The sequence below is a fragment of the Mobula hypostoma genome, chromosome 4 (assembly GCF_963921235.1).
Source record: "Mobula hypostoma chromosome 4, sMobHyp1.1, whole genome shotgun sequence".
Classification (NCBI taxonomy): Eukaryota; Metazoa; Chordata; class Chondrichthyes; order Myliobatiformes; family Myliobatidae; genus Mobula; species Mobula hypostoma.
Genome location: NC_086100.1, coordinates 176,503,331 through 176,647,509, shown reverse-complemented (window position 1 = coordinate 176,647,509; position 144,179 = coordinate 176,503,331). Strand labels below are relative to the sequence as shown.

Here is a 144,179-nt window from a genome sequence, read left to right as displayed (position 1 = left end):
TTTCCATGAAAACTGTTTTAATTCCCTTCCTTCCAAGCCAAGATACTTTCTCAATTACAGGAAAATGTATCAAAGATATATGCAATCTGAAATTACCAGAAAAGAGCGCAATGTGGAATGCTGTGAACAATAGCTGATGATCTGAAGTTATTGAATTCTGAGTTGAATCTGGAGGGCTGTAATGGGTCCTGCTGGAAGATGAGGTACATGTACTTAGCTTGAGCTTCAGGGAGAGAGTGTATGAGAACAAAGAAAGACAATGAGTGGGATGAAGTATTAAAGAGATTTGCTTTATTTGTCATATGTACATCGAAACATACAGTGGAATGCGCCGTTTGTGTCATTGACCAACGCACTCCGAGGGAGCAACCCACAAGTGTCACCATACTTCTGGCACTAACATGGTATGACCTCAGCTTACTAACCTGTAGGCCTTTGGCACGTGAGAGAAAACCAGAGCACCTGAAGGGAACCCATATGGTCATGGAAGGAACACACGAACTCCTTACAGACAAAGGTGGAAATGACAGGAATTTGAAGCCCACAAACATAGAAAACCTACAGCATAATACAGGCCCTTCGGCCCACAAAGCTGTGCCGAACATGTCCCTACCTTAGAACTACCTCGGCTTTACCCATAGCCCTCTATTTTTCTAAGCTCCATGTAGCCATCCAGGAGTCTCTTAAAAGACCCTATCATATCCGCCTCCACTACCGTTGCCGGCAGCCCATTCCACACACTCACCACTCTCTGCGTAAAAAACTTACCCCTGACATCTCCTCTGTACCTACTTCCAAGCACCTTCGAATTATGCCCTCTCGTGCTAGCCATTTCAGCCCTGGGGAAAAGCCTTTGACTATCCACACGATTAATGCCTCTCATTATCTTGTACACCTCTATCAGGTCACCTCTCAACCTCCGTTGCTCCAAGGAGAAAAGGCCGAGTTCACCCAACCTATTCTCATAAGGCATGCTCCCCAATCCAGGCAACATCCTTGTACATGTTGGATGAATATGTTTTATCTGCCTGTGCTTTCCTCAGTAGAGAAGACACAAATAAAATCATACGTGCTAGATGCAGTCTATTAAATTGGAAGAATTTTGCATCAAATGCTGCTTCATTGGCTCTCTCACAATGGGAAAGGGCAGTGGAACATTTCATAGGCAGCTGCTGACAGAAGCAGAGTGGGATTGGTGGATTTCTAAGTGTGAACCACAACAAGCCAAAGGGAGAAGTCTACCCAAAGGGGTAGAAGTGTCTGGTGGTGGAAGTGCCAGAAATGAAAGAGGATGATTTGAGGGATGGAAGAGGAAGATGAGGATTTAAAAAGTAGGAAAGTCACCATTTGGGACTCATCACTGTGCCACAGGCTCTTGAGCTCAGAAATGTTAAGACGAATCTTATGAATATTTGTCTTCGGAAATGTGTAAGATGGAGGGCTTTAAAATCCTGGGGAACTAGTACCATTTCTGGGGAAGGTTAGATATGTGTTAGCCAAAAGATTTGTCCCACAACATGTGTAGTATCTATGGGTGGGGGTTGGTTTGCTAGTGCTATTTGGGAATGCTACAGAAGTATAGAAGCATAAGCACTCTACATCAAATACAGTCATAGCAAACAGACCAGTGCAGCCCAGTAACAGGCCTGTCAGCCCACAAAGTCTGGGGTAGCCATGTTGCCATTTTACCCTGCACATTTGCATTAACATAGTCACTATTCCTCCATTCCCTATCTGTTCACAAGTCTATCAAAATGCCTCTTAAACAATACAATGATACCTGTTTTCACACTTCCCTGGCAGTATAATCTAGATACCTATCCCTTTCTGTGTGAAAAAAAACAAATTGCCTTTAAACTCTCCCACTCTCACTTTAAAGCTATGCCCATCTGTAAGTGGAGGGGGAAATGAGATGATAAAATTAAAGGCACCTGAATACAGATGAGTTGATGAACAATGGAAATAAACGGTTATGACTTGCAGGCTGGTAGAGTGACATGGATGCTGGTAACTGAGATTCAGGATCCCTGACATTTCGGATGGTTTTGCCAAAAGGGAAATGAAGGTGTACAGCTCCGTTAATAATGAACGTGATCACATCTTGGTGAATAATGATAATGAAGCAGAAGTTCAAGATGTAGAATCAATTTGGAAAGGGCAGGAAGTCACTGGAATGTAAGCCCCCAATCATAGCTGTAGTGTAGGACTGACATATAACGGGACACATCAGAAAGGTATTCCAATCTTTTTCCTCTTAAGCCCCATCACTCCCGCTGGAGCACAGGCCACCGACTTGATGAAGGGTCTTGGCCTGAAAAGTGAACTGCTTATTCATTTTCATAATTGCTGCCTGACCTACTGAGTTCCACATTCAGACTAAGGTTGTTCTTCTCACACCAGTCCACCAGTCGCTCCACTTCCTCTCTGTACTCCGAATCATCATTATCAATGAGGATTGATTTTGTGGTTGGATATCTCTGACGACAGGGATTGATGCTGGGACTCTACAATACAATAACGTTTGTAGTGAGTTTGCAGTAAACATGAAAATGTGGAAAGAGGTTTCCATTAGTAGAAGAGCCCATGGTCTGAGGGCACAGCCTCAGAATAAAGGGACTTTAAAACTGAGAGGAGGAGGAATTTCAGAAGGGGGTGAATCTGTGGCCTGTGGAGGCCAAGTCATTTGGATGTAAATAATGCAGAGATTTATAGGTTATTAATTGGTGAAAGGGCTAACGGTTATGGGGGAAGGCTGGAGAATGGTGTAGGAGGGAGATTTTTGGATCATTGAGCACTCTTCCAAGGAAGATGGGACCTGTACAGAAAGGACAGTTTGCGCCTGAGCTGGAGGGGGCTAATATTCTAGTGGGAAGGTTTGTTAATGCTGCATCAGTGGGGTTTAAACTGGAGTTGCTGGGGGATGGAAACCAGCGTTGCCAGAACAGTTACTGGAGAGGTTGTGGAAGCAGATGGTGGTAAGAACTCAAAGTCGGGAATCAAAAGGTTGAGCATGGTGCAACTAGTGTCTTGAGCTGCATATACTTCAATGCAAGAAGTATCGTAGGAAAGTCAGGGCATGCATCAACACCTGTTTTTATGACGCTGTAGCCACTGGTTGCAGGAGGGGCAGAACTGACAGCTTAATATTTCGGGGTTCCATTGTTTTAGATGTGACAGAGTGGGAGGGCTTAGAGGAGGAGGGTTGCCATTAGCAGTCAGGGAAAATGAGGAAAAGGAAAGGTATGGCTATGCTAATGGGGCTATATTACAGACCACCCAACAGTCCTTGAGATTTAGAGGAAACAATTTGTAAAGAGATCATAGACCGTTGCAAGAAATACAAGGTTATTAACTGTAACATATTGACTAGGGAAAAAAGGACTAGCTGCAATAGAGTTTGTCAAATGTGTTCAGGAAAGTTTCCTTCATCAGTATGCAGAAGTTCCAACAAGAGGGCATGCAATACGGGATCTGCTAGTAGGGAATGAGACAGGGCAGGTGACAGAAGTTTGTGCAGGGGATCACTATGCATCCAGTGACCACAATGCTATTAGTTTCAAAGTAAATATGCAAAGAGATAGGTCTGGTCTGGGGTTGAGATTCTAAACTGGAGAAAGGCCAATTTTGATGGTATCAGAAATGATCTGGCAAGTGTGGATTGGGACAGGCTGTTTTCTGACAAAGGTGTACTTGGAAAGTGGGAGGCCTTCAAAAATGAAATGTTTAGAGTTCAAAGCTTGTATGTGTCTGTTAGAATAAATGATAAAAGTAACAAATGTTGAGAACCTTGGTTTTCAAAAGATATTGAGGCCCTGGATAAGAGGAAAAAGGAGGTGCATTGCAGATATAGGCAAGTAGGAACAAATGAAGTGCTAATGGAGTACAAGGAATGCAAGAGAACACTTAAGAAAGAAATCAGGAGGGCTAAAAGAAGGCATTAAGTTCCTCTAGTAGACAAGGCGAATGAAAATCCTTAAGGATTCTACAGGTATGTTGAGAGCAAAAGGTTCAGATTTGCTCCCCTGGAAGACCAGAATATTAATCCATGCATGGAGCCAAAACCGATGGAGGGGATCTTAAATGCATTCCTTGCATCTGTATTTTCTTGGGAGATGGACAGAGTCTATAGAATTGCAACAAAGCGGCATCAACTTCATGGACCCTACACAGATTACAGAGCTGGTGGTGTTGTTACCCTGAGGCAAATCAGACTGGGTAAATCCCCAGGGTCTGACAAACTGTTCCCTTGGACCCTACCAGAGGCAATTGCAGAAATTACCAGGCCCTAGCAGAGATATTTAAAATATCCTTAGCAACAAGAGAGAGACCAGAAGAATGGAGAATAGTCAAAGTTGTTCCACTGTTTAAAAAAGGCTTTAAACAGAAATCAAGAAATTATAGGCCGGTGAGTCTGTCATCAGCTGTAGGAAAGTTATTGCAAGGTTTTCTAAGGGACCAGATATATAAGTATTTGGATAGACATGGACTGATTAAGGATAGTCAGCATGGCTTCGTGCTTGGTAGGTCATGTCTGGCCAATTCTTTTCAAGGAAGTTGCCAGGAAAGTGGATGAAAGCAAGGCAGTGGATGTTATCTACATGGACTTTAGTAAGGCATTTGACAAGGTCCTGCATAGGAGGCTGGCCAAAAGGTTCAGTCGCTCAGCATTTAGGATGAGGTTGTTTATAGGGTTGGACATTGGCTTTGTGGGAGAAGCCAAAGAGATGTAGCAGAAGATTGCCTCGTTGACTGGAGGCCTTTGACTAGTGCCACAGAAATCAGTGCTGGGTTCTTTGTTGTTTGTCATCTATATCAGTGATCTGGACAATAATGTGATTAACTGCATCAGCAAATTTGCTGATGACACCAAGATTGGAGGTGTAGTGGACAGTGAGGAAAGCTATCATGGTTTTCAGAGGGATCTGCATCAATTGGAAAAATGAGCTGAAAAATGCAGATGGAATTTAATGCAGACAAGTGCAAGGTTTTGCACTTGGACTGACCAGCCAGGGTAGATCATACACAGTGACCAGTAGGGCACTAAGGAGTGTCGGAGAACAAAGGGATCTGGGAATACAGGTCCATGATTTATTGAAAGTGTGGTCATGGGTAGATAGGATTGTAAAGAAAGTTTTTGGCACATTGACCTTCATAAATCAATACATTGAGTATAGAAGATGGGATGTTATGGTGAAATTGTAAAGGACGTTGGTGAGGCCAAAATTAGAGTATCATATGCAGATTTGGTCACCTTCCTGCAGGAAAGGTGTAAACAAGGTTGAAAGCTTGCAGAGCAAATTTTTCAGGATGTTGCCAGGTCTGGTGGAACTGAGTTATAAGGAAAGATTGAATAGGTTAGGACTGTATTTTTTTAGAACATAGAAGACTGAGAGGAGATTTGATAGTGGTATACAAAATTATGAGGGGTATAGATAAGGTAAATGCAAATAGACTTTTTCCACTGAGGTTGGGTGGGACTGCAATCAGAAGTCATGTTTCAGGGTGAAAGGTGAGAAGTTTAAGGGGAAGATGAGGGAAAACTTCTTCACTCAGAGGGTCGTGAGTGTGGAATTAGCTACCAGCACAAATGGTGCATGCGAGCTTGGTTTCAACATCTAAGGGAAGTTTGGATATGTACATGGATAGTAAGGATATGGAGGGCTATGGTCCAGGTGCAGGTCATTGGGAGTAGACATGGACTAGATGGGCTGAAGGGCCTAACACTGTACTGTACTTCTCTATGTCTCCATGAAATCAAACTTATGACAAGTGAAAGATGAGAGGCCAATGAGGAGAACACTGATATAGTAATGTCTGTATGTTAAAAAAGATATGACTGAATGTTTCATTATCAGCTGAGCTAGGGCAAAAGACAAAATAGGAGACCACAGATACAGAAATAGACAAAGTTGGCAATGGAGAGAACTTCATGTCAGATTCACAGTTCAGGATTAGACATAATGCGGGGGCAAACAAACTGGTGCAGCTTCAGAAAACAGTCAAAGTGAAGACTTGAGTTTGTAGAGTATATGATAAGGACATAAGGGTCATAGTTTTAACCTTCCCCAATATTTTGTTGGAAGTTATTTCTGCTCAGCCAGTACTGTAGAGACACTTGATATATTCCCCAATATATTTTGCAATTATGGAAAATTAGCTTTGCTTCAGATTTTACTGTGGTTACATATCAGAATTATCACAAATTAAATCTGTAGTTAATTCTCTTGATAGGAGCATACCTAAATAGCAGTACGACGGTAGAATTATCACTGTCATTCTTGCCCCATTTTACCTGACTAGGTTCCCAAATCTTTCAACTTGTTGCAATTATCACAAAGTGATTGTCAAATGGAATTCCTTTATTAAAAAACCTGCATTGCATCCAATTATACTTAATAATGCTTCCGACTATTAAACATTGCTTTAAAATTTACACCTTACACACACTCAGTGGCCATTTTATTAGGGACCTCATGTATCTAAGAAAATGGCCATTGAGTGTATTTTCGTGGTCTTCTGCTGTTGCAGGCCATCCACTTCAAGGTTCGACATGTTGCACATTCAGAGGTGCTCTTGTGTACACCACTGTTGTAACTTGCGGTTATTTGAGTTACTGTCGCTGTCCTGTCAGCTTGAATAGTCTGGCCATTCTCCTCTGACTTCTCTCCTTATCATGGTGATTTTGCCCAAAGACCTGCCTTTCATTAGATGTATTTTGTTTTATGCACCATTCTCTGTATAATCTAGAGACTGCTGTGCATGAAAATCCCAGGAGATTGCCAGTTTATGAGATACTCAAACCACCCCATCTGGCACCAGCAATCATTCTATGGTCAAACTTAGATCACATTTCTTCCCATTCCGATGTTTGGTCTGAACAAAAAATGAACCACTTGACCATCTCTGCATGATTTTATGCATTGAATTGCTGCCACATGATTAACTAATTAGATATTTGCATGATGAGCTGATGTATATGTGTACCTAATAAAATGGCCACTGAGTATATGCACATATACCTCAAATTTTCTGGAATTTTGATTTATATAATACTTTACTAATAACATTTTTTTCTAACCCTGCATGGTAGAGACATTGTCCATACTGAAGCATTTTGTGGCAGACTTCGCAAAATCCCACATCTACCCAATTAATTAACATTCCTACAGACTTGCATGGTGAAGTCGTCAACTTGGCTGTGGCAGTAACTTGCTCTTCAGGGAACCTGAGAATTAGAAATACATTTTACAAAAGAAGTAAAGTGCATCAATTATTTATCCAAGCGATCATATGGGAGTTGCAAAACAAATACTTTAAAGGATAAATCATACATTACTTAAACTGCTTGGACCATTCCTTTAGCAATTTTATAATAGTATCTAGCTTACAGCTGTTAGAACACTGGAAATAATTCAGAAGATGTGCAGCTCAGGTGGTTGATGTTTGGGTTGAGTTCTCAGATCTTGGCAAATTGCTTGCAAACATTTTGTCACTCTGCGAGGAGACATCATCAGTATGCTGTTGATTGTGCTGTGTCCTCCGAATGTTTGGCCTTTATATATTACTCAGTCGGCTGATTGGAAGTCAGTTTGGAAACTCAATTCTGATGTGGGGAGGAAATCTTGTTGCTGATTGGCTGTGTGGTGAACTTTGTGTGTTGTGTCCCACCTAAACAGCCCACTCTCCCACAAAACAAAACTGCATTTAAAGTCATGTGCGTGGAGACAAAGAAAGCATTTCATCCACTTTTCTGTGTGTAATTTGATTTTTGTGGGCACATTAGTCTCAATTGCCTAAAAAGATGATTATCAGATGTTCAGCTGCATGTTTCCTTTAAGGCCAGCAAAATTCACTCGTGCTGTTTGGTGTTAACATTTTGTGGCTCATGACGAACAGAAACCCATCATTATTATTTATAATCATGGCCACCCGTGGTTTCCTTCATTAACAAATGGCATCTAACATCCTGCCTTTGCCATTAACCTGTTAATTGAAGTGGACTGCAAGTCCAAATGAGAAGTAACAATTAAAGGAGATTCACAAAACTGAAACCAATCATAATTAATTAATTTTTATTATACTGTTAAAAGCAAAGCAATTTTGAATTCTCTTTTCACTTGCATCTTGAAATATGCTTTAGACAACGTTTATTTTGTTCCATTCTGGCAATTAGGACACTCTTGTAATTTGAAGTCACAATAGCATGGCTAGCAACCGTAGTAAAATCAATTGCCTGTACAAATCCTTTACTGTACCTGACATATGTATTTCTTTGAAAAATCAAAAATCTTCAGATAATGGGAATCTGAAAGCGGAACAGAAAATGCTGGAACTACTCTGCAGGTCGGGTAACATTGATGGATAGAGAATTGGGCTTATTGTTTCAGGTGTGCTGGGAAAGAATGATTGGTTTCCTCCGGTCAAGATGGTGTCAAGCTACAATGTCCTCCATCATCATTTTGGTTTCTAGGAATGGTTTTGGGGACAGCATGGGGAGCTAGGAGTCAGCTTTAAAGTTCAAAGTAAATTTATTATCAAAGCACATATACTGTATACCATCATGTACTACCCTGAGATTCATCTTCTTGCAGGCATTCACAGTAGAGCAGTGATATACAAAAGAATTAATGAAAAGCTAAACACAAAGAATGATAAATAACCAATATGCAAAAGATACTATACAAATAAAAATAATACTGAGAACATGAGTTGCAGAAACTTTGAAAGTGAGACCATAAGTTGAGGACTCAGTTCAGAGTTGAGGCGAGTGAAGTTATCCATGCTGGTTCAGGAGCTTGGTAGTAGTGTAATAGCTTTTCCTCACCTGGCGGTATGGAACCCAGTGCTCCTTTACTTTCGAATTTCACCCAAGCATGCTGATCACTAGTTTGACCTTTGGGCCTCTTTCATAGTGAGAGGTATGCAGATTCTGTATTTAGATTATGAGGACACGCAGTCCTCTTTTATTGTCATTTAGAAATGCATGCACTAAGAAATGATACAATGTTTCTCCAGAATGATATCACAGAAACACATGACAAACCGACTGAAAAATTGACAAAAACCACATAATTATAACACATAGTTACAAGCAATACCGTAATTTGATAAAGAACGGACCATGGGCACGGTGATAGTCTCAAAGTCTCTCGAAAGTCCCATCATCTCACGCAGACGGTGAACCTCCAGCGCTGCAAACTTGCCGATGCAGCATCCTGGATGCATCCGACCATAGTCCGACTCCGAGTCCGTCCGAAAACTCTGAGCCTCCGACCAGCTCTCCAACACCGAGCACCAAGAACCATCTCTGCCGAGCGCTTCGACCCCGGCCCCGGCAACAGGCAATAGGCAAAGCCGAGGATTCGGGGCCTTCCCCTCCGGAGATTCTTAATCGCACAGTAGCAGTGACAGCGAAGTGGGCATTTCAGAAGTTTCTCCAGGTGTTCCTCCGTGCTTCTCACATCTGTCTCCATCAGATCAGGACTGTGCACGGCCCCCTAGTTAACACATACGATATCATTTGGAACGGCCAAGTGCGCTGTGTCGCGTTGCCATCTTCTCCTCCCTCCACTTCTTTCACAAGCAAAGACTGACAAGCAACCAATAGGCAAATGAAAACAAACTGCAAATACAAAAAAACACACCAGAAAAACTAAGAAATTATCACTACAAAAGAAAATGTTAACCAATAGAAGAGCATGACCCTCAGTGAAGACATTCCCACAACCTGAGCAAACCAGATGTCAACAAGGAAGTGTCAAATGCCTGGCTCAGAGTTGGAGACCTCTTCACAGACACAGAGCAGTTTCTTGGGGCAATACAGGACCAGGTGGTCAACACACACACACACACACACACACACACACACACACACACACACACACACACACAAAATCAAAAATATATAATAAAAGACCAACAAATTCAAGACAATAAATGCAGAAAATGCCAAGGGAAACCGGAAGCAGTCCAACTAAAGGATCCTGCAGCAGTTTAATTCAATCTTTTTACTTACACAGAGACAGTCAAATGGCAAATGTCATTCACCAAAATCTTGCTTTAAAGTACAAACTCATAAAGGTCACCATACCTTACTCTAAATACAAGCCTGATCCTGTTTCAGAGTCCTACAAACAGATCCATTGTTACAGATAAGACAATCCATAATAACCTTCCAAATATAACATTACAGGATAAACAAGCAAGAACAACTTACTTAATAGGTACTTTGCAATTCCCCCACCGGAGCAACAGGTCAACGGCAGATGCCATCTCTTTGGCTCTCCATTCCTCCTTAGAACACCTGGAGAATAAAGACGCATAAGTAAGGCTCCTTTTCATTGACTACAGCTCCGCCTTTAATAACATCATTCCAAATAAACTGATTCCTAAGCTCTGGAACCTGGGCCCTAGCGCTCAAATCTGCAGCTGGATCTTCAACTTTCTCACAGACAGGACCCAGGCTGTAAAAATAGGGGACAAGCTCTTCTCTGCAATCACTCTGAGCACCGGTGCCCCACAAGGCTATGTACTCAGCCCCCTGCTGTACTCACTGTACACCCATGATTGTGTAGCCAAGTTTCCATCGAACTCAATATATAAGTTTGCTGATGACACCACAATTGTAGGCCGTATCTCGGGTAATGATGAGTTTGAGTACAGAGAGGAAATTAAGAACCTGGTGGCATGGTGCGAAGACAATAACCTATCCCTCAACGTCAACAAGACGAAGGAATTGGTTGTTGACTTCAGAAGGATTTACGGACCACACAACCCCATTTACATTGGTGGTGCACAAGTGGAACAGGTCAAAAGCTTTAAGTTCCTCGGGGTCAATATCACAAATAACCTGACTTGGTCCAACCAAGCAGAGTCCACTGTAAAGAAGGCCCACCAGTGACTTTACTTCCTGAGAAAGCTAGAGAAATTTGGCCTGTCCCCTAAAACCCTCACTAATTTTTATAGATGCACAGTAGGAAGCATTCTTCTAGGGTGCATCACAACCTGGTATGGAAATTGTCCTGTCCAAGACTGGAAGAAGCTGCAGCAGATTGTGAACACAGCCCAGCACATTACACAAACCAATCTTCCGTCCTTGGACTCACTTTACACCGCATGCTGTCGGAGCAGTGCTGCCAGGATAATCAAGAACACAACCCACCCAGCCAAACAACTTTTTGTCCCTCTTCCCTCCGGGAGAAGGCTCAGGAGCTTGAAGACTCGTACGGCCAGATTTGGGAACAGCTTCTTTCCAACTGTGATAAGACTGCCGAACGGATCCTGACCCGGAACTGGGCCATACCCTCCAAATATCCGGACCTGCCTCTCATTTTTTTTTTCACTACCTTACTTTCCTTTTCTATTTTCTACTTATGATTTATAATTTAAATGTTTAATATTTACTATCCATTTGTACTCCAGGGAGCGCAAAGCGCAGAATCAAATATCGCTGTGATGATTGTACGCTTTAGTATCAATTGTTTGGCGACAATAAAGTAAAGTAAAGATACAGCCATTCCAAATACATCTACCTTACAAAAGTCAGTAAGTGAAAAAACACCAGTAATATGCTGAATTAAAAGAGGAAATTGAAGGACTATGGAACATGAACAGGGTATATATTGGCCAAATAGCAAAATCTACAACTGGTATAATTCCAAATAGCATTAAACAATTAGGTCTAACACAGCAATATTTATGCAAATCTCTAGAAAGCCATAATACTAAACACCACTAGGCACCAATAGTCTGAGAATTCCTAGCAAATGAGAAACGTGTGCTTGCCTCTGCCTGTACTTTAGGTTTTACCAGTTTGATCTGAGGAAAGATAAAAATATAATTACAATAACAACAAAGAATAGGTAAGTATACTGAGAACAAGAGTTGTTTGAGCCCTTGAAAGTGAGTCCATAGGTTGTGTTCATTGATCAGTTGAGGTAAGTAAAGCTATCCATGCTAGTCAGGAGTCTGATGGTTGAAGTTACCCTTCAAGCAGCAGGCTTCTGTACCTCCTCCCTGACGGCAGCAGCAAGAAGAGAACTTTGTCCGGATGGGGGCCCTTAATGGTGGACGTTGCTTTCTTGTGGTAGCACTCTTTATAATTGTACTCAAATGACAGGAAGGGGTTTTGCTGTGATGCACTGGCCTGGCCTGGCCTGTCCGGTTTGCAGACAAGGATGAGGAAGAGTTGGAAGTCAGGGGCTTTACATGAAGGATAGGAGCAGGAACCAGTTAAAATGACATTGAGCAGCAATGTCCCTCAATGTTGTATACATAGAAACAACAGGAATTCTGCAGATGCTGGAAATTCAAGCAACATACATCAAAGTTGCTGGTGTACGCAGCAGGCCAAGGAAGTGTGCTTTTGAGCCGTCTGCATGACCTGGCATTTTTGTGGTACTGTATCCTGAACTATTCAGTGAACTGACTTCTCGAGAATGCCAGTACAGAATGGTGGCCATTGCTGGAGTGAACTTGGGATCAGACAGAATCTTCAGGCTGGGCCAAAGCAACAAGGCCCAGGTCGGAAAGTGGACAACTAACTGATTTCTGGCCGATTTTAGAGTTGTGCTAGATTTTTAAAAGTTAAGGCAATGTTGCTGAGGGTGAAGAACAAACCAGTGTTCAGCTCACTACTCCAGAAGGTTTAACTTGCCTCAGTACCGAACAAACTACATGACTGTGTAGTCAAGTAATCAGGAAGGCCTCAAAGCTCTCTGCTTCTTTTTGGATTCCAGACCTAATCAGTTCCCCTCTACCATCACTCTGCTCCGTCTAGTGGAATTAGTCCTTACTCTTAATAATTTCTCCTTTGGCTCCTCCCACTTCCTCCAAACTAAAGGTGCAGCTATGGGCACCCGTATGGGTCCTAGCTATGCCTACTTTTTTGTTGGCTTTGTGGAACGATCTATGTTCTGTACCTATTCTGGTATCTGTCCCCGACTCTTCCTTTGCTACATCGACGACTGCATTGGCGCTGCTTCCTGCACGCATGCTGAGCTCGTTGACTTCATTAACTTTGCCTCCAACTTTCACCCTGCCCTCAAGTTTACCTGGTCCATTTCCAACACCTCCCTCCCCTTTCTAGATCTTTCTGTCTCTATCTCTGGAGACAGTTTATCTACTGATGTCAACTATAAGCCTACTGACTGTCACAGCTATCTAGACTATTCCTGTTCTCACCCTGTCTCTTGCAAAAATGCCATCCCCTTCTCGCAATTCCTCCATCTCTGCCGCATCTGCTCTCAGGATGAGGCTTTTCATTCCAGGACAAGGGAGATGTCCTTCTTTTTTAAAGAAAGGGGCTTCCCTTCCTCCACCATCAACTCTGCTCTCAAACGCATCTCCCCCATTTCACGCACATCTGCTCTCACTCCATCCTCCCGCCACCCCACTAGGAATAGGGTTCCCCTGGTCCTCACCTACCACCCCACCAGCCTCTGGGTCTAACATATTATTCTCCGTAACTTCCGCCACCTCCAACAGGATCCCACCACTAAGCACATCTTTCCCTTCCCCCCCCCCGCTTTCCGCAGGGATCGCTCCCTACGTGACTCCCTTGTCCATTTGTCTCCCCCATCCCTCCCCACTGATCTCCCTCCTGGCACTTATCCTTGTAAGTGGAACAAGTGCTACACATGCCCTTACACTTCCTCCCTTACCACCATTCAGGGCCCCAGACAGTCCTTCCAGGTGAGGTGACACTTCACCTGTGAGTCGGCTGGGGTGATATACTGCGTCCGGTGCTCCCGATGTGGCCTTCTATATATTGGCGAGACCCGACGCAGACTGGGAGACCGCTTTGCTGAACACCTACGCTCTGTCTGCCAGAGAAAGCAAGATCTCCCAGTGGCCACACATTTTAATTCCACATCCCATTCCCATTCTGACATGTCTATCCATGGCCTCCTCTACTGTAAAGATGAAGCTACACTCAGGTTGGAGGGACATCACCTTATATTCCGTCTGGGTAGCCTCCAACCTGATGGCATGAACATTAACTTCTCAAACTTCCGCTAATGCCCCACCTCCCTCTCGTACCCCATCCGTTATTTATTTATATACACACATTCTTTCTCTCTCTCTCCTTTTTCTCCCTCTGTCCCTCTGACTATACCCCTTGCCCATCCTCTGGGGTTTCCTCCCCTCCCCCTTTTCCTTCTCCCTGGGCCTCCTGTCCCATGATCCTCTCACATCCCTTTTGCCAATCAACTGTCCAGCTCTTGGCTCTATCCCTCACGCCCCCCCCCCCGTGTTCTCCTATCATTTTGGATCTCCCCCTCCCCCTCCCACTTTCAAATCTCTTACTAGATCTTCCTTCAGTTAGTCCTGACGAAGTGTCTCAGCCCGAAACATCGACTGTACCTCTTCCTGGAGATGTTGCCTGGACTGCTGCGTTCACCAGCAACTTTGATGTGTGTTGCTTGAATTTCCAGCATCTGCAGAATTCCTCATGTTTACATGACTGTGTATTTACTTTCAGGTTCTGTGCATCATTTGTTTGCTTTTTGTTTATTATTTGCAGATTCTTTCTTTTTCGCACAATGGATGTGTGGCTGACTTTGTGATGTGGGTTTTTTTAATTGTGTATTCTATTACATTTCGTTCTTTTATGGCTGCCTGCAAGAAGATGAAGCTCAAGGTTCCATATGGTATACATATTTTGATAATAAGTATAATTTTGAACTTCTTTATCTCCCAGGGTTGGAGGCTATCTGTGTGTATCAGGTGTTGGGTGAACGGTGGGGTGGGAAAGGGGCTGTTGTTATTATTACTCGGGTTGTGCTGAACATTATGGGCGTGCTATTCTAGCACCGGAACGTGTGATGACACTTGCAGGCTTCTCCCAGAACGTTTTTGCGAATGTTGGATGTTAACACAAAAGACACATTTCACTCAACACACATAAAAGTTGCCGGTGAACGCAGCAAGCCAGGCAGCATCTCTAGGAAGAGGTGCAGTCGATGTTTCAGGCTGAGACGAAGTCCTGATGAAGGGTCTCGGCCTGAAACGTCGACTGCACCTCTTCCTAGAGATGCTGCCTGGCCTGCTGAGTTCACCAGCAACTTTTATGTGTGTTGCTTGAATTTCCAGCATCTGCAGAATTCCTGTTGTAGACGCATTTCACTGTATGATTCCATGTACATGTGATAAATAAATCTGAAATCTGTTTTTTTTAAAGAATACATTAATCTAGCCTGAGTTAAAATTGTATTTGCTAAAGAATAATGAAGTTCGTTCTCAAACAACCAGCTTTGCAAGCTGCAAGGTAGTTGAGGTCACCAATGTGGGAACTGCAGACTTCTTATTAGCATATGGGGCAGGTGGATATAGTTTCTGAGTTGGTGTGCTCCTTCCTCCTTCTCCTATGTGGGATACAAATTACAACGTAGATGGAAAAGGCATATAGAAAAGGCAATGCTACGGCAGTCACGAGAGAGTTCAATATGCAGGTAGATAGAGAAAATAATGTTGCTGCTGGATCTCAAGAGCGGGAATTTGAGGAATGCCTCCAGGCTGGTTTTCTAGAGCAGCTTGTTGTTGAGCCCATTAGAGGAAAAGCAATCCTAGATTGGGTGCTGCATAAAGAACCAGATTTGAGAGAGGGTGTATAATATAGCAAATATTAGTGGGAAGTTAAAGGATTGTTAAGCTCTTAAACAAATAAGGAAACCAAAAAGCCAGAGGAAAAGAAAATATGTAGTATGAAGTTAAATCAGCCAATAATATAAAAGAGGATACCAATGGTTTTTTTTAGATATATAAGGAGTAAAAGAGAGGTGAGAGTGGATATCAGACCACTGGAAAATGACACTGGAGAGGTAGTAATGAGGGACAAAGGAATAGGGGGTGAACTTAACAAGCATTTTGCATCAGTCTTCACTTCAGAAGACAACAGCAGTATGCCAGAGGTTAGAGAGTATCAAGGGGCAGAAGTGAGTGTAGTTGTTATTACCAAGTCCAATGCCTGCTTTCTCACAGCCTCAGGACTCACACCACCAGGAACAGTTATAAACCCTCAGCCCTTGAACCAAAGGGGATAACTTCACTCATCTTCACTTGCCCCATCATTGAAATGTTCCCATAACCTCGGGACTCACTTTCAAGGACTTTCCATCTCATGTTCTTGATATTTATTGCTTATTTAATACTATTTCTTTCTTTTTATATTTGCTTGCACATGGTTGAATGCCCAAGTTTATGAGGTCTTTCATTGATTCTATTATGACCATTATTCTACAATGGATTTATCAAGTGTGATCGCAAGCAGAAGAATCTCAGGGTTGCATATGGTGACATTTATGTATGTACTTTGAACTTTGTAGAAGACACTTAGCAGTATGCCAAAAATTAAAGTGTGTTAAGAGGCAGAAGTGAGAGTAGTTGCTGTTACTAAATCCAACGCCTGCTTTCTCTTGGAATTCTCAGAACACTTATTCTGTCTTATATTGAACTCTCACAGGATTGTCACCACTAGCAATTTCAACATTCACATTAATGATCTGTCAAAAAGAAGGCGGACTTAGGAGGATTAATTGTGCCTAACGAATACTCCTTTGCTTGCATCTTCATAAACAGCTATATTTTCATCTTTAATAGCTCTGTTTTTCCCTTTCAAGGTTCTTTTGAAGACCCCGACCTGGAGTTACACACTGACTATGGTTCTTTACTGGAATGGGACCGGCTCTTGAGGTTCCACGAATGGCTGTTGTTTGGCACGCCAAGGGCTCGGCCTAAGAGCTTTGCTCCCCTTCGAAGGACCGAGTTTTCGTGGCTCTTGAGACTAGAGGTGGGGGGGGGGGGTGGAATCGGAGGCTGGTGTCCAAGCAGAAGACCAGTGTTACGAACCCATAGGTTTCATTTGCTGTGGACTGTCACTTTAAAAGAGCGCTTCAGTGAGGCAGGACTATGAGGTTGTTCACTGACTGACTCACAGCTTGTTTACCTTTAAAACAGAGAGAGAGAGAGAGAGAGAAAACTTGGAAAAGGGTAGCAGCACAAGCTTAATGAAGCTGGGGATTTGGAACTCTGCTATACCCACAAAGGTGGGCTGATCATTGTGACAAGAATACATATAGATGTTAGCTGTCCTGTGTGATCAGCAGTTGGTCTGCCACCTGTCCTAAGGGGAGAGATAAGGAACACAATGAAGCAGCATTTGGAGATGTTAATGAAGGAGCCATCAGTCTGGGTATTGTCAAGATCGGCTCCCCCTTTGAACCCTGAACTGTTTGAAGTGATGGACAGGCGATACCCCAGCAGGGGGATAAAAAGGGACCGGTTCGCTGAGGCAGGACACACACGACACCCCGAGGTAATGAGACCCTGGAAGCGGTGCGCCTCTCACAAGTCGGTGGCAGCACAGGGTGGAAAGGTACGATCAGCGGGAACCCGGTGTGTGTCTGCCCTTGCCTGGGTGCCGGGTTCACTGCAGAGGATCGACCGCATCTGGAGGAGGGGTCACAGTCGGTGACCCCAGGTGACATCACAAAGGACCCGCCCGAAAGCTGCTTGTGAGCAATATCGCAGGTCTGTGAGTGGAAGCCGTTTTGAATGATCAGTCGTTCTCGTTCTCTCTCTCCCTCCCCCCACGTTGTCCATCGCCATGGCAAGGATTACTGCGAACTGAACTAAATTGAACTGGACTTTGAAATTGGTCATTTACCCCTAGACAACGATAGAGCTTGATTGATCCTGTTATCTTAATTCTGTGCACATGTGTGTTTATCATTGCTGAACTGTTGCATTTATTATCCTTTCGATTACTGTGTTGCTTGTTTCTTTAATAAAACTTTCTTAGTTCTAGTAATCCAGATTCCAACTGAGTGATCCATTTCTGCTGGTTTGGCAACCCAGTTACGGGGTACGTAACATCATCGATCCAGGGCACATTGAATGTGTGGCTCTCACTTCATATAATCCATGGAGTGGATTAAGGAAAGTCCTGTGGGACCACTCAAAGTTAACCCTTGCCTGGGTATGTTATGTGGTAACCTCTTGAAAAAGACATCCCTATGACAGATCACTCTGGTGGTAATCCGTATGTGGATTTGGAACGGCTCGACGGAGGATCTTCGACAACTGCTATTTATTAGTTACCATTGTGGAACCTGTGGAATTTGACATAATTGCCTTCTCTTTACATTTACCCTAGATTACAAATATCTCTCTTGCCATTTATTCCGTGGATGAGCTGAACTTTCATACTTTACCATCTCAAGACTTTAAACCTTGTTCCCCCGAGCTCAATAGTTTGGGAGTTATATTTACACACACATACACGTAACACTGTTAACTTTTTTTATCTTGGTTAAGTTGCTATAAGTAGATATTAATAAAGATAGTGGTTTTAACATCAAAACCAGACTCCAGTGTGAACTCTATTGCTGCTGGTTTGTTTCTAAAACTTCACAGTTCGTAACACCAGTGTGTCATGGGAGATGGGAGACCTAAGGCTGTATGCCCAGAGACCCGAGATCGTTCAGCACGGAGCTCAGAAAAAAGCGACACAACGGACTTTTAACATTGTAAACCAGCCAGTTGTTTGTTATGTCTCCCCTCTCACTGTGAAACGGAGGCACCTCATTCTCCCTTATTAGGGAGAGAGAGAGCCTGTGGTATGCTGACTACCGGGTGAATAAATAGTCTTTGGAGTACTGCAAGTCTGTGTCTTTGCTGTTGCTTTGCTCATGCTTAAGTGCTCGGTGGCGGGTGTCAATGCTTTTTTTGCCAGTGGGGGGGGGGGAGGGTGGATTGTTGCTTGCTGCCACTTAGCTGGGGGAGACTTTGGGGTTCTAACATTTAACAGTTCTTCATTCTTTGCGGGCACTCCTCTGTTTTCGTGGATGGTTGTGAAGAAAAAGCATTTCAGGATCTATATCGTATACAGTTCTCTGACATTAAATGTACCTTTGAAACCTTTGAAATGTGAACTATGGCAGCTGAATTCATGAACTTACTGAACAGCCTGCATCTTACCCAGCATGTTACTGAGCCTACCCCGCAATTTAGGAATATAGTTGACTTAATGATGTAGTTTTAAATATAGTTTGGCTAAGTTTGGCTTAGTAATGGCTAGTTTATTTGACTCATGTGACCTAAACTGCTCAGTAAGTGAGATGGTTGATTTTTTCAACTGTGGCTCTATTTAGGTTAAAAAAAAACTAAGTAAAAAAAAAAGTAAAATGTTGCCATTATTAAACAATTTCGTCCAGAAACTCAAGAGGCCATGCAGAACAGCTGAGAGAAAATGAGGAAAAGCGGGCTAGAATTCTACCATAATATTTTCAAGGAAAATATAGCAGTGCTAAAGGAGGCTATGTGCAAAAAGACCCCATTTTTCCAAGACTATTGCAGAGAATAGCAGTGATTCAAGAATATTGTTCTCAACCATAAACTGACTGTTAAACCCTACCCCAATCTATGATATCCTCCTTTAAGAATCTGACAGAAAATGAGGAATTCCCAATTTAAAAAAAAATCAGAACTACTTCCATTAGGAAGAATTTATCTACAGATACTGGTAACGTCATAGCCAACTGATTCAGAACTCTAAAAACATTGCTACAAAGAGTAAAACATTTACTTGCTGTCTCCACCCTATCCCTGCCACATTTTTTGAAGGACTCTTTTAATAGTGTTTTCAATTCTATTCGCAAAATTATTTACACGTCCCTTGAAACTGGCGTTTTTCTATGTGTCTTCAAAATTGTGACTGTCAAACCCCTTCTTCAAACTTTGATAGTGAGGTACCAGTTACCTAATCTATCAAATCTTCCCATCCTGGGCACGATTCTTGAGAAAGTAATTTTCAGCCAACTCAACAACAACTTTCTGAATGGTAACAATATTCTTGAAAAGTTTCAGATTTTAGATCAAACCACAACATGGAGATGGCCCTTACTAAAATTGTCAAAGACCTTAGGCTCAGCGCGGATGTCAGAGTATCAGTTCTAGTTCCTCTGGATCTAGGGAGCTGTGTTCCACATAACTGACCACAGCATTATCCGAGGTCACCTTGAGAACTGGGTTAGACTCTGTGGTGGTGTCCTAAATTGGTTTCACTCATATCTTACAGAGAAAATGTTTAGTCTGTCATGGAGACCAATTTTCTGTGAGATATGATGTACCTTTTGGTGTTGCTCAGGGAAACTGTCTTCTTATACATGCTCCCCTTAGGAGACATCATTAGAGAGCATAAACTTCATTTCCACGTTATGCAGATAACACATAATAGTGCATCGCTGTTGAGTCTGATAATGATAACATCCTATCCGTGTTGATTTCTGGCAAGGCTGCAATAAGCAAACAGATGAGCAAAAATTTCCAAAAACCAAATGAAGATAAAACTGAAATACTTCTCGTTCATCCCAAAGCCAAAATAGATAAACTTTGGAACTTGACTCCCCTTGTAAAATCAGAAGTAAAAAATCTGGGTGTTACCCTTGATTCTGATTTGAATTTTAAAATCCCACACAAAGAGAGTAACCAGAGCAGCATTTCTACACTTAATATTGAAAAGGTACATCTGTTTCTGTCATGTAATGATGCTAAAAACTAATTCATGCCGTTACATCTAATAGACCAGATTAATGCAATGCACCCTTTACTAGCCTTCCAAAGCAATGTACTGACAAATGCCACTGCTGGACCTTTTAACTAAAATCAGGGTGAGGGAGCATATAAAGTATAAAGTATATCACTCCTGTCCTAGCTACTCTACATTGGCTTCCTGTATGGTTTTAAAGTTCTCTTACTTATTTTAAAGCTCTTAATGGTTTGGGACTGGAGTATAGCACAGAATCGCTTTCACTTTGCAATCCTGCTCGAGTTCTCAGATTTTCACTTGCTGCTCTCTTAAAATTAAACAACCTCTCTCAAAAGATAATTGGCAGGTCAGCTTTTTTGAACTCAGAGGGTCGTGAGTGTGGAATTAGCTACCAGCACAAACGGTGCACGCAAGCTCGATTTCAACATTTAAGAGAAGTTTGGATATGTACATGGATAGTAAGGATATGGAGGGCTATGGTCCAAGTGCCCATTGTTGGGAGTAGGCATGGACTAGATGGGCTGAAGGGCCTAACACTGTGCCGTACTTCTCTATGACCCCATGAAATCAAACTTATGACAGGTGAACGATGAGAGGCCAATGAAGAGAACATTGATGTGGTAACATCTGGATGTTAACAAAGACGTGACTGAATGTTTCATTATCAGCTGAGCTAGGGCAAAAGACAAAATAGGAGACCACAGATACAGAAATAGACGAAGCTGGCAATGGAGAGAACTTCATGTCAGTTTCACAGCTCAGGGTTAAACATAATGCGAGGGCAAACAACAGGAATTCTGCAGATGCTGGAAATTCAAGCAACATACATCAAAGTTGCTGGTGAATGCAGCAGGCCAAGCAGCATCTATAGGAAGAGGCGCAGTCGACGTTTCAGGCCGAGACCCTTCGTCAGGACTAACTGAAGGAAGAGTGAGTAAGGGATTTGAAAGCTGGAGGGGGAGGGGGAGATGCAAAATGATAGGAGAAGACAGGAGGGGGAGGGATGGAGCCGAGAGCTGGACAGGTGATAGGCAAAAGGGGATACGAGAGGATCATGGGACAGGAGGTCCGGGAAGAAAGACGGGGGGGGTGACCCAGAGGATGGGCAAGAGGTATATTCAGAGGGACAGAGGGAGAAAAAGGAGAGTGAGAGAAAGAATGTGTGCATAAAAATGAGTAACAGATGGGGTACGAGGGGGAGGTGGGGCCTTAGCGGAAGTTAGAGAAGTCGATGTTCATGCCATCAGGTTGGAGGCTACCCAGACGGAATATAAGGTGTTGTTCCTCCAACCTGAGTGTGGCTTCATCTTTACAGTAGAGGAGGCCGTGGATAGACATGTCAGAATGGGATGTGGAATTAAAATGTGTGGCCACTGGGAGATCCTGCTTTCTCTGGCGGACAGAGCGTAGATGTTCAGCAAAGCGGTCTCCCAGTCTGCGTCGGGTCTCACCAATATATTAAAGGCCACATCGGGAGCACCGGACGCAGTATATCACCCCAGTCGACTCACAGGTGAAGTGATGCCTCACTGGAAGGACTGTTTGGGGCCCTGAATGCTAAGGCCCCACCTCCCCCTCGTACCCCATCTGTTACTCATTTTTATGCACACATTCTTTCTCTCACTCTCCTTTTTCTCCCTCTGTCCCTCTGAATATACCTCTTGCCCATCCTCTGGGTCACCCCCCCCCTTGTCTTTCTTCCCGGACCTCCTGTCCCAAGATCCTCTCGATTCCCCTTTTGCCTATCACCTGTCCAGCTCTCGGCTCTATCCCTCTCCCTCCTGTCTTCTCCTATCATTTTGCATCTCCCCCTCCCCCTCCAGCTTTCAAATCCCTTACTCACTCTTCCTTCAGTTAGTCCTGACGAAGGGTCTCGGCCTGAAACGTCGACTGCGCCTCTTCCTATAGATGCTGCTTGGCCTGCTGCGTTCACCAGCAACTTTGATGTATGTTGCGAGGGCAAACAAACTGGTGCAGCTTCAGAAAACAGTCAAAATGAGTATATGATAAGGACACAAGGGTCATAGTTTTAACCTTCCCCAATATTTTGTTGGAAGTTATTTCTGCTCAGCCAGCACTGTGAGACACTTGATATATTTTCCAATATACAAGGGGTGATTGATAAGTTCGTGGCCTAAAGTAGAAGGAGTCAATTTTAGAAAACGTAGCACATTTATTTTTCAACATAGTCCCCTCCTCATTTACACACTTGGTCCAGCGGTCGTGGAGCATACGGATCTTGGACCTCCAGTAAGTGTCCACAGCAGGGGTGATTGATAGGTTCATGGCCTAAGGCAGAAAGTGATGAGTTATTAACTTCAAACTTTCTGCATAATCACTCAAAGAGTTGAACTGCATGTGCATGTAGCGAGAGCTGTTTAACTCATCTCCTTCTACCTTAGGCCACAAACTTATCAATCACCCTCGCTGTGGACACTTTCTGGAGGTCCAAGATCTGTATGCTCCACAACCGCTGGACTAAATGTGTAAATGTCGGAGGGAACTATGCTGAAAAATAAATGTGCTAGATTTTCTAAAATTGACTCCTTCTGCCTTAGGCCATGAACTATCAATCACCCCACGTATTTGCAATTATGGAAAATTAGCTTCACTTCAGATTTTACTGTGGTTACATATCAGAATTATCACAAATTAAATCTGTAGTTAATTTCCTTGATAGGAACATACCCAAATATCAGTACTACGGTCATTCTTGACCCATTTTACCTAAAAATGACACAACTAGGTTCCCAAATCTTTCAACTTGTTGCAATTATCACAAAGCGATTGTCAAATGGAATTCCTTTATTAAAAAACCTGCATTGCATCCAATTACACTTAATAATGCTTCCAACTATTAAACATTGCTTTAAAATTTACACTTTACACACACTCCGTGGCCATTTTATTAGGTACCTCCTGTATCTCAGAAAATGGCCATTGAGTGTATTTTCGTGGTCTTCTGCTGTTGCAGGTGTTACGTACCCCGTAACTGGGTTGCCAAACCAGCAGAAATGGCCCACTTAGTTGGAGTCTGGATTACTGGAACTAAGAAAGTTTTACTAAAGAAATGAGTAACACAGTACTCTAATGGTAAGGATATAAATGCAACAGGTTAGCAATGATAAAACACACATGTACACAGAACTAGGATAATAGGAATTAATCAAGCTCTATCGCAGTCTAGGGGTAAAATGATCAGTCTCAAGTGACGCAGAGTTCAGTTCAGCTGAGTACAGTTCGCAGTAATCGCTGTTGTGCCGTTGGAGAGAGAGAGAGTGAATATGCAAATTCTGATTCAAACAGACCTCTGTTCTTCGCAGTTAGCTTTCGGGTGAACCCTTTTAATGTCTTCTGTGGTCACCGGTTGTGACCCCCTTCGTTCTGGATACAACCGTTCTTCCGCAGTGAACCCGGCACCCAGGCAAGGGCGGACACACACACCAGGTTCCTGCCGATCGTACCTTTTCACCCTGTGTGTCAATGGTTGGTCCCACAACCAGACCTCGAAACTCCCACCAACTTGTGGGGGCACACTGCTTTTCCAGGGTTTCGTTATCTCGTGGTGTGTCTTGCCTTAGCGAACCTGTTCCTTTTATCCCCCTGCTGGGGTATGGCCTGTCCATCAAACTTCAAACAATTCAGGTTCAAAGCAACTGATCTGTCAATACTCGGAACTGTTTCTCTTTTCGTTAATCTCTCTCCTCTCTCATTAACATTTTGAACGCTTCTCCATTTGTCTCTCTTATCTCTCATCAGCATCAATCTTCTGATAACTTGGTTTTTCGTCACACAGGCCATCCACTTCAAGGTTCGACATGTTGCACATTCAGAGGTGCTCTTGTGTACACCACTGTTGTAACTTGCGGTTATTTGAGTTCCTGTTGCTGTCCTGTCAGCTTGAACAGTCTGGCCATTCTCCTCTGACTTCTCTCATTAACATGGTGATCTTGCCCAAAGACCTGCCTTTCATTAGATGTATTTTGTCTTATGCACCATTCTCTGTATAATCAAGAGACTGCTGTGCATGAAAATCCCAGGAGATCGCCAATTTCTGAGATACTCGAACCACCCCATCTGGCACCAGCAATCATTCTATGGTCAACCTTAGATCACATTTCTTCCCATTCCGATGTTTGGTTTGAACAACAAATGAACCACTTGACCATCTCTGCATGATTTTATGTATTGAATTGCTGCCACATGACTAATTAGATATTTGCGTAATAAACTGATGTATATGTGTACCTAATAAAATGGCCACTGAGTATATGCACATATACATCAAATTTTCTGGAATTTTGACTTATATAATATTTACTAATAACATTTTTCTCTAACCCTGCATGGTAGAGAGGTTGTCCATACTGAAGCATTTTGTGGCAGACTTCGCCGAATGCCACATCTACCCAATTAATTAACATTCCTACAGATTTGCACGGTGAAGTGGTCAACTTGGCTGCGGCAGTAATTTGCTCTTCTGGGAACCTGAGAATTGAAAATATATTTTTTTAATATTCTTTTTATTACTAACAAACAAAAAAACCAAAAAAAAAATACAGCACATCCAGAAAAACCACAACCATGACAAAATAAATTAAATATTGAGCAGCAAAAGGGAGAAAAATATAAAGGCAAAAGTAAACATACACAGCAAAGGTGCACCGCACCAAAAACCCTCAGCCCTCACCCTGTAAGAAAGTCCAATACAGGGCCCCATATCCTTTCAAAGATGTCCCCTCTGTCCTCATTACATAGTCTCAGTCTCTCCAAATGTAAAGTATTTGCCAGTTCTCTCAGCCACAGATCGTACGTAGGCACAGAGTCCATTTTCCACATTTGCAGGATTAACTTCTTAGCAATCAACATTCCAAACAATACAGCCAGTTTTTCATACATATTGGCTGAAGATAGGGAGCTTGTTGCTCCAAGGATGGCTATGAGCGGGTCTGGTTCCCACCACTTCCCAAAAGCCTCAAAGAAACAGTGAAAAATACTTTTCCAGTATGCATAAAGCTTACAACATGACCAGAATGAATGTGACAAGTTACTGTTCACAGATTTACATCTATTACAAACTAGCGAAACATCAGGGTAGAAACTGTGCGACTTTTCTTTGGAATAATGGAGTCTATGTATTGTTTTAAACTGTATAAGTCCGTGTCTGACATTGACTGAACAATCATGTATACTTTTTAAATACGCATCCCAGGCCTCCTCTGTCAATTCTATACCCAATTCATCCACCTATGCCTGTTTAAGACCTGCAGTATTCACCCAAGCTCCATTATGTAGGATCTGATAAAAATAGGATACCGCACTACGAGTAACAGGATCAAATTTATTTCTTGCCTCCAGGGACTCATGTTTGTCTAAAACTTCGAAGTTTGGTATATATTTCCTAACATAATCTCGAATTTGCAAACATTTAAAAAACTGGATGTAGGGATATTGTAAACTGCTTGTAACTGCGCAAATGAGGCAAAGTTTCCATTAATATATAGGTCACCTACACTACATGCCTCTCTGTTTCCAGGTAGGGAAAACAGTATCATTCAGGCCAGGCAAAAAGGAATGGTTGTCACAAATCAGAGTGTCAATATAAGTTTTTGGGGCCTTAATGTGTAGTTGAATCTGCTTCCAAATTCTTATAGTGCTGCCAACCACGAAGCTGTTACTAAAATTTGACTTATTAACTGCAGTGTGGCTATTAAGGAGAGCTGGTAAGGAAGTCTTCTTGCAAAGCACTCGCTCTATGAGTAACCATGCTGGGCATGAGTCTGAGGTAGAGGGTGGGCCTTTCTTCCACCACGCAAGAATGGATAGGTGGGCAGCCCAGTACTACATTTTAACATTCGATCAGGCAAAACCACCTGCTTTGTTGGGCTTTGACAAGTGTACTTTTAGTAATTCTAATGGCTTTATAATTCCAAATGAAGGGTATAATAATTCAATCCAATTGTTTAAAATATGACAGAGGAATAAAACATGGAATTGACTGGAAAAGATGAAGGTATCGTGGCAGTACAATCATTTTGATTGCGTTAACTCTCTCCACCAAAGGAATCGGAAGCGTTTTCCAAAAGTCAATATTGCGTTTAACCTGCTCAACTTTGTTTTAACCAATTCATTTGCAAAAGGTCATCTGGGTTTTTTGTAATAGTCACACCAAGATAGGAAAAATTATCATAAGTTATTTTATAGGGAGGGGGAGGGGGAGGGGGGAAATGTCACCTCAGACCATGAGAGGCCTGCGTCGGGCATTTTCATGTAAATTTTAAAGGGAATGGACTGTAAATATGCTGTATTAACCACTGCAGTGACTGGCATTAGTTCACTCTTATCCCAATTAATAGAGAAACCTGAGAAACTACCAGAATTATTAATTAGAGTCAGAAGGGCGGGTATTGATGTTTGTGGGCTGGAAATATATAAAAGGACATCGTCAGCATATAACAAAAGGTGACGTTTATGTCCATGCATATCAATAGGAGATATCAAAGGGTCCTGTCTGATGCTAACAGCCAGTGGCTCAATGATAACTGCAAACAAAAACGGAGAAAGGGCGCAGCCTTGACGAATCCCACAATGAATTGCAAAAGGGGAGGAAATATTCTGATTAGTGATAATAGAAGCAGATGGGTGTGAACAAATTATCTCAATCCATTTAATGAAAGATGGTCCAAATCCACATTTCTTAAGTGCAAACATCATATATGGCCGTTCCACTTGGTCAAACGCACGTTGCGCATCTAATGACTATAGCCTCTTCTGCATGTTTTGTATATAAAATATTGAAAAGACGACACAAATTAAAATGCATATGTCTACCTGGCATAAAGCCAGTTTGATCAGGATGAATAATAGAACAAATGCATTCTTTTAACCTATTGGCCAGGACTTCCCCAAAGATTTTGGTTTCAATGGGCAGCAGCGAAATGGGGCGATATGATGAAACCACCTCGGGATCACGGCCTGGTTTTGGAATCAGAGAAACATTAGCTTTACATAAAGTGGGTGGCAATCTGGAAGCTATCCTAGAGTGATTCAACATTCGTAAGAGCAGAGGTGACAATTTTGGACCAAATACTTTGAAGAATTCCATGCTAAAATTATCCGGACCCACTGCCTTATTATTGGGGAGGGAAGAGATGACCTTCTTGATCTCATCTAGGCTTATATCGGCATCAAGTGTATTTACTGAATCTGTTGACAGCATGGGCAGATTCAGATGATCAAAAAATGCTTCCATAGCTTCAACGTCCGGACTGCCTTGTGATTGGTAAACATTAGCATAGAACTCCGCAAAACACTTATTAATTTTTTAATATGAATCCTGCCATTCATAGGAAAACAGTGAACATTCTGCTGCAGTTTTCAACTTCTTACATGTGTGAACAAGCTTTTTCTTGTTTAACGAGCATCAAGAGCAAGGATAGAAATCATCTAATTTCAGTTGAAGGTAAAATTCTTGTGTGCTTATCTCAAATTCAACCCAGAATTGAACATTCATGCAGCAAAAATAAACAAGCACAGGTTTCACATGCTAGGCCTATATTTGAGCCTGATTATGTCACTTGGTAAGAAATTTTTTTTTTCAAAGTCTTGTAAAAAATTGTGTCTTAGGCTATATTTTTATTCATACTGCTTTGACTTATGGTTTTAGCAACTTTACTAATCAACATTGTCAATAAATTTTCATGTTGAAAATAGCATCAATTAAAATCAATTTACAACCTTTATTTAAATTAAATCTACCAAGCCTATCGTTAGAAAAATTAAATCCTATTTTGGCTCCAGGTCAAAAAGGTTGAGAAAAGCTGGTCTAGGATCAGAGGGCAAAGCCTCAGAATAGAAGGACAAGCATTCAGAACAGAAATGAGGAGGAATTTCTTCAGCCAGAGGGTGCTGAATCTGTGGAATTCATTGCCACAGACAGCTGGGGAGGCCAAGACATTGGATATATTTAAAGTGGAGGTTGATAGGTTTTGCATTAGTCAGGGCAAAGGTTATGGGGAGATGTCAGGAGAATAGGGTTGTGAAAGATACTAAATCAACCATGACAGAACGACAGAGCAGATGGGCTGAGTGGCCGACTTGCTTCTATATCTTAAGGTTTTATAAAAAATCTGAATTTTGATTTTATTGTTGACAATATAATTTCTATTCTTTAGGCTTTGCCACATTCATTACCCTAATGTTGCCACTTCCTATGTAGTTAGAGGTGCTCCTTTGGTCTTCCTTATCTAAACAGCCCCAGATGCATGATGTAGTGATGATTGTTTGTTGGACTTTGTACAGAGGACTACGAAAAATGTCCTAGAAAAGGAATAAAATCTCAATCACTAAAAATCGTTCCATCAACACAACAAACCCATCAAGTATCCTAAGTAAACAATAACAGAAATACTGGGGTACTATTATTTAGATAATTATTTGGATCGTGCAAAACTGCTAGCTCACCAAGTTTCAGTTATAAATTGTAGAGGTTCAGAAATTGATGGAATGCATTTTCTGCACTGTATTTGAAACCTGATGTTCTGAAAATATCATAGAACTATTGACAGTAACTGGTTCCTGCAGAAAAACCCAGCCATTTCAATGGTAATCGCAATATTACTGTGCTGATGACTTCACCCTCTCTTTTCTCAGTGACAAAAGAACATTGTGCGGAAGGAATCTCATCGTGTCTGTCAATTACTATCCTCGTTATGAAAATTGAAAGATCTAGATCATGGGTTCCAAACTGGGTAAACAGAACCCTTGCTTAATGGCATTGCTCCATGCCATAATAAAAGGTTTGGAGCCCCTTTGATCTAGATGGAGTGGACATGGAGAGGATGTTTCCTATAATGGTATAATGGTGGGGGTGGGGTGGGGGTAGTCTAAGACCAGAGGGCACAGCCTCAGAATAGAGGGACAACAATTTAGAACAAAGATTAGCAGGAATTTCTTTAGCCAGATGGTGGTGAATCTGTGGAATTTATTGTCACAGACAGTTGTGGAAGCCAGTGCATTGTGTATATTTAAAGCAGAGGGTGAGAGGTTATTGAGTAGTAATGGCATCAAAGGTTACGGGGAGAAGGTAATAGAATCGGTTTGAGATGGACAATACATCAGCCATCATCAAATCATTAACCAAACTCAGTAGGGCAAATGGCCTAATTCTGCTCTTGTGTCCTGGTCTTACTTATTCCCATTACCGGGTTGTTAGCGTTCTAAGAATTCAAGTGCTTCTACAGATTTGTGAGAAACTCAAATTCTACAAATTCTTCAGTGGATTGCAGAATCTAAACCATCTTTTAGGTGAAAAGTCTTCTTCTCCAGATCCCCCTTAAAATAGTTTTCTACCATAAATCATTGGCTTTTGGCATCTCTGCTCTGGGGAAATTATTTTGCTGTGCACCCAATGAATAGCTTCATAACATAGATTTCAATAAGGTAATGCATCAGCCTCCTAGGAAAACAAATCAGAATCAGATTTATTATCACTGGCATGCGTCGTGAAATTTGTTAACTTAGAAGCAGCAGTTAATGCAATACATAATATGGAAAGAAAAAATAGTAATAAGTAAATCAATTACACTACAGTATATGCATATTGAATAGATTAAAAACTGTGCAAAAACAGAAATAATATATTTAAAAACTGAGGTGTTCACGGGTTCAATGTCCATTTAGGAATCGGTTGGCAGATGGGAAGAAGCTGTTCCTGAATTGCTGAGTGTGTGCCTCCTACCTGATGGTAACAGTGAGAAAAGGGCATGCCCTGGGTGCTGGAGGTCCTTAATAGTGGACGCTGCCTTTCTGGGACACCGCTCCCTGAAGATGTCCTGGGTACTTTGTAGGCTGGTATGCAAGATGGAGCAGACTAAATTTACAACCCTCTGCAGCTTCTTTAGGTCCTATGCTGTAGCCACTGCCCCCCTCCCCCCATACCAGACAGTGATGCAGCCTGTCAGAATGCTCTCCGCAGTACATCTATAGAAGTTCGAGTGTTTTTGTTGACATACCAAATCTCTTCAAACTCCTAATGAAGTATATCTGCTGTCTTGCTTATTCAGGCTCTCCTCATAACTGTGATACTCACTCCAGACAACATGTAAGGTGCTGCATTTTACTACTGTCTTATCATTGCCATGTGTACCGAGATACGGTGAAAAACGGTGTTTGCGTGCCATCCAGGCAGATCAAGCGATTCACAAATACACTGAAGTTGTAAAAAGAAAACAGAATATACCATTGCAGCTCCAAAGAACATGCAAAGCAGCTAAACAAACCTCAGCAACCACCTGTCACCAAAACACCCGCCTTCACTCACCATACCCAGTGCCCCCCCATGTAGTTCCCATTGCTGTTCACTTCTCCTCTAATGGTTCTCAATTCTCACCTACTGTACTAATCAGAATTCCTGCTCATCTCCCTCCAGCAGCTGTCATCTATCTTCAGGCTCCCCCCCCCCCGATCACTATTTATCATTCACCTGTCAGTTTCTTTTGATTCCATCCCCTCATCAACTTCCCTCTTCCTCAGTCTGCCAATCACCTCAAAATCCTTTCTTGACAGAATCAGAATAAAGTTTATTATCACCGACTTGTACAACATGGAATTTGTTGTTTTGCAGTAGCAGTGCAGTCCAAAGGCAAAAAGTAAAGACTAAGGTGATGTAGTTGGCTGAGTCTGCAACCTCTGCAGCCTTCATACCAGGCTGTGATGCAAGTAGAGTGCTTCTTCTCTCTATCCTGGCCATATTGCTTCTCCACTCTCGCATCCCGATTTCCATGATGGCCAATCGGGTCTCAGGTCAAAGCAAGCCTGTTGATTTTTGGCGAATGAGCAATTTTATATGAATATATAACCCTGAACCTTGCCTGCATTCTGTAAGTTAGCGCATTTTAATTCGATTTAGCCAAAAAAAGTGCCGCTGTAATGCACTGTTTGTGCTAATTGGAGGTCACAAACAGACAGACAGAGCCTGAGAGGTTTAGTAGTATATAGATAAATAAGCAATGAATATCAAGATCATGAGATGAAGTCTCCTTGACAGTGAATCCATAGGCTGTGAGTGCAATCCAGTGAAGGGGTACCTGAAGTAAAGTTGCTCCACTGGTTCTAGAGACTGATGGTTGAGGGGTAATAATTGTTCCTGAACCTGGTGGCGTGAGTCCTGAAGCTCCTGTACCTTATTGCTGATGGCAGCAGTGAGAATAGAAGGGTGGGGGTCCCTGATGATGGATGCTGCTTTCCCGTAACAGGGCTCTGTGTAGAAGTGCTCAATGGTGCGGAGGGCATTACCCGTGATGGACTGGGCCATATCTACTACTTTTTCCATTCAAGGGGACTGTTGTTACCATACCAAACCATGATGCAACCAGTCAATATACTCTCCAACACACATTTATAGAAGTTTGTCAAATTTTTAAATGTCATGCAAAATAAATGTTGGTTCTCCAGGACCATTGATCTAGAGAGGAATCTGGGGTGCACATCTACAGCTTTCCAAAAGTGGCAACCTGGGATGGCAAAGCCACCATACAACATACTTCATCAACTGATTGTGGTACTGAGTACAAGTCGGGAAACTTAAGCAGCAGTATTAAAACTTTGGTAGACTACTACATTTGGAATATGACATAGAACACATAGCACAGTCAGACCCACAATGTTGTGCTGAACTGTTAACCTACTCCAAGATCAATCTAACCCTTCCCTCCTACATGGCCCTCCATTTTCCTATCATTCACGTGCCTAAACATGCCTAAGGTATCTGCTTCTACCACCTGTCCTGGCAGGGAGTTTCATACACTCACCACTCCAGGTAAAAATTTACTTCTGCCACGCTCCCACACTTTCCTCCAAATATATTAAAATTATACCCCTCTACGAAGTCTCTGGCTATCCACTCGATCTCTCTTCACGTCTTGTTCACCTCTATCAAGTCATCTCTCATCCTCCTTCCGCTCCAAAGAGAAAAACACCAGCTGGCGCAACCTGACACGCTCACCAGTTCAAGCAGCATCCTCGTAAATATCTGCATATCTCTAAAGCTTCTAGAGTAAACCCTTCCAATATTGAAAAGCCCAGACCTGAACCGTCCAGTGTAACCAGTTTCGTACAGCTGCGACATTACCTCGCGGCTCTGATTAATAAAAATTAGGCCAATGCACTAGAAGCCTTCTTTTTAGCAGTAGTTGGACTTTAATCCGGGACAGAAAACAAAACAAACTTCTGAAGAAACTCACAGCATCTGTGGGAGAAAACAAAATGCCTACGTTGCTGGTCAAGAAGACCCTGCAGAGACTTGAATGTGATGGTGGGGAAGGAAAGGTTAAAGGAAATTTGAAGTACCGCAGATTGGTCTAATTTGCACCCTATTTCCTCGACAGGCAAAGCGCCCCCGTTTTCTGGTGAGTGAAAGGCTGATCACCGATGGCGTCGCTACCTGCACCACCGGTCTCCATCTCCCCATCCTCGCGCCATTGTAATCTCAACCGACCACCCAACCCGCACGTCATCAAAATAAAAGGCTGACTCGCCCACCGGCGGCGGCGTCCATTGGAGACCTGGAACGTCCATCAACGGAAGAGTCACATTCTTCAGCGAAGGACCAGTCTCCTTGATTCCTCGGCCCGCCCATCTGGCATATGGGCTTTGCGGTTATTTTAGTTTCTGCGAGTATCCCCCCCCCCCCAAGCAGTGCCCTCGCAGGCGTGCGCTGCTCGTACGTTTAATTCGTTTGTATTTTTAAAGTTTATCAATGGATTCATTTGGTTGTAAGAGGCTTCTGTTTCCACTTATATAGTCCCGGGAAAGAAAAGGAACGGCATCCTTGCGCCGTTTGTTAACACAAAAAGACGTTTTGAATCTTATTATGAGGAACATACGGAATCATTGGCGAAGGTAGGTGACGGTAGAATCGCCGGCGGATCTCTCTCCCCCCGATAATTGTTCAATTTCAATCCCTTATGTCCTCACACTGGGTCGTTCCTCGTCGCACGGTTCTTAAACCGTCCCTTTCTAAAGCAGAACAAAATATATGTAGTTCGAGGGGTTTTAGTGCTGGGGAAGGAAAATACGAAGAACTACACCTTGTTCTTTATATTTTGGGCTTTGGATGCGTTTCACGTTAAACTAAACGCCGGCATGAAAATCAGCGTGTCGTCAAATGAAGGTGTTTTTCATTGACGTACTATTTAAAACGGGTTGATTTCTGACAATTCGGCGTCGATACCAGTTAACACGTCTTAGTGCGTGTCCGAAACATAACCCGACTCAATTGTGCTTTTGTTTACGAGTGGAGGATTTGAAGAATAAATGACTGTCTGGGAACCGGTTCAACGATTGACCGGTGGGCAGATGATTTTTTTTTGATTTTTGGTGTTGGAATTATTGCTGCGGGAAATAAATAGGGGGTGGGTGGGGGTTCATTGCCGCAGTCTGCGTCCTCGATTTGCACGCCGGCCGAGCTTTGCGGGAATGTTATTCAGATATCTCGCATTTCCAAAGGAGCCCCAGAACTACTTTGCGTTTAACTGGGTGGTGGTGGTGGCGTGGGGGCAAGGCGGGGTAGAGGAGACTGTGTGTTATCGAGCCAAGGGGAATGAAATTTTAGGGTGGGGCGATAGGAGGACAAGATTTATCCAAATACTCCATCTATGCCAGTATCCGACACCTCAAGCGATAAGGCTTCGAACTTGCTTTAACTACTTTTTTAAAAAAAATCGCCGTTTTGTCTTCGCATGCCAGCTGTTGATTTACAAACATTTAAGTGATACTTTGCAATTCGTAATGTTGTAGTGGAGGTAAGTGCATTGGTAATGTGCGCAAATCGTTCAGTCAAAAATGCATGCTTGCTTTCATTTAACAAGTTGGATAAGATTTTGGTGTTCTATGGTGCTGCAAGTATTTTCTAGTCGTTAATTTTTTCCATTTCCTGAATGGTGTAGATGACCCACAATGTTGCAGACTTGCTTTCATTCTTTTATCAAAATAGATGCAAAATTTGGCAAAAGAATAAATCAAGGAAGGTAGTGCACCCGTGGCTGACAAGAGAAATTAGGGATAGTATCAATTCCAAAGAAGAAGCATACAAATTAGCCAGAGAAAGTGGCTCACCTGAGGACTGGGAGAAATTCAGAGTTCAGCAGAGGAGGACAAAGGGCTTAATTAGGAAGGGGAAAAAAGATTATGAGAGAAAACTGGCAGGGAACATAAAAATGGACTGTAAAAGCTTTTATAGATATGTAAAAAGGAAAAGACTGATAAAGACAAATGTAGGTCCCCTGCAGACAGAAACAGGTGAATTGATTATAGGGAGCAAGGACATGGCAGACCAATTGAATAATTACTTTGGTTCTGTCTTCACTAAGGAGGACATAAATAATCTCCCAGAAATAGTAGGGGACAGAGGGTCCAGTGAGATGGAGGAACTGAGCGAAATACATGTTAGTAGGGAAGTGGTGTTAGGTAAATTGAAGGGATTGAAGGCAGATAAATCCCCAGGGCCAGATGGTCTGCATCCTAGAGTGCTTAAGGAAGTAGCCCAAGAAATAGTGGATGCATTAGTGATAATTTTTCAAAACTGGTTAGATTCTGGACTAGTTCCTGAGGATTGGAGGGTGGCTAATGTAACCCCACTTTTTAAAAAAGGAGGGAGAGAGAAACCGGGGAATTATAGACCGGTTAGCCTAACGTCGGTGGTGGGGAAACTGCTGGAGTCAGTTATCAAGGATGTGATAACAGCACATTTGGAAAGCGGTGAAATGATCGGACAAAGTCAGCATGGATTTGTGAAAGGAAAATCATGTCTGACGAATCTCATAGAATTTTTTGAGGATGTAACTAGTAGAGTGGATAGGGGAGAACCAGTGGATGTGGTATATTTGGATTTTCAAAAGGCTTTTGACAAGGTCCCACACAGGAGATTAGTGTGCAAACTTAAAGCACACGGTATTGGGGGTAAGGTATTGGTGTGGGTGGAGAATTGGTTAGCAGACAGGAAGCAAAGAGTGGGAATAAACGGGACCTTTTCAGAATGGCAGGCGGTGACTAGTGGGGTACCGCAAGGCTCAGTGCTGGGACCCCAGTTGTTTACAATATATATTAATGACTTGGATGACGGAATTAAATGCAGCATCTCCAAGTTTGCGGATGACACGAAGCTGGGTGGCAGTGTTAGCAGTGAGGAGGATGCTAAGAGGATGCAGGGTGACTTGGATAGGTTGGGTGAGTGGGCAAACTCATGGCAGATGCAATTTAATGTGGATAAATGTGAAGTTATCCACTTTGGTGGCAAAAATAGGAAAACAGATTATTATCTGAATGGTGGCCGATTAGGAAAAGGGGAGGTGCAACGAGACCTGGGTGTCATTATACACCAGTCATTGAAAGTGGGCATGCAGGTACAGCAGGCGGTGAAAAAGGCGAATGGTATGCTGGCATTTATAGCGAGAGGATTCGAGTACAGGAGCAGGGAGGTACTACTGCAGTTGTACAAGGCCTTGGTAAGACCACACCTGGAGTATTGTGTGCAGTTTTGGTCCCCTAATCTGAGGAAAGACATCTTTGCCATAGAGGGAGTACAAAGAAGGTTCACCAGATTGATTCCTGGGATGGCAGGTCTTTCATATGAAGAGAGACTGGATGAACTGGGCTTGTACTCGTTGGAATTTAGAAGATTGAGGGGGGATCTGATTGAAACGTATAAGATCCTAAAGGGATTGGACAGGCTAGATGCGGGAAGATTGTTCCTGATGTTGGGGAGGTCCAGAACGAGGGGTCACAGTTTGAGGATAGAGGGGAAGCCTTTTAGGACCGAGATTAGGAAAAATTTCTTCACACAGAGAGTGGTGAATCTGTGGAATTCTCTGCCACAGCAAACTGTTGAGGCCAGTTCATTGGCTATGTTTAAGAGGGAGTTAGATATGGCCATTGTGGCTACAGGGGTCAGGGGGTATGGAGGGAAGGCTGGGTTCTGAGTTGGATGATCAGCCATGATGATAATGGCGGTGCAGGCTCGAAGGGCCGAATGGCCTACTCCTGCACCTATTTTCTATGTTTCTAAAATAGATGCATTTAATAAATTAGTGTAAGATTTTGAAAAGTTATAATCTATTGGATATCTCCAACATTTTTGTTTTTTGTTTCAGATTTCTAGTGTTTTGCTTTAAGATTTTCTTTGTGAGTACAGCTTAATGTGTCTGCAAGTGCTGTTATACTGCTTTTAGAATGGTATTCTTAATTTTGTGTCATTGCTGTGAACCACATCTTAACACATGTAGTATACCGATCTTGGTCAGTTCATGTGGACATGACTTAAGGACTTTTGGCTCACTTACCTGTCCATTTCTAATTTTTTTATTTCATGGACGTTAGTCTAAAAATATTTTGACATTCTGTAGACTGCTGAGTGCATTTGTCAATTATAACATTAGCATAATATCTCAATGGTTTAAATAACAAGCAATGTACACAAGACGTGCAGTGACCCTGGAGTTTTCTATTCCTTATCTCTTGTATGCCATTTATTTTGTGACCTGCTGAACATTTTGATGTAGTGTCAGCCAACTGCACTTCCTACTATATTGTAGCAAAATTTACTCTGTTAAACAGAACCACGGGATGTGTAATGACATGACTTGTCTAATGAAGCTTGAGCTGATGCTTTATTTTTAGTTAACTAATTTTAAAATTAGTTTTCATGTGCATTCAGACATTAACTAACTTGTGTAATTGCAATGATTTCCTTATCCAAGGTAAGTTTGCACACATATTGTTTTGAGTAGGAAACAGGTTTATTAGCACTGACATAAATCATGATATTTGTTTAGTGGCAGCAGAACAATGCAAGACATAAACGCTACTATAAGTTGCAATTAAAATAGAATGAATAGTGAGGTCGTGTTAATGGACCGTTCAGAAATCTGATAGGGGAGGGGAAGAAGCTGCGCCTAAAATGCTAAGTGTGGGTCTTCAGGCTCCTGTACCACCACCCCAATGATAGCAGTGCCACCTTCGAAAATGTCCTTGGTGGTGGCGAGGCTTATGCCTGTGAAGCTGGTTGAGGCTGAGGCCCTCTGCAGCCTTTTTCACACCTGTATATTGGAGTCTTCATACCAGGCGGTGATGCAACCAGTAGAAATCTGCTGGAGTCTCTAGTAACATACCAAATTTCTTCAAACTAATAAAATATGGCCACTGTTGGCCTTCTTTGCGACTGCAGCAATGTTGGATAGATCCTCTGAACACTGACATCAGGATCTTGAAGTTGCTCATCCTTCCCACTGTCGGCCACTAATGAGGTCTGTGTTGTGTTTCCACCCATCACTTCCTGAAGTCCACAGCCAGTTCCTCAACCTTGCTGACACTGAGTACGAGGTTGTTGTTGTGAGCCCATCGAACTATCTCCCTCCTGTACGCCTCCGTCTGAGATTCTGCCGCCAGTAGTGGTGTCCGTGAATTTATAGATGATTCTTGAATTGTGCCTAGCTGCATTGTGTGTGTGTGTGTGTGTAGTGTGTGGAGTGTGTAGGCTGAGCATGCATACTTGTGGTCCCAGTGAGGAGGAGATGTTTTAATGTTCCGCACCAACAGTTTTTGTGGCCGTGGTGGGGGGGGGGGGGGGAGGTGCTGCAATAATAGTTTTCTGTTCTGTAGTTATTTGGCCGCAAGACCGCAGATGAAACTACAAAATTCTACACTGTTTTTTAAAAAAAAACTGACTTGAAGTAACTTTTTAAAAACTTCGCTGTTAAATGCTGAATGCTTACAATGTATACTGAATTGTTTGCAGTGATCTTCAGATAGAGGTGTCTAAGGGTTGAATGCTGTCAGTTTCTTGAGGTCCCAAACACACTGTGGATTGGTCAGGGTCACGTAGCATGGAAACAGGCGTCACTTTATACCTACGACTATGTGGCCAAGTGCTGCTACAATGCCGTATTTAAGTTTGCTGGTGACACCACTGTGGTTGGCCAATGGTGACAAATTGGGATATGGAAGGGAAGTCATAAACCTGCATTGAATAGTGCCCCAGCAACCTCTCTGAATGTCGGCAAAGCCATTGGTGACTGTGGAGAAAAAGCCGGAAGTTCATGAGCTGGTCATCATTAGGGGATCAGAGGTGGAGAGGGTCGGTAACTTTAAATTCCTTGGTTTTATCATTATCAGAGGATCTGTCTGTGGAACAGCGTGCAAGTGTCCCATCACAAAGAAGGCACAGCCACAACCCTGTATACTTTCTTGGAAATTTGCATAGATTTGGCATGCCTTATAAACTTTGAGCACGGTGGAGAGTGTCCTGACTGGTTGCATCACTAACTGCTGTGGAAACTCCGATGCCTAGGAACAGAAAAGTGGACAGAAGGTGGTGGATAAAAGCTCAGCCCACCACAGTCAAAGGACTTCCCACCATAAGTGTATTTACGAGGAGCACTGCCACAAGAAAGCAGTATCCATCGTCGAACATCCCCACCAACCAGGTCACGCTCACTTCTGGCAACTGCCAGTGGCAGGGGTACAGGAGCCCTGGGTCCCGCCCCACCAGGTTCAGAAACAGTTACTACTCAACAGCCATCAGGCTCCTGAATCAACATGGATAACTTCACTCACCTTAACTCTGAACTCATTCTCCTACTGACCCACCTACTGACTCACCTTCAAGGACTTTACAACTTATGATCTAGTTATTTATTTGCACAATTTGTCTTCATTTGCACATGGGTTGTCAGTCCTTGTGTAGTTTTTTTAAAATATAAATTCTATTTATTTGTTTTCTGCGCCGTGATGCGCATCGAATGACAACCTTGCCATTTCTTAAGCGTTTTTGTCTGTTTCTTGAGGCCGAGCTGCTAGCTCGACGCTCAACCCAGTACAGATGGAAATCATGCAAGAATCTGGCTGGATTCGAACCCGGGATAGCTCACCTTGAAGTCTGGTTCAGATATCACTACACCACTGGCTAATTGTATTTTATTTTCCTGTCAATGCCTGTAAGAAATGAATCTCATGGTAATATATGGAGATATATGTGTACTTTGATAATCAAATTTACTATGAACAAAACATTCAATCTGCCATGTCCAGATCCACCAGTGGGCATTCATCTTTGTTAATCTCATCTTCCAGTACTTGGCCTCTGGCCTTCCCTGCCTAGGCGATTCAAGTGCTCATCGAGACACTTCTTCAGTTCTCCTACCTCTCTCTCAAGCAGTGCATTCCCAGTACTCGCCACCTCTGAATGCAAATTCAAGGTAAACTACCTTTCAATTATTTCCCTTCCTTGCTCCTTCTTGTCTTAATTTCCCCTCTACTCCCTATCTCCCCTAGGTTGTTATCATACGGACTGAAAAAGGGCTCAAGTTCTTCAGCATTGTCATATTGTAGATATTAACAAGGAAGCATAGAATTTAATGCAAGTGGTGCTATCAAGTTTGTTCTGTATCTTCACGTCGGTTTCAAATGGATATTTTTAGTTGAAGTGGTAGATAAGTAAGTAAGTGAATTTTTATTGTGGTATTTGTGGAGAATTGAAATGCGCAATCTAATTGTTAGTTAGTTAGTCCTGACGAAGGGTCTCGGCCTGAAACGTCGACTGTGCCTCTTCCTATAGATGCTGCTTGGCCTGCTGCGTTCACCAGCAACTTTGATGTATGTTGCGCAATCTAATTGATGGTATTGGCCAGGTAAATCTATTTTCTAGTTTGATTCTTTAATAAAAACAACATTTTGCTTCATTCATAGAAAAGTCATTGGAACAAAACCGAAGGATAGAATTAATTCTATCCAGAAAGGCAGGAATTAAAGGTAACCAGGATGGTTTTCTTAAGAGGCATTTGTGTCTGTGCAATCTGATTGAATTTTTGAAGATGTAATCAAGTCCTTTGGGAGTGGTGTGGTTCATATGGACTCAGCTTGTCTTTGACAAAAGCTCACGTGGGAGACTTGTTCGGAAGGTAAAATCCATTGGGTCCTAGGCATGTTGACAAATTGGAAACAAAATTCCCTTCATAGTAGGAGGAACAAGGTATTTGTGAAGAATTGATTTGTGATTAGCATCTTTTGATCAGTGGTGTAATACAGGGATCAGTGCTGGGACCCTTATTTTTAATAGAGGTTAGGGATTTAGATGTGAATGTAGGAAGTGTGATTAGTAATTTTGCAGGTGATGTGAAAATGACTTGCAACGCAATGACAAGTAAAATTTATTCCCAGTAAGCTTGAGGATTTGTACTATGTGCACACAATGAATGGTAGGCTCATTGTAGCGTTGAGGGACAGATGGATCAGGGGGTGTACAAGCTGAAGGATCTCTAATGATGGCAATACAGGTACTGTAGATGAAAAGGGCACACGGGCTTTCATTAGCCAGGGTGTAGAATATAAGAACGAAGTGATGCCACAATTTTATAAGGATGTAGATTAAGCCACAGCTGGAGTACTGCATGCAATTCTAATCACCAAACCATATGAAGGATATGATTGCACTAGACAGAATGATACAGCACAGACACAGCCCCTTCGGTCCAACTGGACAATACAAACTGCAGCATCCTCCCTGCTCATCCTGGTTGCCCATATTCAGCCCGTCACCCTCGAAGCTCTTCCCCTTCTATCTATCCAAGGATGCCTCTAAGCGTTGCACTTGTGTCTACCTTGACTATTTAACTCTGACAGCTCATTTCAGGTGCTCACTATTTCTACGTAAAGAAGTTGCCTCTTGGGTCTCTTAAATTCCCACTCTCTTGTCTTGTATCCAATCCCTCTAGTTTTGGACTCCCCAACCCTGGAGAAGAGACTCTGATCATCCACCTCGTGATTTATAAAAAAATTTCAGTGATATAACCTCGCATTCTTCTGTGCTCCAGGGAATAAAGATCCTGAGTGGTGTCAAGAAAGCAACCTCTTCCTCAATGTCGCAAAAGCAAAGGAGCTGGTTGTGGACTACAGGAGCAATGGAGACAGGCTAACCCTTATTGACATTAATGGATCTGGGGTTGAGAGGGTGAACAGCTTTAAGTTCCTTGGCATGCACGTCACTGAGGATCTCGCGTGGTCTGTACATACTGGCTGTGTGGTGACAAAAGCACAACAGACGGTTGAAGAAGTTTGGTTGAGTCCCCAAATCCGAAGGACTTTCGACAGGGGCACAACTGAGAGCATCCTGACTGGCTGCATCACTGCCTGGTATGGGAATTGTACTTCCCTCAATCGCAGGACTCTGCAGAGAGTGGTGCGGACAGCCCAGCGCATCTGTAGATGTGAACTTCCCACTATCCAGGACGTTTACAATGACAGGTGTGAAAAAGGGGCCCGAAGGATCATTGGGGACTTGAGTCACCCCAACCACAAACTGTTCCAGCTGCTACCATGTGGGGTCAGTACCGCAGCATAAAAGCCAGGACCAACGGGCTGCGAGACAGCTTTGTACACTGGGCCATCAGACTGATTAATTCATGCTGATCCAACTGTATTTCTATGTTACATTTACTGTCCATACTATTTATTACAAACTGCTATAAATTGCACATTTAGATGGAGATGTAATGTAAAGATTTTTACTCGTGTATGTGAAGGATGTAAGAAATAAAGTCAATTCGATTCAATTCACCCTCTGCGTATAAGTCAGGCCCTCTAGTCCAGGCAGCATTCTCAAATCAATCCTGCACATGCTCTGGCTAGAAATATCTTTCCTATAATGGTGACCAAAACTCATCACACGACTCCAAGTGCAGTTTCACCAATGACTTGTAACTGCAAAATAATGTCTGTTCTCCTGAACTCGATTCCTTAACTGATGAGGGCTGTGCTGCTAAATCCCTTCTTTACCACTCTGTCTACTTGCATGGCAGCTTTCAGCAAAGGGCAGTTGTACTTCCAGGTCCCTCTGTTCTGTGCACCTGTCGGTGCTCTGCCATTCACCTATACAAGTCCTGCCCTGGTCTGACTATTAAAAAATGAATCACTTCATAAATAAATTGAAATCCATAATTTGTCTCCATAACTGATCAAGATAGCTTTGTAATTCATTGTGTAACACCCTGGGAAAGGTTTCACTGCTGGCGTAATGGTCTTTCTGTAGAAGCAGTGTTTGGGTTATGGTGAGAGATAACGGGTGCTTCGGAATGTGAGCTGGATCCTTTGATTGGTGGGAGATGAAGAGGGAAGATGCAGGAGGTAACTGGTTGTAGGATTCGACCTGGTGGAGGACTGTGATTCAATGGAGAGATGGCACAGTCGATTGAGGATAGGTGAATTATTACTTTTGGAACAGTTGAGTTCCAACTTGTCTCCACATGGCTGTTTAATTATAATGGGCCCTTTTTGGTTTTTCTTTTCTTTACTGACCCTTTAGTTAAAATTCATAAATATAATTCCTTTGATCGTATGCAGTGTGCTGTCTGTTATTTCTTGGCACTGAGTTGTAACAGGGTAGCAAATTACACAGCATCCACCCAATCCGGGGTTTGGCAGGCAGGGAGAGCCGTCTCTATCTCATGGGTTTGGCAGGATTGGAGTGTGTATTCCCTAGCCTTGCGCAGCCCTGGAAACCAGTGGGATTTTAATTGCATTGTCAAGAAAACCCCTTAATTTGATGGTGAGGGTGTGGATGTGGTGAGGAACTACAAGCACCTGCGGGTGCATATGGATGACAGACTTGAGTGGAGCACCAACAAGGCTGTGTACAAGAAGGGCCAGAGTCGCCTCTACTTCCTGACGAGACTGAGGTCTTTTTGAGTATGCAGGCCTCTCCTTCACATGTTCTACCAGTCTGTTGTCGCCAGTATAATCTATGTGGTGGAATGCTGGGGCAATGGCATCAACAGAGGTGATGCCAACAGTCTCAATAAACTGATTAGTAAGGCTGGCACTGTCACGGAGTCACACTGGATTAACTGGAGGCTGTGGTAGAACAAAGGACCCTATGGAAAATTTTGGCAATTCTGGACAATGTTTCTCACCCTGGAATGCAAGAGAAAGAGGGGACAGTTGAGATATAACAAAGAAAGCTCTTTGTTAGCTGTGGTGGTTGTATGTCCAAAGTCCATGATAGTGGCTTTTGTGAAACAATCTATGTTCTATCTGGCCCCACTTTTCCTTCGCTACACCAACAACTACATTGGCGCTGCTTCCTGCACGCATGCTGAGCTCGTTGACTTTATTAACTTTGCCTCCAACTTTCACCCTGCCCTCAAGTTTACCTGGTCCATTTTCAACACCTCTCTCGCCTTTCTAGATCTTTCTGTCTCTATCTCTGGAGACAGCTTATCCACTGATGTCTACTATAAGCCTACTGACTCTCACAGCTATCTAGACTATTCCTGTTCTCACCCTGTCTCTTGCAAAAATGCCATCCCCTTCTCGCAATTCGTCCATCTCCGCCGCATCTGCTCTCAGGATGAGGCTTTTCATTCCAGGACAAGGGAGATGTCCTTTTTTAAAGAAAGGGGCTTCCCTTCCTCCACCATCAACTCTGCTCTCAAACGCATCTCCCCCATTTCACGCACATCTGCTCTCACTCCATCCTCCCGCCACCCCACTAGGAATAGGGTTCCCCTGGTCCTCATGTACCACCCCACCAGCTTCCGGGTCTAACATATTATTCTCCGTAACTTCCGCCACCTCCAACGGGATCCCACCACTAAGCACATCTTTCCCTCCCCCCCCCCGCTTTCCGCAGGGATCGCTCCCTACGTGACTCCCTTGTCCATTCGTCCCCCCCATCCCTCCCCACTGATCTCCCTCCTGGCACTTATCCTTGTAAGTGGAACAAGTGCTACACATGCCCTTACACTTCCTCCCTTACCACCATTCAGGGCCCCAGACAGTCCTTCCAGGTGAGGTGACACTTCACCTGTGAGTTGGCTGGGGTGATATACTGCGTCTGGTGCTCCCGATGTGGCCTTCTATATATTGGCGAGACCCAACGCAGACTGGGAGACCGCTTTGCTGAACCCCTACGCTCTGTCTGCCGGAGAAAGCAGGATCTTCCAGTGGCCACACATTTTAATTCCACATCCCATTCCCATTCTGACATGTCTATCCACGGCCTCCTCTACTGTCAAGATGAAGCCACACTCAGGTTGGAGGAACAACACCTTATATTCCGTCTGGGTAGCCTCCAACCTGATGGCATGAACACTGATTTCTCTAACCCGCTAATGCCCCATCTCCCCCTCGTACCCCATCCGTTATTTATTTTTATACACATTCTTTCTCTCTCTCCTTTTTCTCCCTCTGGCCCTCTGACTATACCCCTTGCCCATCCTCTGCGTTCCCCCCCCCCCGTCTTTCTCCCTGGGCCTCCTGCCCCATGATCCTCTCATATCCCCTTTGCCAATCAGCTGTCCAGCTCTTGGCTCCATCCCTCCCCCTCCTGTCTTCTCTTATCATTTTGGATCTCCCCCCTCCCCCTCCCACTTTCAAATCTCTTACTAACTCTTCCTTCAGTTAGTCCTGACGAAGGGTCTCGGTCTGAAACGTCGACTGTACCTCTTCCTAGAGATGCTGCCTGGCCTGCTGCGTTCACCAGCAACTTTGATGTGTGTTGCTTGAATTTCCAGCATCTGCAGAATTCCTGTTGTTTAGGATCTCTTTATTCCCACTCTCTGTTTCCTGCCAATCAGCCAACGCGCTATCCATTTTTGTAACTTTTCTGTAATTCCATGGGCTCTTATCTTGTTAAGTAGGCTCATGTGTGGCACCTTGTCAAAGGCCTTCTGAAAATCCAAATATACAACATCCACTGCATCTCCCTTGTCTAGCCTACTTGTAATTTCCTCAAAAAATTGTAATAGGTTTGTCAGGCAGGATTTTCCTTTAAGGAATTCATGCTGAGTTCTGCCTATCTTGTCATATGCCTCCAGGTACTCTGTAACCTCATCCTTGACAATCGACTCCAACAACTTCCCAACCACCAATGTCAAGCTAACAGGTCTATAATTTCTTTTTTGCTTCCTTGCCGCCTTCTTAAATAGCGGAGTGACATTTGCAATCTTCCAGTTCTGGAACCATGCCAGAATCTACTGACTTTTGAAAGATCACTAATGCCTCCGCAATCTCCACAGCTACTTCCTTCAGAACACAAGGGTGCATTCCATCTGGTCCGGGAGATTTATCTACCTTTAGACTATTCAGCTTCCTGAGTACTTCCTCTGTCGTAATTGTGACTGCGCACACCCTTGAGTGTCCGGTATACTGATGATGTCTTCCTCAGTGAAGACTGATGCAAAATACTCGTTCAGTTCCTCTGCCATCTCTTTATCTCCCATTACAATTTCTCTAGCATCATTTTCTATCCGTCCTATATCTACTCTCACCTGTCTTTTGCTCTTTATATACTTGAAAAAGCTTTTAGTATCTTCTTTGATATTATTTGCTAGCTTCCTTTCATAGTTAATCTTTACCCTCTTAAGGACCTTCTTAGTTTCCTTTTGTAAGCTTTTAAAAACTTCCCAATCCTCTGTCTTCCCACTAATTTTTGCTTCCCGTTTACCGCCGAAGCCTGTTGAAGCCAAAGCCCTACACTCTGCTACCACTCTCTCCGCTGCCCACTCCAACAGCTGCCTGTTGTATAGGGTGGTCTCCTTTTTAAACTCTCCGCGCTGTCCTGTTACGTCACATGCCTGCGCAGTCTCGTCTTTCTTGCATTCGAAGTTTTTAAAAAAAACTGCCTTCCTTCATGCTGCCTTCATTTACTATACTCCATGCTGCCTATATTTATTGTAGATATTTTCCGAACTAAGTTTCCACTATCCCTTGAAAACCATGGCTCTCTCAAACTTTTAACCTTTCCTTTCAACCTAACAGGAACATAAAGATTCTGTACTCTAAAAATTTCACCTTTAAATGACCTCCATTTCTCTATTACATTCTTCTCATAAAACAAATTGTCCCAATCCAATCCCTAATCGTAATCTCAGATCCACAAAAACTGGTTTGCTTAGTGTTCCTGGAGACAAAGACACAAAAAGTACTGCTGATGCTGGAAATCCAGAGCAATATACAATGTGCTGGAGGAGCTCAACAGGCCACACAGCGTCCACAGATGGGAATAAACAACTGATGTTTCGGGCTGAAACCCTTCAATTGATGAAGAACCCTCCTGGTTCTCCTGTACATCCTGGTTCATCTGTGGCTTTTGGTTTGGGAATGTACAGTGAGCCTTTGTAGGCACATACTCATCCACACAGGTTTTAATGAAGTCAGTAATAACTGCAGCATACTCATCCAGATCGAAAGACAAATCCCTGTATACAGTCCAGTCTACCGATACAAAGCAGTCCTTTAGGCACTCCTGTGTTTCCCTTGTCCAAACCTTCTTGGTCCTCACTGCTGATGCTGCAGTCTTCAGTCTCTGCCTGTACTCAGGGAGTAGAAGTACAGCCAGGTGATCAGACTTCCCGAAGTGAGGAATGTTTATGATAAATATTTTAGCATGTAGTACTGTCCACAACAAATCTGAATCCTATGGAAATAAATATGGGGAGATCGCATCCTGCGAAGCCTTTTTGCACCTCAGTTTCAGTTGTTGCAATGATTTAACTATATTGTACTCAGTTTGGCTGACCTATTATTTGGTGCCTAGCAATTTAGATTTGCTTCATGAGGGAAGACTCTAATAAAGGACTTGGACGATCATAACTTTAATTTTATTGTATAGAGTGATGTTTACTACAATACAATGTTTGTGCTACATTACAAAATTCCTTTAAACGCAAGTTGGGGATTTACCATGCTCTCCGCAAATTAATTTTTTTTCCGTGGGTCTTTAGAATATCTACAATGGGCAATATATAGCAGATTTAATTTCTGTGGTTTTCAAGTGTGTGGTCCTGTGGTAGTATACGCCATTTGTGCAGATGCAGGCATTCTCAAACTTTGTGAAACTGCATTGACACAAAACCTAACCAAAACGTTATAGCCTGAGAAGTAATGCGCAATACTTGGAAGTTGCCTCCTGCCCTGTGATGGTTCTCCTTTGGGGCTCCTAAATCTAACTCGGGCAGTTGATTTTTGCCTTTCGATAATCATACAGCACAGAAATGAACTCTTCAGCACAACTGGTCCATGTTGACCTAAGTACCACTTAAGCTGGTCCAGTTTGCCTGTGTTATCCCCATATCCCTCTAAGCCTTTCTTTTCTATGTACCTGTCCAAGTACATTTTTAAGATTGATTTACGTGTCTGAGCCACTTTCTCCATCAGCTCATTCAATATACTGACCATTCCCTCAGTGAAAATGTTGCCCCTCAAATTCCTGTCAGACCTCTCCCATCACCCTAAAAGGTCTTGATTCCCTCTCCTGGGAAAAACATTGAACCTATCTGTGCCCGTCTTGACTTTACACACCTGAAAGATTCAAAGCACATTTATTATAAAGAATACATAAATTATACAGCTTGAAATTTGTCTGCTTACAGGCAGCCACGAAGCAAGAAACCTGAATAGCCCAATTTAAAAAAAAATGAACAGAAACCACTGGGGGGGGGTGGGGGGGAAGGAGGGGGAGAGGGGGGAAGGAGAGAGGGCAAGAGAGAGAGAGAGAGAAAGAAAACATACATCATGCAAACAATAGAAGTAAGCCAACAGCATCCCAAACTAGACTGAGTCCCAGATCTGCTGCCAGAGCAGGCCCAAGCCTTGGTCCCCAGTTCATCACACCAGCAGGGCAGAAATGCACAGCTGTTGGATCAGTTTACAGCCTTGGCGCTGCAGAGAATGGAATAAACATTTGCGGGAGAGCAAGTGAAATCAACCCTACCCTTGACTCTGTACCTGGCTCTCGGGCCGAATCCAGGCTCGGTGACACACCTGGGCTGCCCAGTCCGAAGCTGTTCTCGATGTCACCATCGGCTCTGTGCTTTGAGCAATCCGACCCATTGATGGGCATCGACTCCCCTCCAAATCACTCACTCCATCTCTGGTAGCGATGTGAACTCCGTCTGCAGCCCTGGCTTGAACACACTGTACCACTCAATGCCCCAGCATAGCTCATCACCCCGAACCAACCTCACCTCTGCCAGCCTCCTTGCTGTCTGCAGCGATAGTTCAACCCAGTTTGCTTCAGAAAAAAAATGCTGTAGGTAATGTTTTTAGTTGATTCTTTTGGCTTATGATTTACCAGTAAGCTGTTGCACATTTTTGGTAGCACAGATTGAGATCACTTCTCAATTTGCTGTGTCCAATGAAAGAAAGTCCTAATCTGCTCACCCTCTCTCCATAACTGACAAACAACATCCTTGTAAATCTCCTCTGGATTCTTTAGATTCTTAGATTAGATTATGAGGACACTCAGTCCTCATTTATTGTCATTTAGAAATGCATACATGCATTAAGAAATGATACAGGTTCCGGTCATCAAGGGAATGGCGGCGTAAGGGAAAGGTCTCTCGACAAAAAAGAAGATAAACTGCCCCAAAATTGAATTTAGACAAATACTTAATATTGCATAACTATATTAATAAAAGGGGCAAGGATGATGTCTAAGAACAAGATTAAAAAGTCTGCTCCGAAGGCTGATAAACATAAAGAGATGCAGCAAGGCGACGGGCCTAGCTCCCCCACGGCAAGCCAGGACGGAGATAATGAGGGGGAATCGGTGACTCTGTCTTTGATTCTCGGAGAGATTCGCGAGTTCTGACAAGATAACAGCAAACAGCTGGAAGATATTAAAGGAGAAATAGTAAAAACTAACTCGAGGATAGATGAAGCCGAAGCGAGGTTTGTTGGAATTGAAGAGAAGCTACAAAACACCGAGGAAGTGAGAGCAGAAATGTTGAAGCTGCAAGACCAGCTCCAGTGGAAACTAATAGATCAAGAAGGCCGCTCAAGAAGGGAAAATGTGAGCATTTACGGAGTTCCCAAAGGAACTGAAAGTAAACCCGGATTGATGATTCCCTTCGTGGAGAAGCTGCTTAGAGAGAACCTTGATATACCGGCCGCAAAAGACCTACAGATAGAAAGGGCTCACCGTGCGTTGGCACCACAGCCCCCGGCAGACGCCCAGTCCAGATCGATTCTGGTCAGATTTCTCAGTTACAGAACGAAGGAAGAGGTGCTCAAACGGGCATGGCAAAAGAAAGGTTTCATGTGGAACAACTGTAAAATCAGTTTAGACCACTATTACGCACTGGGGATTCTTGCCAGGCGGAAGGAATATACGGAAACACGGAGGGTCCTGAAGGAAAACAACATCAAATTCCAGACCCTGTATCCAGCTCGGCTGAGAGTCTTTTACGATGAAGGGACAAAAACTTACGCTACGGTGGAGGAGGCAACGTTGGACCTGGTGGACCGGGGACTACCTATTAAAGTTATCACCCAACCGGAGTCGCTAGTGGAGAGGATTCGGCAGAAGTCGTGGCAGTTAGTGGGGCAAGGACGCTCCACACGACCCAGAGTGTCAAACTACGAGGAAAAGCTGCAAATATTCAGACGCGAATGTACAGAGAATACAGATTAATTAAGAGAAATGACTGAAAAGAGTAAATCGGACTTAAAGGTAAAATGAAAACTGGTAACTGAAAATAAACTAGATGGATTAACCTGAATGATAGCAATATGGTCAAGACATAAATAGGAGAAAATTTTCTATGATTATTCAAACTGCTGAGGGCCCTCTAACACAGGGTGAAGATAAAGGTTATTCCTCTGAACTGAGGCGGGTCGGTGCTCAGGCCTCGCTGTGGGAAGTCGGGAAAAATTTTCAAATGTTATACGTTCAAAGATGTCTAGGGTGTGGTTATATGTTTTGGTTTACTGTTGAGAAGGGATTGCTTACTGTTTGGTTAGAAAAGGAGAGTTTTTTTCTACTAGAGAAAAATGCAAACTGAATTGGTAAAAGTAACTTCCTATAATGTTAATGGGGTTTTGAATTCAATTAAAAGAAATAAGATTGTCTAAATTGAAAAAAGAGAGGGCACAAATAGCTTTCCTCCGGGAAACACATATGAGCCAATCTGAACATGGAAAATTAAAAAGAATGGGCTTTAAGCATGTATTTTATTTATCATATAAATTGAGTCACAGAAGAGGGGTAGCTACTTTAATATCAAGTACTCTTAATTATGAACATATTTCAGAGACTAAAGACAAAGAAGGACGGTTTGTAAAAATTACAGGAAGAATAGAAGGTACAGAAATAACATTGCTGAATGTTTATCTGGGACCTAAGTACCTTAACTAATGTTCTATGAATACCTTCCCAATATATACTTAATTTAGGGCAATCCCAGAAAATATGAAAATAATTTGCCTCCTTGGCAAAATTAAGTAAATAAGTACATAGGGATTGGATAATTATGTCTGGGGGCAGGAGCAAGCATGAACAAATTAGGATATAAACACCTACAACGGTTGTTACATAGGCTTACATACAACATTTTGGACCAGTAGAAATGGTCCAGAAGAGATATATGGAAACTATTATTACTATTTTTCTTAACAACTAATACCATTACTTAGCCTAATAGATTAGAATTACCACTGTACATAATTATCTATTTAAGTGTCTAATTTCCTTTTATATCATCTCAATGTGTACTTAATGTATAAATAATTATAGTTTTATACATATAAAAAAATGGAAAAGGTTATACATGTGAAAAAAGTACATGATACTTGTGAATTCCTTATCCAAATAAAAACAAAATTAAAAAAAAGAAATGATACAATGTTCCTCCAGAGTGATAGCACAAAACAAACAGGACAAACCAAAGACTAACACTGACAAGACCACATAATTATGACATATAGTTACAGCAGTGCAAAGCAATACCATAATTTAATAAAGAGCAGACCATGGGCATGGTAAACAAAAAAGTCTTAAAGTTCTGATCGACTCCCGATAGTCCCCGATAGCAGGTGGCAGAAGGGAGAAACTCTCTGCCATAAGCCTCCAGGCGCCGACACCTGTTGATGCATTAGAAGTACCCGACCACAGCCGACTCCGAGTCCGTCCGAAAACTTCGAGCCTCCGACCAGCCCTTCGACACCGAGCACCGAGCACTATCTCTGCCTAGTGCTTCGACCCCACCCTGGCCGCCGAGCCACAAGCAAAGCCGAGGACTCGGGGCCTTCCCCTCCGGAGATTCTGGATCACACAGCAGCAGCAGCAGCGAAAAAGGCATTTAAGAAGTTTCTCCAGATGTTCCTCCGTTCTCTCATGTCTGTCTCCATCAAATTAGGATTGCGCACGGTGCCCTACCTGACAGATTACAGATATCAATGGCAGCCTTCCTAGATCAAGGAAACTAAAATTGAACACAGTATTCCATATGTAGCCTCACCAATGACTTATACAACTGTAGCACAATATCTCAACATCTATACTGAATACCCTGACTGAAAAAGACCAACATGTGAATATTGCCTTCATCCTCTTGATGAAGGGTCTCGGCCTAAAACGTCGCCTGTTTATTCTCATCCACAGATTCTGCCTGACCTGCTGAGCTCCTCCAGCGGATTGTGTGTATTGCTCTAGATTACCAGCCTTTGCAGTACCTTTGCATCTAAGTTCACGATCCTCTTTATCTGCCATGCTGTTTACAGGGAACATTGTGTTTGCACTCCTTGTCCTGATGAAGGGTCTCACCCTGAAATGTTGACCGTTTATTCCTTTCCATAGATGCTGCTCGACCTACTAAATTTTCCAGCATTTTGTATGTGTTATTTGTAGTTTGTACTCCTAGCTCCTCAGGGCACTATTATTCACTGTGAATTTCATACCCTTATTTGTCTTTCCCAACATTCCAGATTTTGAACTGTGGTACATTAAGGAGAAAACAAAACACTTTCTATGTCTCATGAGGTTTTTTTGTTTGCTTTGCAGTTGTGCTCACTTGAGATCTTGCCAGAGTATTGGTAATCGCAGTGCACATAACCAGTGGTGACGTGAAAAATGGGAAAAGCTAGATTTATCTTCAGAGGACCTTTAAAGTAAGATGCGTATATTTAGCATTCTATGTGTCATTGCAAGTAGAATTTTTGTTTTGGGTTCAGCATTTAAAAAAAGAATATTTATGAATTATTGCGTGTGTTTAAGTACAGATTGGTGCTCATGAATTTGTTTTCACAATGCATGATTGTGAAATAATTTGAATGACATCATTTTACGTGGAGACACTGCGTTCAGTTCTCGTCACCTTATTACAGGAAGGATGTGGATGCTTTAGAGGGAATGCAGAGGAGATCTAAGCAGTTGCTGCCTGGACTGGAGAGGAGCAACATCTCCTTGCGAGGAAAGGTTAAGTGAGTTGGGGCTTTTCTCTTTGGAGTGAAGGAGGAGGAAGGGGTGACTGGATAGAGGTGTATAAGGATGGACAATTGACTCCTTTTTCCTAGGATGGGCAAGACTACTACTGTGAGAGGGAATAATTGTCAGCTGATTGGATGAAAGTATAGGGAGTTGGGTCAGTGTTTGTTTTTTTACACAGTGTGGTAGGTATGTGGTTTGGTGGTAGAGGCAGATATGTTAGGGGCATTTCAGAGACTGGGATAGGCATATATATGAAAGAAAAATGGAGGGCTTTGCAGGGAGGAAGTAGGTTAAAAGGTTTTCACAACATCGTGCGCCAAAGCACTGTGCTGTATTGTTCTGAGTTGGAATTTTCAAATGAGATAGGAGTGTTGGATAAATCATTTCTAGGATATGCTGTGTAGTTAAAGCAGATGCAATGAGTTGTGGTAAAGCATATAACTGAGCATGGCGATGCATATATGAAAATCCACATCCAGTTTGTATTTAGAACCTGTTATTTGATGAGATCTTAAGCTTCTGAATAAAAAGAACGTGAGCAGTGGGAGCTGGAATAGGTCGTCTGGTCTACCATTCACTAAGATTATTACTGGTCTGGTACCTTAGTGCTATTTTCTATTATTATCCACAAATTCCTTGATTCCTTTAACACAAATTTCTCCTAAACTCAGACCTGACTTTTAATTCTGAAACTGTCCTCTAGTCCTAGACTTTTGCTGAGGGATCATCTTCTATGCATCTTGCCTGTCAAACCCCTTAAGAATTTTGTATGTTTCAATTGGATCTCCTTTCTTCTAAACCATGGGATCCTAATCTTTTACTTTTCTGCTATTGACCCCCACTGTTAACCGAGGGTCTGTTGACTCTAGGTTGGGAGCCCCTGTTCTAAGCTGAAGAATGCTGTCCCAGACTGCAAAGCTGCCATCTGTGGAGCCAGTCTTCTGAATCTTATCTGACATACTTCAATGGCAAGAATGTTCTTTTTTGGATAAGGAAACCAAAACTCTTCACCATACTCCTAAGTGTGGTATCACCAATGACCTATACTATTACAATAAGAGTTCCTCTGTCCTATATTAAAATCGTCTCATATTAAAAGCGAACATACTATAAAATTAAAGCTGTCTGACCCATTGAGTTCCTCCAGCATCTGCAGTGTCTTGTGTCTCTAACATACTGTTTATCCTCTATTTGCTGCAATTGAGTGTGGCTTTCAGTGACTTGTGTACAAACACATTTAAATCCTTTTGGGCATCAGCACTTGCCAGCATCTCAGTGTTTAACACACTGCAGTTTTATGTCAACCAGAATGGATAAGTTCAGTTTTTGTAGTTCATCTGCCACGTGCCCACTGACTCATGTCCACTCACTCAGTGTGTCTGCATCCCTTTGAATCTTCATCTGTTATAAATGTGTGACTCCTTATCTTAGAACAATAGTTCCTAGTTCTGGATATCAGGTACATGAGATGAAGAGTCTGCAAAAGTGCATAGGTTGTAGAAACAGTGAAGCTGAGTGAAATTATTCCCACTGGCTCGAGAGCCTGATGGTTGAGGGGCAATAACTGTTCCTGAGCTGGTGGTGTGATGCTCCTGTAGCTTCCTGATGGCAGCAGTGGGAAGAGTGTGGCATGGGCAGTGGGGGTCGCTGATGATGGATGCTGCTTTCCTGCGACAGCACTCTGTGTAGATGCGCTCAATGGTGGGGAGGGCTTGACTCATGATGGACTAGGTGGCATCCACTACTTTTTCTAGGATTTTACATTCAAAGGTATTGGTGTTTCCATGCTAGGCTATGATGCAACCAGTCACAATACTCTCCACCACACATCTATAGAAGTTTGTCAAAGTTTTAGATGACATGCTGAATCTTCGCAAACTCCCAAGGAAGTAAAGGTGCTACAATGCTTTCTTCATAATTGCACTTGTGTGCAGGGCCCAGGACATGTCCTCTGAGATGATAATACTGTGATAATACTGAGGAATTTAAGTTGCTAAGCCTGTACACCTCTTGATCCCACAATGATGATTGGCTCATGGGCCTCCAGTTTCCTCCTCCTCTTGTCAATAATCAGCTCCTTGGTCTTGCTGTCATTGAGTGGGAGGTTCTTGTTGTGGCACCACTCAGCCAGATTTTTCAGTCTCCCTCCTTTGTACTGCTTCATCACCACCTTTGATTTGGCCAACGACAGTGTTGTCATCAGCAAACTTAAACATGGCATTTGAGCTGTGCTTAGCCACACAGTCATAAGTGTAAAACGAGTAGAGCAGGCGGCTAAGCACACAGCCTGCGGTGGTGCACTTGTGATGTTGAAGATTGTGAAGGAGATATTGCTGCCAATCAGAACTGACTGGGGTCTGCAAGTGAGGAAATCGAGGACCAGTTGCACAAGGTATTGAGGCCAAGGTATTGAAGTTTATTGGTTAGTTTTGATCCTTCAAGGCAGTTCCACCATTGATCAGTATTATGGCTGAACACTTTCATGGCCAGTTTCCTGCGTTCTTCCTGTATGCCTTGATTCCTTTAATATGCAGCAATCTGTTGATCTGTACTTTGAATTCTTGACTGCTTCTGCAGCCCACTAGAGTAGAGAGTTCCTAAAAGGCACCATGACCTGGGTGAAGGAGTGTCTCGGTACCATTCCTAAGTGACTTCATCTTATTTGGGGACTGAGCACCTGGACTGTTCTTCAACAACCTTGCACATCATGCCCCATCAGATTGATTATTGCAAATTACCCTCTGTGTAGATGCATCAGATAAATATGAGTTCAGGAGTAGGTGTACAAGAATCACAGATCAAGAGAGGGACTGGTGGAATTGCTCCGTGGGGGAACAGCATAGACCCAAGGGGCCAGATGGTCTTGTCACGTTTTAATAAATAAGTTGCTGCTTTCATTGCATTAACAACCTTCATTAAATAAGGATACCGATAATATGCATCATACTCGAGATGTGACCACAGCAATGCCTTGTATACTGAAGCATAACCTCTCTACTTTGGTATTCTTTACACCAATCAATAAATAATCATTGCTTGCGTTTCTTAATTCCTCGGTTTCTGTACAACTGTCTTCTGTGGATCCTGTTCTGGTTTCTTGGCCCCTTCTGATAAGATAATGGTGCGTTCGAGCGTAGCAATTTCTACGGGATCAACCAAAGGCGTTATTCTCCTTTTTAAACATATTTTTATGATCACAAGACTGTGCTGTTCATTAAGAACTTAAAGTACTGCAGATCTACCTCATCAGTGTTGGCAGAGAAACTGGTGGAGCTGCATTTGGTGCAGATCATGCTGCTGCCTGCGTCAGAAAGAGTCGGTATGCAAAGGTGGCGTGCAGTCTAACAGCCAGTGATCATCACAGTCACTTCCCTTTTGATTGCAAGACTCTGGACATTAATGTGGAATGTTGCAAGTTCAATTTGCTGATTTTATTGGCAGACTGCGGGGAGCTGCGTGGCCTCGGTCATTGTGAAGACTAAACCTCAAGCCATGGTGTCGTGTGTTTACAGCTGCCCAGAAGAGAGACATCGGAGTCAGTGCGCTGCATTGGAGGTGTCTACACTGGAGTTAGTGCTGCCCCCCAGTGTTCGCTTAGCAGTATACACCTGCATTGTGTTCGACAGCAGAGTGCTGCAACATTCATTGACTCAGGGTCTTGGATTTTTATTTTGTGTGCTGTATTTCACTGGTATCATATGTGCTGTGTGCGAATCTTGGTACTGTGTTTTGCACCTCGGCCATGGAGTAATACTGTTTCACTTATATTCATGCATGGTTGAATGACAATTAAACTACAACTTGGTTCTGCAGTTCCTCACCATTTTGATGTACTTATTTTCAAATTAGATTTTCCTCCCAAAAATGGACCATTTCATCTTTCATGTTAAATGCTTCATTTGCCTGATCATTGTTCACTTTCTTTAACTTGAATCTAGGTCTCCAAATTGGATTTGGTTTACTATAGTCACATGAACTGAGGTACAGTGAAAAGTTTGTACACATTAAAATATTATGTAGTACATTGGGATTGTACAATGTAAAACAATAACAATGCAGAATAAAGTGCTACAGCTACAGAAGACGTGCACTGCTGGTAGAGAAAATTTAACGAGGCTCTAAATCATGTTTTTGAAGTCTTCCAGCTAAATTATAGCATCTTGTAGCTGATTAGGTGATGTTCACATGTATTTACTTGTCCAGACAAGCCTTCCTCAGTCTGCAAATGTATATCTGATCAGATCTGTTCGTTGATTGAATTATAAATATAACCAAGAATTTAAGTATTATTGTAATGTCTCTCTTTTTCAGGTGGGATCTTAGTTAATATCTCATCCAAAGGAATCAGAATCAGGTTTATTATCACCGGCATGTGATGTAAAATTTGTTAACTTAGCAGCAGCAGTTCAATGCAGTACATAATCTAGCAGAGAGAAAAAAAAATAAAACATAATAAATAAACAAGTAAATCAATTACGTATATTGAATAGATTTTTAAAAAAGTGCAAACACAGAAATAATGTATATATTTTTAAAAAGTGAGATAGTGTCCAAAGCTTCGATGTCCATTTAGGAATCGGATGGCAGAGGGGAAGAAGCTGTTCCTGAATCGCTGAGTCTGTGCCTTCAGGCTTCTGTACCTCCTACCTGATGGTAACGGTGAGAAAGTGGCATGCCCTGGGTGCTGGAAGTCCGTAATAGTGGATACTGGGGGAATAATGGACGCCGGATAGGGGGAAAGATGCATGGAACTCAATTTCGGGATCGGAGATCAATGCTCTTATCCTGTTGTGTAGGATACTCAATGCTGGAGGATAAATCTGGCAACACCCATTCTCAACGTCTGCTTTGCAGCAATCCCTTGATACAGCAGACCATAGATCCAAATAACCTTTAACTATTTAGACTCTGATTGGTGTTGCCATTGAGCCTGGCTACTTCTACTTTGATGGGCCAGATTTGTTCGTACAAGAGGATGTTTTTATTGGTTTACCTTCATTGTGGCATGTATGAGAAGTTCCTGTTAGCAATATAATTATATATTATTTAAATTTTTTTTTCAAAGGAGTGCATAGAAGTTAATAAAATAGATAAAACATTAGATAAAGATTAGCTTAAATTGAAACGTGTGGTGAAAGACATCATTATGCATCAAATGACTAATGCATTTTGTGCTGGGACAGCTCACAACTGCCGCCTAGCTTCTGGTCAGGTGGAGAATGTATTTGCAGACAGACCGTGACAGGAATTGGACACTGATCAGTGATCGCTGACACCGTAAAGCGATTGAACCAACCACTAAACCACCGTGCTGCCCCTTACCTTTGTCATATATTGTGACTTAACTCTTTAAATAATCCTTCTATAGCATATATTTTCTAACATGGATATACATTTAATAGGTTGTGATTTATCTTAGGTTGACAGCGTTAATTGTATTTTGTTTGATCGGCCTTCGGACTCTGATTAAATTTCTCGACCAAGATTATGAGAAAAATGACATATGGGACCTGTACATGGTGAAAGGTGAAAAAAATAAGGTGAGCTTTTGTTTTTTTTTAGGAACTTATCGACAAATGTTTGAACATTCTGTGATCATGTGTATTTTTCAAAGTATTCAATTTAAGATTACCTCAAAAAAAAAAGCAAATTGTAAGCTTACTGTATGGATATTAATTGTTCTTATTTTAAACAGAGTGCCCAAAAATATGCTGAAAAGGTATTGGAACAAAAATGTCGGCAGTCTTTTGTTCAGGAGCAGATGGCTCGACTGTTTCCACAAAAATATGACCGTGACCTGTTTCCTTTTCTGGAAAGAAGTTCCATTCTCCGTGATGCTGTGTTCAAGTACAACACTCCCTTTGGATTTAAGAAGCACCAAAATACCTTTAATCACCTCATTGATCTAATGCCCATGGTATCATTACCAGAAGAACTAGAACAAAATCCATGCAAGAGATGTATTGTTTTAGGAAGCGGAGGAATACTACGGGGATTAGGTCTTGGACGCTACTTGGATAGATTTGATGTTGTTATCAGGTACAGAATATCATGTACTTGCATATACCTATCTCACTTTGACTTGCTCTCTGCAATAGTCATTTACTTGAAGGTTTAAAAATGTCTTTGCTTTCAGTTCAATGTGCTTCTATAAATGTAACATTACTAGCTCTGCTCAGTGTAATGAAGTGTAATTCAGAGAAATTTGATAGAGATAAAGGAATCTGCTCTGCTATATTCCTGCACAGCCTGGTCATTCTAAATAGAAACATTTTAATTCCAGGAGATGGATAATGTTGGGGAACTCTTTTTCAGTGAAATTAAGCACTAATTAGTTTTCCATCTGAGACGATGATGCAGATATTTATTCTCAATAATTGGTTAGGCACAAAGATAATTTGTACTAGCTGACAATTACTTTTATTAGTTATGTTAAAAGCAATCATGCAACTCGTACAAAATTAAGTATCTGTGTGTGTATCTATTAGGTTTGTCTGAAGCTCCCTGAATAGTCATAGAAAAGGTAATACTGGGAACAGGAGTTTACAACGGTCAGGCATTCCTCTTGAACCCGATGTAATCTCCTTGTTTCCAATGTGGCATCTCTCACTTTTGTGATGTTTGGTCTCCAGGGCTTTCACTGTTTCTACTCTCAAAATCCTCCAATCTTATCGGATTGAACGGTTGAATTTTAATTTTGAACCTGTGTCAGCTGCTCCACTGGATTTAGCCCAAGGCATCAAACTGGATGACTTTCTTACTCATCTGCCAGACTTGCACCTAATCACTTCTGAGCTCCAACGTGAAGCCTTGTTTCTCTTGCCACAAATTTAACCAGATCGGTGTGTCCAGCATTTCCTGCTTTTTAAAAAATTTTTAGTTTTATTGATTTTTCGTGAAAAATTTGATGCAAGTTTTGTTTGCAGTTTAAACACAGCTAATAGTGTTAACAGTTAATAGTATATGTGCTGTTAAGTTAGCCATGTGTAAATTGGCAAAAGGTTGAAAGGTGAGGAGATCTACATCCCCAAAATGAAGTAGTATTCTAAAGGGAGGATGAAGCAACCATAGCTGACAAGGGAAGTCAAAGTCAGGATAAAAGGAAAAGAGGGTTTTATGGTCAAACCAAACCAAAACACAAACAATTCAAAATCAGGTTTAATATCACCAACATATGTCGTAAAATTTGTCTTTGTGGCAGCAGTACAACACATGATAAGTGTAGAGGAAAACTGAATTACAGTAAGTGAGTGTGTGTGTATATATATATATTGAATAGTGCAAAAATAGAAATAAAAAGTAGAGAGGTAGTGTTCATGGGTTCAATGTGCATTCAGAGATCAGATGGCAGAGGGGAAGAAACTGTTGCTGAATCATTTGAGTGTGTGTTTTCTGGCTTCTGTACCTCCTTCCTGATGGTAGCAAGGAGAACAAGGCGTGATGGGGGTCCTTAATGGTGGATGTTGTCTTTTTGAGGCATTGCTCCATGAAGATGTTCTGGGTACTACAGAGGGTAGTGCCCATGATTGAGCTGATTAAGTTTACAGCTCTGCAGCTTACTTTGGTCCTGTGTAGTAGCTCCCACCAGACCAGATGCTGATGTAGCCAAACAGAATGCACTTCATGGTACATCTGCAGATATTTGTGAGTGTTTTTGGTGGACATAACTAATCTCCTCAAACTCCAAATAAAATATAGCCTCTGTCGTGTTGTCTTTATAGCTGCTTCGATATGTTGGATCCTGGTTAGATCCTCAGATATTGACACCCAGGAACTTAAAATTGTTCACTCTTTCCACTTCAGATCCCACTGAGAACTGGTGTGTGTTCCCTCATCTTACCGTTTATGAAGTACACAATCAGTTCTTTGGTTTTGCATTGAGTGCAAGATTGTTGCTGTGATACCACTCAACTAGCTGATATATCTTGCTCCTTTATATTGCCAGTGACCCCATGGATTTGTTATACTTGCATGACTTGCTCTCAATCCAATAGTGGTTGCTCCAAAAGTCAAGGATATGTATTCAATCTTTAATTAGCAAACATACATCCTTGAAGTGATGAAACTTGAGTGTACTCAAGTGTAAGCTAGGCATTATTGAGCGATCAGCAAAGGATACGAAATTTGCTGATCCCCAGCTATTACAAACTATGTTAAACAAAGCATGAAGATTTAACTTATTCCCTTTGCTTTTACCATGCCCCCATTCGTGACCAGCTACCATAATAAACACACAAGACAGAATACAATGCAGATAGAGAACAGATGCATGGCTCCTGCATTCCAGCCCCCAAATTTTTATGCTAGAATAATTACAACTACATGCTACCAGGATACAGGAGACATGAAATCTCAACACTTACACAAATGCCCTCTTGAGTGCATTTCATGAAAATTTGTTTTGAATTGTTGCCAAAAGCTCATTCAAGTGCAAAACTGAAGTCGGATTAACTGTCAGCTGTGGCTGAGCCTCGTCTGTTCCACCACCACTGTCTCCTTTCAATGGTCCATTGACAGTCCAACCCAGCACTGTTCTCATCGCGTACTGTCCGTCATTAACACTGTGAATCACTTGCAATGGCTCCGAGGCCTTGGGTACATTCACCCCTGTCAGCAGCTCAATTTCTGGCAAATGAATACACTTCAGGCAAGACCAATCCTGAAGATCTCTCTGACAAGGAATGTTCCCGTTGTGGACAGGCATATGTTCCTGTGTATAGATGTTAGGCAGTTTACAGTAGTTCACGTTATCTAAGCCAGCCACTTCCAATCCGGGGGGGGGAGAAAACCTTCTTGTGACCTGCCGTGCATGAGAGAATGCATATTCTTTTTCCTGTCATGTTGAGCTTGTTCATGAGGCTCACAATGCAGAACACTGCTGTAAAGCCTTGATCTACGAAAGCACAAGTAACCACTGTCTTGTTACTTAAACTTCACCTGAACTGGAATTATGGGAAGCTTACAATCATGATCACCAGCCCCCATAAGACTATTAGATACCAGGGCGGTATTCGCATCTGTGTTTGCTTCATTCACGGCTTGTTTCGAACCTGCAGCCTTTTTATTAGTTCTGGGCTCAGTTTTAACTTCACTTTCCACAATAGCGGCAATGCTGCTTCCTTCAGCTTGAGGACAAATTTATGATTCAGTTTTGTTTAAGTCTTTACTTGCTGTTATTGGTGGAGCATTGATATTTTTCCCCCCAAACACTGGGTATGTAGCAGTCTTTACTTGCCTTTCAATAAAATCAACAATGTCAGTGTAGGTAACCTGATAGCTGTGCCTTTTTTTTGCAGTTTATAGAACACCGATCTCCATTTTTCCCAAAATTTGTCAGGCAATTTACTTATGACAATCATCATATTTGCAGACATGTCCAACTTGCGCACATCCTGCATGTCTTCCATGGCATTGCACCAGCCTCTAAGAAAAAGATGGAAGAGTTTTCATGTCTTCTGATTTGATATGTAGCCAAGAAATAGCCTTTTCCATATAGGTCATAGCAATTTTGTGCTCATCATCAACAAAATATTCCTGTAGTAAAGCTTGGGCCTTTAGATACTTTTGCTCTGCGCTGGCCCGCTGGCAAGTTCTGACAAGTTCCCGAGGGTAACCTCCAGCAAACTGCTCAAGAAAATAGAGACAGTCACCATAATTATTACTAGTCTTTGGTATTCCTGAAAACACTCCTAAGTGAATGATACTGCAATGGATCGCGGTTCAATGTTCGAATTTCTCTTTTAGGCTGAGATGCAGAGCTGACAAACCTGTTGGATTTCTTTGAGAAAATAACAGGTCGGGTAGACAAAGGAGAATTGGTAGATGTTGTGTACCTGGATTTTCAGAAGGCTTTTGATAAGATGCTACACATGAGGCTGCTGAAGATAAGAGCTCCTGGTGTTACAGGATGATATTAGCATAGATGGAAGATTAATGGACTGGCAGGAGGCAAAGAATGGGAATAAAGGGGGCCTTTTCTGTTTGGCTGTCAGTAACTAGTGCTGCTCCTCGAGTTGGTATTGGGACTGCTTTTTACATTGTATGTCAGTGATTTGGATCATGGAATTGATGGGGTTGTGGCCAAGTTTTCAGATGGGTTGAGGAGCAGGTAGTGTTGAGAAAGCAAGGAGTCATTGGGAGAATGGGCAAAGAAGTGGCAGATGTAATATAGTGCAAGAAAGTGTGTGGTCATGCTCATTGGTAGAAGGAATAGAGTCATAGACTATTTTCTAAACGAGGAGACAATTCAAAAAAATCAGAGGTGGAAAGGGTCTTGTGCAGGATTCCCTCCAGGTCAGCTTGTGCAGGTTGAGTCGGTGGGAAGGAAGGCAAATGCAATGTTGGCATTCCTTTTGAGAAGACTAGAATATAAGAGCAAGGGAGGTAATGCTGAGACTGTATAAGGCATTGGTCAGACCACATTTGAAGTATTGTGAGCAGTTTTGGGTTCCTTATCTAAGAAAAGATGTGCTGGCATTGTAGAGGTTCCAGAGGAGGTACACAAGAATGGTTCTGGGAATGAAAGGGTTAACATAAAGGAGCATTTGATGGCTTTGGGTGTGTACTGACTGGAGTTTAGAAGAATGGGGGGGGTGGAATCCCATTGAAACCTATCAGATATTGAAAGGCTTCGATAGAGTGGATGTGGAGAGTATGCTTCCTCGAGTGGGTGAGTCGTGGACTACAGGACACATCCTCAGAATAGAGGGACACCTGTTTAGACAGAGAAGGAATTTCTTTGGAATGCTTTGCCACAGATGGCTGTGGAGACAGATTCATTTAGTATATTTAAAGTGGAGTTTGATAGGTTCTTGATTAGTCAAGGCATATAAAAGTTTATGGAGAAAAGGCAGAATAATGGGGTTGAGAAAGATAGTAAATCAGAATGGTGGAGCAAACATTGATGGGCCAAAATAACACTCACAACACGCTGGAGAAACTCAGCAGGCCGGGCAGCATCCGTGGAAACGATCAGTCACTGTTTCGGGCCGGAACCCTTCAAAATGGTCTGATTCTGCATCTACATCTTGTGGTCTTATCTGAATATATGGAGAAGGATTGAAAGTTCATGAAGAACTGTGGAAAATGGGAATTATTCCACTAGAATTAAAAACTTCACAAAAGCTAAATGCCCTAACAAAGGGGATAGCCAGGATTGTAGATTGTTCCTTTTTTTTTGTTTAAAAAGGAAGTATTGATAGTTCTTACCCACATAGGAAAAGGTTATTGCTATAGTGTCAGGGATTCCCAAACTGGGGTCCAAGGACCCCTTGGTTAATGGTAAGGCAACATGGCCAAAAGGTTGGGAGCCCTGCTCTAGAGCAAAGTAGCAGTTTGAGATACAAGCTGAGCATGGATGGACGAAACTGAGTTTAATGTAATAATAGTTGAATAACATGACATTAAGAAAATTGCCACCATCAGTTTGAAGGAAGCTGAAGAGGATGAATTGGGATAAGCTTCTTGGAAACTAGAGAATGGGCTGTTTAAATTGCCTGCAAAAATGAGGCAGTTGAATTGGTAATGTCAGGGCAAGGAATCCTCTAGAGAAGCAGAATTTTACGTGGAGTTCAGGCATGAAACAGCTCATTTATAAACCAGGTAAATCAAGAGAAGGTATTAAGGAAGGTAGAAAATATTAATTAAACATTTGACAGTAGAAAAACAATGGATACATATTTAAAGTTGAATATTATTATTAGTTGAAGGATTTCTTCTAGTGCATAAAAGTCTAAGAAAAGATTGTCAAGCAAATAGTATGACATTAGGTTAATGATAAAATTACATAAAAAGAAGTTATCTATACTTTGGGAAGAAGTAGGAATGCGGAACATTCAGAATTTAAAGAGCATAGATGTCAGATACATTTTATACTTCCAAATTATAAATCTGAGATCAAGCTAGCAAAAAAATAGAAAAATTGCAATATGTCATGTCACTATATAAAAAAGAAAATAAAAGCAGGGTTCTGTAGTTGAGAGGGGAATTGAAAAACTGAGGCATTTAAGGAATCAGTCCTGAGGAATAGTCTTGGCCCAAAACATCAACTGTTTGTTCATTTCCATAGATGCTGTCTGGCCTTGAGTTCCCCTAGCATCTTGTGTGTTGCCTTAAAAATCATGCATCTGACTTCACTGTAGAAGATGAAATAAACAATGGTATAACGATTTGAGAATCAAAGGTAACATGAGAATGAAAGGCTTTAAAGAATCAATAATAGTGTAGAGAAAATTGTGGAAAAATTAATGTTGATTTGATTGTGCTGTCAAGAAATGAGTGAGAGTACTGGATCTGGCAAAGTCTCTAGGACTTGACAATACAGGTGTCCCCTGCTTTTCGAATGTTTGCTTTACGAAACCTTGCTGTTACGAAAGACCTACATTAGTTCCCTGTATTCACTAACAGAAGGTGTTTTCACTGTTACGAAAAAGGCAGCGTGAAAAAAAGCAGCGTGTGATAAAAGGTGGTGTGTGCCCTGAGCAGCTGCTCCTCCCTCGGAACTGCATTCTCACTGGCATTGTTTAAACACGTGCCTGTAAGCAGCCATTAGCAAGGTGAGTTCTAAGGTATCGGAAAAGCCTAAAAGAGCTCGTAAGGGTGTTGCACTTAGCATAAAACTAGACATAATTAAGCGTTTCGATCATGGTGAGCTTGGCTTGTGGAAGTTGACGAAGATGATGTTGAAGAGGTTTTGGCATCCCATGACCAAGAACTGATAGATGAAGAGCTGATGCAATTGGAAGAGGAAAGGATAACAATCAAAACCGAATGCAGTAGCGAATGGACCGAAAGTGAAGTCGTCCAGGAACTGAACGTGAAGCAACTGCATGAGATTTTCGCTGCAATGATAAAGTATGACTTTAATTTTGAAAGGGTACGTCGGTTTAGGGCAAATTTGCAGGATGGTTTGAGTGCTTACAAAGAACTGTATGATAGAAAAATGCGCGAGGCTAAGCAGTTAAGCATACTGTCGTTTTTCAAGCCTCCCACATCAGCCACAGCAGACGACGAACCTCGACCTTCGACACCGAGGCAGGCAGAGATAGAAGAAGATGACCTGATTGCCCTGATGGAAACAGATGACGATGAGATGACACCTCAGTGTCCCACCACCTCAAACCCCAGGCCGCGGACCGATATATTGCCGTGGAGAATGCAGCGGTAGCTAGGACACACCCAGCACATCTTTAAGAAAAAAGCCGAAATTAACAAGCTAATTAATTAGGTGCCGCCCGGCGCGTAAATGTTGGCCCAGATCAGAGGCGATTGCCGATTGCGTCGCCTCTGATCTGGGCCGACATTTACGTGCCGGGCGGCACCTAATTAATTAGCTTGTTAATTTCGGCTTTTTTCTTAAAGATCTGCTGGGTGCATCCTGGCTACCGCTGCACCACTGTACCACTGCATTCTTTGCGGATCGGTATCGGTTGGCGGCCTGGAAGGTGGGGACCACTGCACCACCCCAACCTCCGACTTCTCAGCCTAACACACCATCATCAGTGTGCTCGATGTCTTCCCGATTCTGGTAAGTGATACTGCACTGTACCTACATTCTTTCTACTTTATATAGGCTGTGTATTTTTGTATTACTTGGTATGATTTGGCAGCTTCATAGCTTAAAGGTTACTGGAGAGTGTTTCTGCTGAGATCACTTGCGTGAGATTTTCGTTACGGAGAACAGTGCGGCAATGATTGTGGAACAGTATTTCTACTTTATATAGGCTGTGTATTTATCATATCGTTCCTGCTTTTACTATAGGTTACTGTTATTTTAGGTTTTTTGTGTTACTTGGCATGATCTGGTAGGTTATTTTTTTGGGTCCAGGAATGCTCACAAATTTTTCCCATATAAATAAATGGTAATTGCTTCTTTGCTTTACGACATTCTGGCTTACGAACCGTTTCATAGGAACGCTCCACCTTCGGATGGCAGGGGAAACCTGTATCCAGATTGTAGAATGAACTCTTTGCCTTCCAAGCTGTTCGTGCCTTGAGGGGAAAATGTTCCAATGTAATACACACACTGGCAAATGCCAGCAATGTAGTAGATTGTCTAGACGCGCCCTGTCTACAAAGACCAGAACAAATCTAATAGGATAATTACTATTCAACTGATAAGGGCCCAAACATCAATAGTGCTCTGAAAGCAAAGTGCTGGGAATACTGCTCTGAAATGCTAACCCTATTTCCATAGTTGATGCTTAAACTGCTGGGTGTTTCCAGTATTTTCAGATTTCCAGCATTTGCAGTTTTTAAACAAAATTCTTCAGCAAAGTGATGGCAGATGTTGTCGACGGTGCTAGCAAGAGGCTCCTGCTCACTGATGCTGTTGGTTTTACCAAGGACATCAATTTAACATAGAACAGTACAGCACATTACAGGTCCTTCGGCCCACAATGTTGTGCCGACCCTCAAACCCTGCCTCCCATATAACCCCCCCACCTTAAATTCCTCCATATACCTGTATAGTAGTCTCTTAAACTTCACTAGTGTATCTGCCTCCACCACTGACTCACGGTGCATTCCACGCACCAATCACTCTGAGTAAAAAACCTTCCTCTAATATCCCCCTTGAACTTCCCACCCTTTACCCTAAAGCCATGTCCCCTTGTATTGAGCAGTGGTGCCCTGGGGAAGGGCTATCCACTCTATCTATTTCTCTTATTATCTTGTACACCTCTATCATGTCTCCTCATCCTCCTTCTCTCCAAAGAGTAAAGCCCTAGCTAATCCATACTCTCTAAACCAGGCACCATCCTGGTAAATCTCCTCTGTACCGTTTCCAGTGCTTCCACATCCTTCCTATAGTGAGGAGACCAGAACTGGACACAGTACTCCAAGTGTGGCCTGACCAGAGTTTTATAGAGCTGCATCATTACATCGTGACTCTTAAACTCTGTCCCTCGACTTATGAAAGCTAACACCCCATAAGCTTTCTTAACTACCCTATCCACCTGTGAGGCAACTTTCAGGGATCTGTGGACATGTACCCCCAGATCCCTCTGCTCCTCCACACTACTAAGTATCCTGCCATTTACTTTGTACTCTGCCTTGGAGTTTGTCCTTCCAAAGTGTACCACTTCACACTTCTCCGGGTTGACCTCCATCTGCCACTTCTCAGCCCACTTCTGCATCTTATCAATGTCTCTCTGCAATCTTCGACAATCCTCTAACTATCTACAACACCACCAATCTTTGTGTCGTCTGCAAACTTGCCAACCCACCCTTCTACCCCCACATCCAGGTCGTTAATAAAAATCACGAAAAGTAGAGGTCCCAGAACAGATCCTTGTGGGACACCACTAGTCACAACCCTCCAATCTGAATGTACTCCCTCCACCACGACCCTCTGCCTTCTGCAGGCAAGCCAATTCTGAATCCACCTGGCCAAACTTCCCTAGATCCCATGCCTTCTGACTTTCTGAATAAGCCTACTGTGTGGAACCTTGTCAAATGCCTTACTAAAATCCATATAGATCACATCCACTGCACTACCCTCATCTATATGCCTGGTCATCTCCTCAAAGAACTCTATCAGGTTTTTTAGACACGATCTGCCCTTCACAAAGCCATGCTGACTGTCCCTGATCAGATCATGATTCTCTAAATGCCCATAGATCCTATCTCTAAGAATCTTTTCCAACAGCTTTCCCACCACAGACGTAAGGCTCACTGGTCTATAATTACCTGGACTATCCCTACTACCTTTTTTGAACAAGGGGACAACATTCGTCTCCCCCCAATCCTCCGGTACCATTCCCGTGGACAATGAGGACATAAAGATCCTAGCCAGAGGCTCAGCAATCTTTTCCTTTGCCTCATGGAGCAGCCTGGGGAATATTCCATCAAGCCCCGGGGATTTAACCGTCCTAATGTATTTTAACAACTCCAACACCTCCTCTCCTTTAATATTAACATGATCCAGAACATCAACCTCACTCATATTGTCCTCACCATCATCAAGTTCCCTCTCATTGGTGAATACTGAAGAGAAGTATTCATTGAGGACCTCGCTCACTTCTACAGCCTCCAGGAACATCTGCCCACCTTTATCTCTGATCGGCCCTACCTTCACTCCTGAATCAAAGCACAGTCCAAACATCAACTAATGAGTTCTCTCTTCACCCTGGAATGCCCTCTGCTCATTGTTACCATCAGGAAGGAGGTACAGAAGCCCAAAGGCTCACAGTCAGTGATTCAGGATGTCTTTTCTTTCCCCTCTGCCATCCCATTTCTAAGTAGACATTGAACCCATGAACACTACCTCACTTTCTCCCTGTTTTTTTTTGCATTATTTTTAATTTAACAATTAAATATGTTCAGCCCCCTCACTGGGCCCGTATGCAAACCGAGCCCATTAACTGGCTCTGCTAACAGCTACGGGACTCCACAGTGAGAAAGCTACCTTTCATAAGCAATATATGTCAAGGGTCAATGTGATTGGGCTTTAGCCAAACAGGAACATTGTGACGTTCCAATTTAAGAATCCTCTATTTGAGCTAATGCTGTGTAACTACTGCTCTTACACAACAGTTGGTCAGCATGAAATAACAGATCATACACCGCATAAAATTTTGAAGGAAGTATATTTACAAATTTCAGCTTTATAGACCAGTTAGTAGGAAAGGAAAAGAAAAGAAAAAAATCAAAGGACCCAGTCCAAATGTGCACAAAAAGTTGGAGCTCATCTTGAAGTTGTCCTTTTTACTCAAATGATGGATCCACGGTCTGTGTGAAAGCACACATTTCAAACTTTGATCAAAATCTATCTCAAATCATCAGGCTCTTTCTGGGGAGTATTGGCCCTTCCTCTTTGGAGCCGTTCATCTACACAAAACACTTCATGTGACAGGGACGCTTCTTCCCACAGCATTCTGAGCCATCTTCCCTTCCAAAAAAAATCCCGCGAACCACGCAGTCTGTCACAAGTCTCCTTCTGTCCCCTCCTCTCAAACTTTCTCCCAAATCTGCCATCCTGATAGGAATGTTGTGTCAGCCAAAGTTGAACATCGTAGCCCCTTATGTTTTAGCCCGAACCAAAACATTCTAAAAGCAGAACACCCTGCTTTTGCCAAACAGCAAAAATGAAATACCGAGAGCATAGCATAAAAGTCCTAACCAGGGCATTACATATTGGGGAGGGGAGGGGAAGATGGCGGTGCATCGCAGCACATGCGGCTGCTCTGAAATGATATCGTATTTGTTAAGTAGGTACCGTGCACAATCCTGATTTGATGGAGACAGACGTGAGAAGCACGGAGGAACATCTGGAAAAACTTCTGAAATGCCGGCTTCACTGCCACTGCTACTGTGCGATTGAGAGTCTCTGGAGGGGAAGGCCCCAAATCCTCGGCTTTGCCTATTGCTTGTTGCCGGGGCCGGGGTTGAAGTGCTCGGCAGAGATGGTGCTCGGTGGCGGAGGGCTGGTCGGAGGCTCGAAGTTTTCGGACGGACTCGAGTCGGTTGTGGTCGGGTGCTTCCAGGATGCTGTATCGGCAAGTTTGCAGCGCTGGAGGTTCATGGCAGGAAGAGAGTTTCTCTTCCTTCTACCGTCTGCGTGAGATGATGGGACTTTTGAGAGACTTTGAGACTTTTTTTGTTTTTACTGTGCCCATGGTCTGTTCTTTATCAAATTACGGTATTGATTTGCACTGTTGTAACTCTATGTTATAATTATGTGGTTTTTGTCAGTTTTTCAGTCTTGATTTGTCTTGTGTTTCTGTGATATCATTCTGGAGGAACATTGTATCATTTCTTAATGCATGCATTACTAAATGACAATAAAAGAGGACTGCGTGTCCTCATAATCTAATATGCATATATACCTTTATTTATTTATCATGTATTGCATTTTACTGCTGCTGTTAAGTTAACAAATTTTGCAACATATGCTGGTGATACTAAACCTGATTCTGAATTTCCAAAGGAAGATAATGTCAAAGCACAACTTGACTAAGTAAGGCAGAGAAGAAGCATTTAAGACCCTATGGTATCAAGGGAAAACAATCTAATGTTTGGAATTACACCTTGCACAAAGGCGCAATATGGTTATTAGAGATTAAGTACCCCAGCTGCAGATGTAAACTTCTGAGGACAGAAGCCAAGGTTGACAAATCATCAGTTACTTCATCGAACAACACACATCAAAGTTGCTGGTGAACGCAGCAGGCCAGGCAGCATCTATAGGAAGAGGCGCAGTCGACGTTTCAGGCCGAGACCCTTCGTCAGGACTGACAAGTCCTGACGAAGGGTCTCGGCCTGAAACGTCGACTGCGCCTCTTCCTATAGATGCTGCCTGGCCTGCTGCGTTCACCAGCAACTTTGATGTGTGTTGCTTGAATTTCCAGCATCTGCAGAATTCCTGTTGTTTGCGTTACTTCATCATTAGCTTTCCTTCCATTGTAAGGACAGAACAGGGATCTTTCTGTTGAAGTTTAATTCCACACCTAACTTATAAGAGAATAAGACAGGCCAAGCTAACCAGCAGCAGGATCTGGATAATCTGCAAATGTAGGCTGAGAAGTCGCAAGTAATACAAAATGGCTATTAACAGTGGAGAGACTCTAACCGCCCTTGACATTAGTGTGCCTTTCAGTGGAGAATGTTGATGTTGAAACAGTGAGTTGCCTTGAGTCATTGCAGTCTTGATGAAGATGGTCCCAAACTGAGTGGGGCAGGGAGTTCTTGCGTTGAGATTTATCAAGGACTGGCTATATATTTTCAAGAAAAGATGGTATGAGGAAACCACATGCAGGTGAAAATGCTTTCATGCCTGCTGTCCTGGTCCTTGATGATAGAGATTGAGTTTGCAAGATGCTGTCAGTAGACAAGGCGAGCAACCGCAGCACATTTTGTGGACGATGTGTACTGTAGCTGTGTATAGGCGGTGGCAGAAATGAGGGTTGTAGGAGGTTAATGAGGTGCCAAGCCAATGGGCTGCATTATTTTGGATGGTGTTGACATTCTTGAGAGCTCTACATTGAAGCCCATGGAGAATACTTCATCACATTCCTGACTTGTGTTTCCTAGATGGTGGAAAGTCTTGGAGTGTCAGGAAGTGAGTCATTCTCTGTGGGAAACTTTATCTCTGACCTGTTCTTGCAGCCACAGTTGAGATATTTTTTTATTAATCATCATCTCTGCCCTTTTGGTATACTGATGGTGGTGGACTCAAAGTAGCAAAGGGAGCTGATTAGGCTGTCATCATTATCCTGCCATTGTATGGGGATTTTAGAATTTCCTTCCATTATTGGGGAAGATGTATATCTCAATGAGTTCATGTGTTTGAAGTGTTTTTGACTTGAATGTGTGATACAGATAAGGATGTTTAAATGACGTTATATTTGGGACACTTTGACAACTGATGAAATTGATCAGTTCTTGATCATGTGCAATTCTTAGATTAGCTGTGTCTCCAAAAAGCTATTAAAACTGAAATGTTCGGGAAAAAAATGCTATCCTCGTGATTTTCACCATAACGCTAGTGTTACAACCTCAAAGATGCATTTAACTTAATATTCAAGTTATTTTTATAGTTTTATTTACTTAATAAGTTAGTATTCTTTCCTATAGGCTGAACAATGCACCAATCCAAGGATTTGCCCATGATGTTGGCAATAAGACAACTATCCGAATGAGCTACCCAGAGGGAGCACCAAAATCTCCTTTAGAGTATGATCCGTATATGCTATTTGTTGCTGTAATGTATAAGGGAGTAGATTTCAGCTGGCTGAAAGCTATGATCAAAAAAGAACAAGTGGTAAGTGAATCATTAAAATGTCAACATTTCAAACTTATGTGCTTTTTCTTTTATGTAGTGGTTGCTGAGATTTATTTTTGGCTGAAGACTGACATAGCGGTGTTTTGTAAGGAACTGTACTGGCAAGACCTTGGAGTCTAGGTTCAATGCTCCCTGAAAATGGCTGCACAGGTTGACAAGGTGATATGTTCCGCTGCCTTTGTTAGTCCTAAATGAGTAATGAAGGCAAGACTTTCTTCTGCCTTCTTTATCACCTTATCAACCTGTGCCTCAAAGGAACTGGGTTCACAAGTCAGGAAGTTGTATTGCAGTTTTATAAAACTCTAGTTAACCTGCACCTGGAGTATTGCATTGTCACTCCATTATAGAATGAATGTCAAGGGCTTGGGAGGAGACGTAGATGATGTTTGCTTGGATTTGAGGTCATGTGCTATAAGAACTTCCTTCTCTTATGACTACAGTCGCGTGGGAGGTGCATGAGTATTGGGTCCCACACTGCCAGGTTCAGGAGCAGTTGTAGCTCTGCAGCCAGACAGGCTTCACTCATCTCAGCACTGAATAGACTCTGCAGTTCATGTTCCATGTGTCTTTGTTTACTTTTTGTTCTGCTATTTGCGTGATTTGATCGAGGCTCTTCAGCACTGAGCTCTCTCTGCAGCTCTGGCCTGCAGCCATCAGTACTAGTCTCAGCTGCACTGGCTCTGTGGCTGTGAACTCACTTTCAGGCGCTCTATGGTTAATGTTTTCTGTGTTGTTTACTTACTTATTGTTTACACCATTTGTACTTTTTTCACAAATTGACTGTTCGACCATCTTCGTTTGGGGCGGGTGTTAAATGGGTTCTATCGTGTTTCTTTGTTTTGTTGTTGCCTGCAAGAAGACGAATCTCAAGGTTAATAATAAATGTACTTTGAACTTTGAGAGATTAGACCATAGATTCCCAAGCTTTTTATGCCATGGCCCAATACCATTAAGCAGGGTGTCTGCGGACCCAAGTTGCAACCGATGCCAAACTAAAGTTCTTTTCTAAAGTGATGGAGGCTGAGGAGAAATAATAAGGTTAATAAGATTGAGAAGGATAGTTAAACAGCCAGTATCCTTTTCCCAGTGTTAAAATGTCTAACACCAGAGGTCATGCGTTTAAGGTGAGGGGTGTAGGTTCAAAGGAGATGTATAGGGCAAGTTTTTTGTTGTGTGCAGAGTGGTGGTGCCTGGAATTCTCTGCCTGGGGTGGTGGAGGCAAATATAGAAGTATTAAAGTGGCTCTTAGGCACAAGAATGTGCAGGAAATGGAAAGATGTGAACATCGTGTAGGCTGATGGGATTAGTTTAGGTGGACATTACTTATGTATAATTAGTTAGGTATAACACTGCTGTACTGTTCTATGGCAAGAAAATCAGCAGGTGTAGATGTTTACAGCAGCACTAAAGCTGACTACTGAGGGTCTGTATATCACCCACAGTCATCTCAGAAAATCAGCTGTACTGTTGACAGCTGTATGTGGAGATGGCAGAGATCTTGTTTGGCATATGTGCGACACTTAGCTGCATGAAAAAATATTTACAATTTTAAGACTTTCCAAAGGCACTAGATAACAGAATCCCAACTTGTATTTGAATAGAAAGAGCAATTGTTCTACCAATACGAAATAGTGTGTAGTTTTAATGTAACGCAAGTCATTGAAAAATCTAGGGCAAACTTTTCATTCTGCAATAAATCTTTGAAGGGTAATAAGAGTAGAGAATTCAAAAGTTCATTTATTATCAAAGTATGTACGCTGAATACAACTCTGAGAATTGCCTTCTCCAGGTAGCCACGAAACAAAGAAAGCCATGGAAGTCATTCTGAGAGAAACATCAAACCCACCCATCACACAAAAAAAACGCAAACACGAGGAATTCTGCAGATGCTGGAAATTCAAGCAACACACATCAAACTTTGATGTGTCACCACACAAAAAAGAAAGGCAACCCGATCATCACCTCTAAGCCCCCTCCCCCACACAAAAAAGCAAACAAAATCTTAACAAGAACCTCAACCCCCCAAACCCCCATCCCTCACACCAAAAAAAGCAAGAATGGGTTAACTTCTGTATGATAAAATAACAGCTAATGAAGCCTTTGTTCCAGCTGAAAGCAGATGCAACAAAATATTACAGTGCAGTCAGGAACAGACTAGTGATTTAGTGTGCAAAAGTTTACTAGATTAGGTCTGCAGGATATTTTACCAGGAATAAGGGACGTCAGGATTGTGGAAAATTTACTGAGGGGATCGCCTTTCCTAGAGATGGTGGTATTTTGTTTTCAGATGGCACTGTCATGACTGGCTGCTGTGTCTGTTTTTGATTTGCAAGAATGATTTAATTCATTTCCTTAGTTCCTGTTGATTGAGAAGTTTGTGCTGGAGCCCTGACATTACCTTGACCGGTTGGTAAGACAATTTGGTATATGAACATGGCTAATGCCAAGATATCATTAACATACCATTAAAAATGTATTGTTCAGAAAGAAGTGATACGGGGAGATTGAATTCAAAACTGGCTTGACAGAAGGTAGTGGTGGAGGGCAGTTATCCTTATTGGAGGTCTGTGACTAGAGGTATTGCACAGGGATCAGTACTGGGACTTCTGTTTGTGACATACTTGAGGGGACTTGAACAAAAAGTGGATGGGCTGTAAGACTGAAACATTGATAGAGCTGTGGATACAGAAAATGGTTGTTAATAGATACAGCAGCAGGATATAAATCACTTGGAAACATGAGCAGAGAAATGACAGGTGGACAAATGTGAAATGATGTACTTTGAAGATTAAATGCAAGGTAAATCTATTCATCTATTTAGCTTGTTAAGTTGTAAATGCTTAGTTTATCCTTACTGCCTGTTAATCAATCGACTTACTTGTTAACGTCTTGCATTTAAGTCCATGATTTTACCTTATGATACTTTATTGAATGCTGGTTAGAAATACAATTGTGTTACATCCATTGGCATTATTTCATCCACTCTTATAATTAGATCCTAAAATAATAATGCTCTTTCACTGTCATGAAACCTAGTTGGGCTGTCCCTAACTGAACTATGGTTTTCCAAATGCTTGGTTGTTCCACCTTTAATAATTGAGCACTTACGTACCTGACAGCCAGTGTTAACCTAATAGGTGTATAATTCCCATCTTTCTCCTTGCTAGTTTGCAAAATGATGGATTTGCTGGTTTTTAATCTGCTGAAACCTTTTTGAACATTCCTTAGATTTTGAAGTTCATGAGCATGTTGTATGAGGACAGGTTGAGTGAGCAACGGCATCTCTTTGGAGTGGAGGGGGATGAGGAGGTGACTTGATAGAGGTGTATAATATGCTAGGAGGAATTGATGAGTGGATAGGCAGTGACTGTTTCTAAGAGTGGAAATGTTCAAAATAAATTTATGATTAAAGTACGTATAGTGCCTATTTTAAAAAAAAATCACCACCTTGGAAGTTTTCATGTTTTATTGTTTTACAACATTGAATCACAGTGGATTTAATTTGATTTTTTTGATTCCGATCAACAGAAAACACTCTTTCGTGTCAAAGTGAAAACAAATTACTACAAATGGTCTAAGTTCATTACAATTATTAAACACAAAATAATTGATTGCATAATTACTCATCCCCATTAAGTTAGTATTTAGTAGATGCACCTTTGGCAGCAATTGTGTGTCTGTGTGGATGGGTCTCTATCAGCTTTGCGCATCTGGACACTGCAATTTTTCCCCATTCTTCTTTACAAAACTGCTCAAGTTCTGTCAGAATGCATGGGGATCGTGAGTGAACAGTCCCTTCCAAGTCCAGCCACAAATTCTCAATTGGATTGAGGTCTGGACTCTGACTTGTCCACTCCAGGGTATTAACTTTGTTGTTTTTAAGCCATTCCTGTGTAGCTTTGGCTTTATGCTTGGAGTAATTGTCTTGCTGGAAAACAAATCTTCTCTGGTCACTGTTCTCTTACATCAGGTTTTCCTTCAAGATTTCCCTATATTTTGCTGCATTCATTTTACCCTTTCACAAGCCTTCCAGGGCTTGCTGCGGAGAAGCATTCTCACAGCATGATGCAGTCACCACCATGCTCCACTGTAGGGATAATATGTTTTTAATGTGCACTGTTTGGCTTATGCCAAGCATAGCGTTTAGTCTGATGACCAAAAAGCTCGATTTTGGTTTCATCAGACTATAGAACCTTCTTCCAGCTGACTTCAGAGACTCCCACATGCTTTCTGGAAAACTCCAACTGAGATTTCGTGTGAGTGTTTTTCAACAGTGGCTGTCTCTTTGTCACTCTCCTATAAAGCTGTGACTGGTGAAGCACATGAGCAACAGTTGTAGGTGCAACCTCTCCCTTCTCAGGCACTGAAGCTTGTAACTCCTTTAGAGTTGTCATAGGTCTCTTGGTAGTCTCCCTAACTAGTCCCCTTCTTGCACAGTCACTCAGTTTTTGAGGACGGCCTGCTTTAGGCAGATTTACAGCTGTGTCATATTCTTTCCATTTCTTGATGATTGACTGAACTGTACTCCAAGGGATATTCAGTGACTTGGAAATTTTCTTGTATCCATCTCCTGACTTGAGCTTTTCAATAACCTTTTTGGAGTTGCTTGGAGTGTTCTTTTTGTCTTTATGATTTAGTTTTTGCCAGGATACTGACTCGCCAGCAATTGGACCTTCCAGATACAGGTGTATTTCTACTACAATCAATTGAAACACCTTGACTGCACAGTCTCCAAAATCAGATCTCCAGTTAACAAAGTATGTGACTTCTAAAACTATTTGGCTGCACCAGTGATGATTTGGTGTGTCGTATTAAAGGAAGTTAATATTTACGCAATTTTTTGATTTATATTTATAACTAATCTGGATCACTTTGTAGAGACCTGTTTTCACTTTGACACAAAAGAATCTTTCTATTGATCAGTGTCAAAAAAAGCCAAATTAAATCCATTGTGATTCAATATTGTAAAGCAATAAAGAGCGAATGCTTTTTATAGACACTGTATATGTCACTGTATGCTACCCTGAGGTTCATTTTCTCATTAATGGGCAATATGAGTGGGGATAATTTATGGTGATTGGAGGGATGGCAGAGGTAGGTTTTATTTTAGAGTGGTAAGTGCAGGATAATACTCAGCTAGTGGTAGTAATAGAGGCAGATACATTGTGGACATTTAAGAGACTCTTAACACACATGGATGAAAGAAAAATGGAGAGCTATGTGGGAAGGAAGGGTTAGATTGATCTTGGAGTAGATTAAAAGGTCAGTACAACGCAAGCCAAAGGACCTGTATTTTGGCTGTAATAGAACATAGAACCTTGCAGCAATGTTTCCACTGTTTCTGCAGCCACTTTATGGAATGTAGACCATCACAAGCAGACATTTTTGGTCCACTAGTTTGCCTGCTAGCTGTTCTCTACTGAGAATAATAGTTGAAATTTTTCATTTTTCATTAGCCCTTTGTGAAGACTGATCCATATTAAGGTCTCTTGTATTTCCTTATTTTGTATTAATACTTTCAGTATGAGCTTTTAAAGGGTCAGCATTTTCTTTTGCCACTCTCTTCCTTTTATGTATATGTAACCTAGCACGTGGCCAAGTGGTTAAGGCGTTCGACTAGAGATCTGAAGGTCGTGAGTTCGAGCCCCAGCTGAGGCAGCGTGTTGCGTCCTTGAGCAAGACGCATTGCTCTGTGATGGCACTGTGGTGCCAAGCTGTATGGGTCCTAATGCCCTTCCCTTGGACAACATCGGTGTCATGGAGAGGGGAGACTCGCAGCATGGGCAACTGCCAGTCTTCCATACAACCTTGCCCAGGCCTGCACCCTGGAGAGTGAAGACTTTCCAGGCGCAGATCCATGGTCTCGCAAGACTGACGGATACCTAAAAAACTTAGTACTAATTTCTTGTTAGTTTATGCTAAAGTTCTGTTTTCTTTCTCTAAAGAAATGTAGTATCACCCTTTACTGGTTTCTAAACTCTTCAAGTCATTTGCAACTTTGAGTGATTCTTCAAAGTTCAAATAGAATATATTATCGAAGTACATATGTCACCATATACTTCCCTATATGATTTGTTTTCCAGCATGCATTCACAGTAACTACAAAGGAGCACAATTGATGCAATGGAAAAACCATACAGTTCTGATGAACAAACAACCAAACTGTAAAAAATGACAAGCTGGATATACAAAAGATATAATAAATAAGCAATAACTTTTGAGAGCGTAAATTGTAGAGTCCATAAAAGTGAATCCATAGATTGTTGAATGAATTCAGTGTTGGGGTGGGTGAAGTTTTCCCCCTCTGGTTGAAGAACCTGATGGTTGAAGGGTAATAACTGTTTCTGAACCTGGTGCTGTGGGATTTGAGGCTGCTTTACCTCCTTCCTGATGACAGCAGTGAGAAGAGAGCATAGCTTTGATAGTAGGGAAACTTGATGATGGATGCTGCTTTCCTGTGACAGCTCTCCTTGTAAATGTGCTCAGTGGTGAAGAGGGCTTTGCCTTTGATAGAATGGGCTGTATATAGTACTTTTTATAGGTTTTTCCCGTCAAGGACATTGGTGTTCCCAGACCAGGCCGTGATGCAATCAGTCAGTAGAAGTTTGTTAAAGTTTTGGATAACATGCTGAATATGTGCAAACCTCTAAGAAAGTAGAAGTACTAATGTACCTTCTTTGTAATGGCACTTGCATGCTGGACCCTGAACAGGTCCTGTGAACTGATAATGGCGAGGAATTTAAAGTTGCTGACTCTGTCTCACCCTGATGAAGACTGACACATGGACCTCTACTTTCCTCCTCTTGTAGTCAATAATCTGTTCCTTAGTTTTCCTGACATTGAGTGAGTGGTTGTTGTGGCATCATTTCAATGTTCCTCCGACGTGCTAATTCATCACCAGCTTTGATTCAGCCAACAACATTGGAGCTGTTCTTAAGCCTCACAGATGTGAGAATAAAGCAAGTAGAACTGGGGGCTAAGCACAGCCTTGTGCTGATGGTAACTGTGAAGGAGATGTCATTGCCATACTGAATTGACTGGGCTCTGCAAGTGAAGATCCAGTTGCACAAGGAGATATTGAGGCCTAGGTCTTGGAGCTTATTGATTATTTTTGGGAGGATAATAGTATTGAATGTTGAGCTGTACTCAACAAAGAGCATCCTGACGTATGCGTCTTCACTGTCCAGATGTTCAAGGGTTACATAAACCAATTAAATCATATCTGCTGTTAACCTTTTGTGATAGGAGGCAAATTGGAGTGATCCAAGTCGCATCTTGGGTAAGGGTTGATGTGCTTAGTCATCAGCCTCTCAAAGCACTTCATCACAGTGGCAGTAAGTGCTACTGGATGATAGTAATTGAGGCAGGTTATCATTCTTGGTATGATTTGAAGCCTGTGGGTACCTCAGACTGTTGAAGTGAGAGGTAAATGCCATCAGGGAACACTCCAGCCAGTTGAATAACACAGGTCTTCAGTACTCGGCCAGGTATCCCATCTGAGCCAGATGCTTTTGGTGAGTTCACCTTCCCGATGGATGCTCCCATGTCAGCATCAGTGAGTGAAATAACGAGGTTATTATCAGGGGCTATGGGAATTCAAGAAGGTGCCTCTGTGTGTTTTGACAGTCAAAACAAGCATAAAATGTATTGAGGTTATCTGGGAGCAAAGCCTTGTTGTCACCTATGTCACTGTGCCACCACTGAGCTCATCTAAATGGAGCGCTGTTGCAAGAAAGCAGTATCCATCATCGAGAGCATCCACCATGCAGGCCATGGTCCCTACTCGCTGCTGCCGTCAGGGAGAAGGTACAGGCACCTCAGGACCCATGCCACCAGGTTCAGGAAAAGTTATTGCCCTTCAACTATCAAGCTCTTGAAACAGGGAATAACTTCACTCTCCCCATCACTGAACTGTTCCCACGATCTATGGACTCACTTTCAAGGGCTCTTCATCTAGTCATAGTCATACTTTATTGATCCCGGGGGAAATTAGTTTTTGTTACAGTTGCACCAGAAATAATAAATAGTAATAGAACCATAAATAGTTAAATAGTAATATGTAAATTAAGCCAGTACATTATGAAATAAGTCCAGGACCAGCCTTTTGGCTCAGGGTGTCTGACCCTCCAAGGAAGGAGTTGTAAAGTTTGATGGCCAGAGGCAGGAATGACTTCCTATGTCGCTGTGTGCTGCATCTCGGAGGAATGAGTCTCTGGCTGAATGTACTCCTGTGCCACCCAGTACATTATGTAGTGGATGGGTGACATTGACCAAGATGGCATGCAACTTAGACAGCATCCTCTTCTCTGACACCACTGTGAGAGAGTCCAGTTCCATCCCCACAACATCACTGGCCTTACGAATGAGTTTGTTGATCCTGTTGGTGTCTGCTATCCTCAGCCTGCTGCCCCAGCACACAACAGCAAACATGATAGCACTGGCCATCACAGACTCGTAGAACATCCTCAACATCGTCTGGCAGATGTTAAAGGACCTCAGTCTCCTCAGGAAATAGAGACGGCTCTGACCCTTCTTATAGACAGCCTCAGTGTTCTTTGACCAGTCCAGTTTATTGTCAATTCGTATCCCTGGGTATTTGTAATCCTCCACCATGTCCACACTGACCCCCTGGATGGAAACAGGGGTCACCGGTACCTTAGCTCTCCTCAGGTCTATCACCAGCTCCTTAGTCTTTTTCACATTAAGCTGCAGATAATTCTGCTCACACCATGTGACAAATTTTCCTACCGTAGCCCTGTACTCAACCTCATCTCCCTTGCTGATGCATCCAACTATGGCAGAGTCATCCGAAAACTTCTGAAGATGACAAGACTCTGTGCAGTTGTTGAAGTCCGAGGTGTAAATGGTGAAGAGAAAGGGAGACAAGACAGTCCCCTGTGGAGCCCCAGTGCTGCTGATCACTCTGTCGGACACACAGTGTTGCAAGCACATGTACTGTGGTCTGCCAGTCAGGTAATCAAGAATCCATGATACCAGGGAAGCATCCACCTGCATCGCTGTCAGCTTCTCCCGCAGCAGAGCAGGGCGGATGGTGTTGAACGCACTGGAGAAGTCAAAAAACATGACCCTCACGGTGCTCGCTGGCTTGTCCAGGTGGGTGTAGACACGGTTCAGCAGGTAGACGATGGCACCCTCAACTCCTAGTCGGGGCTGGTAGGCGAACTGGAGGGGATCCAAGTGTGGCCTGACCATAGGCCGGAGCAGCTCCAGAACAAGTTCTCGATAATTATTGCTTATTTATTTAATTAATTATTATTTTCATGTGTATTTGCAGTTTGTTTTTTTTTACACACTTATTCTTGTCTGTTGGGTCTGATCTTTCACTCATTCTATTCTTTTATATTTACTGTGATTACCTGCAAGAAAATAAATCTCAGTTGTATATAGCGACATGTATGTACTTCGATAATAAATTTACTTTGAGCTGTGGTTTCACTTGTAGTCCCCCTGGCCAGCCTCAGGGTCGCTCGGCTGGCTGTCGTCTAGGGAAACAGCCTCGGCCCCGCCAAACTGGGTAATAGTTTGTGTGGATGCTGTGTGATGTACCCCACCCCGCCCAAATAACAGACAATACATCAGATATGATTAAATGATTTACAGTTTATAGATATTACTGGAACTATATAATTAATAGAGAATAAAATATAAAAGGGAAAATAAAAAGGCGCCACACTTGTCAAAGTTCAATCTCTTCGTGCACCAACAGTTGGAGCTCAGGATCCTACTTCACCCTGCGACCCCTCGGACCACCTCGACCTGCCGCCTGGGACCAACAACGGTGGTCGACCAGACCCTCCACATGAGTCCGTCTCCGTCTCCTCTCCTCGCCGAACACCCTGGACCTCGGACTCCTGCTCGGGTTCTGCCCTGTTAGCGGACTCACAGCATCTGGTCCATCCTCTGTCTCTCTCTCCTGCCTTCTGCCCAAAAACCCGCGCATCACACTAACTTACAGACACACAGAAATAATAACATCTATCCCAATTGGTTTGTTCATCCTCTTATCAGTAACGTGATCCAAACAAACTGCTAGCAGGAGGACTTTCTCAGTAGTTAACATAACAAAGAAGCCATTTTAATTAGACTACGTAGTAACATAAAAGAAGAAACCCCTTACACACTTAAGAGGTGATAGCTTTCAAGCCCTGCCACAACTGTTGACCAATCTTTTGTGATTCAAGTTCGGTCAGAATTTCCACTTCACATATGAGATAGCTTTCCAGAGGTAAAGTGTACTTCTCATGTCTTCAGTTTTTCCCTCATTAAAAATGCTGCAGTTCTAAATTGGTCACTAGGAGGAGTAAACAACCTTTCTACTCTGTAAGACTTTGTTAGCAGTTCTCCACTGTGTTGATGCCAGCAGCTGTTACAGCCATTCTGAAGAAGGTTATTTCAATAACTGATTGTCGCTAACTATTCCAAGGATGGTGTAAATAGAGTTTGAATAATTACTATAAATGTACACTCAGTAGCCACTTAGTGCAAGTTTGTAGTCTTCTGTTGCTGTAGCTCTTCCACTTCAAGTTTTGATATGTTGTGTTTTCAGAGGTGCTCTTCTGCAGTTCTGCAACCACTGATGTAATGCATGATAATTTGAGTAATTGTCACCTTTTCAGCTTGAACAATCTGGCCATTCTCTAATCTCTACTTCTACCTCTACCTCTACCTCTACCTCTACCCCAAAGAACTGCTTCTCACTAGATGCGTTTTCTCTCTCTGTAAACTCTAGCAGGGGTTCCCAGTCTTTTTTTAAATTTATATATTTTACACACACACACGCACACGCACACACATGCACGCACGCACTATGGACTCTTACAATTGACTGAGAGATCCCTGAACCCCAGCTCCTGAGACTGTTGTGCGTAAATTCCAGGAGATCAGTAGTTTCTGAGATGCTCGAACTATTCTGTCTGGCACCAATAATCATTCCACAGTCAGTCACTTCGATCGCATTCTGATGTTTGGTCTGAACAGTAACTGAATCTCTTGACTATGTCTGCATGCTTTTATGCATTGAGTTGCTGCTACCCGATTGGCTGATTAGATATTTGCACTAACAAGCAGGTATACCGCTGTACCCAATAAAGTGGACACTGAATGTATTTCTACTTTTATAAAGCAGCAAAACAATTATTGTATTTTTTTCACATTTCCAAATATCGAATTATTCCCTTCCAACAATGTACAATATGAGATATTGTACACTTGGTGAAATATCAGTGTCGATGGGTGAATTTAAATGTGTGTTCAAGTTTTTAATCCTGCAGAATTTCAGACAGGATAATATGTAACTCTTGCATTATCTCGAAGCTAGTATTCATCCTACAGACTCTACTTTTGGATGTGGTCACAAAAGGAGGCATTTTAACAGTGGGTATTTTAATGAAGAATGTTAATTGCCACCAGAACGCTTGTGTTCATACAAACATAGTACCAATAACACAGTAATAGACAAAGTAAAAATGGCTTTTATAGAATTTGTCCCAAGTGATTGGTGAATTAACTATTTCAGCATAATAATCCCGAAATATTGTGCAATAAGTTGTATGTAATTTCCAACATTAATGTTTTCTTTTACTTATTCTAGTCATTTTGGGAAAATTTCTGGTTCTGGAAAGAAGTTGCTAAGAAAATACCAATTAAACCAACACAGTTTCGAATACTGAACCCAGAGATCATAAAGGAGACAGCAATCGATCTGCTGCAGTTACCTGAACCTCGACCAAAACTGTTTGGATGGGATCAGGTATGAGTTACTTAGAAATGTAGTTATGGATACACTTAGGAGAAATATGGTTCTCCAGCTGGGTTTTTGGCTGTGGGTTGTTTAGCAAAGGATCGTCCCAACAATGAATCTTTATATGATTTATGCAGAAGATTTATACAAACAGCTGTTCATGCAAAATACATTGAAAACATTTTTATGCACCTACTGTGGGATGCACTAGTTCATCTTGGTTTCCTTAATGACATACAGAATGTTAAATAAAGCACACAATTCTTTGGAGAATCTTGTTTTAGCTGGGCTTTTTAATAAATATTCAAAATGAATAGGAATAACAATTGACAATGTAGATTTTTTTTTGCTCTGTTGTGCCATGTTCTCACTGCATAATTTCCAAAGTGGCCATTTTAAATTTTGTTTTTACTTGCCCTTTTGGATTACCCTATGAATACTTTTTAGGCTATAGAATGTTTTGGAACATAGTTTCTTCAGTGTTTACTTTTCCTTAATTCTGAAATCTACACTCAAATATCCACTGGCATCCAAATCAATTTGGTGATTTGTCCTAGAAAATGGTACCTACTTAGTTTATATGAGGGGGAGAGGCCAACCTTAACTAGACTTATGTAGCTCAAATGTAGAGTTGAAATTCATGGCAAGTGCTGTTGGATGTAAGGGAGGTTATTGAAGAAGCATTTCCAGATATCTATAGATTCAGTGATGGCGCCCGAGGACAGGAAATATTATTCACTTGTTCAAGAAAATTATAGCAATTAAACCTGGTAACACTGACCAGCTAGATTAAATTTGATGGTAAAACAATCAAGAAAGAACTGGAAGTAAATTGGTTTAGTGTAAAATCACTAGAAAGCCTCGTGTAGATTTGTTAAAGGCAAACTGTCTAACCAACAATGCTGTATAATAAAATAAGACATTGTCACTAAGGGAAATGGTTTTAATGTATACAGGTGTCATGCCTCCCCCACATCACAGCTGTTAATTTGATGTAAATATACCCTTACGGAATTCAGTCACTATCCTAAAGTTTGAGGAATTTACTATTACAGGATCTATGTAGAAAAAGAAATGCATGAATTATGTAATGCTCTGGTTAAGATTTTACTGCTAAACTTTTACTGCCAATGCTGTAGGGTACTTCATTTAATAGTTTTCTGTAGAAGCAGTGTGCATTGCTGGTAGTGTTTGGATTACAGTTTTCCATCATGTATTTCTTAATTCATGCATAATGATGCAGCTTTGTATTATGGAAAATTGTGAAACAGATCATGTGTGTGAACACCCCCACCCCTCCACGATAAAGATGGAATTGCCTGCTACCCACAGAAGGTGTTTGAAAAAGAACTGTCTTATTTTCTGGGTTAAAGTCCATGAAATAAGAGTGGAACCGCATGGTGGTAAATTGTCTGACTTTGGAGTAGAAGGAAATGCACAATGAAGTTCTCTGGGGTCAATCCTAACATCACCTTTTTAATTGATTGGTAATGATTTTGGTAAACAGATTATAGTTTAGTTTCTAGATTTGCAGATGACATAAAACTTAGAAGCATTATGAACTGAAGGAAGAACAGTAAAACTTCAGGAAGATATAGACAGGTTGATGGAGTGGGAAGCTAGATGAAATTCAGTGCTAAGCGATGTAAATTCTGGGCAATGTAATTGCTCAGCATTGTAAAATAAAAGAACAGTGAGATTTGAGGATACGGCTGCACAATTCACTTACTGGTGGGACAGGTTGAGAAACTAGTTTGAAGAAATGTATGGGACACTGGGCTTAATAAGTAAATGAATAGAGTACATGAGCAAGGAAGTCATGACAAACCTTTGTAAAATGTTGATAGGGCCACATCTAGGGGTACTCATAGCCAGTTCAGGATGTCTCACTTGAGAAAACAAGTGACTGCTTCAGAAAGGCATAAATGATATGAATGATGCTTTCACTGCAGCTTTAGCAGCTTTTCTTTCCTGGATCATTTTCATCACTGATGCCCAATCCAATTTCCATGTTACACCAGGATGGCTTGAGGATCTTTGGCTTTTTCCTTGAACTGAATCCCAGCCAATTGCAGTCCACCACTTCGTTCAAAGTGAGAACGAGTTCGGTCCAGCAGAGCAGTTTCTTATAAACTCTGCAACCTTTCAGTATATCATAGCTAAAGGTATATTATACCTGCATATCTGTGCATATGTTGAACGGTCTTTATTTCAGACCTGACCTAGGACCTCCCTCTCGCCACTTTTTCATGGTATATTAATGACTACTTTGAAATTGAATGTTTTATTGCCATTGCTGCCAATTTCCACCATCCTCTTATTGTAATTTGTTCATCTTTAACCTTTTTTCCCCTTTTCTTGACTTCTTTATTTCCATCTCAGGATATAGGTTAGTGACTAAAATCTATTAAAAGCTTCAGACTCTCATCTATTTTGACTAAACCTCTTCCCATCTGTGAGGACTCCATTCCATTCTCCCATTATGCCAGTTTCTCCCATTTTGTACTATGTGCTTTGAAGACAACACTTCTGGGGTATCTCCCTGTTTCCTTGACCCCCTAACCATAAACCAACAGGTCTCTTGACTCTCTGTTCCATTTCTACCACTACTACTCTTGCGTCTCCTCCTGCCACTCAGAGCAAGGATAGAATATATCACTGCCTTCACCTTCCACCTCACCAGCCCCTATATCAGGGGTTCCCAACCTGGGGTCCATTGTCACCTTGGTAACAGTAGGCATCCATGGCATCAAAAAGATTGGGAACCCCTGCTATATATTCAATGGATTATATTCCAGAATTTCTATCAAAATTAATCAGGTGCCATCATCAGACTTACTGCTTCTGCTGTGTCATTTTGGGATTCCAAGGAGACCTGACCCTTTTGTAATTTACTAGGTCACTGTTCCATCTCCACCGACAGCCACTTCTATTCTTACAGCGACTTCAGGAAATATAACTGAAAATTTTACCTTTTTCCATACAACTATCCATGTTTTTACGCAATCCTTTCAGATGAGGTAGAGATTAATTTGTACTTATACTAGTCTAATATGCATTTACTGCTGGATTTCTTTACATTGGAGATTGGATAGTTGTTTTGCAGATCACTAGCATCCAGTCACAAGTTGACCCAAGTTTATCGGTGCCTGTCATTTTAATTCCTTGTCTAACTTCCATTCTGACCTCTGTCTTGGGTGTCTTACACTATGTCCAGTCTAAACTCAAAAATAAATCTGACCTTTCATTGGAGACTTTGCATCCACTAGAGCTCAACATTAAATTCAACAATTCATTTAACTGGCATTCCCAACCTGCTCCAGAAATGGAGTTATGATGCTGCAGAGCACAATGCTGGGGATGCTTGAATTATTGGGCACTATCTACAGAGAAGGGACAAGGTTGGCATGTCCAATCAATGAGCTGCTGATCAGGAACACCAGCTCTGTTTCCTTCTCTGTGAGTTCTGGCTGGGTGAATGATTCCAGGATTTTGATTTGTTTTTTTATTTCCAGCATCTATTGGTGTTCCATATTTTGCAGTTTCTGCATTTTTTTTTTTGGGTTCCTCTCTACTTAACATCTGTAGACATTTTAGCTGCCACTTGGAAGACTTCAACACTTTGTAAGTTGTTCAGCCCTGGAAGATGCACCAGTCTGTATCATTTTTTTTTTGGGTTTTCACCTCGGCACAGACATGGCCTTTGCTTCTTCACTTTTTCTATAGCTTAAAGCATGCAGCTTTCTAATTTTTCCCAGTTCTAATGTAAGGCTGTTGACCTGAAACTCCCTAATTCTAATTTTCTCTTCACATCTTGCCCGATTCCCTGAATATTTCCATCATTTTCCTTATTGATTTTAGTTTACAGTGTTTTTTCTCCCATGTGTTTTTGAAAGCTGTAGAGGGGTTTTAAGAGACTTACTAAAATGTTTTGGTGGGTGATGGACTTTGGTTATGCATTGATAAGCTGGTGTAGCTTCCCTCAGAATGGGAGTCATGAGGTAATCTGGTCATGGTATAGACAGGGAAAATGGAGAGAAACTAATTCTCTTATCGAATAGTTAGAAACTGTGGGACGTGGAATAAAGATGCATGAGGAAAATCATTTTTCTGATGGCATTTGGTATGTGCCTCCTTTTGGAAAAAAGTTCAGTTGTTTCAAAGGGAGCTGGAAGAACAATTTGCGGGAGGGAAAATGGTGTTAAGACTTGATCAATTGCTTATTCTGTGAACTGGATAATATTCTCTATTATTATCTATTAATACTATCATAAACAAATGTCTGAAATGCAAAATGGATTGCACTTAGTGCTGTATCAGTCATAAAGTAAGTTGTGTATGTTGTTGTACAAATCTGTCCTTCATATGTTTATCTTTTTAAACAACACTGCGGTTTGTTAGACATGTTCTTTTCCACAGGAGTTAAGACTTAGAAATTGGACCCAATTGTACATGTATTTATGTCCCAGTTGTGCACATTAGATTGCACCAAGATAATCTCTGGGTCATTTAGCGATTAGAGTGTTTACCTGGGCTCTTCTGATCTGTGATTCCCAGTGTCATACTGCACATTTAGTGACATCATTCAGTGCCTAGGTTTCTGTGCTTGTCAAGGAAAACTCAACGTGGAGAGTGCAAACCATGACTTGTAGTGATAGAGTTGTACAATATGGAATCAGATCTTTTGGCCTACTGAGTCCAGGTAGAGAATTAGCACCCTTGCCCCACCTCCCCCCCCATCTTAATCTAAACCAGATTATTCTCCCCACCCTCATCGAGGTTCTAACAAATTATTTTTGGTACAGACCAGTGAGTCTTGATTTTTTAAAAATAATTAGCGAATAGGCCATTATCTGCAGAATCACTATTTATTCCTCAAACCCAATTGCTCTTAAGCATTTTTTTTTTCTTTGCCAAGCCAAATAAAGGGAAATTTATTTTCCTAATGCAAAGTTGAGCAGAGTTTTATGTCAGTCTGGGAGTCTCCCAGCCACCGTTATTAGAATCGCGCCTTTAATTCCAGATTATTTAATTTACTGAACTTCAATTCCTTTGTTTCACATGCTTAGAATTGATAGGCCATATCTCCAGATTACTGATCCACTAATTTAATCACTGGCTACATCAGCTTCTGTGTGGACACTGTAGTAGTATCAAGGGCTGTTTAGAGCTTCTCTAACAACAAACCATTGGTCACCACAGATCTAATGGCTCTTCTCAACCACAAAAAGAGAGGGAGACAGGGGGGAATTGAAACATGTTCAGAGGGAGTTAAAGGAGAAGATCAAGGTGGCTAACGAGGGATACAGGAGAGAGCTGAAGAACAAGCTTGTGTTAGAGTAGCACCCAGGAGGTGTAGAGAGGCATGAAGAACATCACTGGCTTCAATCAGCCTAGCTGTAGAGCCTCAGAATGCAAACGTGAATAGGCAAATGAGTTAAACCAATTTTTCAATAGGTTTGAGGATCCTTGCCCTGCACCTATCATCCACACCTCCAACTGCTACCATTCCGATCTTCACCTCCCCAGCTCCCACCTTCCACCAACTCCCCAGTCATCATGGACTCGCCTTCACTACTGAGCAGGTGAGAAGGGCACTGGAGAAACTTAGACACAGCAAAGCATTGGGTCCGAATGGTGTGAGTCTTGAATGGACCTGAAGGAGTGTGCTGAGCAGCTGTGTGTAGCTCTCCAGTGCATTTTCAGTCTGAGACTCAGCCTGGAAAGGGTCCTGACTTTGTAGAAAATGTCATGTGTGGTCCCAGTACGCGGGAAGGGCCGACTGAAAGTCTTGAATGACTACCATCCAGTGGCCCTGACCTCACACATGAAGACCCTAGAAGCTGGTCCTGGCTCACCTCCGACCCCCTCATCAGACCAGTCCTCAATCCCTTGCAGTTTGCCTACCAGGAGCACATTGGAGTTTTTTTTGATTTCTCAAGTGCCTTCAATACCATACAGCCCTCATTGCTGGAGGGAAAGCTCCGTTCAATGCAGACTAGCAATTCCATTGTGTCCTGGATAATGGACAACCTGACTGGCAGACCACAGCTTGTGTGTCTTCAGAGCTATGTGTCAGACATGGCTATAAGCAGCAACGGGGCCCCACAGGGGACTGTACTGGCTCCCTTCCTGTTTACCCTGTATACCTCGGACTTTAGATACAACACTGAGTCATGTCATCTGCAAAAATTCTGGTGACTCGGCAATAATTGGGTGTATAAAAGGAGGTCGGGAGGATGAATACAGGGCCCTGGTGGAGGAGGTTGACGAATGGTACAAGCTGAATCACCTGCAGCTCGACTTCAGTAAGACAAAGGAGATGGTGATGGACTTTAGGAAGACTAAGCCTGCATTGCTCCCTGTTACTGTTGATAGTGAGGACGTGGATGCAGTGAAGGACCTACAAGTACCTGAGGGTGCACCTGGATGACAATATAGAGTGGAGCACCAACACAGGCTATGTACAAGAAGGGCCAGGGTCACCTCTACTTCATGAGGAGACTAAGGTCCTTTTGAGTATGCAGGCCTCTCCTTCACGTGTTTTAGCAATCTGTTGTCACCAGTAGAGTCTTCTATGTGGTGGTGTGCTGGGGCAATGGGATCAAGCTGAATGATGCCAACAGAGCTAATAAACTGATTAGAAAGGCTGGTTCTGTTATGGGAGTCAAACTGGACGCATTGGAGGCTGTGGTAGAACAAAGGACCCAACGGAAAATCCTGGCAATTCTGAATGATGTTTTTCACCCTCTGCAAGTCCCCTTGACTGAACAGAGGAGCACTAGAAACGGACTAAGACAACTTCACTGCTCCAAAGAGCGCTATGAGGTCATTCTTACCCTTGGCCATTAGGCTCTGTAATGAGTCAACCTATAGCTGGGGTAGTGATGACTCCCTCCTGACTGTTTGTGGTAACTTATTTTTTTTCTTTCTTTCTTCTCTTCTCATATTTGTATATCTGTGCACTTGTAGTGCTACTGTGACACTGCAACTTCCTTTGGGATCAATAAAATATCTATTTAATCACTGCAGCGTGATTCCTAGCAAGCAGCATGAACTCTAATAAGCAGAAAGTGAAAGGATTAAATGTGCTATATTTCTGTTTGGTACCTTTTAAAGGATTTTTAAAAATTGGCCATGAGCATTTTTCATGCTCTTTTTTTCCTGCCTCTTGAAGAAATTTGCTCATCTGGAAAAATTGCGATACATACCATTCAAATCGGCTATCAGCGTACCAGCTGATCTTTCCCTATAGTTCTTTTGTTTCTTCCACCTGTATTCCAAATTGAAGATCAGTGATTTCAGATTCCTATCATGTCTCAACGTTATGCCACACTTAACTTTTGCTTGAATAAAAAGTGTTTCGTTATTAACGTAATATTGTCTGTGTTTGCACTTTCAGAATATTCCTACCTTGGGAGTCAGTGCTGTTGTTCTGGCGACTCATTTATGTGACGAAGTCAGCTTGGCAGGATTTGGATACAACCTAAGCCAGCCAGAGACGCCTTTGCACTATTATGAAAATGTCCCGATGACCGCTATGAAGGCTCAAACTATGCACAATGTGAATAAAGAGAGACAGTTCCTAGAAAGCTTGATTAAAGAAGGTGTTGTGACAGATCTCAGTGGAGGGATTCACTGCAAATTTTGCATTTGAAAAAATCGCAACCTTAAGATTTACATGTCTTAACAAGAAGAAACTGCCCTCCAGGAGAAGATATTATTTGAGGCTGGTTAACTTGGCCTTTTAGCTACCATTAAGAGAGTTTACAATTTTGACACTCCTGGCAAGTACTTTCACAGAAGTTTCATCATTAATCAAATTCTGGAAGTGCAACTTTGAGAAAAGTATTTGTGACATGCTAACTTGCATATTGAACTCGGAGTCGGTAATGAGTGTCTGTAATATTCATTGCATTATTGTGTCCCTGGTTATTTTAAGTCCAATTTAATATAAATTATGATTGTAATTTCCCTGTTATTTAAATAGGAGTAATGTTTGATATCTCTCAGAACAAGATCGTTAAGTGTTAAACTTAATATCTGGTCTACAGAAAGGCATCTTGGTGCTTTGGTGAGTACAGGACAATTTAAATTCTGTTTTACTGCATGTCATAGGTGTGAAACTTGAATGAATGATCTTTATTGTCATTATACATAGGTACAATGAAACTCTTGTCTGGCTTCCTCTCAGGCAATTAAATAAAGCGGTAGATAAAAACAAGACAGTAATAGAAAAACAGTATTAAATAGATAAGTAGCAGAAAATAAGTTGCAGCAGCCCCATAATATCACAGTAATGCACAAAGTGCCATTAGTGCAAGTATTTGAGTCCTTGTGTATGCATGTGTGTGCTCAATGTTCGGTCATTGTTCTGTGGGAGTGGTGTGATGGAGGCCACAGCTCTGGGATAGAAGCTGTTCCTCAGTCTATTTGTTCTGGCTTTTAGTGTCCTGAACCTTTTGCTGGACGGCAGCGGGTCAAACAGGGAGTGGCCGAGGTGTGTGGGAGCTCTGGTTATGCTGATTGCTGTCCTGAGTCTGCTGGAATAGATGGTGTCCAGTCCTGGAAGCTCCATCCTGACAATTTGCTGGGCTGCCTTCACCACGCGATGCAGGTCTTGTCGCTCAGAGGCTGTGCAGCTGGCATACCACACTGTGGCGCTGTTGGTCAGGATGGTTTCAATTGTGCTTCTGTAGAAGTTAAGCAACAGCTTTTGTGGGAGTTTGGCCTGCTTCAGCTTTCTGAGGATGAAGAGTCTTTGCTGTGCCTTTTTTACAAGCAGCGAGCTGTTGGTGGTCCATGTCAGCTGTTTTGACAACATAATTCCAAGGAACTTTAGGTTTTCCACACTTTCCACTACCTCTCCATGTATATGGAGGGAGGCGGTGTGTGTACTCTGTCCTTTGATCTCCTGAAGTCAATGATCATCTCTTTTGTTTTAGAAGTGTAAGGACCAGGTCGTTGTCCTTGCACCACTCCGTCAGATGATCCACCTCAAGCCTGTAGGCTGTTTCATCCTCGTCCGAGATCAGGCCAACCACTGTGGTATCGTCCACAAATTTAATTGTGGAGTTGGAGGTGTAGATGGGGGTGCAGTCATGTGTGAAGAGTGTGTAGAGCATAGGGCTCAGCACACAGCCCTGCGGGGTGCCTATTTTTAAGATGAGGGTGGTGGAGGTGTGCTTACTAATTCTGACTTTCTGTGGTCGGTCTGTGAGGAAGTCCATGACCCATGAGCCCAGGGAGGAACCAAGGCCAAGAGTGTTCAGTTTGCTGACCAGTTTATGGGGGATGACTGTATTAAATGCAGAAGTGAAGTCCACAAATAACATCCTCACATACGTGTTTGGTTCCTCTAAGTGAGTCAGAGCAATATGGAGGGCTGTTGTGATTGCATCCTCTGTGGAGCGGTTTGCCCGGTAGGCAGATTGGTATTTGTCCAGATCAGGTGGGATTATAGCCCTAATGTGTGAGAGCACAAGTCTCTCAAAGCACTTCATGGCTATGGGTGTCAGCGCTACAGGACGATAGTCATTCAGGCACTTCACAGCTGATTTTTTGGGCACTGGGATGATGGTGGAGGTTTTAAGGCATGTTGGAACAACAGCTTGTTGCAGTGAGAGGTTAAATATACTTGTAAACACGTCAGCAAGCTGGTCGGCACATGCTTTCAGTACCCGGCTGGGCCAGCTGCCTTACTCGCATTCACTTTCCTCAGGTTGGATCTCACCTGATGCTGCTTAAGGACCCAGTGTGGACTCATCGTCAGGTGGGTGGATGAGTGGAGCAGCCTCCTCTCTCTGAGCATCAAAACGGGCAAAGAACTGGTTTAGGACATCAGGCAGTGTGGCGTCATCATCTGGCAGCAGATTATTGGATTTGTTGTCTGTCAGCGCCTTGATGCCTTTCCACGTACTGCAGGGGTTGTTGTTATCAAACTGATTTTCAATGCGCAATTTCTATTTGCGCTTTGCATCCCTGATGCCCCTGCGGAGATTCCCCCGTGCTTCACTGTAGGCTTGTTTGTCTCCTGACCTGAAGGCTGCCTCGCGCTTCCTGAGTAGTGCAGTCACATTGCTGTTAACCCATGGCTTTTGACTGGGAAACACCTTTATTGTCTTTTGTGTTATTACATTTTCTGTGCAAAACTTAATATATCCTAGGACTGACCCAGCATATTCCTCCAGGTCTGCTCCCTTTGCAAACAAGCCCCAATCTGTGTTGTCAAAACAGTCCTGTAGCATTGAGGGGGCTTCCTCAGACCCCACATGTACTGTCTTGATAGTTGGTTTTACTCTGCAGATCCGTGGTCTGTAAGCTGGGGTCAGTGTGAGGGAGATACGGTCTGATTGTCCTAGGTGTGCAGATGAGGTCACTTTGAATGCTCCTGGAATATTTGTGTAGACTTGATCTAATACACCCTATCCTCGTTATATGCGAGGGATACGTTCCTCGAAGTTGACGCATAATATGAAATCGCATAATGTGAATAATTATTTAAATGGAGAAAACAGGGATGCGTTCCAGAGGGCTTCCTAAATATGTTTTATCTGTAATTTATTCACATTTTTATACCAATACGATACAAAAGCAGTACTACAAGACAACATTTGTATTATATTTAATCAATTTAAGGTAATATTCAATGTAATAAATCATAGAAAGTTAACATCCTCTGGTGTACAGTACTCACCAATAGTGGCAGGTGTGTTCGCTCCAGGAGATGAGTGGTTGTGGTGGTGTCGGGCAGCTTTACACGGATAAGGTGGATGGTTGTGGTCATCAGGATAGTATCAAGCACAGCAAGGGGTGAAGGAAGACTCACAGAACTCTTAGAACTGCCGGCAGCAGAAGATTACAGCGATTTGCATAAAGTGGTGAGGGTTGTTTGCTTTGGCAGCATTTTGTTTTTCAGCATAAATTTGCTTGTGGGGAAGAAAGGTTGATGGCAGGGAACGACTGAAATGCTGACTCCGTTCTAAAATTGGGTCCATGTCCATCGCCATTTGTGCCAAGTGTTCCGACTTCCACCATTCCCTCACCATTGGTAAACTCCCGGGATTTTCAAAATTGTCTGTTGCAGCAGCTGAGAGAGAGTTTGCCGTAATAAAAAAAAACAAACAAACAAAAAAAAATGTACGCTTTGAATGTGGATCACACCGGTGGAGTGGTTAAATCAGTGATGTGTTAGACGGCGGGAAACGCACTGTTAGGATGCATGCTGTCCAAATGTTTAGGAAGGGCTGGCGCATTGTCAAGCAACAAAAGAACTTTAAAGGCAAGATTCTGTTCCGGGCAGTAGCGTCCCAGAGCTGTGTTACCTTCAGCTGATGCTGTGCTGTTTATAATTTCCAACTTTTTTTCAAGTGTTAAAGGGGTTCTCTGCCGCTTGGCTGACGGCCCAAGACATGACATCGGACGCTTAGGAGGCATAGTTAAATATTTCAAGCACAAAATCACTGCACCGTAGGTAAAACCAACAAAAGTTTAAGATCGTGTATCCACACCTTGCCAAAACCAATGTGAGAGTGGCGGGAGTGAGATTGTGAGGCGCGCGCACCTGACTTGTATTGGCGGGAAAGCGGTGCTTCTCGTCCCAACAGTGAGACTGTGAGGCGCGCACACCTGACTTGTATTGGCGGGAAGGCAGTACTCCTCGCATAACTGTGAATTTTGGACGCATATAACGAGACGTTGGTAGAAATAGGTTCCTCGCGTAACTGTGAATCCGCATAGTCTGAAGACACATATAACGAGGATAGGGTGTATGTTATTTTCTCGTGTTGGGAAATTCAAATTTTTGTAAAATTTGGGCATGACCAGTTTAAGATCTGTGTGATTGAAGTCCCCTGCTACAATGATCACTCCGTCCGGGTGAGGCATGAGCTGTTTGTTGGTGCTATCATGTAGCTTTTCCAATGCTGACTTAGCCTTTGCTTGCGGGGGAATGTATACAGCCATAATTATTATCGTTGTGAATTCCCTCGGGAGAAAGAACGGTCTACACCTTACCACGAGGAGCTCCAAGTCCGTGCAGCAGTGTTTATCCGCAATGTTCACGGCTGTGCACCAATTATTGTTTACATAGACACACAGTCCTCCTCCTCTGCTCCTCCCGGAGTCCTTTGTGCGGTCGGTCCTGTGAACAGAGCAGCTGGCCAGCTCGATAACAGTGTCAGGTATGTTTGGGTTCAGCCAGGTCTCCGTGATGATAGTCGCACAGTGAGGAATGGTTCTTACTCTAATCCTCATCCATCTTGTTGGTGAGGGATGTGGCGTTAGCGAGAAATGGGCTTGGTAGTGCTGGCCTGTATGGGTTAGCCTTTAGCCTAGCCCGTAGCCCGGCCCGCTTTCCCCGCTTCTGTTTTCTTTCTCTCTGCTGCCTGCGCCGCTGGGATGTAATTCCTTAGGGCTTCGGGGTGCGTAGAATCTCTGGCGGGAAGAGAGTTGTGTTAACTCCGGGATCTGTGTAGTGTTCTCCAATGAACAGTAGCTGGGATTGATCGTAACTGGTGAGAGCTGCTACTATACTTAGGGTACTTAGCAGAACTAAGAAAAATACAAAGCCGAGAGTGAGCCGAGCCGCTGCTGTGTCCACAAGCACCGCCATCTTTTTCTCTCTTGATAGCATATTCCCATTTTATTTTGATGGTGTAATCTGGCAGTTGCATCAGATTTTATCGTTTTTAGAGAAACACGCAGCTGTTCAGTAAGTAAACAGATTCTTTTCATATCCAAAATTTCTGCTTAGCAATTTTAACCTTTTAACTGTGGTTGTCCAATAGGCATTTCTTTTGCTTTCTAGATGGCAGCAGTGGTGATCTAGACAAACTAAAGTTAAATTTATTTCATACTCCTTTTATGTTGAGTTGATGTGTAGAAATACTAATTCTGCCCCTTGAAATAACTTATTACATAAACCCTGTGGAGTGGGTCTTGTCTTCAGTGGTAGTAGAAGAAAAACTGATAGGCAATCAGCAGTCTATTTTATATCTTGTTTTAAGTTTGTGTGAAGAACAGTGAGTGTAAAACTTAATGTTTGATACCACTATTACTGTCAATTTCATAATATGAAAACTTTAAAAGCTGCCAAAGATTTGAGAGTCAGTGGGTATTCCATGATTAGAAAATAAAGGATTTACATTTTGATACATTCTGCGTCATGAGGAAAAAAAACTGGGGCAATTAAATTTTAATTAAAGAAATTTTAAAACATTTTTGTGTAGCTATTATAGTAAAATAATCAGTGTTGTATAGGCTACATGTGTAGACCTGCATATGCACACAGTTATTAATGCTAAATGCGTAATGAATCAATTTTGACTAGATGGAGCATTTGTTGTGATATCCCATCTTGTAGAGGATATTTTGTACAATATTGACTGAGCACTGATTTTTTTTAAAGATCCTCCTTTCATTTTTTCCAATTATAGTTTAAAGTATAGGTAAATTAATGAAATTCTTCTCAGTTTTTGAGATTGTACCTAATACTTGAGTTTTGAATACTCTTTCGCTAAGTATTCCTGTCTATCCTGAAATTTGCAAATAAGGTGAACATTGTTCACTCTTTTGCTTCTGTGCACAAATGAAGGAAATAATCTTCAATTGGTATATAATGATGCAGTGTTAATCGCAACTTCAAATTTCTGCCTCGTGGAAATGTTCTTGCTGGAACTGTAATCGGTGCATGTGGACAAGCTGCTGGTGGTCATGAATTTTGCACCAAGATATTTTGTCATGCGGTAAATGATCATCATCATTTGGACAGAAACGAGTACAGTTTGTCCACTGGGGGAGCATGAATATTTCAAGAAAAGCTATGATCATATAGGCAAAGGCTGTACAACTAGATACAAATACGATCAAAAGCAGTGTGATATTCACAGTTTCACCTGATATTCCACTGTTTACAATTTAAATCTGGTAAATTTTGCTACTTTACCTTAGTTTCAAAAGCTTTATTTCACAGTTATCCATCTTTATACTTCCCTATATCATGCATCTTCCTGTCTTGAGAAAATTGTTCCCAATTGTCTGCCAGTAACTAATATATAATGTAAACTGTATCGTGTTAGTTCGCATTATCTCTGCGACAGTTAGGTTGAAATGGAAAGATCAATGCACTTTAGTTCTTGATTACTCAGTTTAAAATCTTGCATGAATGAATATTCATGCTTGAAATATTTTGCTTGAATTTTCTTGTTAGCATATTACAACTTGACTGTTTAACATGGCATATATCAACAAATAATAATCTTCCCTAGAATGGATTATTTACTTACATGGAAAACATATGCTACCAGCCAACACTTGAAAGTGCAACCCTTTTTCTTTTGTCTGGTCCCCATAATAGCATACACTTCCTTAACTTTAGACGACCAGTATTCTAAGCGTTCTGACAATTTGGCTATGTAATTTAGTCTGGAATATGCCTTTCAGTTGCTGAGGATGAAATGGGGCTTCAGATAGATTTTACAAATATCTGGCAATCAAGATACAAAATTACAGCTTTGGATAAACCATGAAAATCCCCTTTTGCCTATCACCTGTCCAGCTCTCGGCTCTATCCCTCCCCCTCCTGTCTTCTCCTATCATTTTGCATCTCCCCCTCCCCCTCCAGCTTTCAAATCCCTTACTCACTCTTCCTTCAGTTAGTCCTGACGAAGGGTCTCGGCCTGAAACGTCGACTGCGCCTCTTCCTATAGATGCTGCTTGGCCTGCTGCGTTCACCAGCAACTTTGATGTATGTTGTTCCATGAAAATCACTGCAAGCTCCCAAATTTTTAAGCTTATTTGAATATTGAAGATGTTGATTATTCCCTCTGAATTCAGCGATTGCTGACTACTTTTGATCTGTAAGAACTGTTTCAGTAAACTCTCTGAGGAAGCTTGGACTATTGTTCATGAGACTCTTAAGCAACTAAATTGTTACTCTAAATTTATGACTCCAGATGCAGGGCTAATTGCAATGGCAGGTTCTATCAGAGTGAAGGGTTTCTGGTAAATGCTAAGATAATTTTGAAAAAATTGGGAAGTGATAAAATTTGAAGAATGTTGCCCATTGTCATACACAACCCTGCTGAGAACAATGACTCTGCCTCTTAACTTGCTTTTCACTGAGTTATGGGCCATAATAGAAATTTGTTTTAGTAAACTAAACTGGAATAGTGAGTGTGTATGTTCATAAGTTAAAATATCAACTGGAAATATGTGTTTTTATATTTACCGAACAATATAAAAACTGTAATGTATTTGCGTCTTTATAGAATTATGTGGTGAATTATTTTTCCAATTAAGCAGCAGAGTTCATACTTCAATCAATTCTTAGTGGACCAAATATTTGATTTCCTTAATGTGTTATAATTGGAAGGATTAGAAAATGGGGTTTCAATGTATTCTCAAAAGTAACAGGATACTTACTATTGACATTAAATGGAAAGACTAGGGAATTAAGAGGCAAAACTAGATCAGAACTTTACATTTTTAATCTATTAGTTTTGAGCCCTGAATTGTATTTATTTATCTGCTTACTTCTGAGGGCTTTGTTTGTTACCTGTTGACGCACAGAATTCCAAAGTGCACTGATGTTTCTTTTTAAGTTGCAGCTGGATGGAGCACAAACTATTTCTCATTAAATTTAAGATTGTCCAAATCTTTTGTGTAATTTAATAAGAATGTCCATTTCTTTGTGGTTTTTACATTGTATGTTCCTAATATAAATGTTTTTAATAAAGAAAAACAAGAAAACAGATAATGTGTACAAATATTGTCTACATTCACAGATGGCTTATGAATAACTGTACAGACTGACATTGTGCCTTTTAAAAATACGCTGCTTAGCAACTACCTGTAGAATATAACCCACAATAGAGTTTCAGGCATTTATTTAATACTTTTAAATTATAACAAGTTCTGAACTCTGGAGGAAATCTCTTGGATGCATTATGTACAAACAGAAGTAAAGTTAAATTTTTTGAGGATTTTTGATATAAGATTATTCTATCAAATTCTGCCAGTTTTGTTTGTAACTTTTCATTTATTTTGCTTTTTGTAGATTGAACACAGATTATTTTCAAGCCCTGAATTTTAAGTAATGCAATCAAAAAGCTCTATCTTTTAATTTAACCGTGTAAAGTGAATTTTACACTTGTTTGTATTAATAATGCTGACCTGTACGTAGATATTTATGTAGTATACAAAGTAGATGGTAACTAAATGTGTTTCTAATAACCCCATACACTATGAAGAAATTTGCATCTAGTAACTTATTCAGTATCGAATTGAAAGAAATATATCAGCCTGTTTGTGCATAACAAAGAAATTAGAGATTAGAGATTCACTTTTGTCACATGTACAAAGAAATGCATCATGTGCACCAAATCAAACCAGCCAAGGTTGTGCTGGGCAGCCCACGTGTTGCCTTGCATCCTGCGCCAACGTAGCACTCTCACAACTCCCTAGCCCTAACCATAATGTGGGAGGAAACCGGAGCACCCGGAGGAAACTCACACAGTCACAGGGAGAACGGGTAAGCTGCTTCGTGGCAGTGACGGGAAATGAACCCTGATTTGTGTTTGCAGGCATTGTAAAGCAATGTTTTAAACACTATGCTTCTGTGCTGCCCTATCACAACAGTTTCCATCTCTATATAATCCATCTCCTACAGCAATATACATGTGGCGGAGAAACTGCAAGTCATGAGCCTCCCTTGAACTTCTGGTTGGTGGTTTGAACCACTTTGTTGAGGAATAGTTGTTTCCTGCCAAATTCACTTGAACTAACTGATGAAACAATTATTTAATGTTGTTCCATAATACACACTTATAACTTAAACAGAAGTGGGTAACCACAGAGTGCATTTCATTTCTTTGGCATGCTGTCAGCTGAAGCCAGTGCACTGACTGTGAGAATGTAACTGATAAAGTCAGTGCCTATAGCTGAAATCCTCAGGTCATTTGTAGAATTACTTGTTTTGGGTTTGTAGCTCATCCATATTTTATAATTTCCAAGGCAGGAATACAAGTATATTTACATTTTCCTCTGCTTTATGATGTGTTTTTGAGCTTTGCTAATGATGGGGGCAGTGCTGAAAGGGATTTTGATTATAGCAGTAAACTGCTTTCATTCAAAGAAGGCATTGCTAATTTGTAGACAGTTTCAGATTCCTTTCTTGGCATTGAAACCTGCAACAAGGTCAGAATAAAAAGTGGGCTGTTGAAATTTCTTGTAGCCGTATTTTTAAACCCACATTATACAAGCTCAGCACCCCTTATCTGAAGTGCTCGGGGCCAAAAGTGTTTGAGATTTTTGTATTTAGGAATATTTGATTCTATATAATGAGATACCTTGAGGATGGGATTCAAGTCTAAACATGAAGGCCATTTACATTACATATACAGTTATACATATACTCTGGAGGTAGTTTCCTATTACATTTTTTTAAATAGCTATCACGACCTTGGCGACCCAGGTGGACAGTCAGTAGCTGTTTGGCATTACCCTCATTCCCAACTCTGAATTTATGTGCTACAGGTAAGCAGTCTTTGTTTTACACTTGTTCATCTGACACATGTACTGATGAAGCTGTTCAGCATGTTTGATTTTCATCAGCGGTAATCTTGGCAAACTCATCAGTGAATTTCTCTTCTGCTTCATGATCAGCATTCACTTTAGAAATTTAAGGCTGTGCCTTTTCTTAAATTTCTGAAACCAGCCAACTGAATATTCATAATTTTCAGTTTATCATGATAGGCCTTTACTTGTTTCAGGATCAATACACTGTTAAGCCGAGGCAATGTGTTGTGTCCTTGAGCAAGGCGCTTAATCACACAGTGCTCTGTGACGACGCTGGTGCCAAGCTGTATGGGTCCTAATGCCCTTTCCTTGGACAACATTGGTGTCGTGGAGAGGGGAGACTTGCAGCATGGGCAACTGCTGGTCTTCCATACAGCTTCGCCCAGGCCTGCGCCCTGGAGAGTGAAGACTTTCCAGGCGCAGATCCATGGTCTCGCAAGACTAATGGATGCCTTAACTTAATACTGTTAAATGCATAGGTTCACTCTGCTGACAAATCCATTCTTTCAATACACGATTGAGAGCTTCATGTTTCACTTTATGCAGTGTTCTTCTATTTTTCATTAACTTTGTTCATTTCTCAGAATTGTCTGGTTCACAGAGACCATGAGCCAGTAGGGTTGGTCGGTACCATCTGAGGGAAATAATGCTCATTGTGATTTTTGGCAAGGTATACATCTCTAGAGTTAGAAAATATGTGATAGCATTGCACCAGTGGTAGCTTTATTACTTCAAATAAGTAATCACTTTTTGTATATATTCCATATTAACATCAGTACAGCAAAAAATGTTACCCCACCTCCCAAAAGGTAAAAAAAAACAAAAAAACACCTCATTTGGAGAGATTTCTGGAGTTTTATCAATGTCATGATATTTTCCATATTGTTGTATCAAATCAAAACAATCTTAAGCTTTTGTCATAGCATATAGAATTACAGTACAATAATTCAAATGTGGGGTTCCACACGGCCATAACTTAGGCCCCATTTGGTTGTAAAATGAATATATTTAATCAAAGACTGCTTTCCATACTGTGTTTTCCATACTTTCATTACCTATTAATAATCATAATTTTCCAAGTCTTCCACATCTTCACCTGAACTTTCCACACTGTCTGAGGTGGGTGCCTGGTTCTCACAGTCTGCCAGTCTACACATGTCAGTACCACCTGAGGCCATTTACAACACACATACATCTTGGGAGTGAACAGTTTTTTGGACAGTTACAGGCCAGTAGGTCCAGGATGGCATCGGGTGCTGGCTGGCCTTCCATCCAGTGCACCACCAACTGTTCAGCTTCCTCTCCATCTTTCATCCTCTGCCAACAGGGCTTGGCACTTGTGGGTCCTTCTCCAAACATCTTCTCCATATACCAACCTGGTAGTTGGCTCATTGTGCATGTTTTGTTAAGCAGTCCTTGCATGGTGGGAGTTGATGACTTTGGATTTCAACTTTTTTGGCACAGAAAAGGTGATACCTGAGCTCATTGACCTTGGTGGTCGATGCTTTTGGGGCATACAGGAGACATATAAATGCCTCCAGTTTGTCCATCAGTTCTGGGGAGAGGTCCCATTCCTGACCCAACTCCAAGAATATGTCCTGAGTTTCCCTGTTGCTGGTCTGAAGTTTTAGGGCACTTGTCTTCCCTTTGCCTGCAAAAGTGCTTACAGTGTCACATCCTGTATATGCATGCAACTTGATGAGAGCCCTACAAACCTCTATGCCAACAGTGGCAACAACCTTCCTGATGTCTACAAGCCTTGTATGGGTTCTAGTGCCACACTTCTGGAACAATGGGGCCTCAATCTTGTCACAAAATGCTAAAGACATGATAAAGACATCTGTGTCTTCTGAGCAAATCACTACAGATTGGTAAAGATTGTATCTGGAACCCTTCTGGTGTGGACAGGGCCCAGGGCAATCGTCCAGGGGGATGAGAAAGGATATCCTCCATACGTAGACTGCGCCCTTGTACCATCACTATGATGCGTCCAAACAAAGGCCTGTCTGCTTTCTAGATGATCGCCCTCCCATCTGATTTCACTTCTCTCTTCCTACATATATCACTGAATGTTTTCAGCTTGTTGGTTTTCATTGGGTCATGGAATTTCTTTGCTGGTGGATTTTCCTCTAGTCTCTCATCCTTGAAGGCTGCATAGCATTGCTCACAATCTCATATGCCTTCATCAGGTCAGAGGCAATGTCCTTGGGGGCTGCCTTTGCTGTAGAGATGCTAATGAGGTCCCGCTTCTCTGCAAATGGGTTGACCCGTTCATGTATGAAGCTAACCACTGCTGAAACTGCTTCCTCATCTTTCTGGATTGGCTGCTGTAGCTCCGCATGACAAAGCTCTGATTTGTTGCCTTGCACCATCTCCCTTAACTGTCCCAGGAATGCACTGTGGTGCTCAGCTGTTATGTAGTAACACTTGCTAGCTCCAGTGTTCAGGCTGAACTGTGATGTGCCTCCAGGAGTCTGTGTGTCTTTGTTCACTGTGGCTTCAATAGCCTGGTTCACAGGGATCTGCCCAAAGGGGTTGTTAGTTGACAGCTGCACTGAGAATTGGCCTGTCTTGAAGGCCTCATACACAGAAGGATTCTCTGGGAGGTTCATCATCTGAGCAAAGTAAGGGGATAGGTACCTGGCATAATTCATCTTATCATAGGCAAAGCGCCATGGGATCATGGTTCTTATAGCATGGAGGTGCAACTCCCAGTCCTCCTCACAGAAAGCTACCACCGCTGCAATGCTATCACATATTTTCTAGCACTGGGGGTGTATACCTCCCCAAAAATCACTATAAAGATTATTCCCCCCAGATGGTACCGATGGCCCAAATTTGGGGTCCTGGTTCACGGACTATATGCACTACACTAGAACCTTTCCAGCCCCTTGTAGAATTTTCCATTTGTCACATCATGTTAGTGCTCCAAAAATTTCAGGGGTTTAGGGATTTTGAATAAGGAATGCTCAGCCTGTATTTACAATAATCTGTGATATCTTGTTCATTAAATTAGTAATAAAATTCCTCTCTGCACTATTATTCAAATATGATAACATGGTCTTTGCAAGTATTGCTGAGAACAATTTCATCTCGGAATACATTTTAACACTACATCCTTCAACAAAAGCCTGGATCTTTTCCATCTAGAAACTTTCTTGGCTGGTTCTTGAGTCAAAATGCTGCACATGCATAGGCAAGCAGAAATGAAACAACTTTGACTTCCACTATATTAGTACAAAATTTGAAAGTAAACGAGAAGCTGAAAAGATCTTTACAAAACCCGGGGGCACGTAGGGAAAAAGTTTCACTGGATATATCCATTTGAAAATTCATCCAGAGACCAATCATAGATGCAAATAAGGGCCTAAAATGTAACTTGCCAAATGATTAAAAATAAATTCCACACCAGAGCAAACTGGTGGTCCAGACATGGAGAGATCATTGAAAGATACAAATTGGTTTAAAGGATTATATGTAGCCTGATAGTAAAGCATGTAAAACATCCTTTTCTATTTGGGAAGATTTTAAACGATATTTTATCTAAACACTTGTGACCTTCATTAAATTTCCTGCTGGGTTTCTAAGTTCTGTGAATCCCCCAAACTGTACTGATTACACATGCTGCTAAGACCCAGTATCTCTGAAACCAATCAAATAAACCTTTTTATGTACTTCCTCCAGACATCTTAGAAATGAGAAAGAACTACTTTAGCCAGAGGGTGGTGAATCTGTAAGTTCATTGCTACGGACGGCTATTGAGGCCAAGTCATTTGGGTGAATTGGGTGAATTTGGGTAGATTGGGTGAATCAAATTGGTAAGGGTGCTGAGGAACTTGGAATGTATGCGGGATGGTTTTTTGACCCAACATGTCGAGGAACCAACTAGAGAGCAGGCTATTCTGGACTGGGTATTGAGCAAGGAGGAAGGGTTAATTAGCAATCTTGTTGTGAGAGGCCCCTTGGGTAAGAGTGACCATAATATGGTGGAATTCTTCATTAAGATGGAGAGTGACATAGTTAATTCAGAAACAAAGGTTCTGAACTTAAAGAGGGGTAACTTTGAAGGTATGAGTCGTGAATTAGCTAAGATAGACTGGCAAATGACACTTAAAGGATTGACGGTGGATATGCAATGGCAAGCATTTAAAGATTGCATGGATGAACTACAACAATTGTTCATCCCAGTTTGGCAAAAGAATAAATCAAGAAAGGTAGTGCACCCATGGCTGACAAGGGAAATTAGGGATAGTATCAATTCCAAAGAAGAAGCATACAAATTAGCCAGAAAAAGTGGCTCACCTGAGGACTGGAAGAAATTCAGAGTTCAGCAGAGGAGGACAAAGGGCTTAATTAGGAAGGGGAAAAAAGATTATGAGAGAAAACTGGCAGGGAACATAAAAACTGACTGTAAAAGCTTTTATAGATATGTGAAAAGAAAAAGATTGGTTAAGACAAATGTAGGTCCCCTACAGACAGAAACAGGTGAATTGATTATGGGGAGCAAGGACATGGCAGACCAATTGAATAATTACTTTGGTTCTCTCTTCACTAAGGAGGACATAAATAATCTTCCAGAAATAGTAGGGGACAGAGGGCCCAGTGAGATGGAGGAACTGAGGGAAATACATGTTAGTAGGGAAGTGGTGTTAGGTAAATTGAAGGGATTAAAGGCGGATAAATCCCCAGGGCCAGATGGTCTGGATCCCAGAGTGCTTAAGGAAGTAGCCCAAGAAATAGTGGATGCATTAGTGATAATTTTTCAAAACTCTTTAGATTCTGGACTAGTTCCTGAGGATTGGAGGGTGGCTAATGTAACCCCACTTTTTAAAAAAGGAGGGAGAGAGAAACCAGGGAATTATAGACCGGTTAGCCTAACATCGGTGGTGGGGAAACTGCTGGAGTCAGTTATCAAAGATGTGATAACAGTACATTTGGAAAGCGGTGATATCATCGGACAAAGTCAGCATGGATTTGTGAAAGGAAAATCATGTTTGACGAATCTCATAGAATTTTTTGAGGATGTAACTAGTAGAGTGGATAGGGGAGAACCAGTGGATGTGGTATATTTGGATTTTCAAAAGGCTTTTGACAAGGTCCCACACAGGAGATTAGTGTGCAAACTTAAAGCACACGGTATTGGGGGTAAGGTATTGATGTGGATAGAGAGTTGGTTGGCAGACAGGAAGCAAAGAGTGGGAATAAACGGGACCTTTTCAGAGTGGCAGGCAGTGACTAGTGGGGTACCGCAAGGCTCAGTGCTGGGACCCCAGTTGTTTACAATATATATTAATGACTTGGATGAGGGAATTAAATGCAGCATCTCCAAAATTGCAGATGACATGAAGCTGGGCAGCAGTGTTAGCTGTGAGGAGGATGCTAAGAGGATGCAGGGTGACTTGGATAGGTTAGGTGAGTGGGCAAATTCATGGCAGATGCAATTTAATGTGGATAAATGTGAAGTTATCCACTTTGGTGGCAAAAACAGGAAAACAGATTATTATCTGAATGGTGGCCGATTAGGGAAAGGGGAGGTGCAACGAGACCTGGGTGTCATTATACACCAGTCATTGAAAGTGGGCATGCAGGTACAGCAGGCGGTGAAAAAGGCGAATGGTATGCTGGCATTTATAGCAAGAGGATTTGAGTACAGGAGCAGGGAGGTACTACTGCAGTTGTACAAAGCCTTGGTGAGACCACACCTGGAGTATTGTGTGCAGTTTTGGTCCCCTAATCTGAGGAAAGACATCCTTGCCATAGAGGAAGTACAAAGAAGGTTCACCAGATTTATTCCTGGGATGGCAGGACTTTCATATGATGAAAGACTGGACGAACTAGGCTTATACTCGTTGGAATTTAGAAGATTGAGGGGGGATCTGATTGAAACGTATAAAATCCTAAAGGGATTGGACAGGCTAGACGCAGGAAGATTGTTCCCGATGTTGGGGAAGTCCAGAACGAGGGGTCACAGTTTGAGGATAAAGGGGAAGCCTTTTAGCACCGAGATTAGGAAAAACTTCTTCACACAGAGAGTAGTGAATCTGTGGAATTCTCTGCCACAGGAAACAGTTGAGGCCAGTTCATTGGCTACATTTAAGAGGGAGTTAGATATGGCCCTTGTGGCTAAAGGGATCAGGGGGTATGGAGGGAAGGCTGGTGCAGGATTCTGAGTTGGATGATCAGCCATGATCATACTGAATGATGGTGCAGGCTCGAAGGGCCGAATGGCCTACTCCTGCACCTATTTTCTATGTTTCTATATCTAAAGTGGAGTTTGTTAGGTTTTTGATTACTAAAGTTGTCAAAGGTTATGGCAAGAAAACAGGAGATTGGGGTTGAGAGGAAAAATAAATCAGTCATGATTAAATGGCCAAATTTTGCTCTTACATCTTATGGTCTAACTTACCTTTTCTGAAATTTGATGCTTAAAATGTAAATTGAAACAAAATTAATGCTTTATGCTGATTTATGAAACAAAATTTAGTGCTTTATACTGATTTATGTTAACTTTCTAGCCTTTCGTCTAGACCTCTCTATAAAGTACAGCATTGCATATATTATATTTTAATTGCATTTATTTGGATTTGTGCACAAACATGGTCAAGGTTTTCTTTTATGAATAACTTTTTAAAAACTATACAAAAGACCAAGCAGATAGAAGCAGGGGTAGCCAGAGAGATTCTGTCCCTTTGGAGCTATTTCCTCATTCAGTTTGATCATTCAATTTGTCCCAAGTGTCAACACCCTTGCCAGTACCATATATCCTTCAGTTTCCCAGTTAAGAAAATTATCTACCTGCTCTTTACACAACCTCCAATACTTTGACCTCCACAATCCTCTGAGTAGAGAATTCTAGAGAGTCACTCTTTCAAGGGAGAAATGCCTCATGTTTAAATAATTGCCCTCCTGCAACTATTTAGCAAGGGTTATTTTTTCATTCCTTTAACCAATATTGCTTCACTTCAAATTTAGTGTTAAATGCCATCACCAAAATGAAGAGATGGATTGAGTATTTTGTTTGCCAAAGTTTAGCTGAATAGAATTTCAGTATAAATGAAATTTGATTATATTTGCATTCATTTTAACCCTAATGGACCCAAAAGATATCGGAGCAGAATTAGGCCATTTGGCCCATTGAGCCTGCTCCACCATTTCATCACGACTGATCCAATTTTCCTCTCAGCCCCAAACTTCTGCCGCCTTCCCACATCCCTTAATGCCTGGCCAGTCAAGAATCCATCAACCTCTGCCTCAAATATGCATAAGGACTTGGCCTCCACTGCCGCCTGTGGCAAAAATTCTGCAGATTCACCACTCTCTGGTTAAAGAAATTCCTCCTCTTCTCCATTCTGAAAGGACGCCCCTCTATTCTGAGACTGTGTCCTCTGGTCTTAGACTCTTCTACTGTAGGAAACATCCTCTCCACATCCACTCTATCAATGCCTTTCACCATTTGGTAGGTTTCAATGAGGTCACCTCTCATTCTTCTGAATTCCAGTGAATACAGGCCCAGAGCCATCAGACGTTCTCCATACGATAAGTCAATCAATCCTCGAATTATTTCCATGAACCTCCTTTGAATCCTCTCGAGTTTCAGCACATCCTTTCTAAGACGAGGGACCCAAAACTGCTCACAATACACCAAGCGAGGCCTCACCAGTGCTTTATAAATTTTCAACATGGCATCCTTGCTTTTATACTCTTGTCCTCTTGAAATGAATGCTAACATTGCATTTGCCTTCTTCACCACAGACTCAACCTGCAAATTAACCTTTAGTGAATTCTGCACAAGGATTCCCAAGTTCCCTGCAACTTAGTTTTTTGTATTTTCTCTCCATTTAGAAAATAGTCAACCCTTTCATTCCTTCTATCAAAGTGCATGACCATGCACTTCCCAACACTATATTTCATATGCCACTTCTTTGCCCTTTTTCCTAATCTGCCTAAGTCCTTCCGTAGCGCCTCTACTTCCTCAAAACTACCTGCCCCTCCACCTATCTTCATATTGTCTGCAAACTTTGAAACAAAGCCATCAATTCCATCATCCAAATCATTGGCATAAAAATAATTGGTCCCAACACAGACCCCTGTGGAACACCACTAGTCATCGGCAGCCAACCAGAAAAAGTTCCCTTTATTTCCAATCTTTGACACCTGCCAATCAGCCACTGCTTTATCCTTGCTAGAATTTTACCTGTGTTACGTACCCCGTAACTGGGTTGCCAAACCAGCAGAAATGGATCACTCAGTTGGAGTCTGGAGTACTAGAACTAAGAAAGTTTTATTAAAGAAACAAGTAACACAGTAATCGAAAGGATAATAAATGCAACAATTCAACAATGATAACCACACATGTGCACAGAATTAAGATAACAGCATCAATCAAGCTCTATCGTTGTCTAGGGGTAAATGACCAATTTCAAACTGACTCAAAGTTCAGGTCGCAGTAATCGTTGCCATGGCGATGGACAAGGTGGGGGAAGAGAGACGGAGAGAACAACTCATCATTCAGCACAGCTTCACTCACAGACCAGCGGGATGGCTCACAACCAGCTTTTGGGCGGGTCCTTGGTGATGTCACCTGAGGTCACCGACTGTGACCCCTCCTCCAGATGCGGTCGATCCTCTGCAGTGAACCCGGCACCCAGGCAAGGGCGGACACACACCGGGTTCCCGCTGATCGTACCTTTCCACCCTTGTCGTTGTCTGGGACTTCTCACCCACTCGTGAGAAGCGCACCGCTTCCAGGGTCTCGTTACCTCGGGTGGCGTGTGTGTCTGTCTTAGCGAACCTGTCCCTTTTTATCCCCCTGCTGGGGTATCGCCTGTCCATCACTTCAAACAGTTCAGGGTTCAAAGGGGGGAGCCGCTCCAGACAGCTCTTCCTCCCACATCCCTTCATTACACATCTCCAGACGCTGCTCCATTGTTCCTTATCTCTCCTTCCCCTGAGGGCAGGTGGCAGACCAACTGCTGATGCCACCGATGCTAGCCCAGGCCAGCAAACATCTTAATTTTATGTGTATTCTCGTAACACCTGTAATACCATGGGCTTGAAGCTTGTTAAGCACCCACATGTGCAGCACCTTGTCAAAATCCTCAAAATCCAAGTACGCAACATCAACTGATTTTCCTTTGTTTATCCTGCTTGTTACTTCTTCAAAGAATTCCAACAGATTGGTCGGTCAAGATTTTCCCTTGAGGAAACCAGGCTAACTACAGCCAATTTTATCCTGTGTCTCCAAATACCCTGAGGCCTCCTCCTTAATAATCAACTCCAACATCTTCCCAACTACTGAGGTCAGCCTAACTGGCCTATTGTTTCTTCTGCCTCTCTCCCTTCTTGAAGTGTGGAGTGACATTTGCAATTTTTCAGTCTTTCATTCCATTCCAGAATCTAGCAATTTTTGAAAGTTCATTACTAATGCCTCCACAAGCTCCTCAGCCTCCTCTTTAAGAAATCTGGGGTGTATACAGTCTGGTCCAGGTGACTTATCCACCTTCAGAAAATTCAGTTTCCCAAGAACCTTCTCTCTAGTTATGGTAACTTCACACACTCATACCTCCTGAAACCTGGAGCTTCCACCATACTGCTAATGTCTTTCACAGTGAAGATAGATGCAAAATACTTACTCAGTTCATCCGCTATTTTGTTGTCTCCCATTACTACCTTTCAGGATCACTTCCAGTGATCCAATATCCACTCTTGCATCTTTTACAGATTGTGTATCTGAAGAAACTTCTTGTATCCTTTTTAATATTGGCTTGCTTACTTTTGCATTTCCTCTTTACCTCTTGATGACTTATTAATTTGCCTTCTGTTGGTTTTTACAAGCTTCCTAATCCTTTAACTTCCCACTAATTTTTACTGTATTATACACCCACTTTTTGGCTATTATGTTGGCTTTGACTTAGCTTGTTAGGCACAGTTGTCATCTTTCCTTTAGAATACTTCTTCTTTTGGATGTATATATCCTGTGCCTTCCAAATTGCTTGCTGAAATTCCAGCTATTGCTGCTCTGCTGTCATCCCTGCCAGTGTTCTTTTCCGATCAATTCTGGCCAACTCCACTCTCATACCTCTATAATTTCCTTTACTCCACTGTAATACTGATACATCCGACTTTAGATTCTCCTCAAATTTCAGGGTGAATTCAATCATATCATGATCACATGCCCCCCAAGGGTTCTTTTACCTTTTGCTCTCGATCCCTGTGTATGGCATTACAGGGATCAAACCCAAACCCTTTTTCTGAGGTCCTTGTGACTGTGGGTGTCTGATTTAAATTGTTCTTTCTGTCTGCTACCTAACTCAATTTCTTATCTCTAATACATACTGTATGTAAGGTTGCCATAGACAGAGGGATAAGCTCCCACTACCTATTAAATGCCCCCAGTGGTATGTGTCTCAAATAGCCTCTGACAACTGAGTCTATCTCCTGGATCTCCTGGCTTTCATGTGTAGCTTAGCTACTAAGCCTACTGGAACTATTTCTACTGACAAGAGAAGGGGCAAAGGTAGGTTACTGGTGCCTTACAACCTTGCTTTGGGTAGATGGGGGTTGGCAGCTCATCTAGGAGAAGGAAGACACTGATCTCAAACTTCTGCTGCCTTGGGCAGGGCTTTGGGAGTAAACTCTGAGGAAAAATGTAGAGTTGGAGTCCCTAACTCAGCCCTACATTGACTAACAATTACTGCAACATTGCTGGTGCCAAACTACTGGTCTCTGCTGTTCCTTTGGATTCATCAGCTGTGTGAAGTGGGGGAGCCTGCTGCCTGGGCAACAGCTTGCTCTCCATATTGTACTGTCCTGGCTTGTGTATTGGCCTGCATATCACATAGACAGTTAGAGCACAACATCCATGGTCAACTCAACCAATGGAGGGCCAAATATATACAGTACTGGAGAGAAGAGATGCAGTACTTTGTATTGAGCAACTCCATTTGATTTTGCTTATCAGAGAAGTTCTATTTATTCTTTCACCAACTCTGTTATTGGAAATCAACTTTTCTTTTCTTTTTTCCCCCCCAGTTCTGATGAAATGTTCCAAACCTGAAATATTAACCATTTTCTTTACAACCGATGCTGCCTGACTTGCAGAGTGTTTCCAACATTTTTTGTTGTTACTGCAATGCATACTGTTTGCTTGGCATTCTTTTACATGTTACGTACGCCTTTCACCTGTGTCATTATACTTTTTTTGGTTCCCAATTTTATCTTTTGTTACCTGATTGATTTTTTACATTTTTGTTCTTGGTTGAGGACAAACCACAACATAATTTTCTGTGCTGATAGGTTACGAGGCATCATCAAAAGGATGCACGAGGAATTTTAAACTGCCAGAATGGCATTCCAGGTGGCAGCTGCCAAGAATATTTGACAGTGACTGGAAGTAAGTGATTAGTCAATATTATTTGCTTATCTCCATAAATGAAGAGTAAAATGTCAAGGAAACGAAGAATCGGAGGCGTCATATGAAGGTGAGGGTGACATGGAAGTTGAAATCAAATTTGATGAAATGTTCCACTCTGAGGCAAGTGTACTTAATTGTCAGCTGAACAACATACATCAAAGTTGCTGGTGAACGCAGCAGGCCAAGCAGCATCTATAGGAAGAGGCGCAGTCGACGTTTCAGGCCGAGACCCTTCGTCAGGACTAACTGAAGGAAGAGTGAGTAAGGGATTTGAAAGCTGGAGGGGGAGGGGGAGATGCAAAATGATAGGAGAAGACAGGAGGGGGAGGGATAGAGCCGAGAGCTGGACAGGTGATAGGCAAAAGGGGATACGAGAGGATCATGGGACAGGAGGTCCGGGAAGAAAGACAAGGGGGGGGTGACCCAGAGGATGGGCAAGAGGTATATTCAGAGGGACAGAGGGAGAAAAAGGAGAGTGAGAGAAAGAATGTGTGCATAAAAATGAGTAACAGATGGGGTACGAGGGGGAGGTGGGGCCTTAGCAGAAGTTAGAGAAGTCGATGTTCACGCCATCAGGTTGGAGGCTACCCAGACGGAATATAAGGTGTTGTTCCTCCAACCTGAGTGTGGCTTCATCTTTACAGTAGAGGAGGCCATGGATAGACATGTCAGAATAGGAATGGGATGTGGAATTAAAATGTGTGGCCACTGGGAGATCCTGCTTTCTCTGGCGGACAGAGCGTAGATGTTCAGCAAAGCGGTCTCCCAGTCTGCGTCAGGTCTCACCAATATATAAAAGGCCACATCGGGAGCACCGTACGCAGTATATCACCCCAGTCGACTCGCAGGTGAAGTGATGCCTCACCTGGAAGGACTGTTTGGGGCCCTGAATGGTGGTAAGGGAGGAAGTGTAAGGGCATGTGTAGCACTTGTTCCGCTTACACAGATAAGTGCCAGGAGGGAGATCAGTGGGGAGGGATGGGGGGGACGAATGGACAAGGGATCCCGTTGCAGGTGGCGGAAGTTACGGAGAATAATATGTTGGACCTGGAGGCTGATGGGGTGGTAGGTGAGGACCAGGGGAACCCTATTCCTAGTGGGGTGGTGGGAGGATGGAGTGAGAGCAGATGTACGTGAAATGGGGGAGATGCGTTTAAGAGCAGAGTTGATAGTGGAGGAAGGGAAGCCCCTTTCTTTAAAAGAGGAAGACATCTCCCTTGTCCTAGAATGAAAAGCCTCATCCTGAGAGCAGATGCAGCGGAGACGGAGGAATTGCGAGAAGGGGATGGCGTTTTTGCAAGAGACAGGGTGAGAAGAGGAATAGTCCAGATAGCTGTGAGAGTCAGTAGGCTTATAGTAGACATCAGTGGATAAGCTGTCTCCAGAGACAGAGACAGAAAGATCTAGAAAGGGGAGGGAGGTGTCGGAAATGGACCAGGTAAACTTGAGGGCAGGGTGAAAGTTGGAGGCAAAGTTAATAAAGTCAACGAGTTCTGCATGCGTGCAGGAAGCAGTGCCAATGCAGTCGTCGATGTAGCGAAGGAAAAGTGGGGGACAGATACCAGAATAGGCACGGAACATAGATTGATCCACAAACCCAACAAAAAGGCAGGCATAGCTAGGACCCATACGGGTGCCCATAGCTACACCTTTAGTTTGGAGGAAATGGGAGGAGCAAAAGGAGAAATTATTAAGTCAGCTGAAAGGTTTTTTAAAAAAAATATTTATTAAGAGATACAGCACAGTAACAGCCCCTTCCAGTCCGAAGAGGCCGTGCTGCCCACTTACATCCACGTGACCAATTAACATACTGACCAGTACGTCTTTGAAATGTGGGAGGAGACAGGGTCAGGGGATGGACACTCATGGGGTCAAAGGGAAAATGTAAAAACTCCTTATAGACAGCAGCAGTATTGAAACAGTGTTTTTGGTGCCGTAATACTAACCACTCCATTACTGTATTACCCCTATAGGACTTTTCTGCATTGAAGTTTCTGTACAAACGCTTAATAAGCTACCTCTAAAGGTAGGTCACAATGTTGAAGCAAGTCAGCATTGAGATAGTACTACTGCTGTGCAAGGCACATTGAGTTATAATGTTGAAAGTGGATCTCTCTCTCTCTCTATCTATCTATCTATAATTTATTTATTTATTTAAAAAAACAGTGAAAAGTGTCAAGTAATATTGAGTGCTAGTGGGTGTTTAATGATGCCACTGGGTTCTTGCGTGGGGACGCTTAGATAATGTCCTGCAGTACATTAAGAGCATAAGGTACTGCATGTCTACCCCATCAGTGAGTTACTGGTTGGTGGAGAAACCGAAGGAGCAGTATTTGGTGCAGATTGTGCCGCTGCCTGCATCAGAGGAGATGGCGTGCGAGGACGCTGTGTAGTCTAACAAGAAGTGATCATCTTCGTCACTTGTGATCACTAGACCTTGTTGGATATTGTTAATGTGCAATGCTGCAAGTCTGATTTACTGGTTTATTGGCAGACGGCAGGGAAGCTGCACGGCCTTGGTTGTCTCACAGACTAGGCCTCAAGCCGCGGCATCGCCTGTTTACAGCTGCCCAGGGGAGAGGTGTTGGAGTTGGTGCACTACATCAGAGTGCCAGAGACCGTATGGTGCAGTGTCCAAGCTGGAGTTGGTGCTGCTCCCCAGTGTATACTCGGCAGAAGACCAGCCATATTTCGTTCTTCCGCAGACTGCTGCAGCTCTGGGTCTGAAACTTTTTTTTTGTGTGACCATTTTACTGATACATTTGCTTTCAAATTTATACCTGCTATATGCATCTTGTGCTGTTTGTGACTGTTGGTACTGTGTTTTGCACCTTAGCCCTGGAGTAAAGCTGTTCGTTTAGCTGTATTCGTGGGTATTCATGTACGGTTGAATGACAATTAATTTTGAACTTGAATCGAAGGTGTAATTTAAAATCTATTATGTGACAAAGATGAAACTTATTTTTGGAAAATGTCTCAGAAAATGTGGTAAATGTTTGAAATTAAGTTTTCTTGTAAAGCTTAGATTTTTTATACAAGATATACCTCTAATATTAGTAATATTTTTTATTACCTTTAGAAGTCTGAGGAATGTAAAAGGATAAGAAAATTAAGGATTGATTAGCTTCTTTTACTGTGTATGTCAAGCCTTTGAGAAATAGTGAAGCTACTAAATGTGAAATAGAATCAGCCTTCTGCACCTTAATGTTTGTGGTCAGTAACAAAGGGGTAACACTCACTGTTGACCTAGAAGAGCTGCTCATAAGGATTTATGCCCAGTAACCGTGAAACTAACAGGCAAGGAATGCAGACCATCAGACTCCAGAAGCTTAAAAAAACTTAAGATTCCGCTTTTATTTTCTATTGGAAGTGAAATAAGACTTCAGGCATGTACAAGGAATCAAATCAGATTCTGAGGTATAGTTGTAGTAAAAATGGGTCTGCTATAATTTTAACTATCTATGGAAATTATCGTGCAATGGAGAGAGTAACACCACTTGTGCAAAATTAGATTTTCAGGACTTGGAAAGCTGACGTAGTGTAGTAGTTAGCACAATGCTCTCACAGCACTAGTGACCGGTGTCCAATTCTACCACTGTTTGTAAGGAGTTTGTACATCCTCCCCGTGATACATGGGTTTCCCCTGGCTGCTCCAATTTCATCCCACACTCCAAAGATGTACAGGTTAGTATCTTGAAATAAACTGTTTTAAAACTAGTCTTCACCTGGTTCAACAAGATTTAACAATCTGTAAAAAGATGGAATTCATATCCATTGCATCAGCTCTGCTGATTGTGGAGGAGACGAGAATCACTGGCAGCAATTCTGTATTTTAATTGCATATTGTAATTTCCTGGATTTTCTGTCTCTGACACAGTAACGATGGTGAATGTGGACAAAGGATTCTTTGATCTGCGTATTTTGGGCTATTCAATTACTTAATTGCCGCATTTCACTGTTGTAAAGTTCAGGACCAATTATTTGGCAGCTATTCTGACTTGCACTAAATGTAAAAAAAAACTTAGTTCCAAGGTTAGATAGCATTATACAGTAAGTTACTAGATCAGTATCCAGAAATCTGGACCCGGAGACAAGAATTCGAAACTTGCTACATGAGAGCTGGGAATTTGAAATTGCAATTAAATGCTAAGTTCAATAATAATAGCGTGAAGCTATTGTTTAAAAAAAATCACTTCATTCCTTGAAGGAAGGAAATCGGCTATCTTTAACTTGAGCCATCCTGCATGTGATTTCAGGTTGATTTAGGCTGGCAGAACACACTACCACAAGGAACAGATGGGACATGTATAACAGAGGTATTGAGAGGCCCCGTCTGCTCTCTGAGGACACCAAAAGTAATTTCAAAGAGTAGGAATGTTATCCCTAGTGCCCTGCCAGTAGTTCAAAAGCACTTTATTGGCTGTAAAATACTTTGCAGCCAATGAAGCAGTTTATTTTTAAGTTAGCTATTTAAGATGTTAGCTAGATAAAGGGGAAAAGTCATGGAGAATTTAGTTCAGAAACAGTTCACCCCATCCATGATTAATCCATTGATTAGTGATGCTGATTGAAGGAAACACTTTGGAACAAAGGGACTAGCTCGGTGGACAATGTGAATGGCCAGGACTTATTGGACTAGAGAGCCTATATTGCTCTATGACTTTAATAAACAGTCCTGATACCTTCAGTGATCTGTAGAGAGTATAGGAATAAATGCATTGCTTCTTGAATTAGTGGGGATGTAAATGCAGGGATCAGAGCTGGGCCCCAAATTATTCACAATGGGATGGATGAGCGCCAAATACCGTGTTTCTAATGCCTGTTTATTCTCCAAGTTACTCTTTCCAGTTATTGTACATTCCCTCAACTTGTTACTCCTCTCCACATGCATTTTCTTCAGCATTTGTTTAGATTAAATTCTATTAACCACTTTTTCTCACCAACAGACCGGATTTTCATCACCTTTCTACAGTCTAAGGTTTCCCTCCTCTGTCAAAACACAGTCAATTACTGTGTCATTCTCAAGCTGGTTAATCATCTTGCCTTTAATGTACTCATCATTTTAATATGATTATGATATGACTGAGGACACACAGTCCCCTTTATTGTCATTTAGTAATGCATGCATTAAAAAATGATAAAATGTTTTTCCAGAATGATATCACGAAAACACATGACAAACCGACTTAAAACTAACAAAAACCACATAATTATAACATACAGTTACAACAGTGCAAAGCAATACAGTAATTTGATAAGAACAGACCATGGCACAGTAAAAGTCTCAAAGTCTCCCGAAAGTCCCATCATCTCACGCAGACGGTGAACCTCCAGCACCGCAAACTTGCCGATGCAGCATCCTGGAAGCATCGACCACAGTCCGAAAACTCCGAGCCTCCGACCACCTCTTCGACCGAGCACCGAGCACCATCTCTGCCGAGCGCTTCGACCCCGGCCCTGGCAACAGGCGATACGCAAAGCTGAGGATTTGGGGCCTACGTCTCCAGAGATTCTCGATCGCACAGTAGCAGCGGCAGTGAAGCAGGCATTGCACAAGTTACTCCAGATGTTCCTCTGTGCTTCTCACAGTTGTCCCCATCAAATCCGGATTGATGCACGGCCCCCAGTTACACATATCGATATCATTCGGAACGGCTGTGCGTGCTGCATCACGCTGCCATCTTCTCCTCCCTCCCATAATCCCCTTTGTTTCTGGCCAATGACCCAATATTGGATCCAATTTATTAATCTTTCTTTGATTCCAAGAACCGATTAATGAAAGTTGGTTGTTTTTTTTCTTTTCGTCGCATCAGGCAGCAATCTTGTCATTTCTTTAGCGTATTTTGGTCTTTTTTTTTAAACGGGGCAAGTTGCTAGCTCGACACTCAGCCCAGCACAGATGGAAGTAAAGCCAGGGCCACTTGCCTTGAAGTTCGATGTGGCACCACCGGGCGGCACATATATGCTGGTCGACCCTGATTAATCATTGACTTCCATCGTGAAGATCTTACACTACCCTCTAAGAATTGATTCCTAAACATACACAGCTTCAACATTAGATAGACTGGTCTGTAATTACTTGAGTCCTCCAATTCCACTGGCATCCTCCTATAGTCAAGGGCGATTGAAAATCTGTATCCAGACCCTATTGCTAAATCGTTTCCCAGTCAACCAGATTTAGCCTCAAACCAATTTAGAACTTTTATCCCTATTTTACTGTTTTCAATAACAATGTTAGATTTCTGAATCATAATCAGCACACAAATTCTCTCCCACTGGTACACCTTTCACCTGTTCAGCTTTATTCTTCAAAATACAGAATTGACACATATCTCTACTTCCCCATCCCTATCTCAGTGGGCTTTTCACAGACTGGTACTCTGATTTATCACTCTTAATGAAAGGTTCACTGAAAATCTGTAAACAGTGCTACCTAGTACATTGTCAAAGAATTACCCCACAAATTTGCCTCTGATTTTCTGGAGCCTAATGGGAGCTGTCCGGGGGGCAGTTGGGTTAAAGTACATTTCTCTTTCAAAATACTTCAATGAGGTGAAGAAGAACACACGAGTAAAGTTTAGGAACATATCTGTGCTGGCCATGGTGCCAATATAAACTAATCCCATCTGTTGGCATGTTGGTAATTGGTTTATTATTGTCATCTCTACCGAGATGCATCGTCACTGAACACAAAAACAGACCCTTCAGCCCTTCTAACCTGTGCTAAACTATTAATCTGCCTTGTCCCATTGACCTGCACCTGGACCATAACCCTCCGTGCCCCTCTAAATTTCTCTAAAATGTTGAAATCAAACCTGCTTCCACCAGTTCCACTGGCAGCTCGTTCCACAATCTCACCATCCTCTGAGTCAGGGGTTCCCAGTCTGGGATCCATGGCATAAAAAAAATTGGGAACCTCTGCTCTAAGTGAAGAAATTCCCCTTAAACATTTCACTTTTAAATCTTAACCCATGACTTCTAGTTCTAGTCTCACCCAGCCTTAGAAAAAAAGCCTGCTTGCATTTACCCTATCTATACCCCTCAATTTTTGTGTACCTCTATCAAATCGCTCCTCATTCTCCTCTGCTCTAAAAGTCCTAAGTCAAATGCAGTGAATAGCAATGATACAGTGAAAGTCTTGTTTGAATACTGTACCATCTAGAGAGATACGATATATACGGGGATGCTACAGCAGCTTAGCGGTTAGCACAACACTATTACAGCTCAGGGCGTTGGAGTTCGGAGTTCAATTTTCACGATAAGACATAGAAACAGAATTAGGCCATTCAGTCCATCGAGTCCACTCTACCATTCCATCATGGCTGATCCCGGATTCCACCCAACCCCATACACTTGCCTTCTTGCCATGTCCTTTGATGCCCTGACGGATCAGGAAATAATGCCGTAAATATATGCATGGACTTGGCCTCCACTCCAGTCTGTGTCACTCAAAAGCATTCCACAAATTCACTACTCTCTGGCTAAAAAATTCCTCCTTACTCCTGTTCTAAAGGGTCACCCCTCAATTCTGAGGCTGTATGCTCTAGTTCTGCATTACCCCAGCCAGAGGAAACATTGTCTCCACATCCACACTATCTAGTCCTTTCAAACACGCTGCTCATCTTTCCTGTGAGCAGGGGCTTCCTCCGGCTGTTCCAATTTCCTCCGAAAGCTTGTCGGTTTAGTAGGTTAATTGGTCTGCAAACATGCTGTCTTCTCACAGGGCTGCATGTGCTTTCAGATACTTACGTAACTCCCAATTCAACACGATAATTGAACATCCCTCTACTAATACACCTGGCAATACATTCCTCAGACTAACTACTTGCGGAGAAGAGAACTTGCTATATTATTTTTATATATATTAATTCCTTTGCCAGTTATGTTCACAGTCATCTGGTTCTTGACCCGCTGTCAGCAGGATTCCAAGTGCCATTCCCATTCTGATATATCTATCCACGGCCTCCTCTACTGTAAAGATGAAGCCACACTCAGGTTGGTGCAACAACACTTTATATTCCATCTGGGTAGCCTCCAACCTGATGCGATGATCACTGACTTCTCTAACTTCCGTTAAAACCCACTTCCCCCTTGTACCCCATCCGTTATTGCCCATCCTCTGGGCTTCCCCCTCCCCCTTTCTTTCTCTCTCTCATATCCCTTTTGCCAATCACCTGTCCAGCTCTTGGCTCCATCCCTCCCCCTCCTGTCTTCTCCCATCATTTCGGATCTCCCCTCCCCCTCCCACTTCCAAATCTCTTACTAGCTCTTCCTTCAGTTAGTCCTGACGAGGGGTCTCGACCCGAAACGTCGACTGTAGCTCTTCCTAGAGATGCTGCCTGGCCTGCTGCGTTCACCAGCAACTTTTATGTGGGTTGCTTGTTCCAAATGCACCGTGCAATGTTCCCTTCTCCTGTGCGACCAGTACTACAGCACCGGGAAGCCGCCCTGGGATCGCAGCTTTTCTTGATCAGCGGTCACATGATCTTGATACTATCGGTGAAGAATCTGGTCACGTGAATCCACTGAAGTTTCGTTTTTTTCGGGACAGCTGGTACCGTCGTAACTCCGGTGGCCCCTGGAGGAGGCAAGAAATGTAGAGCACAATCTAAAAGAAAAGCAAAGCGCGCCAGGAGGAGGAAGCCTGTGGATTTTCGGATCTCGGTGCCTCTTAGTTGTTAAGTCAGGTAGGCGAACTCCCGTCTCAACATGAGCCACTGAAGCACAAACGCTTGATCAAATATTTTACGTTTAACGAATGCTTTAGGAAGTTTAAGAACACACGAGGACCTAAACCCTAAGCACCTTCAGTCATGATGAAAAGTCTCGGCCCGTAACATCGACTGTTTATTCCCCTCCATAGATATGGCCTGACCTGCTGAGCTTCTCCAGCATTTTGAGCGTGTTGCTCTAAATTTTTAGCAACTGCAGAATTTCTTGTGATAATGAGTTGCAGCTAAAAGCGCCGTTGCCGTTGGTAAAAATGGTTAAAGTTAATGAATGAGACCAGAGATGCGGGAATGCAGGTAACCTGCAGGATTTTGGGCTGCGAGATACTAAGGAGGTAAGGACGGATGGAAACAATTGAAAAGAACAAGGATATTAAAATCACTGTGATTGTTTCTGAATTGCAGCGTTGGATAGCACGGAAAGAGCTCGTCAGCCCACCACCTCTCGAGCAACCACCTTGGATGAGCTCCGAAATCCAGTGACTAGGGAAAGGAAGTGTTTGCACGTGTTGGGAACTCGCTGCTTTAGTGAACAGCCGCACGATTTTGACACTTCCCTGACGCTAACATTGAAATAAAAATCTAAAAATATTTAAATTGAAACGCACAGGGTAGTAGACACAAGTTTGCTAATAAAAGTGTATGGCCGATATCCAATGATGTATGCGAATTTTCTAAATCGCGAACTGTCATAGCATTCCTGCAGTTCTTAATAATCACTCCGAAGTTTTGCTAGCGTGCTAATTTCAATTAAAACCCACTGTGAGTTTAAATTCCCGTCCATCACCGCGGCATTTCCACCCAGCCGTCTTTTCCAGGCGAGCTCCTGAGTAGTGAGACCACCTTTCACTCAGAACCCCCACCCCTTCTCTCTGCTGCTGAAGTTATTCAGGAAGCCGCAGATTCCCAAGTCACTTCACCACCGCCAATGAGCAATTAGTGAGGCGTCGGCTTGCTGAGACATTGGGACAACCGGCTGACAGCTGGATAGTATCGGCTCCCATCAATATCACTCAGGAACCAGGAAGGATATTACACAGTCTTTAACTATGGACACACAGCCAAGAATGAACTCATGCCCACCATAACACAACCGCAAAAGCTGTGTCGAGGTCCTTACTATAGTTAAACCTTGTAATGCAATAATTAAAGATCAAGTATCAACTGTATTTACCACATACATTTATACATGTATTAGAAATTTGCTGTGACATGCAGCAAAAATATGCAGTTAAAAATTATAAAGAATGCAGAATTATATAAACAAATAAAGGTAGAGGTTAAAGTATGTATACATGAATACATAAATACCAGGGTGTATTTACAATGTGAACATTTCCGTGGATAGCCACCCTGTCGTGGTGGAGAGGCTTGGGTGGTCCTGAGATCCCGAGAGCGATGCCGTCTGGAGCTATGCTCCTGGTAGGTCACGCGTGGCGGTAAGGTCGAGGGTGAGGTCCCAGACAAAGAACAATCCAACCAAGACCTCAACGGTGGAACAGGCGGATGAAGTTACTTCGAACTTAACGGCTGTGAAGGCGAATGAAGGCTGCAACAAATCCATCAGCTCCAATCGTCGTGGTTTCCATGCCATTGGAATTAGTTGGTTGATTTGTGAAGTATCGTGTGCTTCTTGGAGTGCAACATCAAGTACACGTTAAACAAATACACGCACAGGCGTCTTCACTCTGTGGGCCACTTTTCAGAACGAAGACCATCATCCTCGACCTCGAAGGATAGCGATGATGATGATGACAATGTGAACAGTATTGTACAAAGTGATTTAAGGTGTTTACAGTGGCAGTGCAGTAACTGAGGTGGGGGGCATAAACAAGAATGGATGATCAGATTAACTACCTGGTTGACAAAACTTTTAAGATGGTGTAAAGTTTTTGTTTTAATAGCCTTATAGCACTTTCCAGAAGGTGGCCTCCATCATTAAGGACCCTCACCCAGGCCATGCCTTGTTCTCATTGCTACCATCAGGAAGGAGGTACAGAAGCCTGCAGACACACACTCAACAGTTCAGGAACAGCTTCTTCCCCTCCGCCAAATGATTGAGCCCATGAACACTACCTTACTACTTCTTAATTTCTATTTTTGCACTACTTATTTAATTTAATGATTTAATATATATACCTACTGAAATTCACAGTTTTTTTCTATTATTACGTGTTGCATTGTGCTGCTGTCACAAAGGCAACACATTCCATGACCCACGCTGGTGATTCAGATTAAACCTGACTGATTCTGAACGCAGTTTGCTGGTCAGAAAGTTTCAGTGATGCAAAACTGCTGAATCCCTTTTTTGGAAATTTTCACAGCAACTTTGAAATTGATTCCAAAAATCCATTCTTCACAGACTTGAAAGCAAATAGTATGTCTAGTTTAACAAATCCCGTGAATTATGAAGATGTAAGAAGCAAGGCGTGCACTGACCAACACAATGGCTTAAGTAATAATCAATGTGCAAGAAAAGCCTTCGAACAGCATCACTCTGAAAACTATGGGGACAAAATCACAGATCCCAGTCTCCTTACCACTACATATCGTAATTTATCCTATGAAGAACTGATCTATGAACTGACAAAACACAAAGAACTTGTTAAAAGGAAGGACAGCCAAATCCAGACACTTGAGGATAACCTCGATAACCTCCTTGTACGAGTAATGGAGGAAGCTCCTACATTCTTAGAGTACCATATGAACCATCCAGAAAAGCTGGAAAGCTGACGAAAAACAAATGATTCAATTAATATTTTGGAATTGATCAAATGTATTTGGTTTCTGTTGAATCAACTCTGAAGACTTGCGCAATCCATAAACAGATGTTTCAAGTTAGAATCCAAACCAGGAAAGAAATCAAAAGGGAGAGGAGTGATCCAAATCTGCATCCAGTTCGGGCGAAACAACATGGCTGCAAGTATGTTTGATCCTTCCATGAAAGACAAAACCAGATCCCCTTTTGCCAAGCTGAAGGACAAAATGAAAGGAAGAAAAACTGATGCCATGTTCTCTGATCACCTGTCTGCGATTATTCCAAGTACCACGTCTGCTTACCCTAATCAAGAAGCATTGGAAATGGATAAACAACTAAAGTCAAAGCCAGTTGGGACCACAAAGACTATCATCTGCACAATCAATGTCAGATACAGTATAATAAGCCTACAGTATAATAAGGGACTACTTTATGTTTTAGTAACACATCGTTGAATGCGCTATCAGGCGCGTATTGATCTGTACGTGTGTGCCGAGTTCGGTTTCTGCCAGTAAAGAACCATGAACCTTAGCTCCAGTCTCCAGCATTTTTATTAATAGCATTACTGTGTAACCAGGCCACATACACAACAAATTGGCGATGAGGTGAATGAACCTACATTGTATCGGAATGCCATGTTTTAATTGATAACGACACTTGGAAGAAGAGCACAAGGAAAGAGCCAAGGAGTGGGAGAAGGAGGTAGAGTGAGGCCGCGAGTCTGAAAGGAAGTGGGAGCACAGCCAGGGTCAGGAACGTTAGGAGACCAAGAGACACAGTCTGAGCCGCAGCACGTCCAGGCGAGACCACAGCCGGTGCTGACCCCCAGGGGCTGAGGGTCTGCCTGGCCCAGAAGGGAGATAAAAAGGAGCGACACACACATCTAGACGGAGTGTGCTCGTGGCGCTAGCAAAAAAGACACGTGAGTCAAAAAGAAAACAAGGGGAAAATAGGGTTAAATTAACATAACAAAGATGGCGATGATTGGAACCATTACAGCATTTAATACTGGCATTGAAGACTGGGCAACTTACATTGAGAGAGTGGAGTTATAGTGTGAGGCTAACGGTGCTAATGATGAAAAGAAAGCCAGCATCTTACTCAGTGTTATGGGGGCAAAAACAGTGCTACGGAGCTTGTTAACCCCTGAAAAGCCAGCTGACAAAATGTTCGAGCAAATAGTAGACACTCTCCAAAGGCATTTAAACCCCAAACCACTAGTCATTGCTGAAAGATGTAATTTTCATAAACAGAATCAGAGCAAAAATGAAAGCATTTCTGAATATTTTGCTGAATTGCGCAAATTATCAGAACATTTTCAATTTGAAGCTGGTCTATCGGACGCATTGAAGGACAGGTTAGTGTGTGGCATGCACTGTGAGACCACACAGAAGAAGCTCCCGGGTGAAAAAGACCTTACATTAGAGAAGGTGCTGAGCATTGCAATATCAACGGAAACAGCAGCACAGGGTGCTTCAGAGATATAACCAATATCTCTGGAATATGCTACGAATAAAATGTCACTGAACAGAAGTGAAGGAAAGAAATGTTACCATTGTGGGAATATGTCACATGACCCTGATGTCTGTTGGTTTAAAGACAAAGAATGCAGAAACTGTGGCAAACAGGGCTACACTGTCAGAGTATGCAAAGCTAGTAAACAACAGAAAAAGAACAAAATACAGAGAAACAAGAAACCCCAGAAAGGAAAACACAACAATGTACACAAAATGGAAGAAACTAGTTCTGATGAAAACGACTCAGATGAAAGTGAATTGTCTTGTCTGCAACTTCATAGCGTGAAAGAGACAGATGATTGAAGAGTAATAAGGATCACTCCACAAGTGGCAGGCGTGAGACTGAAAATGGGGTTGGACACAGGCTCAGCTTTAACATAGAACATAGAATAGAGCATAGAATAGTAGAGCACAGTACAGGTCCTTTGGCCCACAATGTTGCGCTGCCCTTTAAACCCTGCCTCCCATATAACCCCCACCTTAAATTCCTCCTGTCTAGTAGTCTCTTACATTTCACTAGTGTATCTGCCTCCACCACTGACTCAGGCAGTGCATTCCATGCACCAACCACTCTCTGAGTAAAAAATCTTCCTCTAATATCCCCCTTGAACTTTCCACCCCTTACCTTAAAGCCATGTCCTCTTGTATTGAGCAGTGGTGCCCTGGGGAAGAGACACTGGCTATCCACTCTATCTATTCCTCTTAATATCTTGTATACCTCTATCATGTCTCCTCTCATCCTCCTTCTCTCCAGAGAGTAAAGCCCTAGCTCTCTTAATCTCTTATCATAATGCATACTCTCTAAACCAGGCAACATCCTAGTAAATCTCCTCTGTACCCTTTCCAATGCTTCTACATCCTTCTTATAGTGAGGTGACCAGAACTGGACACAGTACTCCAAGTGTGGCCTAACCAGAGTTTTATAGAGCTGCATCATTACCTCGTGACTCTTAAACTCTATCCCTCGACTTATGAAAGCTAACACCCCATAAGCTTTCTTAACTACCCTATCTACCTGTGAAGCAACTTTCAGGGATCTGTGGACATGTACCCCCAGATCCCTCCACTCCTCCACACTACCAAGTATCCTGCCATTTACTTTGTACTCTGCCTTGGAGTTTGTCCTTCCAAAGTGTACCACCTCATACTTCTCTGGGTTGAACTCCATCTGCCACTTCTCAGCCAACTTCTGCATCCTATCAATGTCTCTCTGCAATCTTTGACAATCCTCTACACTATCCACAACACCACCAACCTTTGTGTCGTCTGCAAACTTGCCAACCCACCCTTCTACCCCCACATCATAAAAATCACGAAAAGTAGAGGTCCCAGAACCGATCCTAACAATGATCTCTGTACACAACTACAAACGACTGTTTTCTCACATACCTCTGAAATGAACTAACCTACTGCTAAAGACTTACACAGGACAGAAAGTGCATCCCAAAGGTAAAATTAAAGTGACGGTGACCTATGGAGACAAAACACAGCAGATGAACCTCTATATACTGAAAAATGGAGGAGCACTGTTACTGGGACGTGAATGGCTCAGGAAAATCCAGCTGGATTGGCACACCATCAAGGCACTAGATGTGTCAACAGTGGAGGGCAGCTCGGCGGGGAAGATGTCTGCAGCTCTCCTCTCACCCATTGTCGACTATTACAATGACAAGGAGGAGCTAGACAGCGTCGACGATGAGGACAAACGCAGTATCCATGGTTGCAACTCGGATGAAAATACAGAGGATGCAAGGGAGACAGATATTGCCAATAAGCAGGATGATGAAGACTACCTGGAAGTAAAAGAGCAGATGTACCAGGAGAAATTGACATCTCTCAAAAGACAGCTACGGCAGTTACAGGAAGGCACTTTTCAGGAGTATCAGAAAAGGATGAAGAAACTGGATCAATAATACAAGGGAAGAAGATGAAATGCAGAGCTTTTTCTGCAACTGGAGACAGAACAAGAGAAATATATTAAAGAGAAGAAAGCAGCAGTGAAGGAATTTGAAGATAAAAAGATTGAGTTAAAAGAAAAGAAAAAGATGATTGAGAATGGAAGGCTAAGAATGGAACTCACAGGAGATTCTATGGATGTAAAGCCAATAATGACTAGGAAACTAAGGAGTAGACCTTCCAATTACAGACAAAAGACAAAAACCTGCACAGTTAAATTACTTTTTAACAGATGAACAGATAATGGAAGATCTGCAAACTCTCAATAAGCTTAAATCTCCCAAAAGACCAGCATCTCCGTTTTCTCCTGAACATCTTCCCAGCACTCCTGCTGAATCACCAGCACAAAGATATGAAGCACGAATAGAAGATGGAAAGTTATATTATGATAAGAAATGGTATCATAAAGGTCAGACTATCTATTTGGAATCTAAGGAGAATACGAAGATTGGCTGCGTAATTAGTTCAGTTGGAACAAATGAGATATGGGTAAGGAAGACAAGTGATAGCACAAAGATGCGTATATATCTAGGACAGTTGCACAGAGGAGTCTTCATTATACGGAGGCGATCTGCTGCCTAGAACTCTTAGCAAGTTGGAGGTGCACATCTTCTTAACTCCCTATGCTCAGAGGTCAACTTTTCATGACTTTTATATGGAAATCTGTATTAAAACAAACAAGTTTATTGACAGACGTTGCCCGGAGAGGCAGAGAAGACCCCCCCCCCAAGAGACTTGACTTATAAATGGGTCTTAGACCAAAGGTTTAAAAAAGGCTTGTTATAATTTGATATTATTACATTACTTTGTTATAATTTGATATTATTAAGTTACTAAGTAAAAAATGGTAGGCACTTGTATGTTAAGAATAAACGTATTTTTTAGCATAGTGCCCCAGTTAAAAAAAAACAGTTGATACTGTACACTATTAAAATAAAAGGGGAGCAGTGTACCATATAGCCTACCGTATAATAAGGGACTACTTTATGTTTTAGTAACATGTTGTTGAATGCGCTATTAGGCGTATATTGAGCATGTGCTATTAGACGCGTATTGATCTGTACGTGTGTGCCGAGTTCTGTTTCTGCCAGTAAAGAACCATGAACCTTAGCTCCCGTCTCCAGCGTTGTTGTGTAACCAGGCCACATACGTGACAGGTGGTGTCCACAATGAGGGGTCCTGCCCATTTAATTTGCCTTGGAGACCACCACAGTGCACAGCAGTGTGTTGGAGTTTTTCACCCTTTGGAGGGGACAAAGAAGGGATTCTTTGTCGCCCCTCCTTCACAGTGTGAAACAGATAAAGAAAATGCTGTTTACTTTTGGAAACTGATTTGCAATTAAATGGTGATAAACATTTGTTTTGTTCATTATTTTGTTCCACATTCGCCATCCTTGCCCATCTTTATCCAGAGAAATGGTGTAACATTTATATAATATTTCACTCCACTATATTGTTTCTTTAACATAGAAGCGAACAGAATTTTGATACTGAACCAAAAAAAAAGCTCGATCAAATATTTAACCTATAATGTATGCTTCAGAGACTTTTAGAAGGAATACACCAGAGTCTGAACATGAAACAGCAAAAGGGATTGTTGCCATGGGTCAATGATGTGCAAGGAGCCAGAGATGGAGAGGTGCAGGTAACCCAGAGGACTTCAGGCTGCAAGACATTAATGATGTAGGGATGGTTGAAAACAATTGGAAATAGAGAGTTTTAAAATCATTTTGGTAGACTATTTCTCTTTTGCACTATTTATTTTATTTCTTATTGTAACTCAAAGTAATTTTTTAATGCCTTGTCGCAAAACAGCAAATTTCAAGACATACACTCAGTGGTCACTTTATTAGATATCTCGTGTACCTCATAAACTGGCCACTGAGTGTACACTGTCTGTGGTCTTCTGTTGCTGTTGCCCATCCACATCAGCGCTCGACGTGTTGTACGTTCAGCGATGCTCTTCTGTGCACTACTTTTGTAACGTGTGGCTATGTGAGTTAATTTTGCTTTCCTGTCAGCTTGAACCAGTCTGGCCATTTTCCTCGATTCGCTCTCATTAACAGGGCACTGGATTTTTTTTTTTTTGTTTTACACACCATCCTCTGTAAGCTGGTGACTGTTGTGCATGGAAATCCCAGGAAATCAGAGGTTTCTGAGATATTCAAGCCACCCTGTCTGGCACCAGCAATCATTCCACAATTAAAGTCACTTAGGTCACATTTCTTCCCCATTCTGATGGTTGGGTCTGAACAACAACTGAACCTCCTGACCATGTCTGCACGTTTTTATGCATTGAGTTGCTGCCACATGATTGGCTGATTAGATGTTTGTATTAATGAGCAGGTGTACAGGTGCACCTAATAAAGAGGCCACTGTGTGTATGTTCCTATCTCTACTGCCGTAAACTTTGGTGCTTCCGCGTGATGACAGCTCTGCTGTGTTGTCATCCTCTAGATCCACTTCCATTAATTACATTGATTTTCATCATTTTTTAAAAACTTGTTTAGCTCTCAGATGTTGTAAAGAACAGGGTTTCCCATTTTAACCCAAGACAAACTGAAGAAATAGTATCAAAATTTCATATGGGTAAAATGAGGTGTGTAGGAGTAGAGACTGATGAGGCTTCTTGAGTTAGAATATCAGTGTTTGTGTAGAACTGGGTTACTAGAGAACCAATATTTCTTTCTGAAAGTGAAATTCCTTCTATGCTCTGCTCTGTATAATGTTCCCTTAACTTATCACTAAATAGGCACAGGAAAGATCTTTTTCTCTCCCTTTTATTCTGGTTCATGTTGCTTAGCTTTTCACTTCTATGCTTTTTTCCACCGTCCCCCCCCCCCCCCCCCCAGTCTTGGTCATATTGCTGAAATTTCATACACATGCTGAAATTTTTTGTGATGAGTCAATGCATTTTCAAGCAGTGTCTTCAGGAATTCCTCGCGTGCATCATATATGTCCTTTGCACAGACAGGTCACTTTACAGAAAGGCTTTAAGACAAATTTATGATCCAGCAGGGAAAAAAATAATATACATACATTCCTTTGCAAAAGATGCTAATCCAGCACTTCCTTCAGAAAATTGAACAGTTTTACGATTCTGCCTTTTTTTTAGAATGTGTTATTGTCTAAACCTTTAGTCAGCACAGATCAGGAGCCAAAGGTTAACGATCTGCTATAAAATGGCAGACTGAGGAATTGGCAAAGTTGAGTGTAGATTTTCTGGGGTCGAGTGAAGGGTGAACAGCTCATTGTGGGGAGAGGGAGGATGGAATAGTAATAGTGATGTTGAAGGAGCTGGTTGAAAAGCCCATGTATGGAGGTTACTGTTGTGTCTGTGCACAACTACATATTGATTAAATAACAGCACATATGCGGGAGATAGCTTTAACTGGTGCACTCACATTGGAGTGAGAGAGGGAGAGAAAACAATGTGCACGCATAGATAGACAACTGTATGCGCAGACAATAGATCAATGTGTAGTGCTAAGGGGCGGTGATCATTGCTCTAAAAGGAATAGATCCATACATTATACTTCCTCCCCTTTAGATTAATGCAACATAAAGCTGTATATGTACAAAACATTCAATTTCTCTTTCACAAACCATATTCCAAATAAACATGCCTTCACAACACCAGTTGATAGCTAACTTCATAGTACTAAAGATTCAGTCTTTAGGATGGGGCTCTGTTTCTTTCAAGATTGAACCTCTGGACCTGTGGAGTGGCATTAGGCAGGTGTCTTGTCTAGGACAATGTTCTCGGTTTCCGGTGTCACGCTATCAGCGACATCATCACTGGAAGGTAAGTCCGGTGATTGTAATGTGTCTGTCTTGGATGCAATTGACTCAGGTGTGTTCTTTGGTAGAGCATCTAGTATCTGGTCCACATAATGTCTCCATGTCTGATCTCTGACGTCCACTTTGTACATCAGTGGTCCAATTCTTGTAGGCATCCTACCGAGTGTCCACTTCTCGGCAGACATGCGCTAGGACTTGCTTGTTCAGTCTTGAAGCTCTTGCTGCTTCACTTGGCAACTGGCTGAGTTGTTTATTCTGTACTTCCCTCCGTAGGTCTGGTTTCAGGAGGTCTGTGTGAAATCTCAGATTCCTGCTCGTGAACAGCATTGCAGGTGTTTGATTTGTCATTGTGTGAACAGAGTTCTGATACACAAAAAGGAAGTTGTCCACTTTCTGCTGTAGAGAAGTGTCCTCCTTGCCATTGCTTTAATGAACTGCTTGACGTTTTGGATAAACCTTTTAGCTTACCCATTCGTTGCTGGATTGTGAGGAGCTGACTTGAAATGTCTGATGCAGTTTTTCTTCATGAACAGTTAGAATTCTCCTGACATGTATTGTGGTCTGTTGTCACCCCCAATTTGTTCTGGTAAGCCATTCCTGGCCAAGATTGTCCTCAGAGCAGAAACAGTCTTTGCTGAGATGGTTGATTTCATTGATATAAGCTCCGACCATTTCGAATGAGCATCCACAGCAGTCAGGAACATGGAATCCATGAATGACCCAGCAAAGTTAATATGTACTTTTTGTCATGGTGAAGACAGCCACTCCCACACAGAAACTTTCTGGCATCCTGAACAGCTTTTGGCCAAGTATTTGATCTGTTTATCTATTCCCTTCTCAAACACCTGATTAGCATTAAGCAGCTGTGACAGCCTCTGGTTAGTGCTACCATTTGGGCTGCCATTGCTTGTTGATGCCACACTGAGAGCTTTGATCGAGTGCCAGTCTAGCTGGATTTTTCTCAACCATTCATATCTGAAAGGTGCTGGCCTTCCACTTTTAAATACATAAAGCTCTAACTGTTGTGTTTGATGTCCATACATCACATTTACTTTCATTTTGCCTTTTGGAGACACTTATTCACCTGTGTAAATCTTTAGCATCACTGAGGTCTTCTCTAATGGTATCTTAGAAAACACTCTGTTGTAGTCAACTTCTGGAATTATGGACAGAGCTGACCCTGTATCCATCTCCATTTTCGGTTTTACATCAGACACATCTATTGTGATCCAGATGATTTTGTGATCTGCTTCAGTTATACTATGCAGTTCTAGACATGCATTTCACCTTTATCAGACTCTATGTTGTCTGCTTCTGTTCTACATTCGGTAACTTTATGCATTTGCTAAGTTTTGTGTTTGAGAATTTTCACTCAGTTGTGCTTTTTGTCTTTCTTGCACATTCTCTCTTTGTGACCTTGTCTGTGACACTTCTTGCAGACTTTCTTTGAACCAACAGTCATTTGTGTCATGGGAGGATTTGCCACATCAATAACATCTTTGGGTTTTTGCACCATTCATGGACATTGTGTGCATTTCATATTATAACCTCCTTTTCTGTAGTTCTTCTGCATCCTTTGCTGCAGTCTCTAATGATATTGGAATGGTCAATGCCTGTTTTAAGGCTAGGTCTCTTTTGGACTGTAGCCTCTATTGAGTGCTTTGACATACAAGCCTGTCCCTTAATGCATTGGAAAGTCCATCTCTAAAGTCACAGCACTGGGAAAGGTTGCACAGTTCTGCAATTTATTCAGAAATGTTTTCACCTTTTAACCGGTTCCTTTTGTAAAATCTAAATCTCTCAGTTATTGCCAGTGATTTAGGGCTCAAACGATTTTACAAATTTGTAACAATTTCATCAACATCTTGTTTTCTGGCATTTCAGGGGTTACTAGTTTGTGTAAGAGACTGTACGTCCTTGCACCAATTAAGCTAAGAATTTTAGGGGCTTTCCTTTGCTCCCCCATGTTGTTCACATTACAATATAGTTCAACCCTCTTGATATGAGACTCCCAGCCTTCATTACCCCTATCAAATTCATCAACTTTCCCGACAGAAGCAATGGCCATGTTATTTTCACTTTAAATTCAGCACACCTTTCACTGTTACTATACACTGTACTCATGCCTTTGTTACTGCCTTCTCTGTATTGTTTAAGATAGATAGATAGATAGATAGAGATACTTTATTGATCCCAAGGGAAATTGGGTTTCATTACAGCTGCACCAACCAAGAATAGAGCATAAATATAGCAATACAAAAACTACAAACAATCAAACAATAATATGCTAACTATGCCAAATGGAAATAAGTCCAGGACCAGCCTATTGGCTCAGGGTGTCTCACCCTCCACGGGAGGAGCTGCAAAGTTCGATGGCCACGGGCAGGAACAACCTCCCGTGACACCCAGTGTTGTATCTCGGTGGAATATGGCCGGAGTCCAACAGCAAAAAGTTCAATATCTGGGCTACAAACACGTTCCTCGATCGTAATATGACCAGAATTGCACCATCCGTTGTTAACCAGAACAGCAAGCCCCCCTCCTTTATGCTTACCGCTCTCATTGCACTTCTGGTCAGCCCAAACGGTCTGGAAGCCCTCCATGGAAACGTTTTGGTTGGGTATGTCCTCGTGCAGCCACATTTCAGTAAAACACATAACACTACTCACCCGCTGTTTCATCCAATAATTGTGCTGTAACTGTTGGTGCAATTCATGATATTTTCTGATATTCAGGTTTGTACTCGTCGCCAATTTATTATGTCTGTGCACAACTACATATCGATTAAATGAAAACATGTGTGTGGGAGACGGCTTTAACTGGTGCATTCACATTACAGTGAGAGAAAGAGAGCAATGCGTATATGTAGACAGCAGCAAATTGTCTTGTGGTAGGCTAGGATTAAATTGGTGGGTTGCTGGGAGTTGCGGCTCATTGATTTAGAAGACCCTGTTCCACAAGTAAAAGACACACCATTCTCTTACGCAAAGGGGGATAAAGTCCAAACTCATTCAACCATTCCTTATAATGCAGGTACTCAATTCCTGCCAACATTCTTGTCTCAGAGCTAGTCTACAGCATTCTTAAGGGGGATGACGAGCAGCCAGAGGTCATGATACATGTGACATAGCTAAGGAAAGGGATGAGGTCCTGAAGAGAGAATATAGGGAGTTAGGTAGAAAGCTATAAAGCAGGAGCTCAAAAGTAGTAATCTCTGGATTGCTGCCTGTGCGATACACCAGTGAGGGTAAGAATAGGATGATATTGCTGGGGAAAAATTTCAGATTTGTGGATCATTGGAATCTCTTCCGGGGAAGTTATGACCTATACAAAAGGGGCGGATTAGACTGAAATCGAGAGGTCCAGTATGCTAGAGCAAGAGCTGTTGGGAAGGGTTTAAACTAGTTTAGCAGAGGGATGGGAACCAGAGTGATAGATCAGAACATGGAACAGTTCAAGGTAGATAAAATGTGTAAAGGGACTGTGAGATTGGATAGGCAGTAGATACGTTCAGCTGGATGGGTTGAAATGTGTCTACTTTAATGCAAGAAGGATCAGGAACAAGGGTGATGAACTTGGTGCATGGATCAGCACATGGAATTACGACACTGTCACAAAGGCAGGAAGGGCCACGGGATGTTCTGTGGTTTAGGTGTTTCAAAGGAGACAGTGAGTGAGGCGGAAGAGTTGGGGAGTGGCATTGCCAGATAGTGATAGTATCGCAGTCGCAAAAGGAAGGGCTTTGTGGAGGGATTCTCCACTGATTCAGAGTGGTGGATGTCAGAAACAGAAACAGGAAGTGAGCAAGCCCCCCTACCCCCATAGCAACAGGGACCCTGAGGAGCAGATTGGTAAGCAGATTTTGGAAAGCTACAAAAATAACAGGGGTTGTAATCGTTGGGTCTCCAACTTCTCAAATATTGATTGGCACTTCTTTACTGCAAAAGGGTTAGATGGGGCAGAATTTGTTAGGTGTGCCCAGGAAGGATTCCTGACACAACATGTGGATAAGCTGACTAGTGAAGAGGCCACACTGGATCTGGTACCTGGCAATAGACCCGAGCAGCTGACAGATCTCTCAGTGAGTGAGCATTTCAGAGACAGCAACTACTGTGCATCTCTTTAGTTTTTAGCATAACCTTGGTCGGGGATAGGAGTAGGATATGGGGAAGTATTCGACAGGGGAAGAGTAAATTATGATGCTACTAGGCAGGAAGTTTATTTATTTAGAGATACAGTGCAGAACAGGCCCTTCTGGCCCAACAAGTTGCAAAGCCCCCAGCAACCCACCTATTTAACCCTAGCCTAACCACAGGACAATTTACAATGATGAATTAACCTACTAACTGGTATGCTTTTGGACTGTGGGAGGAAACTGGAGCACCTGGAGGAAGCCCTTGCACACATGGGAAGATTGAATGAGCTTTTTTACAGAAGACTCTGGAACTGAACTCCAAACTCTGATGCTGTAATAGCATTGGGCTAACCGCCAACTTGAAAGCATAAATTAGGTATCAGACGTACTAGGGAAATGTACAATGGAAATGTGGAAGTTGTTTAGGGATCACTTGATTGGGGTTTGGGATATGTTTGTCTCACTGAGGCAGGGAAAGGAACCATGGATAACAAGAAGTGTGGAACATCTAGTCAAGATGTTCAGGGCTGAAATGACAGATGGAGTTTAATACAGACAAGTGTGAGGTATTGCACTTTGGAAGGACAAACCAAGGTAGAACATACAAGGTAAATGGTAGGGCACTGGGGAGTGCAGTAGCACAGAGGGATCTGGGAATACAGATACAAAATTCCCTAAAAGTGGCGTCACAGGTAGATAGGGTCATAAAGAGAGCTTTTGATACATTGACCTTTATAAATCAAAGTATTGAGTATAAGAGTTGGAATGTTATGGTGAGGTTGTATAAGGCATTGGTGAGGCCAAATTTGGAGTATTGTGTGCTGTTTTGGTCACTAAATTACAGGAAGGATATTAATAAGGTTGAAAGAGTGCAGAGAAGGTTTACAAGGATGTTGCTGGGACTTGAGAAACTGAGTTACAGAGAAAGGTTGAATAGGTTAGGACTTTATTCCCTGGAGCATAGAAGAATGAGGGGAGATTTGATAGAGGTATATAAAATTATGATGGGTATAGATAGAGTGAATGCAAGCAGGCTTTTTCCACTGAGGCAAGGGGAGAAAAAAACCAGAGGACATGGGTTAAGGGTGAGGGGGGAAAAGTTTAAAGGGAACATTAGGGGGGGCTTCTTCACACAGAGAGTGGTGGGAGTGTGGAATGAGCTGCCAGATGAAGTGGTAAATGTGGGCTCACTTTTAACATTTAAGAAAAACTTGGACAGGTACATGGATGAGAGGTGTACGGAGGGATATGGTCCAGGTGCAGGTCAGTGGGACTAGGCAGAAAAATGGTTTGGCACAGCCAAGAAGGGCCAAAAGGCCTGTTTCTGTGCTGTAATGTTCTACGGTTCTATATTCTATGGTAAGAGAAAGAAAGAAGCGTGCTTATGGTTTAGGAAACAAAAGTCAAACAGCACTCTTGAGAGTAGCCAAGAAGAATCTTAAGAAGGACTTAGGAGAGCTAGAGGGGCACATGAGAAGGCCTTGGCAAGTAAGATTAAGGGAGACTCCAGGGTCATCTACATGTGTATGAAGAACAGGAGAATAACTTGAGTGGGGGTAGGACCGATCAGGGATAAAAGAGGAAACGTGCCTGGAGATGAGGAAGGTAGCCAGTGAGATGCACTGTGTTACTGACAACTAAGTCACACTGTGGCTTTCACTGTCACAGCCAATGAATTACATTGTGTCAGATGTGTTGAACCATCTACCAGTGAAGGTTAGGATTACATGTGGTCAAATGATTCGATTAATATCTGGAGTTCTGAAGCACTGATCCAGGAACAAGAGTTTGAATTCCATCATAACGCCTGGGAATTTAAACCCAAGGAATTCAACAAATCTGGAATTTGAAAAATGTCGTAGTTTCTAAAATAGTGACCATGAAAGTATCAGATTGTTGTAAAAACACATGTTTCACTAATGTCCTTCAGGAAAGGAAGATTGACATCCTTAATCTGTATGGCCTGTTTATGATTTGAGATCCAACCCACTGTCTCCTGACTTTTGACCTTGGACAATAAATAATTGACAGGAAATGTTGGCTTTTCCAGCAACAACATCATCCAATGAAATGTCACAAAATTTCACTGCCTTGACCAATAGGTTGATCAGTCAGCCGGTGAGTAGACAAGAGAATAGGATTTACACAAGGACTCACAATAAACAGTCCATGTTATAAACAGAGAAAATATTGAGCAATCTATTTAAGCAACATATTACAGAAATTAGTCCAAGAGTTTATTTTAAGAGCTCATACGTTACAACAAGAATAACTTATGCAATCTCTCCCAACAGAAGCATTATCGCTCCCCGTCAAAATACCTTGAGTGCAGGATTGATGACTGATACAAATTTGATGGATCAAACTTGATTTGGCCAACTGCCCAAACTCTCTAGCATTAGACCATAAACACAGGAGATTATGCAGAAGCTGGAAATCAGAGCAACAAGACCATAAGACATAGAAGCAGAATTAGGCCATTTGGCTCATCAAGTCTGTTCTGCCATTCAATCATGGCTGATCCTTGTTTCCCCTCCTCAGTCCCACTCCCCAGCCTTTTTCCTGTAACCTTTGATGCCATGTCCAATCATGAATTTATCAAGCTCTGCCTTAAATACACCCAACGACCTGGCCTCCACAGCTGCCTGTGGTAACAAATTCCACAAATTCACCATCCTCTGACTAAAGAAATTTCTCTGCATCTCTGTTTTAAATGGACACTCCTCTACCCTTAGGCTGTGCCCTCTTGTCCTAGACTCCCCCACCATGGGAAACATCCTTTCCACATCTACACTGTCTAGGCCTTTCAACTTTTGAAAGGTTTCAATGAGATCTCCCCCTTTTTTTTCTAAATTCCAGTGAGCACTGACCCAGCGTTATCAAACATTCCCAGAATCATCCTTGAGACCCTCTTCTGAACCCTCACCAATGCCAGCACATCTTTTCTTAGATGAGGAGACCAAAACTGTTCAAAATACTCAAGGTAAGGCCTCACCAGTGCCTTAAAAAGCCTCAGCATCACACCTCTGCTCTTGTATTCTAGACCTCTTGAAATGAATGCTAACATGGCATTTGCCTTCCTCTCCACTGACTTAATCTGCAAATTAACCCTAGGGTGTTCTGCACAAGGACTTCCAAGTCCCTTTGCATCTCAGATTTGTGGCTTTTTTTCCCCATTTAGAAAATAGTCTGTACACTTATTTCTACTACCAAAGTGAATGACCATGCATTTTCCAACATTATATTTCATTTGCCACTTTCCTGCCTATTCTCCTAATCTGTACAAGTTCTTCTGCAGCCGACCTGTTTCCTCAACACTACCTGCTCATCCACCAATCTAATACAAACAGATCTAACATGCTGGAGGAACTCAGCAGGTCAGGCAGCATAAATGGAGGGGAATAAACAGTCAATGATTTGGGCTGAGATTTTTCTTCAAGACTTGAAAGTAAGGTGGAGGAAGGTGTACACCTTACACCTTACAGCTTATGCCCCTCCCCCTCCCACTTTCAAATCCCTTACTAACTCTTCTTTCAGTTAGTCCTGACGAAGCATCTCGGCCCGAAACGTCGACTGCACCTCTTCCTATAGATGCTGCCTGGCCTGCTGCGTTCACCAGCAACTTTGATGTGTGTTGCTTGAATTTCCAGCATCTGCAGAATTCCTCGTGTTGGAGGAAGCCAGAATCTCTCTTCCCCCTCCCAGCCATGTTCCCTTTCACTTGGTTTTACATATCATCTGCCAGTTTGTACTGATACCCCTCCTTCTTATTCTGGCTTCTTCCCCCTTCCTTTGCCATCCTAATGAACTGGCCCCAAATGTTGACTCTTTATTCCTCTCCATAGATGCTGCCTGGCTTGTTGTGTTCCACCAGCATCTTGTGTGTGTTGCTCGGCATTAGGTCATGCCCGGCCTTACCCACCTCTGTACCTCAGTTTATCCTCCCTCAGCGCGGTGTCAGCTCTGGCCTTGGCGACCTAACCTGAAGCTGCATCTCTGATGTATTTTGATGGTCTTTTGACAGGTTGCCATTTTCATAAGGCTCTGAATATTTTTTAGTGATAATCAGAGACATTTAAAAGCAGCTTAAATAAGAAAACAAGAGCAGGAGTAGGTCACACGCCCTTCTAGGCTGCCCAGCCATTCAGTATGATCATGCTTGATCGTTATTGGTCTCAACCCCTCTGAGAGAAGACATTTCTACATACTTTAAAATTCTAAGTGATTGCCCATTATTTGCAGCTGTGTCCTCTTGTTCATGACCCTACCACTAAGCTTACATTATTTAAAACTAGATTTTAAATTATTAATAACACATGCAATGAAAAGCGCTTCGAAGTCTTATGAGGTAATTAAAACACAAAAATAAGGAGTGGAATAAGTGGACCTCTTTCATCTCTTGTCTCTTATTCTCTTCTCGGGCTCGGTGATCCCAGTAGAGTGAATGGGGGTTCTGTTACCGTGCTGGCACCTGACTCCAGCTTATCTCTGTCTTCCACGTTTTGCCTGGAAACAAGGGGTGAGCTGAACGCTAAGAGCTCTAAATCTATCAGTTCTCCACAGAGCAGCTGGCTAAAGGACTAGGTGGCATGGTAACATAATGGTTATCACAATACTTCACAGCACCAGCGATCACCGTGGTTCAGTTCCTGCCGTTTCTGGCAAGGAGTTTGTATCTTCTCTCTGTGACTGGGTGGGTGTCCTCCCACACTCCAAGGACATACGGGTTAGTGTGGGTACACTACATTGGTGCAGGAAGCATATCGACACTCGTGGGCTGCCCCCAGCACATTCTCAGACTGTGTTGGTCGTTGACGGGAAAGATACCTTTCACTGTATGTTTCGATGTACATGTGACAAATAAAGCTAACCTTTAAAGGCAAGTAAAATTAGGTTGAATGTGTACTTGAGATCAGCCCTGGTCATGTATAGTAACATGTGTACCAGTACTGCTGGAATTGACCTGTCGTCTCCATTCTGGCTGGAAAACCATTCTCAACTTATAGAGCAATGCAATCAGTATAAGACCAGAAGGCATAAGAGCAGTATTAAGCCATTTGGGCCATCTGGTCTGCTGCACCATTCATCATGCCTAATTTATTATCCCTTTCAACTCCATTTTTCTGCCTTCTCCCCATAACCTTTGACGCCTTTACTAATCAAGAATATATTAACCTCTGCTTTAAATGTACCCAATGACTTGGATTCTGAGAAGGTTTGATTGGGTAGACCACAATATAGAAGCAGAATTAGGCCATTCGGCCCATTGAGTCTGCTCTGCCATTTCATCATGGCTGATCAAATTTTCCTCTCAGCCACAATCTCCTGCTTTCTCCCCATATTGCTTCCTGGCCCGACCAATCAAAGAATCTGTCAACCTCTGCATTAAATATACATAAAGACTCGGCCTCAACGGCTGTCTGTGGCAAAGAATTTCATAGATTCACCACTCTCTGGCTAAAGAAATTCCTCTTCATCTCTGTTCTAAAAGGACGGTCCTGTATTCTGACGCTGTGTCCTCTGGTCTCAGACTCACTGGTCACAGTGCTTTATAAAGTCTCAACATTACATCCTTACTTTTATTTTCTTGTCCTCTTGAAATAAATGCTAACATTGCATTTGCCTTCTTCACCACAGACTCAACCTGTAAATTACTCATTAGGGAATCCTACGCAAGGACTCCCAAGACCCTTTGCACCTCAGTTTTTTGTAATTTCTCTCCATTTAGAAAATAGTCATAGGAAATATATTTCCCATAGGAAATAACATAGAACATAGAATAGTACTACACGGTACAGGGCCTTCGGCCCACAAGGTTGTGCTGACCCTCAAACCCTGCCTCCCATATAACCCCCCACCTTAAATTCCTCCATATACCTGTCTAGTAGTCTCTTAAACTTCACTAGTGTATCAGCCTCCACCACTGATTCAGGCAGTGCATTCCACACACCAACCACTCTCTGAGTAAAAAAGCCTTCCTCAAATATCCCCCTTGAACTTCCCACCCCTTACCTTAAAGCCATGTCCTCTTGTATTGAGCAGTGGTGCCCTGGGGAAGAGGCGCTGGCTATCCACTCTATCTATTCCTCTTATTATCTTGTACACCTCTATCATGTCTCCTCTCATCCTCCTTCTCTCCAAAGAGTAAAGCCCTATCTCCCTTAATCTCTGATCATAATGCATACTCTCTAAACCAGGCAGCATTCTGGTAAATCTCCTCTGTACCCTTTCCAATGCTTCCACATCCTTCCTATAGTGAGGCGACCAGAACTGGACACAGTACTCCAAGAGTGGCCTAACCAGAGTTTTATAGAGCTGCATCATTACATCACGACTCTTAAACTCTATCCCTCGACTTATGAAAGCTAACACCCCATAAGTTTTCTTAACTAAACTATCTACCTGTGAGGCAACTTGCAGGGACCTGTGGACATGTACCCCCAGATCCCTCTGCTCTTCCACACTACCAAGTATCCTACCATTTACTTGGTACTCTGCCTTGGAGTTTGTCCTTCCAAAATGTACCACCTCACACTTCTCCGGTTTGAACTCCATCTGCCACTTCTCAGCCCACTTCTGCATCCTATCAATGTCTCTCTGCAATCTTCGACAATCCTCTACACTATCTACAACACCACCAATCTTTGTGTTGTCTGCAAACTTGCCAACCCACCCTTCTACCCCCACATCCAGGTCGTTAATAAAAATCACGAAAAGTAAAGGTCTCAGAACAGATCCTTGTGGGACACCACTAGTCACAATCCTCCAATCTGAATGTACTCCCTCCACCACGACCCTTTGCCTTCTGCAGGCTAGCCAATTCTGAATCCACCTGGCCAAACTTCCCTGGATCCCATGCCTTCTGACTTTCTGAATAAGCCTACCGTGTGGAACCTTGTCAAATGCCTTACTAAAATCCATATAGATCACATCCACTGCACTACCCTTATCTATATGCCTGGTCACCTCCTCAAAGAACTCTATCAGGCTTGTTAGACACGATCTGCCCTTCACAAAGCCATGCTGACTGTCCCTGATCAGACCATGATTCTCTAAATGTCCATAGATCCTGTCTCTAAGAATCTTTTCCAACAGCTTTCCCACCACAGACGTAAGGTTCACTGGTCTATAATTACCCAGACTATCCCTACTACCTTTTTTGATCAAGGGGACAACATTTGCTTCCCTCCAATCCTCCGGTACCATTCCCGTGGACAAGGAGGACATAAAGATCCTAGCCAGAGGCTCTGCAATCTCTTCTCTCGCCTCGTGGAGCAGCCTGGGGAATATTCCGTCAGGCCCCGGGGACTTACCTGTCCTAATGTATTTTAACAACTCCAACACCTCCTCTCCCTTAATAGCAACATGCTCCAGAACATCAACCTCACTCATATTGACCTCACCATCATCAAGTTCCCTCTCATTGGTGAATACCGAAGAGAAATATTCATTGAGGACCTCGGTCACTTGCACAGCCTCCAGGCACATCTTCCCACCTTTATCTCTAATCGGTCCTACCTTCACTCCTGTCATCCTTTTTTTCTTCACATAATTGAAGAATGCCTTGGGGTTTTCCTTTACCCTACTCGCCAAGGCCTTCTCATGCCCCCTTCTTGCTCTTCTCAGCCCCTTCTTAAGCTCCTTTCTTGCTTCCCTATATTCCTCAATGGACCCATCTTTCCATATCCTTTCCATATCCACTCTGTCAAGGACTTTCACCATTTAATCGGTTTCAATTAGGTCACACCTCATTCTTCTGAATTCTAGTGAATACAGGTGCAGAACCATCAAATGCCCTTCATGTGACAAGCTATTCAATCCTGGAATCACTTTCGTAAAACTCCTTTGAACCCTCTTCAGCACATTCTTTCTAAGATAAGGGGACCAAACCTCTGCACAATACTCCAAGTGAGGTCTCACCAGTGCTTTATAAAGTCTCAACATTACATC

The 144,179-nt window shown here is 42.3% G+C and overlaps 1 protein-coding gene across 4 annotated transcripts; it reads left to right on the top strand.

Annotated features, from left to right (window-relative positions):
• The first annotated feature begins 32,893 nt into the window (after window positions 1-32,893).
• On the top strand, window positions 32,894-100,088 carry st3gal5 (ST3 beta-galactoside alpha-2,3-sialyltransferase 5). 4 transcript variants are annotated; one of them, XR_010017768.1, is made up of 8 exons: window positions 33,213-33,448; window positions 52,377-52,483; window positions 58,222-58,342; window positions 58,498-58,841; window positions 72,375-72,561; window positions 84,194-84,352; window positions 91,746-92,417; window positions 99,946-100,088. XR_010017768.1 is itself a non-coding variant. In XM_063047051.1 (8 exons), exons 3-8 carry the CDS (start codon window positions 52,446-52,448, stop codon window positions 91,998-92,000), a joined length of 1,104 nt encoding a protein of 367 aa, XP_062903121.1. In that variant the 5' UTR covers window positions 33,213-33,448; window positions 39,674-39,798; window positions 52,377-52,445; the 3' UTR covers window positions 92,001-92,030. The 4 variants fall into 4 exon arrangements, 3 of the variants coding, with proteins under 3 accessions (XP_062903122.1, XP_062903121.1, XP_062903123.1); XM_063047051.1 differs by lacking the exon at window positions 99,946-100,088 and adding an exon at window positions 39,674-39,798 and having other exon boundaries at window positions 91,746-92,030; XM_063047052.1 differs by lacking the exons at window positions 52,377-52,483; window positions 99,946-100,088 and adding an exon at window positions 32,894-32,955 and having other exon boundaries at window positions 33,351-33,448; window positions 91,746-92,030.
• Window positions 100,089-144,179: the final 44,091 nt, after the last annotated feature.

Coding starts and splice junctions, on each gene's coding strand:
- st3gal5 (XM_063047051.1), top strand. CDS start 52,446: ATGGGAAAAGCTAGATTTATCTTCAGAGGACCTTTAAA. Junction 72,562..84,193: donor TGATCAAAAAAGAACAAGTG/GTAAGTGAATCA, acceptor TACTTATTCTAG/TCATTTTGGGAAAATTTCTG. Junction 84,353..91,745: donor AACTGTTTGGATGGGATCAG/GTATGAGTTACT, acceptor TTGCACTTTCAG/AATATTCCTACCTTGGGAGT.